The sequence below is a fragment of the Eulemur rufifrons genome, chromosome 15, assembly GCF_041146395.1.
Source record: "Eulemur rufifrons isolate Redbay chromosome 15, OSU_ERuf_1, whole genome shotgun sequence".
Classification (NCBI taxonomy): Eukaryota; Metazoa; Chordata; class Mammalia; order Primates; family Lemuridae; genus Eulemur; species Eulemur rufifrons.
The window spans coordinates 3,552,244-3,674,139 of NC_090997.1; the positions used below are offsets into that span (position 1 = coordinate 3,552,244).

The following is a 121,896-nucleotide window of genomic DNA, read 5'->3' on the forward strand; positions in this document are numbered from 1 at the left end:
TTAACTAGAAAACTATGGGATCCCAGAAGGGGCATTTTTGTATGAGCTTTGCCATTCAGTGAGTCCAAGCAGAGACGGCAGTCTGTAGGCACCTATTACAGTGTTGTGATTATGTACAGAGATACGGATCTGGCTTCACGACTAGACTCTGGGCTCTTGGCGAGTTTGGACTTGCTCTTTTTCTTCATAAAAGACCAAGTGTGTAGGACAGTTGTTAAGCAAACAATCTTGGATCCTGACTTTCTGGATTGGAACGCTAACTCCACTACTTCCTAGCCGTGTGACCTCGGCCAAGTTGCTTAATGTCTCTGTGTATGTACAAAGATTTAAGTATCACTCTTGTATAACGGTGACAGTAATAGTACCTACCTCATAGAGAATTTGTGAGGATAAAATGAGTTAGTAAGTGTAAGTTCTCAGAACAGTGTGTGAGCATATTAAGTGCTCAGTAAATTATCAGTGTTGCTGTTAGGCAGCTTCGTGCTTCTAACCCATTAAGAGATCAATGTACACTTACAAATTGAGTGTTTCCTCCCTCCCTCACACAGCACAGATCCCAGGCTCCCTCCTGTTGTTCTCTGTATCCTAAGATCCCATCTCTACAATAACTCACAGGGGCCCCTGGGCACGGGGGTCACGACCGGAACGCAGAGCCTTTATGATGAGGACGGTGCCAGCGATGATGCCCACCAGGCCCAGCAGCAGGCCCAGGGCGCAGAGCACGGTCTCCGTCGTCTCAGGCACCTGGACGGGCTCCTCGGCCTCTGCCGGAAGAATGAAGGGGGGGTCAGAAGGTGCAGTGAGGGCGGGCCGGCCTGCGATGTGCGTGAGGGCTGAAGGTTATGGATCGGTTGGTGACGTGTTCACACTCGGGGACGGGCGGGTGGGCAAAGCTGGTGCAGAGGGCACCGGTCCGGGGAGCAGAGGGTGCCAGGGAGATTAGGGAGAGGAAAACGGGCTCCGTACCCCAGTGCCCGAGGAATGGCTCGTCCAGGCCCCAGTGCTCCACCTTGCAGTCATAGACGTCCTCGGCCGAGGGCACAAAGGTCAGGTAGTGGAACTTGTGGAAGTTGTAGTCTGTTCTGGGCAGGAAGAGGCTCTCAGAGACACCCTCAGTGACCGGCTGTCCATTGCGCAGCCACGTGGCGTTAAGCACCGGCGGGAAGAACTTGTCGATGTGGCAGATGAGGGTGTTGGGCTGGCCCAGCTCCACGGGCTCCTTGGGAAACACAGTCACCTCCGGAGGCTCTGGGGGAAAACAGGACCCGGTGAGTCGCCTGTTCTGGGATGAAGCACAGAGACTGCACCTTTGGAGTGCTGTCCACGTCGGGCTCAGACCTTACGGCACCTCTGGGTTCCTGAATCAGAGCCAGGAGTCTCACCCCACCGGCCAACCTCACTAGGCTCAGCCTTTCTCCAGCGTGAGAAGGGACTATGAAGCCCTCGGCTGCACTGGAATAAGCCCGCGGCCACTCAGGGGAAGAGGGTCGCCCAGCCGTGGGCCTCTGGTTCTCCCACTCTGGGCTGGCAGAGGGGCCCTCCCATCCCTTCCCAGTTGGGCTGTAGAGGAAGAAGCAAGGACAGGCAGTACCATTGGCATCCTGGGTGTGGTTGGAACGCTGGATCAGGATCTTCAAGTTGTTGTTCAATATAGCGATGCTAGCCAGCCCACCCTGAGCCTCAAAGGAAAAGGCCTGGGCAAACTCCGGCAGATGCCAGACCGTCTCCCTCTTGTCCAGATCCACGTAGAACTGCTCATCCTCATCGAACTCAAACATATACTCTCCTAATGGGCTATGCTTCTGTACAAACGCAGCAAAAGTTGACACATGGTCTGCTGCATAAAAGTAGAGAAAAGCGTGGCAAAATGTAAGTATGAATATGTAAGTGGTGGAGGCCAGAGAATGAATAAAGATTTATGCACATAAAAGGCAGAAGGAAAGAGGTCAAAGGAAGGACATATGGGGAAAGAGTAACACGAAAAAGGAGACGATGCAGAAGAGACAAGAGCAGTTATAAGGAAATGAGGGAGGAACAAAATGAGAATATCATTGAGAAGTCAAGCTGCTTCCTGGTGTTTGAAAGTCTGGACATCCTGACTGCCCCGAAATAGTAACAGTAACAATAACAAGAGGCCGGTCACGGTGGCTCATAGCATTCTGGGAGGCCGGGGTGGGCGGATTGTTTGAGCTCAGGAGTTTGAGACCAGCCTGAGCAAGAGCAAGACCCGTCTCTACTAAAAATAGAAAGAAATTATATGGACAGCCAAAAATATATGTAGAAAAATTAGCCAGGCATGGTGGCACATGCCTGTAGTCCCAGCTACTCGGGAGGCTGAGGCAGGAGGATCGCTTGAGCCCAGGAGTTCGAGGTTGCTGTGAGCTAGGCTGACGCCACAGCACTCTAGCCCAGGCAACAGAGTGAGACTCTGTCTCAAAAAAAAAAAAAAAAAAAAACAATAACAAGTAACATTTGCTGAACGCTTACTATGTGCCAGGTGTCGTTCTAAATACTTCACATATTTCACTCATTCAATTGTCACAATAACCCTATGAAGCAAATACGTAACATACTGTTTTACAGATCAGGAAATGCAGAGAGGTTAAGCAAACTGCATGAGTTTACACAGTCATTGGTGGAACTAGCAGAGAAGTTTTTGTCTCCCCATAAGATTTCAATTCTTCTAGGACCACAGGTGTAAAATTATCTTTAGAATTATAGGAGCAGGGGAGGCAGAAACTTTATTTTCTTATTACAGAAAAGGGAGAAAAGATAGAAAATCGCGCGAGAGAAGAAAACATCCTTCAAATTTTCGTCCTCTTTACAGTCTTTAAATTTCTGTTTTCTTCTGTGAACATGAAACTGCAGAGTGTATGGCTTTGTTGATAATAGTTTTCATTTTAGGCATATTAAATTCAAGAGTATAGTACAGTTATTTTGGCATTGGTTCCAAACTTTTTTCTTAATTTAGGTTTTTATTTTGTTTTTGATGGAACTACAAATTGTTGCAGAGTTCAAAACACCTGCGGGATTTAATTTATTTTTTCTTAGGTCTTTATTAGTTTGCAAGAAGAAGCAAAGATAAAAGGATAAAAGCAAATATCATCATTAAATACAGCAATGAATATATGAGAGCTTCTGGTTTAGAATGATAGATGAATAAGAGTGCAAACGGACTTCAGGCCACCACGCCTGGCCTCTAATTATTTTTAGTTGACAAAAATTGTGCATATTTATTGTGTACAACATGTTTTGAAATATGTATACATAATGGAATGGCTAAATCAAGCTAATTAACATATGCATTACCTCACAGCCATTTTTTGTGGTGAGAACACAAATCCACTCTCTTAGTGATTTTCAAGAATACAATACATTGTTATTAGCTATAGTCACCATGTTGTACAAGAGAACTCTTGAACTTATTCCTCCTATCTAAATGAAATTTTGTATCCTTTGGCCAACATGTCCCCAACCCACTGCAATCATCTTGATTCCATTAATTTGAATGGGTAATAAAAGAAGATAGTGGGATTGGGAGAAGATATTGAGTTCAGTGTAGGACATATTGCATTCAGAATACTCAAAAGTCATCTAAGTAGAAATGACACATAGACAGTTGTATACGATGGCTCATCTCAGGAGAGGCGTTTGGCCCAGAGAACTGAGAGCCATCAGTGGCAGGTGAAGGCTAGATGAACTTTTCCAGGAAGAGTGCAAAAAATAAGACTTGCAGAGAGCAGCAGATATAGCTCTGGGGAACATGATAATTAAGTGGCATTTTCAAAGGAAAATATGGAGGATCCAGAAAAATATGAGAAAAATAAGGACAGAGTAAGTTAAAGGAGGATCTTTAAAAAAAAGTTCCAATAAGAAACCAGAAAAAGGCCGGGCATGGTGGCTCACACTTGTAATCCTAGCACTCTGGGAGGCCGAGGCGGGCAGATCACTCGAGGTCAGGAGTTCGAGACCAGCCTGAGCAAGAGCAAGACCCCGTCTCTACTAAAAAATAGAAAGAAATAATCTGGACAACTAAAAACACACATAGAAAAAATTAGCTGGGCATGGTAGCGCATGCTTGTAGTCCCAGCTACTCGGGAGGCTGAGGCAGTAGGATCGCTTGAGCCCAGGAGTTTGAGGTTGCTGTGAGCTAGGCTGACACCACGGCACTCCAGCCCCAGCAACAGAGTGAGACTCTGTCTCCAAAAAAAAGAAAAAAGAAAAGAAACCAGAAAAAAGTGGATTACAGTGCAAATATTATCAAGAACTCAAGTCAGAGAGATACTGAGGTACCCACTGGATTTGATCTTACATAGAGGTTCCTGACAGCTAAGACACAAGTATGCTCAGTACTGTATTGGAGACAAAACTCAGAAGTTTAGCTACAAGGGTAGGATGCAGAGTGAAGGCAAAGTTGTTTTGTATTGGTTGGTTCATATTTATGTTTTTAGGATAAAGAATATGTTTATATGTTGAGAGAGAAGGAACAAGAGGGGAGGGAAGCACTGCAGATACAGCTGAGTTAATTAGTAATATCTACCAAGGATCCTAAAAAGTATCATATCTATGTGATGATATGTTCATTACGGTGTATATTGTAGTACAAAGTGACCATCAGGGCACTAGGTAAGTACTCCTGGTTCTCCCCAACCTCCTTTTTACTTCTTCACACCCTTGGACCCCACACCTTAAATAAAGTTACCTGGGGGCCAGGGTGCATCTTTTATGTTATAAATTCTAATCCTTCACATCACTAGATTTTTGGATGACAATATCATGCCCAGGCTTGATGCCCGCTGATGTCAGCCACAGAAGAAAGTGTATTCATCACCATTTATAATCTCTGGCTGAGTCCTTGTGGTTATCCAAAATCTGGGCCTCCCAGTGGTCCCCTGGGTCTTCAAGACCTGAATCACAAGGTGAACAAAAACATGCAACACTGCTGTCCTGAGAAAGGAAGCTTGTGGGCCACCCACAAAGACCAGGGAAGGGTCCTCGGGTCCTGGGAGACAGGAAGAGTACAGGAAGACTCCTAGCACCTGCTCTCCTAGCCTCCAGCACACGGAGCCCATAACTCTGGGTCCCTCAGAAGCAGCCACACAGAGCAGAGGCTGGGGATCCAGGAGAGATATGAGGGGAGCGGGGTCCCTGCAGGGCTGGGCTAGAAAGTCACTGTGTGCAGAAGTCTGGGGAGTATGATCATCAGAATTGGGTCTGGACGTAAACCTTGGCTCTTCGACTTGGTGTGTAACCTTAGATAATATATTAATCTTTTTGACCTTCAGTTTTTTCACCTCTAAAATGGAGGTAATAATATCTTCATTGAAGGTCCTTGTGAAATGTAAATGGGAAAGAAATTAAACAGGTGTCTAGTAAATTGTGGCTGCTATTGCTATTATTATCATTGGACCAAGAAGGACCAATGGTAAACCCCACACTAGGGAAAGAAGAGAGAAAACGGACATAGAAGAAAATAAATCAACGAGTCCTAAAATCTCTAATTCCTGAAACAGTTCACGGTGGCCTGCCCCCACCTCTCGCTCGATGCTCCCACACCCCCCTGGCTCTCACCCTTGATGGCCCCAGCTCCTTGCAGACGCAGCAGGAAAGCCAAGGAGAGGGCTCTCAGGATCACAGCTCTGCTCTGGAACATTCTCTCTTCAGGGAACACGTTGTGGGGTCTGCAGTTGACGACTGTGAGTAGAGGAACAGTAATGAGGCACTGAGGCAGGCTGGGGGCAGACAAGAGTTCTGAAATTGTGGGTTTCTGTCACCCGAAAATGCCCAAACTGGGTGGAGAGGAATCAGCATGGCTAGGCTTAACCAATCAGAGAAATAACAGAACTGACATAATCTGTTGCTGGGTAGAGCGAACACTGGAAGGGCCGGGGAGAATTTTCAGGGACCAGCATGGGCAAGGGAACCCTGATTCATAGTTCATTTTCAGAGTTAGAGAAAGAGGCTCTACAAGACAAGTCACACATTCTTCTGATGCCAAATGTTTTATATAATTCCCTTCATTCCTCACACCTACCCCCATCCTGGACATTCAGATGATCTTTTTGTCCACTATTTATTTCTAAACTATTTAAAGTTATTTCATCAAGTTACAAAAGTATTCTGCTGGTATTTAGGGACAAATGCACTAGCTGATTGAGAATATAATTGATCTTTATTCAGGCCCACCTGCCTGAGATATCTACTCTTATTTACTCTTTTATGTAGAAGTTTTATAGTTTCACCTTGTAGGTTTTAATTAACTTGAATGAAGTTTATGTTTAGTATGTTTCTATTCTTGGATACCTTTGCTAGTATTATTAATGTCCATTCTAAATATAAATTACAGACCAGGCACAGTGGCTCATACCTGTAATCCCAGAATGTTGGGAGGCCAAGATGGGAGGATCACTTCAGCCCAGGAGTTCGAGACCAGCCTGGGCAGCATAGGAAGATCCTCATCTCTACAAAAAAATCACACCACTAGCTGGGCATGGTGGTGCATGCCTGTAGTCCCAGCTACTCAGGAGGCTCAGGTGGGAGGATCACTCGAGCCCAGGAGTTTGAGATTATAGTCAGCTATGATGATGCTGCTGCATTCCAGCCTAATTGAAACCTTATGCTATATAATTCTTTTTTCTTGCCATTTCACATGCTAGCATTTTATTTACATTTTAATATCTATATAAAGAAATGTTGCCAGTTGACATTTTCTTTGTTAGAATTGGTGATCTAACAGAATCACATTTGTAAGTGTGTAATATTCTTTGAAAGTTTAGAAAAATATTCACTATTAATACAAGAGAATCACATGCTTTGGAGGAGGTAGGGTCTTTGATGATTTTTTTTCATTTCCTTCCTAGTTTACAGGTCTTTTTACATACCCTGTGAACTTTGCGTTTCCAAAGCAATCTCAGATCTGTTCATCTAGTTTGACCTTCAATGCATTGCTGTAAAAGCAGATTATATCATCCAGAATTGAAGACAAAGAATCGAAGGCCAAATGAGGCAATGAACTTAAAGTTGCATTCTTACTTGGTAGTACAGCTAGTATGTCCATACTCTCAGGTGAAAGGTCCCTAGACTGAGCCCTGCCAACCCTAATGACAGTCCTGTGGAAGGACCCCATGTCCCCTGCACATCTCAAGACGAACAGACCTCTGGGAGAAAGAAAACATGGATGGATGCTGATCCTTAACATGCCCTTGAGCAAAGGCAGGACAGACTCCAGGTCTCATTTTGAGGTCTGGGATGGGCACTCTAATCACTTTAAATCATGTCACTGAATGACGCTTTACACACTGAGATAGATCTCGTTCCACCCCATGTCATGTCCTGTGCGTGTGTGACGTGGGACAGGGTTGGGGGAGTGACGGTCCCCATAGATGTGCCAGCAGAATGTTTGAGATCACCTTCAGAGGCAAGAAAACACAGCATCTCCCACAACCTCATGACTTTCCCACCTGTCGTTAATAAAATGAGGATCACTGTCCTCCATCTGTCATCTTCCCTGCATCACACACTTGTCATTGTCAGACCTTTCACACCAACCGTCTGCCCAGTGAGTGATGACTCATACAAGGCTCAGTGCCTATTGGTTCTTTTTCTCAGAGTCTGCCCAATCCCAGGGCCACCTGAGACCATTTGGTTCATGGTCTCTAATATTTCAGACGGGAGCTCCATTTACTGAGTCCTTCTTTTCCTGACTGCAACTCTCCACATTCTACCACCCTTTTCAGCTCCATGATGGTCCTGCAGGTGCCGGAGGGCCCCTGGACAGCGGCTCTGACGGTGTTACTGGCGGTACTGCTCAAGCCCGTGGTCCAGGGCAGGGCCACTCCAGGTAAGCACAGAGCAACTACTGCTGGAGTTCTGTCTCAGCGAAAACAACTAGGAGACTTTCTCTTTCAGGGACCAGACTCTGAGACAGGCCAGCGTCCTCCCTGGCCAGCTAGAGGAGCAGACTCACCCCATAGGGCAGGTTGGCGTCCTGCAGGCCCGTTCCCTCTCCCAGGGACACAGGCATGCGAGTTGGGCAGAGGTGCCAAGTGGTAGGCATGTCTGTCTGTGGTGGAAAATGGGGCCAAGAGGTCTGGGATGACATTGGAGGGACCAGGTTTCCACAGAGAGAGGCCGGCAGGTTTCAGCCTCTGGGCATCCCGGCATCTGTATCACAACCTTGAGGGGACTCGGGCAGGGAGCCCTTAGCTGAGGGCGTCTGGGCTCGGAGGAGCACTGTGCCCATTCGGTGCGCAGGAGGGGGCCTTCCATTCCCCTGGGCAGAGCGGGGCCCATGCCCCGACAGTGGCGGCAAGAGGGGAGGAAGGGGCGCGACAGCCTCTGCTTCCAGGGCCTGACAGCGCTCTGGTCGAAGGTGTTTCTCCCAACCTTCCCAGGACCTGGTTAGAGAACCAGGCTGGGCTGAGACTCCTAGCAAGAACCAGAGGAGGACGGGTAGGCGTGTGCAAGAGGCTGAGTGCGGGTTATCAGACAGCCAAGGCAGCGGCAACTGAGGCAAGAGCCTCTTCCTCACGCTGCCTCCCTGTGGCTGCTGCAATATCGTGGCTTCTACAGTCCTGGTTCCCTCTCAAGATGCTTCTTAACTTTCTAGTCCAAATTCACAGCAACAGCAAGAGAGGAAGGGCTGTGAAGTAGGAGCCTTAGTTTCCCCTTTCCCGCATAGATCCTCCCTCTCTTACACCCCTCCACAGCCCTCCTGGGACAGAGGAAGGCTGCACTGTCCTCGCTGCGCTTTCCCCTGTTCCAGGGGTAACAGCACTGGCATCTCGGGTACAGCCATCAGCCCCAAGGCCCCCCGCCCCCACCGCAGGTCCCTTGGCTGAGAAGGGCAGAGACTTGCACGTGTGCTCACAGACGGTGCTGAGAACTCACTAGCAGGATGGCTCAGCTGTGGGGACCATGCCCTCGGAATCCTGGGAAGTGGACAGGGATGGGGCTGGGAAGAGAGGAGGCCAGAGCAGAGTCTGATGACACTGCATAGTGCCCAGCAGGAGGCGAGGGGACAAAGTGCCAGCATCCCATAGTCAGAGCTGTCCTGCAGGATAAGGGGCAGCCTCAGAGCCACCAGGGAAAGCCAGAGGCAGGGCGATCACACAGCAGAGGGGTGCGTGTGGTGGTGGGCAGTGAGCGGGCTGGAGGGCAGAGGGTGGTTTGAGATGTGCAGGAGGAATGAGATGAGGACGTGCAGGCCTGGGACAGGGACTGAGGGTGGGTTGCCAGGCACCCTGCTCGGGGAGTGTGGGTAGCGTGGGCGGGGCAGATTCCACGCTTCCCTGCCTGCTCCACACAGATCCTCAACCGCACACAGGGCAGGAGAGAAGAGGCCTGAGGGGCCAGGCTTTGGCTGGAAGGGGCTGGGCTAGAAAAGCTTGGTTGACACAACCCGACAGGGGCATTATGGACAGAGCAGATGGACTGGAAGAAACCAGAATCGTGCAGGGGACATCCTTTTGCTTCTGACACACTTTTAAAATGGGCTTTTCGAGGCTGAGTTCCCCCATCGCCACACCCACTACCCGGGGCTGTAGGGCCATGCCCCAAGTCCTCCTGTCGCACCAGCTGGCACTTGCAGAAGATCCCTGTGCATTGGGGTCTTCGTGTCCTTTCTCTTCTGTCATTTTCTTCCTCCAAGTAGAATTACCAGGACAAAAGAGAGGCCAGAAGATACAGTCAGCAAATAGTCAACACAAACTTTTCAGTGTCAAGGTCTGGTCCACCTGGCAACTGTCCTTGAGACTTTCCAGTAGCCCCTGAGCTGAGCTAGTTCCTCCCTCCCGCGCATTTCTTAGACTTTCGCACATATTGAAACAGATCACACGGTGTAAAGGGGAAGGGAACTGACATGTATTGAGCAGAGCCAGACACAATGCTACATGTTTTACATATGTTAACGCATTTCATTCTCACAATACTATTGCAAGGTAAACGGTGTTACTACTAGTAATGTTAATATTTTACATTTCAAGAAACGGAGACTTAGAAGGCGATTTCTTGGCCAAGACTATGTAGCTATAAGTTGTAGTCCTGGGACTGGAATCCAGACCTGCAATGTGTTCTTTGTCTTATATCATGTTGCCTCCATGATATCCTCCTGCAATTTTTAAAATATACTTTGTTCTGAATGAGAGATGAATTCACATAGATCAGTGGTTTTCAAACTGTGCTCTGGGTCATTCAACTGTCAAGGGTTCCACAGACAGGATAGTTTCTTAAACACACAGAAAAATGATTTTAAATTACACAATAAAACCACCGATTACTTATGTCTGCTCTGCAGGTAACTTTTCCATTTAAAAAGCTAAATAGTGCCATAAATAGTTTGAAAACTGTTATTCTTGAGTGAAAAATGTTCCCTTTCTGATAAATGAGGAGGAGAAACGAGGACTAGCAGAGTAAAATCACAGGATGCACGTTGAGAGTGGGCAGTTACTAGGGAGGGCAGAGGGGAAGGAACGTGGACAGAAGGCGGCTGCGGTGACGGGCCTGGGAGATTTGGGGGCTGGGGCCCAAGGCACCAGCGGAACAGGCAGGTCAGGATACCTGAGTCTAGAGACGGATCCGGCCTTTGCAATGACACTGTACACTAAGGAAACACTCTCCTGTCCCCGAGGCTAGTCACACCCCTTCTCCACCATCCTCTGCCGCTTGTTGTTCAGCTGCTAATGAGGGGTGAGGTGGGACCTAATTCCCCAAAGGAACCCATGTTTTTCAGGCCATCACCATGGTGACAGAGGTAGCAGACAGATCACCTCTGAAACCACCTCCTTCTTGCTCCTGGAAACCCCAGGTTTATTTTCTTCTACCCTCAGGAAGGCTCCCCAGTATTTGAAGCTAGAGGAGACAGTGTGCCTGCCTCTACGGTTTGGGGCTCCCCATCCAGGGGTGGGGAACCTGAGGCCTCAAGGCCACATGTGGCCACCAAGTGCAACCCATGACCGAATCCAAACTTCACAGGACAAATCCCTTTATTAAAAGCATTTGTTCTGAAAAACTTGGATACAGTGAAAAGGATCAAGGATCCAGAGGCCTAATTTAAAATCTTAAATTAGGCTTTAACCTTTCCCACTCCCTCTCAGTCTCCCCCGACAGTGCGAACCAGGTGAGCATCCCCTGTAAAAGCACACGTGCAGCAGCGCCACACCTGCGCACTAAATGTGCTCTCCGAGTGTGTGACTGATCGTGCCTAGCACTGACATGTCTGAAATTCTGTGTGATGAAGTAACAGAGACTGCTATTTTAAAAACATGCCTCATAAACTTTTTGGAGTTCCCTCTAACGTTCCAGGAACATCAATTATTTTATTTCTTGGTTCATTCATTCACTAATAGGGAAAAATTGACTGAGCTATGTTAGATACCGAACATAGAAGAGAGGAACGTCTCAGCTCAAGGTGTTAATTTGTAGAGGATGAAACATATGCAAAACCATCATCACACCACTTCAATTTCCCCGATGTAACCGGGCACAGAGCAGGCCTAAGCACACAGGGCTGTGCTGGGTCACTGCTCCTTCTGTGGACACCTGCGCCTGCAGGCACTGCTGGTGGCTGTCCCTAGCAAGAGGAGCACGTGGCAGAGGCTGCCACATTCCTCTGTATGAAATTACACCACCAATGCCGATAAACACAAGGGATCCCCCGCCATTGGTCTCTGTGTGTTGTGGTGACTTTTCACACCTCCCGAGATCCATTCTTTCTATAGCCATGTTTGAAAAGTGCAAAGACAACATTAACTTCCAGGCTAGAAAGTCTCTTATATACCAAGCTTTAAGAAAGTTTTAAGAAATGCATTGCTACATTTGCAGCGTGGAAAAGGAGAGCAAATTGAGGCATAGTCAAGATACTGGCAGAGAAGAGAGCTCCTGGCTGTGGGAAAGGGAAAGAGAAAAATAAGGGATGGCTTGGTGGAGGCGGTGACACTTGTGTCCCTATTGTCACCAGGATGGAAACGTCAGGCAGGGCTTGGGACAGAGAGAACAGGGCTGCCCTCCTTGTCCCCAGCTCCTCCCCGCCCCAGTCCCCACCCGACAGGAAATGTCTCCCCTCTCCTCCTCCAGGTGCCAGCAGAAGTGACCACTTTCTCCTCAGGGTGCCCACCCCTCTCTAATGACACTGAACCACCCCTGAGCAGGGAGTCCCATTGCGACTCAGCAAATCCTCTCATTTCATGGGGCCACTGAGGCCTAGGAAGGTTGTGTGGCCGCCTAAGATGGCCTAACTCAGTATCAGGAAAAACAGTGCTTTAAAATCCAAACAGTCCAATCCAGAGTGGGAAGATTTGGGCAGAAGAGTTAATACTGAGAGAGACAGAGGTGGGACGTGGCGCGGGGGCTCAGCGCCGTCCCGCCCCGCAGAGAACTACGTGCATCAGTGGCAGCCGGTGTGCTACGCTTGGAACGGGACGCAGCGCCTCGTGGAGAGACACATCTATAACCGCGAGGAGTTCATGCGCTTCGACAGCGACGTGGGCCTGTTCCAGGCGGTCACAGAGCTGGGGCGGCCAATTGCTGAGTCCTGGAACAGCAAGAAGGACCTCCTGGAGCAGAAGCGGGCCGAGGTGGACAGGGTGTGCAGACACAACTATGAGCTGGACGAGGCCGTCACCCTGAAGCGCCAAGGTGAGGCCTCGGGCCGGGGCTGGGGCAGCCAGGGGACCCAGGTCCAGATGGCAGGGAGACCTAGGCCTCCTCAGGGGCCGTCGCGGGGGGCGGGAAGGGGCCTTGGGGGCTGAGGATGATGGGGGCGCCCAGCCAGGCGGGAGGCTTGTCCCGGGAGCGAGGCCTGACCTGGGCCGAGCACAGAATGAGGGGAGATGGAGGCAGACAGATCCTCAGGCCTGGCAGCCGACCTGGCGTGGGCTGAGGGAAACCAGGAGACAGGCACACGTGCAGGGCTGTCCTGTGGAGAAGGAGACAGAGCTGGTACCCCAGGCACAGCGGGCCATGCAGAGAGGAGACTTGGGGGACTTGGCGAGTTGGTGGCGCTTGTGGGAACAGAGGACGCCTAATGGACAGTGTAGGGGGGGGGTCTGGAGCCAGGGAGGACAGCTGGGCTCCAGGAGACCATCTGGGGACAGGGGATCCCGTGGGAAGAGGGCAAAGGCCTGGATCCTGGGAACTGGACGTGGTGATGTGGCTAAGAGAGCACAGCCTGGGAAGGAGACCAAAAAGCAAGGGCGCTGTGAGGAGCACCCGGGCAGAGAAGTGTCCTGGAAGCTGAGGCAGAGAAGGTGACCTGGGCAGCACAGTAGACAGCGGTGCCGTGACTTAGGGAGGCCGAGCAGACAGAAGCTGCAAGGTGGGCTGGGAAACCAGGGAGGCCTGGGGAGAGCGGTGGGGGAAGATGAGGGTGGGTGTGGGGCATCAGGGCCTCTGGGCTGGGGTATCTGTCTTGGATTCCGCGTGGCTGGCACGGAGTGGTGGAGCTGAATGGTGCTGTTCCTTCAGGAAGTCTGAGTGTGAAGGGAAGAAGAGGCGTGTGCAGAGTCAGGAGGACGTTTCAAGGATGGGCGAGAGGAGCACTGGCTTCTCCTGTCACCCTGTAGGGTGGGGGAGCCTGGTGCAGGGAGCCGAGGAGACCTGAGTCAATGGCAGTGTCGGGTGGGGCGTGAGACTTGGGCAAAACAAGGGCCTTGTCGGAGAGAAAAAGGAAAGCATAGAGGGGGGTGAAGGGAGGGATTGGGGAAGTCACACCTCTCATTTCTCTTCCTGGGGAGGTAAGTGGAAGGTAAGGTCACGTGCTAAGAGTGAGATGGTGGACAAATTGGGTAGGGATAGGGAGAATGACATGGGTTAGGAAAGTTGCCGAAGTAATTAGTTGAGAGAAGTGTCCAAAGAAAACTTACGTGGACCCGGCTCGCTGGTTCACACCTGGAATCCTAGCACTTTGAGAGGAAGAGGCAGGAGGATTCTTTGAGACCAGGAATTCAAGACCAGCCTGGGAAACATAGCAAGACCCCATTGGGATTGAGCCTGAGCTCCAGCGCCCCCTGGAGGTCTCTTAGGTATGCCCAGCTGACCAGCGCCTGGCAGAATATTGAGCAAAGCACGTCCCATGGAATGTTCTGGGACTTTAAAATAGACACCGAGGTGCACCCCCTGATGTTTATGACTCCCTGTGGGGCAGAAATGAAATGTGATCCCCAATCGGGATTCAGACATGAGTTGAATGGTCTGAAGGACTTGGAGTTTATAGAGGTGATTGAACTAGAGTGAAAACACAAGGCGCCTCTAAAGTCCAATCACACTGAGCGGAAAAGCCTGGCGACTGGGATAAGTCTGGACAGAACGCAGAAATACCACAGGGGTAAAGGTTGTGGGTTAGTTCCAGACTGCACTTGTACCTGGCCCAGCCCCATCAGGGTATTTGTGTCTCTGGGAAGCAGAAAGTAGAAAGGAAAGAACTCAGTGAGTAAGGACCGAGAAGCTCAGATTCGGGAACCTCCTGTGAATGGGCTGTTCTCTGGGGCAGTTGCATCTTTTCTGCCTTCTGGAGAGGAAAGGGTGCTGGTGGCAGAGACCCGAAAGACAAACTGCAGGCGGCAGCATGGAAATTGACCCACAAGCTGCCCAGGAGCGAGGAGGACGAGGAGGACGGGGACAGCAAATGGAGAGCGGCCCAGGTGCAGGCATCGCCTGGTCATCTGTGGGTCCCGCAGGACAGGAAAGACGGTTCCCAGAGGAGGAACTTGGAAAAGGACGGGATTTCCACTAATCAAGCATGTAGGGGCTCAAAACACTGAGTTTGGGAATATTACTGTAAAAATGAAGATTTTGAGTTTTTGTAGGAGAGGCAGGAAGATACATAGGTTATTTGCAGAATAAATCATGTAAAGCTCACTTCATTTTATTTTCTATGAATTAATAGACCAAGAGAATGACATTGTCTGTATATGTTAATTTCAAGAAATAGAGCAAATTTTGCATACTTTACATCAAGATAGAACATTAAAAAGATAGGTAGTTTCACAGCTAATTAAATATTCTTTGTCCAAAGACTGTTAATCAATTGCTTACAGTTTAAAATTTCTCCTAAATCTGCTACAAAGTACTCTTTATGTCTCTCTATTTTCTTCAATACTTATTATTTTATTGAAGATTCTGCATGCTCTATTTGAGAGTCTATTTTTCTTTTCGGTACCACCCTTATCTGACATACTAATCACATCATTCATGTTTTAAGCATCTACCAATGGATTCCATAATGAACATGTCTAATAAATAATAATGATCTCAAATGCTACTCTGTTTTTTTTCTTCCCCACTCCTAGTCCAGCCTAAAGTGAACGTCTCCCCCTCCAAGAAGGGGCCCCTGCAGCACCACAACCTGCTTGTCTGCCACGTGACAGATTTCTACCCAGGCAGCATTGAGGTCCGGTGGTTCCTCAATGGACAGGAGGAAACAGCTGGGGTCGTGTCCACCAACCTGATCCGGAACGGAGACTGGACCTTCCAGATCCTGGTGATGCTGGAAATGACCCCCCAGCAGGGAGATGTCTACACCTGCCAAGTGGAGCACCCCAGCCTGGACAGTCCTGTCACCGTGGAGTGGAGTGCGTTGCTCCCTGATGACCCCTCCAGACCCCGCCTCTGAGGAGCAGGGACTCTCTGGCTCTGGGGCCCACTCATCTTGGCTCTGTGCCTACACCCTGGGCCATATCCGCCCCATCTTTCTTCTACACCAGCCCCCGAGTGTAGTTTTAAGCTGGTGGCCATGGGAACTTGCCTGTCCCTGGCCTAGGGGATCTTGAGGATTCATAGTTCTCCCTTGTCGTCAGAGAATCCAGGGAATCAGATACCTTCCTGAATTGCCCTCCCCCACGGGACTGTTCTCTTCTTTCTGCCTCTCAGCCTATTCTTAGTTATTTTAAGAGGCAACTGCCAGAGTCAGCATCTGTCCCCCTGCCGAGGTCACACCCTAAGTTCCAGAATTGAGGGGGTGGGTCTCTCTAAATTTCCTCCTTATCCGAGGTGTGAGCCCTCACCGTCCTCGTGCTGATATTCTACATCAGGCTCCGGGGTCTCAGACAGGACCTGAGCAGGGGTGCCGCAGGTGGAGGTGAGACTGACCCCGGGTCTGTTCTTCCCAGAGGCACAGTCGGATTCCGCCCGGAGCAAGACCCTGACGGGAGCCGGGGGCCTTGTGCTGGGGCTCGTCACCTTTGGGGTGGGCCTATTCCTGCACTGGAGGAGCAGGAAAGGTGAGAAGCCCGCGAGGTGCCTGGGACTTGCCTTTCCCCTGCCTTACCCACCTTCCCTGCTGAGGGGCTGAGACACAAAACAATGCCAGAGACTTCTGGAGCCCACTGACATCGGATGATGGGGAGCGGGTCGGGGAGCAGAGGCGGCCCGTAGGGAGGGGGAGCCCCGGGCTGGGATCTTAGCACAGTGAGACTCAGGGGATCCCCTCTACTCTGCCCGTCAGGGCGTCCATCGAGTGACGGACAATGGAACATGAGATGGGAAAGTTTCTCTAATTGTCTAAGGTGCTTTTGATGGTTAATCCATTCCCTTCCCTCTTTTCATTTCAGGCCAACGAGGCTCTCCGTAAACAGGTAGTGTTCCTGCTTCAGTGTCCTTGAGGGCGAGGGTTGCAGAAGGACCTGTGCTTTCTCTGCACTGCGATGCTGAGGTCCCTCCTGGGAAGACAGTCTCAGGCCTGAAAGTCTCTGTCAACCTCAGCCCTCGGGCGAGTGTGGGGAAAGGGCATGACTCTGCTCCACCGGTGAGGGAGGCCGAGATAAACTCTGCTCTTAATCAGGCCCAGTCTCCGTCTCTCACCGTAATTTTTCTCTCCTGGGACTTAGAGGCAGCGAGGTCAGCAACCTGGGTAACGTTTGTCTTTTACTCCCACAGAGTCCCTGACCTAACCTGAAAAACTACATGTGCCTTGGAACAAGCGTTTTTCTGTGTTTCTTAGTCCTGGAGGCTGGCTCTGGGACAGACCCCCAGCTTCCCAAGAGGATGTTGCTGCCAAGTATTTGCTCTGAAGCCAGTTTCTCTGGTTCTGCTGTTTGATTCAATGCACGCTTGCTCTCATGGGCCTCCAACCAAGTTCCCTTCTCCTTAGCCCCATAAATAATAAAAACCCACATTATTGTTTGTTTTAAGAATATGCACCAAGTCATCTCTGCCATTGTTTTTCTCTGAGGGTTTGGTAAACAGTAGGAGTTATGAAGAAATTCGCTGCTGGTTACTCGTAGGCAAGAAGGAAAACATGAAAATGGGGATGGATATCTTAACTGTTGAGAAGTGGCCAGTTGGACATGGACTTCTGACTTACTGTATCTCAGCGGGCTGCCCCATAGCCGTGTTTGGTCCCTTCGTGCATTTAGGTCCAGGACCATTATTCCTGGTTATTCAGTGGGGAACAGACTGTGAATCTGGGTTGTATGACCCGTATTTACATAGCACTGACTCAGCATATAACTTATTAAAAGCAAGTACCAAACATGGCTTGGCCTTTTCAGTGACTCAAACAGTGGAGACTTATCCTCTAAGTCTGCATGCATCCGCCCACCTAGCCCTCCTGTCCTAATTCCCACAGTGGGAGTGCATCCACGTTGATAGAAGACCAAACCAATATGGGTAGCACTCTTTCAAACACAGGTCTTTGTTTTAAAATCCAACATTATGGGTTGGGGTTTTATCTTAAGTTATCTTTAAGTCAAGATAAAGGACTTGGACTAAGCTTTCCTTTTGTGGAGAGTGTGGGTTCTTACCTCCTGGTGCACACAGTGAGCGCTCAGCAGCTCCCTGACGCAGCCGGTCGATGGCGACCCCTTCCCTGACTTCTCACAAGCAGCTTCTGGCCTGTGTGCTCCTGGGCACCTGTCCCTGCTCGGTTCCCGTGAGCTACTATGCTCCTCTTGCCCAGGTCCCCTCACAAATCACGCTCTGCCTCTGGGGACCAGCTTCCCCGGTTTCCAAAAGGGGTCTGGGCTGAAGGTGCAGACACAGAAGCAAAAACAGCCGGAGTCTGCAGCGAGGATGGACTCACTAGGGAGGGGTCAGGAAGGAGAAGCCACAGGCAAGAACCATCATCCAAGTCTCGTAATCCGCTAAGTGCTTCATTTAATCCTCCTAACCTGGGGAATAGGACACAGTTTTCTTTTCTTTTTAAAATGTGGAAACTGAGGCTTGGTGAGGTCCCACAGCGATCACATCCTAGCAGAGCCACAAACATGGAAAATTTAGATCTGTTTCCAAAGCCTGTGCTCTTTCCATTACTCACCTAGACAACTCATAGAGAGATGTGGTCCTTGCCCAGTGAAAACATCCTTACCCCTGTTTTGTGCAGCAATTCCAGCTGTCACACGGTGAGGTGAAGAGGACAGTGTGAATAAATGAGGACCCTTTAACTGCCTCATTTTCCCTCTTGGCTTCACAGCCAACACGTGAGAAACCCGTGCAGCAGAAAATTAATATGATTATAATCCAGCCATTCAGAGACAGAAAGGGGTCTTGAGAATTCTGGAAAGTCTTAAAACCTAGAGCACTATTAAATTCTCAGGTCCTGAGCACATGAATCCCATCCTTAGAGCCTCTAAGCACCGAATCTCACCAACCATATCCCAGCAGAGTCAACCCCAGCCATCCTTGCCCCTGTCCTCCTGCTATAGGCTAGGGCGCTGCCCAGGGCAGAGAGAACATTCTCTGGACCGAGCTCCTGGCAGCACCCACATTACAGGTGCAGGATATGTACTCCTAGGGAGCTGAGGGCACAAGGAGGTGGGGAAAGGCCCTGGAGTCACAGAAAGAAGGTATCAGACACATCTAGCTCTGACATACAGGGGCATTTATTGATCTCTGGGATTTCTCAAGAAGGATGCAGTGTAGGGAGAGCCCCCAGAGGAGACTGAGGCAGAGAGACCGTCCAGTGTGGGCACCGCCTTTTCATCACACTTCCAGTTGTCAACATTTATTGAGCACTTTCTGAGTGCCGGGCCCTGTGCTGAGTGCTAAGTGCGGCAGGACCATAGACAGCCAGGAGTTGGAGGGGTCCTGGGGTACATCAGTCACTGGTGTTGAAGAGCAGAGACTCAAAGGAAAGCTGGGACCGGGCTTTAAATTAGGTCTGAAGCTGGTAACTTCTGACTCAGAAAGGTTGTCACCTGCAGAAGCACAAACACAGTGGGATTAGGACTCAGTGTTGTAGCCTCATCCCTTTCCACCTGGTCTCTGAATATTATGTCCCTCAGAGGCCCCTAAGCAGCCTGCGGTCTAGCCCACAGGTGCTGCTGCCCCAGAAGATGATCAGTGAGAAGTCAAGGGTACCCTAAGGAGATGTCATTTCACCCTCTCTGACTCTCTGTTTGTCCACATACTCTGAGCCTCAAGAAACAGGGGGCCAAGCCATGAGATCACGAGAGTTGAAGGAGGTAGGATTGGGGCACAAAGTATGAAGCTCCTTTTTTTTTTTTTAAAGAGACAAGGTCTCCCTCTGTTGCCCAGGCTGGAGTGCAGTGGTGCAATCATTGCTTACTGCAGCCTCAAACTCCTGGGATCAAGCAATCCTCCCACATCAGCCTCCCAAAGCACTGGGATTACAGGCGTGAGCCTCCATGCCCAGCCTGAAGCTGCTGTTTAAAGGGGCTCCAATAACCATTTACTAACCAGACCAGTGGATATTTATCTTAGCTGACGCCTTTTTAACATCCAACACTATTAACTATTTCCTTCCTTCTTCCTGAAATTTCTGCTCCCTTGGGTTATATAATGAAACATTCCCTAATTCTCCTGCCTCTCTGCTTTTTGAAGTCCCTTTGAATACCTTCCCTTCTATGTCTTTTGTATAATAAGAGTAGAATAGGCTGTGCTCAAGTATCAGATAACCCGATATCTAGTTGTTGCTTCTGCTACATGTCCAAAGCAAGTTGAGGGGAAGTTCTGCTCACCATGTTACTCAGGGAGCCAGGCTGACGGACTTTAGCCTCCACATCTGCTCCTTGAATCTCCCCAGTGGAGTGATGGGAACCTAGTAAGTCCTGCACTGACTGTAATGACCCCTCCTAGGAAGAACACACTTCTCACATTGCATCGTCCAAAGCAAATCCCATGACTACATCTAACTTCAAATGAGCTGGAATCCTTGGAGGCAGAAAGTATTTAGTAAGTACATCTTAAGGACATAATAAAATACAAGACACATTTATTCAGTACCTACTGTGTACCAGGAGCTATGCTGGGCATTATGGGTAAAAGGAGCTTCTAGCTCCTGGAAAGTTTGCAAACTACCTGCTGGCCTAAAGAGGGTCTCAGGGATGCAGGCAATGTTCTATCTCTTCACCTAGATCAGGGGTGTGGAACCTTTTCATGTTGGAAGACCACATTAATTTAGCTGTAATCGAAGAAGGCCCCATGCAAGAAACGTCAAATAGATATACTTAAAATTGAACTAATATGTACTTAATAATTTCAAAAATGAAAACTGTTTGTTAATTTTACAGTTAACTAACTTTTTAATGGCTTTGTTACGTCTGCTATTTGTTGGAAAGCAGTTGAATATTTGGTTGCAGCAAGGAGGTCCACAGTTTTTTCGGTTCATCCTCTCTCTAGATGAGTATCAGTCATTTGTGACCTTAAGGGCATCTTGATTTGGGTTAGGTAGGAAAAGTGGTTGAAAAACAAGAAAGCATTTTTCTGGCATGTTGCCAAAGGTGTGGGTATTCTGCGTTTTTCTATATTTCAATTAGATCTTTCTTAGCATCAAACAATGACTTTAAAATGTCAAAATGAGAGCTCAGTCAAGTTCATCTGTGATTCTTTAAGAACTTTGATGATATCAGCTATGTGAGGCTTAAATGCTAATTTTAATGTGATGTCATGATTCTCAAAGTCAGTGAATCTTTCATTGTACTCTCCAATAAATAGGTCTCTAACAGCTGCGTATTCTTCAGATGATTTGCATATATCATCCTGCTCATCAAGGACCTTTGCTAACTGGGGAAAATGATCATCCAAAATTTCCTTTTGAAGAAGAAGTGTTTGGAAAGAAGACAGCTGTTTCCAAAATACATGCATTTTTTTGCCACATATCATATATAGACTTAGTTTTACCTTGCAAGTCGTTTTGATTTGACAATGATACCACACAGAAATGTTACATTCCTATAGAAATCTTGTTTCAATAATTCACATTGCTGATTCTGTTCTTCATAAAATTTAACTATCTGTTGTCCCAAGGATAAAAGTTTGGCTAACATCTGTCCCTGTGATAGCCAACCCACTTTAGAATGATACAGCAAATCCACAATGAATCATTCAACTTTAGCAAGTTACAAAACTGATGATGCCCTGTGCAATTGCACGAATATAGTTAACAATACTTATAACTTGTAGCAAAATGTCACTTAAAATAGTAGCTTTAGCACAGAGATTTTGCTGATGCAACACACAATGAAAAGAAATGAGAGCATCTGGATCTGTTAGTACTTTACAGTACTATCTGTGCATATAAACCCTTTATGTTTTCCTGTCATGGAAGGTTCACCTTCTGTACATACACTCACCAAATTTACCAAATTCAGTCCAACTTCACCACATTTATCTTGAAGATATCTATTTCCCATTTTCTGTTTGCAAGAGTGCTCAAAGCAATTTTCTTCATAGCAAAGAAAATCTTTTGTTATGACCAGAATAAAGTATAAAACCTGCATCAAGTCAGTAGTATCAGTTGACTCATCCAAAGTGATTGAATAATATATATTTTCCTTTTGAAGTATTGCATGAAGTCATTCTGTTAAGTTGAAGGCTAATTCATGCTGCCAATCAGCTATGTTTCTCCTTGAAAGAGGCAGTTGTCTGTACTTTGGACTGTTAACGGGGTCTAAGCATCCTATAACTTCAGCAATGCATCCTTCCACAATTGCTACGTCACTGAATGGCTTCCTTTTATTCCCTGACTATATAAGCTACTTTATAAGTTGCTTCAGTGGCATTATTTCCAGATCTTATTGCTGCTTGAAAGAACTTTGCTTTTCCTTTTCATCTTTTAATTTCTGCAATACAACCTTTCACACCTCTCCCTCTAATTTAAAATATTGTAGTCCTTTTGAGTGTTATAATGCTGATAAACATTGAATTCCTTTAATGCTGATATTGCAGTATCACAAAGCAAGCAAATCATCTTTAGCAGAAACAAGATGATATTGCAATTCCCATTTATCATTTAAAAAATCTGTTTTCTTCCTTCAGTGTTCTCTTGGTCTTCTTTGACATGATGGGCTGTTAAGCAAACAGAATTTAAAAAAAAACTGTCGAGCTGTGCAACTATTCACAAATTCCACTTCAAACAGAAACACAGTGCACCACTATCAGAAATGATAACAGACTGGCATACTCGTCGCCCATAAACTCTCACCAGCCTCATGCAGTAGTGGCGCCAGCCAGGCGGGAGAAGTTAGAACTAAATTATGAGCATAGCAGCTGTCAATTTAGCCATTATGGCTTCCTAATGTTCTAATTGTACTGGTCAGTCTGGGGGGGTTAGTTCATTGAAACTTATTTTATTCTTTGATATTTTAAATATATTCATTTTAAAAATGAAATAAACACATAAAAGACAAACAAAATATGTTAATAAAAATAAAGGGATTCATCCTGTAAAATTTAGATTCAGTCAAAAGGCCACACTTAAGGACCAGAAGGCCACCCCTGATCTAGATACCAGTTAGATGGGTCTTTGCTTTCCTAATCATTGGCTGTGCATTATATTGTTTTTTGTATTTCTTACAATTGTTCTCTAGTTCACAAAAAAAAAAAAGGGTTTAAAAAGAGAAGTGAAGGATGACATTGGTAATTTGAAGCGAAAGCAGGAAGCCAGTGAATCACGCTGAAATATTGAGTTTTAATAGTGATTGGAATAAAGAACATAATAGATGAGATAACAAGTAGGACTTTTGCAGCCGAAGAACAATTAATAAACAAAAAGTCAGACTGAGGAACTCTCCCAAGGTCTGTATGAAAGATTACACAATAGGAAATATAAAAGAGAAGCTATTAATAAGAGAAATGTAAGAGACGAACAGACATCTGGCATGTGATAATTAAACATCTAGAAAGTCAGGAAATAGTAGAGGGAGATGATATAACTGAAAAAATAATAGATTTCTAACCTTTAAAGAAAGATGAAATAATTCAGTATAAAACAGTGCATAGAAAGACAAATAGTTTTTAAACAAATTTATTAGATAAAAGAAGACTAAAAACAAATTATTTCAATTAAGAAGATGGAAAAGTAGAAAAGCAACAAAAACAAAAATTATGTATGCAATAAAGACAAGAAGAAAATTCAATGAACTAGAAAACAATATCTAGGGAAGATAAACAAAATCAAAATTTGAACCAACGTAAAGTTTACGAGGCTGACAGACCTGGCAAGACTGCTAAGGAAAATGTAGGAGATTCAGGCTGAAAAGGGCAATGACTGCACATACTTTCATTTTTAAATGAAAACAATATATGGCCAACTCCATGACTATAGATGTGAAAATCTGGATAAGATGACTACCTTTCTAGAAAGACACAAAGGTCAAAACTATAGGAAGAAATAGAAAACTAAAACACAGTAATGAATATCAAAGAAATTGAAACGGGAAGCAAAGAATAGCCTTACAAAGGGCCCCTGTCCCGGAAATATCACAGCAGGGTGAGTCTTCCTGATTTCGAGGAACAGATCGTGATGAGGGTGGGTGTAGTTCTATTATAGAAGGGAACAAAGCTTTCCAGATCATCGTATGAGGCTGGTGCATCCTTACTTCCAGAGACAGCTAAGGATCATACAAGAGAAGGAAATTATGGAATAACTTTACCCAAGTCACCAAATCTAATAGTGAATTACAAAAACGATTCATTGTGATCAGAAAGATTTATTCTAGTAATACAATCATAATTCAGTGTCAGAAAATCTATAATGTAATTAACAAAAATTCATATTAATTTCCACTGAATTCAACGCAATACATAAACAGAATTTGATCAGTTAAATCATATGGTAAATAAAGATAATAAAACAAAAATCTGTAACAAACATATTGGTGGAGAAATCAGATGCATTCCCTTTGAGATTTTGCAAACAATAGCATGTTGGCCAGGTGAGGTGGCTCACACCTCTAATCCTAGCACTCTGGAAGGCCAAGGGGGCAGGATCATTTGAGCTCAGGAGTTCAAGACCAGCCTGAGCAAGAGCAAGACCCCATCTCTATTAAAGAAAGAAAAAAAAATTAGCTGGACAGCTAAAAATATATAGGAAAAAAATTAGCCAGGCATGGTGGTGCATGCCTGTAGTCCCAGCTACTTGGGAGACTAAGGCAGGAGGATTGCTTGAGTCCAGGAGTTTGAGGTTGCTGTGAGCTAGGCTGATGCTACAGCACTCTGGCCCAGACAACAGAGTGAGACTCTGTCTCAAAATAAATAAATAAATAAGTAAAAATATAGCATGTCCTTTATTGTTGCAAATTTTTAACACAGTGTTGGAGGTTTTGGACATCACTATGAGCACAGAAGAAAAACAAGGCTGTGAAGACTCTAAGAAGAGATATATTGCTGCAGATGACACAGTCTACACACTGGATAAGACTGCAGCTGCTGGAGCCCCAATGCCTGGGTTCAAATCCAAGCTTTGCACTTTGAGGCTGTGTGAACTTCACTTCTCTTTGTGTCTGTTTCCCCCTGTGTAACATCGGGGAAATAATGGGTACCAACCTCCAAACATAAATAAGTGAATACATAAGATGCATTTAGAATAGTGCCTGGAATGTAGTAAGCAACTCAACTAATGTTATTCATTATTGCATTTGATAATATTTTCACCTAGCTCAGTGGCTCTAAAATGTACAGTGCTCAAAGGATGCTTCTTGAAGTGTTTCTCCTTCCCTTCACCACCCTTGGCATGCTACCTCTTCCTTTCCATTGTATCCCTAAAACACCTCTGGGATGACTCACAGAGGCCCCAGAACTCAAGGGTGCTGTCAGATCATTTGATCTTCAGGATGATGGTACCAGTGATGACCCCCAGCAGGCTCAGGACACAGATGACAATCTCCACTGTCTCAGATTCCTGGATCAGCTCCTGGGCCTCTGGGGCACAAGGGAAAGATGGAGTTAGGAGGTGCCGAGAGCAGGGGCTGGCCTCGAGTGCAGGAGGTGCTGGGTATTGGAAACCATGAGAGAGTAAATATTGGATAAAGTGACAATAAAACAGAGGAGTAAGGAAAGCAGGGCTGCGGGGGAAGGGTCCTGGAAATAAAGATGGTGTCAAGACAGTGATGGCAAAGTGGGGGGGGGAAGGACACAGTTCATACCCCAGTGTTTGAGGAGGGGCTCATCCAGGCCCCACTGCTCCACCTTGCAGTCAGAGACGTCCTTGGCTGTGGGAAGGAAGGTCAGGTAGTGGAACTTGTGAAAACTGAATTCTGAGCTGGGCAGGAAGATGGTCTCGACGATGCCCTCAGTGACCAGCTGCCTTTTGAGCAGCCACATGACATTCAGCACTGGTGGGAGAAACTCATCAACAAGGCAGATGAGGATGTTGGTCTGGCCCAGCTCCACAGGGTCCTTGGGAAACCCAGTCACCTCAGGGGGCTCTGAAAGGGGACAGGACACAACGAGTCTACTGCCATTGGCTAAATCTCAAAGGTTCCACCACCGAAGTCCCCTATTCTCCAGATTAGGGGCAACACCTCTCAGGCCCACCCTTCTGCTCCCCCAGGGCTCCTGGTCAGGGTCACAGCTTCTCATGCTCCCGACCTGGCCCCCTCAGCTCAACCTTTCTCTTGAGTAGAAAGAAAATGCCCCCTCTGATGGCCTAAGCACCCTGCTTTGTAGGCCAAATACTGCTCACTCATAGGGAAGGGGCTCATTCTTGAGTGAACATCTGAGTCTCCCAGGCTCTGTGTGGCAGAGAAGCCCTCCCAGCCCGCCAGCTGGACTCTAGAGGAACAGGCAACTACACTCGGTACCATCTGTGGCCCGGCTGTGTTTGGACCTTTGGATCAGAGTGTTCAAGTTCTTCCTTGCCATGACAATGTCAGTGATACCTCTCCGAGCATCAAAGTCGAGGCATGAATGAACTCTGGCAGATGCCATACAGTCCCCTTCCTATTCAGGTCCATGGACAACTGCTCATCCTCATGAAATTCAAATATATCCTCCCCAGAAGGACTACATGTCTGGACAAACTCTGCATACACTGACACATGGTCCGCAGTATAACGGGGATGAAGGCAGGAGAATGGGTGAGTACGTAGGAAACTAAACAGAATACAGAAAATGACTAGGTAAAGAGAAGGTTATTAGGAACATGAAGGAGTAAGACAGAAAATCAAAATGTAAAATGAAAGAAAAGAAATGGGAAGAAACAATGAGAGAAATGACCCACTGAAACTTTAAGTGTTTTCCCTTGTCCCTGAAGACTTAAACATCTATCACAACAGTACAATAATGATAATATTAAACACATTAAGATAATATTTATTGAGTACTTGCTATGTGCTCCGCTTATTCATTTAATCCTCACAGCCCCATGTAGAAGACATTACTTTGCATATTAGAGACTGAGGTTGAGTGACTTCCCCAAGGTCAAACAACTCCTGGTAGACACAATATTGAGTGGTGCCCCCACCCCACTCACATAGGATCTCAGAATCCTTACAGGACCAGACATGAAATTATCAGTATAGCCGCAGAGTGGGGCAGAGGTGGATGGAGGGAGGAATAAAAATCTTTCAGAGTAGAAAAATACAGAAAGAAATGAAAAGACCTCCAGAGGAAAATTTATATCCATAAATGCCTACATCCAAAAGACAGAAAGGTCACAAATAAGCAGTCTAATGAGTCATCTCAAAGAACTGGAAAAGGATGAGAAAACTGACCCCAAATCCAGCAGAAGAAAAGAAATAACAAAGGACAGAGCAGAACTAAATGAAATTGATCATAAAAAAACTATACAGAAGATTAATAAAAGAAAAACTGGTTCTTTGAAAAAATACACAAAATTGACATACCTCTGGCTAGACTAATGAGAAGCAGAAAAGAAAGAACTCTAATAAGCCCCATCAGAAATGAAAAAGGAGAAATTACAAGTGATGGCATGGAAATACAAACTATCATCTATGAATACTATAAAAACCTCTATGCACATAAACTGGAAAATGTGGAGGAAATGGACAAATTCTTAGAAACACACAGCCTCCCTAAGCTCAGTCAGGAAGAAACAGAATTCCTGAACAGACCAATACCAAATACCGAAATTGAAACAGCAATAAAAACCTTCCCAAAAAGAAAAGTCCCAGACCAGATGATTTCACAGCTGAATTTTTTTTTTTTTTTTTTTGAGACAGAGTCTCACTCTGTTGTCCAGGCTAGAGTGAGTGCCGTGGCGTTAGCCTAGCTCACAGCAACCTCAAACTCCTGGGCTCAAGCGATCCTCCTGCCTCAGCCTCCCGAGTAGCTGGGACTACAGGCATGCACCACCATGCCCGGCTAATTTTTTCTATATATATTTTTAGCTGTCCATATAATTTCTTTCTATTTTTAGTAGAGATGGGGTCTCGCTCTTGCTCAGGCTGGTCTCGAACTCCTGAGCTCAAATGATCCGCCCACCTCGGCCTCCCAGAGTGCTAGGATTACAGGCGTGAGCCACCGCGCCCGGCCCACACCTGAATTTTATCAGATCTACAAAGAAGAACTGGTATCTATCCTGCAGAAATTATTCCACAATATCAAGAAGGAAGGACTCCTCCCCAACACATTTTATGAAGTCAACATCACCCTGATACCAAAATCAGGAAAGGACGCAACAAAAAAAGAAAACTACACACCAATATCCCTTATGAATACAGATGCAAAAATTCTCAACAAAATCCTAGCAAACCTAAATTCAGGTGCTTATCAAAAAAAATAATCCATCACGACCAAGTGGGCTTCATCCCAGAGATGCAGGGATGGTTCAACATACACAAATCTATAAATGTAATTCAACACATAAATAGAAACAAAAACAAAGACCTTATGATCCCTTCAATAGGTGCAGAAAAAGCATTTGACAAAATTCAACACCCTTTTATGATAAGAACACTTAACAAAATAGACATAGACAGGACTTATCTAAAAATGATACAAGCCATATATAACAAACCCACAGCCAACATCATACTGAATGGGGCAAAATTAAAAGCCTTCCTATGTATAACTGGAACCAGACAAGGTTGCTCTCTGTCACCGCTTCTATTCAACATAGTGCTGGAAGTCCTTGTGAGAGCAATCAGACAAGAGAAGCAAATCAAGGGCATCCAAATGGAGGAGTAGAGGTCAAACTATCTCTCTTTGCTGATGATATGATCTTATATCTAGAAAACCCCAAAGATTCTGTGTTACCAAATCAATGTACAGAAATGAGTAGCATTCCTATATGCCAACAACAGTCTAACTGAGAATCAAATTAAAGACTCAATACCCTTCACAATAGCAACAAAGAAAATAAGATACCTAGGAATATATTTAACTAAAGAGGCAAAAGACCTCTACAGGGAGAAATATGAAACACCGAGGAAGGAAATAGCAGAGGACATAAACAGGTGGAAAACCATACCATGATCATGGGTCAGAAGAATCAACATTGTTAAAATATATACACTGCCCAAAGTGATCTATGGATTCAATGCAATCTCTATTAAAATCCCAATACCATTTTTCACAGATATAGAAAAAATAATACTACGCTTCATATGGAACCAGAGAAGACCCCGTATAGCAGAAGCAATCTTAAGCAAAAAGAACAAATTGGGAGGCATCAATTTACCAGACTTCAAACTATACTACAAGGCTATAGAAAATAAAACAGCATGGTACTGGCACAAGAACAGAGACATAGACCAATGAAACAGAACTGAGAACCCAGATATAAAACCATCCTCATGTAGCCACCCCATCTTTGACAAAGCAGACAGAAACACACACTGGGGAAAACAATCCTTATTCAATAAATGGTGCTGGGAAAATTGGATAGCCACATGAGAAGACTGAAACAGGATCCACACATTTAACCTCTCACAAAAATCAACTCACCGTGGATAGCAGACTTAAACCTAAGGCATGAAACTATAAGAATTCTAGAAGAAAATGTTGGAAAAACTCTTATAGATATTGGCCTAAGCAAAGCATTTATGAAAAGGACCCTAAAAGGCAATCACAGCAACAACAAAAATAAATAAATGGGACCCTATCCAATTCAAAAGCTTCTGCACAGCCAAGGAATCTATCACGAGAGCAAACAGACAACCTACAGAATGGCAGAAAATATTTGCATGTTACACATCCGATAAAGGGCTGGTAACTAGAATCTATATAGAACTTAGGAAAATCAGCAAGAAAAAAATCAAACAACCCTATCAAAAAGTGGGCAAAGGACATGAACAGAAACTTTGCAAAAGAAGATAGACTAATGGCTAACAAACATATGAAAAAATGCTCAGCATCTCTAATCACCAGGGAAATGCAAGTCAAAACCACAATGAGATATCACTTAACTCCAGTGAGAATGGCCTTCAACCAAAAGTCCCAAAACAATAAATGTTGGCATGGTTGAGGAGAGATAGGAACACTCATACACTGCTGGGGGGACTGCAAACTAGTACAACCTCTGTGGAAAGCAATATGGAGATACCTCAGAGAGATACAAGTAGAACTGTCATTTGATCCAGCAATCCCATCTACTCAAAGGAACAAAAGACATTCAATCAAAAAGACATCTGCACTTGAATGTTTATAGCAGCACAACTCACAATTGCAAAGATGTGGAAACAACCCAAGTGCCCACCAGTACATGAGTGGATTAATAAAATGTGTTATATGTATACCATGGAGTTCTATTCAGCCACAAAAAACAATGGTTATATAGCACTTCTTGTATTCTCCTGGATAGAGCCGGAACCCATTCTACTAAGTGAAGTATCCCAAGAATGAAAGAATAAGCACCACATGTACTCACATGAGATTGGTTTTAACTAATCAACACTTAAGTGCACATATAGTAATAGCATTCACTGGGTGTTGGGTAGGTGAGAGGGGGGAGGACGAAATGGATATATTCACAACTAATGGGTGCGGTGCTCGCTGTGTGGGGGACGGACAAGCTTGAAGCTGACTCGGGTGGGGCAAGGGCAATATATATGTAACCTAAACATTTGTACTCCCATAATATGCTGAAATAAAAAAGAAAAAGAAAAAAGAAAAGACCTCCAGAATCTTAGGGCTATATATAGACTTCAAGTTACATTCTTACTTTCAAAATAAAAACAGTAGGTTATACAATTTCGTCCATAACACTTTTATTTTAGGTACAGGAAATTAAAAGTATTATCATTCACATAACATTCACAAAATTTTCATGTTGAGTTTATATTTTGAAGTGTAATTGCAATTAGAAATAACGATTGTTGCATTTGAAACACCAGTGAGATTCTATCTTTAGTTTTAACTGATATATAAGGAGTAAAATGTTGAAAACAAGACGCCTAGTATTATAACAGGAAAACAATAAAAATGAAAGAGTCTGGGCTCAAGAATGGTAGAGGAACTGAAGTGAAGTGACACTGCATGGTTCACTGGTCCCTGAGCAGGGATTTCTCCTCCCAGCCCCGGCACGTGAGAACCAGTCCCCTCCTTGGATGCGTCTAGTAACGGCAAGCTCACTGTCACACATGAATGCTCAGGGTCCTCCACTGAGTTTGGCGGCTAGAAAATTACTCATTTACAGAAAAGAAGCTCAAACAAAAAAGGAAAAAAACCCACGGACTACAGGCTGACCTACCCAGATGTAGTTTGTTCACCTCAGGACATTCTATATTTATTATATTCACAAAATCTGAAAACTAAAGTTTTGTGCATTTTAAACAAATTATACTCTTCAAATATTCATTTTTCTTTGGTCAAAAAAGCATATATTGTGAACTTTCAGTCTCCAGGCACTCAGGACATAATTAAGAAGACATGCTGCTTGTCCTCAAGCTGCCTGAAATGCAAAGCATGCCAGAGACAAAGAAAAGATGGCTACTATACGTGTGGTTTGATCACCGCTGAGTTAGCACAAGGTACACACAAGATGCTACACAGGAGCATAAAGAGGGCATTAAAATCAAAGTGAGATTTAGGGAAGGGTCCTAGGGATGGTGTTGACCTGGGGTTGGCAAAGCGGAGAAAGCGGGAAATGGCATTTCCAGCAGGAGCAGCAGGTCAGGAGGAGAGAGGCCTGAAACTGTAGGGAGAGCTGCAGGTCCCTGGCACGACTGAAGCCGAGGCAGGTGTGCGCTGGGCTCTAGTGTAACCTGCCTTCTGAGCTAATCGCAGGTGTTGGTACTTCACCCCACAGGACTTGGGAAATGGCCGAAGGGTCTCAAGCAGGACAGTTACATGATCAGACCTGTGTTTGGAGGTGGCCCTGGTGGGGGCGATGCGTTGAGGTGGCTGGTTTGAAAGCAAGGGCAGTTGGAGCCTTCAGCGACCAGGTGACATGGGATGAGGGTGTGGAGGGACAGTAACACGCAGTAAGGAGAGCAGGTGGGTCTGAAGGGCAGGAATGAGAGGAGAAGCCGCAGGAGTCAGGAAACGATGTGGCTGGAGTAGGGACACGAGGGAGTCCAGGCTAAACAGGCAACGTGGCCATCGTGGCGTCAGGGACGGCAAAGGTAATGCAGGGCGAGGAAGGGACCAAGAGAAGGTAAATGTGCAAGTCCCTGCGCCCAAAGGCCAGAGAACCTGGAGTTATGACGTCCCACGGCAGGAGAAGGAAGCTGTCCCACCCGCAGCAGGGGGAAACCGTGCAAATTCACCTTTCTTCTTTCATCTGCCTTTTTGTTCCATCCAGGGCCTCAGCCGATTGGACGGCGCCTGCCCACACTGGGCGAGGGCAGATCTCCCTTGCTCAGTCCGTGATTCAAACGCCAGCCCCAGACACACCCTCACAGACACACCCAGAGATAATGCTTTCCCATCCACTGTGTTCACAATTTTCAAAATAACAGGAGCATCAATTTTTATCAAAGAAAGTCACATACTGGTATATAAGACACTCTTACACCCTACTTTTCTGGAAACATTGGTTATTATAGAAGACATAGGGCTAACTCATAAAATTATTTTTCATTCTGAAATTATTATTACAAATGCTTTTTGAGTCCTATTACCATTTAAGCAGGTTTTGGAAAGCTGAAGTTACATACCAGGGATGCACATGAAAGTGTTCTGTGAAATTTTAAATTTTTGCTCAATGCCATGGGAATCTTTTTTTATTTCAGAAGACTACAGGAGTACACACACTTTGGTTACATACTTTGCTTTTGTACAGTTTGAGTCAAAAGTTATAAGTGTGCCCTTCACCCAGATAGTGTGCGTGCTGCCTGTTAAGAGCGAATTTGCCCATCCTCTGCGACCCCTTCCACCTACTTGATTTCCACTGAGTGTTACTTCCATACCTGGACGAAAGTGTGGATCAGTTAGTTTCAATTTAGTATTGAGTACATGTGGTGTTTATCTTTCTGTTCTGGTGATGCCTCACTTAGAAGAATGGTCTCCAGTTCTATCCAGGTTGTTGCAAAAGATACTAGATCATCATTTTTTATGGCCGAGTGGTATTCCATGGTTTACATATAAGACATTATATTAATCCACTCATGTATTGACAGGCACTTAGATTGTTTCTGCACTGTAAGGAAATAATTTAGTACTTTTTCCTTTCCCTTTTTATTGGACAACTACAGAGAATTGAAACTGGGTTGTTTTTACCTCTCGTGAGAAATGTTTTAAAGTTGTTGAGGAAAACGCCTGATTATCCATTGCAAAGAATCTGAATTTAAAATGGTATTATGGCATTAAGAAAGATCCAGTCTCCACCTAGTGGCCAACAGTGGAATCTAGACTTGGAACAGAAAATAAGGGAATTTGTCAACAACTTGGGAATACTCCACCATTCTTTACAAGAAAAGTTAACATACAAAAGACATAAGTCAAAATAAATGTGACCAAATAGATAGACTTTGGCAGCACTGAGGCTTCTGTGGTTTGGCTATGCTTTTAACAGCAGCTGTGAAAATATGCCAAGCATTGCTCTGTTGCCAAACAACCCTAATTATATATTTTAAGAGTTGAATACAAAAAAAGAAAAAAATCAACATCAAAGGATATAAAATTTCAGTTAGACAGGGGGAATAAGTTGAAGATATCTATCATACAACATGGTGACTATAATTAATAACAATGTATTGTATACTCGAATACTGGTAAGAGAATAGACTTGTGTTCTCATCACATAAAAATGATAAGTATGTAAGATAAGGCACATATTAATTAGCTTGATTTAGCCATTAAACAATGTATACATAAATCAAAACATCATGTTGCACACCATAAATATACACAATTTTTGTCAATTAAAAAATTGAAGAGAAATGAATATACATATTTTTTGCCAAAATATACGAGACAGTAATAATAAAAGACTTTAAAATATTTTTTAAAAGACACCAACAGAAGCAAGACTTCCACATCAGCCGTGGAAAGGAGTCGCTGTACACAAGCAGAGGCCTGATCTCTGGGAAGTGGGTGTGGTCCCCAGAGAACACCACTTTGGGCAGTGCTGTCCATCACAACTTTCTGCTCTGTGGACATATTCTGTATCTAGCTGTCCGATAGAGTAGCCCCTAGCCACGGGTGGCTCTTGAGCACTTAAAATGCTAGTGGCTGCTGCAACTAAGGGGCTGAAGTTTTTATTTAATTTAATTTTAAATTATTTAAATCTAAATTATTGGCGAGTGCACATGATCAGTAGCTGCAACACTAGAAAGATGGCAGAGCAAGAGGAAAGAGAACAAATCCCTTTGGTTCCAGATGATCTCCTGAAAAAGAAGAAGGCTTACCAAGCCCTCAAAGCCACCCAGGCAAAGCAGGCACTTTTGGCAAAGAAGGGGCCGTGGAATGAAAAGGGCCCAGGTTGAAGAGACTGGAATCATTTCTACATGATTCCTGGTGGCAGCAACGGGACAGGGTGGGTCTCAGAGGACTAGAAGTGACACCTCATGCCTTAGAATTGCCGGATAAGCATTCCTTGGCCTTTGTTGTACACGTCCAAAGGATTAATGGGGCGAGTTCACTGGTGCAAAAGACCATCGCAAGCCTTCACCTAAAGAAAATTTTCAGTGGTGTCTTTGTTAGATTCACCCCTCTGAGCCTAAAAATGCTGCGAGTAGTGGAACCTTATGTGAGCTGGGGATTTCCAAATCTGAAGTCTGTCTGGGAACTCCTCTTGAAACGTGGACAAGCCAAGGTCAAGAATAAGACCATCCTTCTGACAGATATCACAGTGAAGGAAGAGCACCTGTGGAGGTTTGGTGTCATTTGCTTGAAAGACCTCATTCATGAAATTGCCTTCCTGGGGAAGCATTCCAGGAGATCTCATGGTTCTTGTGTTCTTTCCAACTCTCAGTGGCCCGTCATGCTATCAAGAATAAAGTTGGCTTCCTCAAGGAGATGGGCTCACCTGGCTATCGGGGTGAACGCATCAATCAGCTCATCCGCCAGCTGAACTAGGCCCAGAGTATCTGACAGCACAGTGCATTGGGAGCATGTGTTGTGGGTTTTGGAATTATCTAGTATCTTCAGAGAAGATTATTTCTGCTGTATCTTCAAAAAAGAAGAGAAGAGTTGGGGAAAAGACAGTAGGTTATGCTGGTGGCAGGAACCTCTCATCACAGTCCAGTTCCGAGGAAAAATTCCAGCGTTTTCCACTTTGGCTGCCGCCACCTCTGAAATCAGCACGTGCCATGGAGAAAGGAGTCCTCCTTTGTCAGATCTTCTATCCTGAGGCTAAACATTGGTGAACAAACAGCTCAAGCACGTGTACAAGGATCCCTAAGACTCCTGCAACATGGTCCAAGCCCAAGTGCATGCTTGAATCTGGGTCCTCCCAGGGCTTTGTTTTGAAAAGACTCGAAATACAATCAGGAAGGAGAATGCAAAAACAAGTGCTCAGTTGTCTCTTTGAATCCATGTTCCAAGTTTTCAGTAATGGCTTTGAGAGCTCTCAGTCTTGGCTGGCTCTAAGTGCATCTGGTGGCTTTTGTATCCTAGACTGCAACTGGTTAGTCCCTTTGTCTGGTTCAGGATTTGAGAATGAAGAACCCCTTTGCCAGGTACATACATGTACTCAAAATTTTGCTTACAATTTTGGGATGTTCATAGACTCTTCTCCCCATGGACCTTTGCACTTCATGTGAGGATGTCCTGCTTTTCCCAGGATTGGTCACCCAAGCCCTGATCTTGCTGGTCTCTGGTTCCATTGTCTTGTGGAAGACCAAAGCTGACCAAGATAGCTTTCCCCTTCACAGTGGCAGACTGTGTTGCCACTGCACCATGAAGTCTGGGAAATGCCCTTCCAGGGTTCAGGATGGGATTTCCTGGTTTCTCTGGTGATCATCTTTCTCCTTAAAACCAAGATCAGCAAGGAATGAACCATTTTCTTGTTTGGCATGGATGAACTTAGCACTATTTGGCTTTTTAGGCATCTGGAAGGCAGCTTAACTGATCTTTTTCTTGCATATTCTGTACTCCAGAAGTATTGCCCCTTGTCCTGCTGGTAATGTAGAGACCAGCAACAGGCTTTCTGAGGATGTTGACCTTAAAGAAGTCAGTCTGATACTCCTTGTGTTTTTTCATCAGTGTCCACTTCTAAGGGGCCTTCGCTTGGTTGCCTCAGCTTGCCATCTAAGCAATGGGTGAGGATGTGCCAGGCCTAGGATAAATTTGGAAGTATGCTTGACCATTGTGGTGCTGGTCCTTTCAGGTCAGCTTTGCTGTAATTGTGGCTCATGGAGCCCTCAAACATAGCTGTGAAGTTGAGTTAGAGGTATACAAGTGCATGAAAGTGTGCCAGGTTATGAGGTAATCAATTAGGTTGGTTGGCTCCAGAGATAATCTGCCAGCAATAGATGTTATACATGTTACTCTTCTATTGTAAAGCATTGTGAAATCAGGTTCCTTTAAAATGATGTATCACAAAGTCATGGGAAAAAAGCGGTTGTGAGTATGGAAGCCCAGAGCTTAAATCCCAGCTGTCTCATACTAAATATGGGAACGGTGCTTCCATTCTTGCTGTGAAATGGAGCTAATATCCTCTAGCATGTCTGCCTCACGTGGTGGTTGAAAGGATTGAGCAAAATAATAGTTTGTAATTTATAATTCTATATAAATAAAAGAGTATCACAAAAAAATATAAATTATGATAGCCACATGTACTAGTGGCTACCATATTGGATAGGCAGAATAGAGGTTACAATGTTTCTCTAAAAATAAATGTGGGCCCTCTCTGAGTAGCTTTTCATGGAAGCAGGACCATCTGCAAGAGAAAGTGCTAGAGAATTGAAACAATGAAAAGGAATTTAAGAAGCAGTGAGGGATGGGGGAGTGGAGATAGTGTCCGGCCATGGCTCAGTAGATTTGGGGATATCAGAATCCAACAGCATGATAAGCCCACTGGCAAATTAATAAATTTACAAAAGAGGTTAAGGAAGCATCAAAAATAGTCCAATTTTAGCAGATATGGAAGCTACATCCATAGAAATAATTTTGGCAAATGTTTTATGTAATTTCTTTCATTCCTCACACCCACCCCCATGCCAGACATTCAGATGACCTTTGATGTTTTTTGTCCATTATTTTATTCTAAATGATTTTTTAAGTTATTTCATCAAGTTTAAAAATATCCTGCTGATGTTAATATTTAGGGATAAATGCACTAGCTAATTGAGAATATAATTGATCTTTCTTTCAGGCCCACCTACCTGAGATATCTACTTTTTACTTACTCTCTTATATACGAGTTTTATAGTCTCCACTTGTAGCTTTTAATTAACTTGAATGGGGTTGATCTTGGATACCTTTGTTAGTGAAATTTCTAGATAATTCTCATTACCCAGATTTCTTATTATTTGAGGTTTTATGGTATGGAAGCTGTCTGAAATATTTATTCTCTTTAAGTTACTAGTCACAGCCAGATGTGGTGACTCAGGCCAATAGTCCCAGCTACCTGGGAGACTGAGGTGGGAGGCCGACTAGAGCCCAGGTGTTCAAGACCAGCCTGGGCACCATAGCAAGACCCTGTCTCTAAAAACAATTTTTTTTTTTATTTGCCCGGGCTGGTGCCAGGCATGGGCACCAGATGTCAGGTCCATGTTCCCTGGTTTTTGGTTTCTAGTACCGAAGAATGGTTCCTGGTGCGGAGCCAAGAAGCAAATGAGCAGACCAAGCAGATGGAAGCAAGAAAAGCGCCAAGGTTTGCTACAGCAGAGTGAATCCCGAGAGTGGAGGAGCCCCTGAGTTTGACAAAATGTTTTTCCCCTTTATGCTGATTCCCTAATTCTATGCTAAGCAGGGGGGTGGAGTAGTCATCATTTTTCTTGGAAAAAGGTGGAGAATTCCCAGAATGACGAATCCTCCCCTTTTCTATACTCCTGTGGCAATTTCCGGGGGTTGCCTTGGTATTTAAACTGTCATGTGTCCATGATGTATGTAGGAAAAATAAATAAATAAATGCATGAACAAACTGTCCTGGCGTGGGTGGGTGTGATTTTTTACTATGTTAATGAGGGTAGGTCGGTTGAGGGTACTGTCGCCTTACTTGTACACATGCTCTAAAGACCCTCTGGTGTGGCCTTGGCCATATCTCCACCTTGTGGCCTTCCTACCTCTTTCTGGTTGGTCGGTCCTTGGAGACACCCTGTCATAGACCAAACATCTGTTCAGTCCTTGGAAGTCCCCTTGACATGTCATCTGCTCTTTCTTAGAAGTCCTCTTTGGTCAATTTGTTCCTCCTATTGTAGACAAAGCATCTCCTAGTGCTGTTTCTCAGTGGAAAGCCCCTAGAAAAAGCATCTGTTCCCCCTCCTCCTTATCCCGACCTAACAGTGGTGGTGCACAGATGTAGCCCCAGCTACTCAGAAGGCTGAGGCAGGAGGATCACTTGAGCCCAGGACTTTGAGGTTACAGTGAGCCATGACTGAATCACTGCACTCCAGCCTGGGTGATAGAGGGAGACCCTACCTCTAAAAAACAAAAATAATAAAGAAAGAAAAATAACTGACCTGACAATTGTGGAATTAAGTATTTGTCTATTTGTCTATAGCAGATAAATGACAAAGAGAAGAGTCAAACCCAAGTAGATTTACTGAAGAACCTGAGCGTTTGCCTGCAATTCTATACTGATTCCTCATTCCTCATCGACACCTTATGCTATATAATTGTGTTTTTCTGTGCCATTTTACATACTAGCATTTATTCACATTTTAATATCTACATAAAGAAATGATAACAGTTTGACATTTTCTTTATTAGAATTGGTGATCCAACAGAATCACATTTATAACTGTGTGATGTTCTTTGAAAGTTTGTAAAAATATTCACCATAGGCCAGGCGCGGTGGCTCACGCGTGTAATCCTAGCACTCTGGGAGGCCGAGGCGGGCAGATTGTTTGAGCTCAGGAGTTCAAGACTAGCCTGAGCCAGAGCGAGACCCTGTCTCTACTGAAAATAGAAAGAAATTATATGGACAGCTAAAAACATATATAGAAAAATTAGCTGGGCATGGTGGCACATGCCTGTAGTCCCAGCTACTCGGGAGGCTGAGGCAGGAGATCGCTTGAGCCCAGGAGTTTGAGGTTGCTGTGAGCTAGGCTGATGCCACGGCACTCTAGCCCGGGCAACAGAGCGAGACTCTGTCTCAAAAAAAAAAAAAAATGCACTATAAACACAACAGAATCAGATGTTTTGGAGGAGGTAGGGTCTTTGATGACTTTTTTCATTTCCTTCCTCATTTACTGGTCTTCCTTGGTAGTACAGCTAGTATGTCCATACTCTCAGGTGAAAGGTCCCTAGACTGAGCCCTGCCGACCCTAATGACAGTCCTGTGGAAGGACCCCATGTCCCCTGCACATCTCAAGACGAACAGACCTCTGGGAGAAAGAAAACATGGATGGATGCTGATCCTTAACATGCCCTTGAGCAAAGGCAGGACAGACTCCAGGTCTCATTTTGAGGTCTGGGATGGGCACTCTAATCACTTTAAATCATGTCACTGAATGACGCTTTACACACTGAGATAGATCTCGTTCCACCCCATGTCATGTCCTGTGCGTGTGTGACGTGGGACAGGGTTGGGGGAGTGACGGTCCCCATAGATGTGCCAGCAGAATGTTTGAGATCACCTTCAGAGGCAAGAAAACACAGCATCTCCCACAACCTCATGACTTTCCCACCTGTTGTTAATAAAATGAGTATCACTGTCCTCCATCTGTCATCTTCCCTGCATCACACACTTGCCATTGTCAGACCTTTCACACCAACCGTCTGCCCAGTGAGTGATGACTCATACAAGGCTCAGTGCCTATTGATTATTTTCTCAGAGTCTGCCCAATCCCAGGGCCACCTGAGACCATTTGGTTCATGGTCTCTAATATTTCAGACGGGAGCTCCATTTACTGAGTCCTTCTTTTCCTGACTGCAACTCTCCACATTCTACCACCCTTTTCAGCTCCATGATGGTCCTGCAGGTGCCGGGGGGCCCCTGGACAGCGGCTCTGACGGTGTTACTGGCGGTACTGCTCAAGCCCGTGGTCCAGGGCAGGGCCACTCCAGGTAAGCACAGAGCAACTACTGCTGGAGTTCTGTCTCAGCGAAAACAACTAGGAGACTTTCTCTTTCAGGGACCAGACTCTGAGACAGGCCAGCGTCCTCCCTGGCCAGCTAGAGGAGCAGACTCACCCCATAGGGCAGGTTGGCGTCCTGCAGGCCCGTTCCCTCTCCCAGGGACACAGGCATGCGAGCTGGGCAGAGGTGCCAAGTGGTCGGCGTGTCTGTCTGTGGTGGAAAATGGGGCCAAGAGGTCTGGGATGACATTGGAGGGACCAGGTTTCCACAGAGAGAGGCTGGCAAGTTTCAGCCTCTGATCATCCCGGCATCTGCATCACAACCTTGAGGGGACCCGGGCAGGGAGCCCTTAGCTGAGGGCGTCTGGACTCGGAAGAGCACTGTGCCCATTCGGTGCGCAGGAGGGGGCCTTCCATTCCCCTGGGCAGAGCGGGGCCCATGCCCCGACAGTGGCGGCAAGAGGGGAGGAAGGGGCGCGACAGCCTCTGCTTCCAGGGCCTGACAGCGCTCTGGTCGAAGGTGTTTCTCCCAACCTTCCCAGGACCTGGTTAGAGAACCAGGCTGGGCTGAGACTCGTAGCAAGGACCAGAGGAGGACGGGTAGGCGTGTGCAAGAGGCTGAGTGCGGGTTATCAGACAGCCAAGGCAGCGGCAACTGAGGCAAGAGCCTCTTCCTCACGCTGCCTCCCTGTGGCTGCTGCAATATCGTGGCTTCTACAGTCCTGGTTCCCTCTCAAGAGGCTTCTTAACTTTCTAGTCCAAATTCACAACAACAGCAAGAGAGGAAGGGCTGTGAAGTAGGTGCCTTAGTTTCCCCTTTCCCGCATAGATCCTCCCTCTCTTACACCCCTCCACAGCCCTCCTGGGACAGAGGAAGGCTGCACTGTCCTCGCTGCGCTTCCTCCTGTTCCAGGGGTAACAGCACTGGCATCTCGGGTACAGCCATCAGCCCCAAGGCCCCCCGCCCCCACCGCAGGTCCCTTGGCTGAGAAGGGCAGAGACTTGCACGTGTGCTCACAGACGGTGCTGAGAACTCACTAGCAGGACGGCTCAGCTGTGGGGACCGTGCCCTCGGAATCCTGGGAAGTGGACAGGGATGGGGCTGGGAAGAGAGGAGGCCAGAGGAGTGTCTGATGACACTGCCTAGTGCCCAGCAGGAGGCGAGGGGACAAAGTGCCAGCATCCCATAGGCAGAGCTGTCCTGCAGGATAAGGGGCAGCCTCAGAGCCACCAGGGAAAGCCAGAGGCAGGGCGATCACACAGCAGAGGGGTGCGTGTGGTGGTGGGCAGTGAGCGGGCTGGAGGGCAGAGGGTGGTTTGAGATGTGCAGGAGGAATGAGATGAGGACGTGCAGGCCTGGGACAGGGACTGAGGGTGGGTTGCCAGGCACCCTGCTCAGGGAGTGTGGGTAGCGTGGGCAGGGCAGATTCCACGCTTCCCTGCCTGCTCCACACAGATCCTCAACCGCACACAGGGCAGGAGAGAAGAGGCCTGAGGGGCCAGGCTTTGGCTGGAAGGGGCTGGGCTAGAAAAGCTTGGTTGACACAATCTGACAGGGGCATTATGGGACATAGCAGATGGACTGGAAGAAACCAGGATCATGCGGGGGACATCCTTTTGCTTCTGACACACTTTTAAAATGGGCTTTTCGGGCCGGGCGCGGTGGCTCACGCCTGTAATCCTAGCACTCTGGGAGGCCGAGGTGGGCGGATCGTTTGAGCTCAGGAGTTCGAGACCAGCCTGAGCAAGAGCGAGATCCCATCTCTACTAAAAATAGAAAGAAATTATATGGACAGCTAAAAATATATATAGAAAAAATTAGCCGGGCATGGTGGTGCATGCCTATAGTCCCAGCTACTCGGGAGGCTGAGACAGGAGGATTCCTTGAGCTCAGGAGTTTGAGGATGCTGTGAGCTAGGCTGACGCCACGGCACTCACTCTAGCCTGGGCAACAGAGTGAGACTCTGTCTCAAAAAAAAAAAAAAAAAAATGGGCTTTTTGAGGCTGAGTTCCCCCATCACCACACCTACTACCCCGGGCTGTAGGGCCATGCCCCAAGTCCTCCTGTTGCACCAGCTGGCACTTGCAGAAGATCCCTGTGCATTGGGGTCTTCGTGTCCTTTCTCTTCTGTCATTTTCTTCCTCCAAGTAGAATTACCAGGACAAAAGAGAGGCCAGAAGATACAGTCAGCAAATAGTCAACACAAACTTTTCAGTGTCAAGGTCTGGTCCACCTGGCAACTGTCCTTGAGACTTTCCAGTAGCCCCTGAGCTGAGCTAGTTCCTCCCTCCCGCGCATTTCTTAGACTTTCGCACATATTGAAACTGATCACATGGTGCAAAGGGGAAGGGAACTGACATGTATTGAGCAGAGCCGGACACAATGCTACATGTTTTACATATGTTAATGCATTTCATTCTCACAATACTATTGCAAGGTAAACAGTGTTACTACTAGTAATGTTAATATTTTACATTTCAAGAAACGGAGACTTAGAAGGCGATTTCTTGGCCAAGATCATGTAGTTATAAGTTGTAGTCCTGGGACTGGAATCCAGACCTGCTACGTGTTCTTTGTCTTATATCATGTTGCCTCCATGATATCCTCCTGCAATTTTTAAAATACACTTTGTTCTGAATGAGAGATGAATTCACATAGATCAGTGGTTTTCAAACTGTGCTCTGGGTCGTTCAACTGTCAAGGGTTCCACAGACAGGATAGTTTCCTAAACACACCGAAAAAGGATTTTAAATTATACAATAAAACCACCTATTACTTATATCTGCTCTGCAGGTAACTTTTCCATTTAAAAAGCTAAATATTACCATAAATAGTTTGAAAACTATTATTCTTGAGTGAAAAATGTTCCCTTTCTGATAAATGAGGAGGAGAAACGAGGACTAGCAGAGTAAAATCACAGGATGCACGTTGAGAGTGGGCAGTTACTAGGGAGGGCAGAGGGGAAGGATCGTGGACAGAAGGGGGCTGCGGTGACGGGCCTGGGAGATTTGGGGGCTGCGGCCCAAGGCACCAGAGGAACAGGCAGGTCAGGATACCTGAGTCTAGAGACGGGATCTGGCCTTTGCAGTGACACTGTACACTAAGGAAACACTCTGGTGTCCCTGAGGCTAGTCACACCCCTTCTCCACCGTCCTCTGCCACTAGTTGTTCAGCTGTTAATGAGGGGTGAGGTGGGACCTAATTCTCCAAATGAACCCATGTTTTTCAGACCATCACCATGGTGACAAAGGTAGCAGACAGATCACCCCTGAAACCACCTCCTTCTTGCTCCTGGAAACCCCAGGTTTATTTTCTTCTACCCTCAGGAAGGCTCCCCAGTGTTTGAAGCTAGAGGAGGCGGTGTGCCTGCCTCTACGGTTTGGGGCTCCCCATCCAGGGGTGGGGAACCTGAGGCCTCAAGGCCACATGTGGCCACCAAGTGCAGCCCTGTGACCGAATCCAAACTTCACAGGACAAATCCCTTTATTAAAAGCATTTGTTCTGAAAAACTTGGATACAGTGAAAAGGCTCAAGGATCCAGAGGCCTATTTAAAAATTTTAAATTAGGCTTTAACCTTTCCCACTCCCTCTCAGTCTCCCCCGACAGTGCGAACCAGGTGAGCATCCCCTGTAAAAGCACACGTGCAGCAGCGCCACACCTGCGCACTAAATGTGCTCTCCGAGTGTGTGACTGATCGTGCCTAGCACTGACATGTCTGAAATTCTGTGTGATGAAGTAACAGAGACTGCTATTTTGAAAACATGCCTCATAAAGTTTTTGGAGTTCCCTCTAACGTTCCAGGAACATCAATCATTTTATTTCTTGGTTCATTCATTCACTAATAGGGAAAAATTGACTGAGCTATGTTAGATACCGAACATAGAAGAGAGGAACGTCTCAGCTCAAGGTGTTAATTTGTAGAGGATGAAACATATGCAAAACCATCATCACACCACTTCAATTTCCCCGATGTAACCGGGCACAGAGCAGGCCTAAGCACACAGGGCTGTGCTGGGTCACTGCTCCTTCTGTGGACACCTGCGCCTGCAGGCACTGCTGGTGGCTGTCCCTAGCAAGAGGAGCACGTGGCAGAGGCTGCCACATTCCTCTGTATGAAATTACACCACCAATGCCGGTAAACACAAGGGATCCCCCGCCATTGGTCTCTGTGTGTTGTGGTGACTTTTCACACCTCCCGAGATCCATTCTTTCTACAGCCGTGTTTGAAAAGTGCAAGGACAACATTAACTTCCAGGCTAGAAAGTCTCTTATACCAAGCTTTAAGAAAGTTTTAAGAAATGTATTGCTACATTTGCAGCGTGCAAAACGCGAGCAAATTGAGGCATAGTCAAGATACTGGCAGAGAAGAGAGCTCCCGGCTGTGGGAAAGGGAAAGGGAAAAATAAGGGATGGCTTGGTGGAGGCGGTGACACTTGTGTCCCTATTGTCACCAGGATGGAAACGTCAGGCAGGGGTTGGGACAGAGAGAACAGGGCTGCCCTCCTTGTCCCCAGTCCCCAGCTCCTCCCGCCCCCTAGTCCCCACCCCACAGGAAATGTCTCCCCTCTCCTCCTCCAGGTGCCAGCAGAAGTGACCACTTTCTCCTCAGGGTGCCCACCCCTCTCTAATGACACTGAACCACCCCTGAGCAGGGAGTCCCACTGCGACTCTGCAAATCCTCTCATTTCATGGGGCGACTGAGGCCTAGGAAGGTGGTGTGGCCGCCTAAGATGGCCTAACTCGGCATTAGAAAAACAGTGCTTTAAAATCCAAACAGTCCAATCCAGAGTGGGGAGATTTGGGGAGAAGAGTTAATATTGAGAGAGACAGAGGTGGGACGTGGCGCCGGGGCTCAGCGCCGTCCCGCCCCGCAGAGAACTACGCGTTGCAGGCGCGGCAGGAGTGCTACGCTTGGAACGGGACGCAGCGCTTCGTGGAGAGATACATCTATAACCGCGAGGAGTACGTGCGCTTCGACAGCGACGTGGGCCTGTTCCAGGCGGTGACAGAGCTGGGGCGACAGAGCGCTGAGTCCTGGAACAGCCAGAAGGACCTCGTGGAGGGGAAACGGGCCGTGGCGGGCACCGCGTGCAGATACAACTACGAGCTGGAGGAGCCCATCGTGGCGCAGCGCCGAGGTGAGGCCGCAGGCCGGGGCTGTGACAGCCAGGGGACCCAGGCCCAGATGGCAGGGAGACCTAGGTCTCCTCAGGGGCCGTCGCGGGGGGCGGGAAGGGGCCTTGGGGGCTGGGAATGATGGGGGCGCCCAGCCAGGCGGTGGGCTTGTCCCGGGAGCGAGGCCTGACCTGGGCCGAGCACAGAATGAGGGGAGATGGAGGCAGACAGATCCTCAGGCCTGGCAGCCGACCTGGCGTGGGCTGAGGGAAACCAGGAGACAGGCACACGTGCCGAGCTGTCGTGTGGAGAAGGAGACAGAGCGGGTAACCCAGGCACAGCGGGCCATGCAGAGAGGAGACTTGGGGGACACCAGGAGTTGGCCCCGCTTGTGGGAACAGGGGACTCCTAATGGACGGTGTAGGGGGGGTCTGGAGCCAGGGAGGACAGCTGGGCTCCAGGAGACCATCTGGGGACAGGGGATCCCATGGGAAGAGGGCAAAGGCCTGGATCCTGGGAACCGGACTCTGTGATGTGGCTAAGAGAGCACAGCCTGGGAAGGAGACCAAAAAGCAAGGGCGCTGTGAGGAGCACCCGGGCAGAGAAGCGTCCTGGAAGCTGAGGCAGAGAAGGTGACCTGGGCAGCACAGTAGACAGCGGTGCCGTGACTTAGGGAGGCCGAGCAGACAGAAGCTGCAAGGTGGGCTGGGAAACCAGGGAGGCCTGGGGAGAGCGGTGGGGGAAGATGAGGTGGGTGTGGGGCATCAGGGCCTCTGGGCTGGGGTATCTGTCTTGGATTCCGCGTGGCTGGCACGGAGTGGTGGAGCTGAATGGTGCTGTTCCTTCAGGAAGTCTGAGTGTGAAGGGAGGAAGAGGCGTGTGCAGAGTCAAGAGGACGTTTCAAGGATGGGCGAGAGGAGCACTGGCTTCTCCTGTCACCCTGTAGGGTGGGGGAGCCTGGTGCAGGGAGCCGAGGAGACCTGAGTCAATGGCAGTGTCGGGTGCGGGGTGAGACTTCGGCAAAACAAGGGCCTTGTCGGAGAGAAAAAGGAAAGCATAGAGGGGGGTGAAGGGAGGGGTTGGGGAAGTCACACCTCTCATTTCTCTTCCTGGGGAGGTAAGTGGAAGGTAAGGTCACGTGCTAAGAGTGAGATGGTGGACAAATTGGGTAGGCATAGGGAGAATGACATGGGTTAGGAAAGTTGCCGAAGTAATTAGTTGAGAGAAGTGTCCAAGGAAAACTTACGTGGACCCGGCTCGCTGGTTCACACCTGGAATCCTAGCACTTTGGGAGGAAGAGGCAGGAGGATTGCTTGAGACCGGAAGTTCAAGACCAGCCTGGGAAACATAGCAAGACCCCATTTGGGATTGATCCTGAGCTCCAGCGCCCCCTGGAGGTCTCTTATGTACGCCGGGCTGACCAGCGCCTGTCAGAATATTGAGCAAAGTAGGTCTCACGGAATGTTCTGGGACTTTAAAATAGACACCGAGGTGTACCCCCTGATGTTTATGACTCCCTGTGGGGCAGAAATGAAATGTGATCCACAATCGGGATTCAGACATGAGTTGAATGATCTGAAGGACTTGGAGTTTATAGAGGTGATTGAACTAGAGTGAAAACCCAAGGCGCCTCTAAAGTCCAATCACACTGAACAGAAAAGCCTGGTGACTGGGATAAGTCTGGACAGAACGCAGAAATACCATAGGGGTAAAGGTTGTGGGTTAGTTCCAGACTGCACTTGTACCTGGCCCAGCCCCATCAGGGTATTTGTGTCTCTGGGAAGCAGAAAGTAGAAAGGAAAGAATTCAGTGAGTAAGGACCGAGAAGCTCTGATTCGGGAACCTCCTGTGAATGGGCTGTTCTCTGGGGCAGTTGCATCTTTTCTGCCTTCTGGAGAGGAAAGGGTGTTGGTGGCAGAGACCCAGAAGACAAACTGCAGGTGGCAGCATGGAAATTGACCCACAAGCTGCCCAGGAGCGAGTAGGACGAGGAGGACGGGGACAGCAAATGGAGAGCTGCCCAGGTGCAGGCATCGCCTGATCATCTGTGGGGTCCCGCAGGACAGGAAAGACGGTTCCCAGAGGAGGAACTTGGAAAAGGACAGGATTTCCACTAATCAAGCATGTAGGGGCTCAAAACATTGAGTTTGGGAATAATGAAGATTTTGAGTTTTTGTAGGAGAGGCAGGAAGATACATAGGTTATTTGCAGAATAAGTCATGTCAAGCTTGCTTCATTTTATTTATTTTCCAAGAATTAATAGACCAAGAGAATGACATTGTCTGTATATGTTAATTTCAAGAAATAATTAGAGGCTGGGTGTGGTGGCTCACACCTGTAATCCTAGCACTCTGGGAGGCCAAGGTGAAGGGGGGGATCATTTGAGCTCAGGAGTTCAAGACCAGCCTGAGCAAGAGCAAGACGCCGTCTCCACTAAAAATAGAAAGAAATTAGCTGGACAACTAAAAATATATATAAAAAATTAGCCAGGCATGGTGACACATGCCTGTAGTCCCAGCTACTTGGGAGGTTGAGGCAGAAGGATCACTTGAGCCCAGGAGTTTGAGGTTGCTGTGAGCAAGGCTGATGCCATGGAACTCTAGCACAGGCAACAAAGTGAGACTCTGTCTCAAAAAAAAAAAAAAAAGAAAGAAAGAAATAATTAGAGCAAATTTTGCATACTTTACATCAAGATAGAACATTAAAAAGATAGGTAGTTTCACAGCTAATTAAATATTCTTTGTCCAAAGACTGTTAATTGCTTGCAGTTTAAAATTTCTCCTAAATCTGCTACAAAGTACTGCCTTTGTCTATTTTCCTCAGTACTCATTGTTTTATACAAGATCATGCATGCTCTATTTGAGAGTCTATTTGTATCTTTTTGGTACCTCCCTTATCTGACATACTAATCACATCATTCATATTTTAAGCATCTACCAATGGATTCCATAATGAACATGTCTAATAAATAATAATGATCTCAAATGCTCCTCTGTTTTTTTTTCTTCCCCACTCCTAGTCCAGCCTAAAGTGAACGTCTCCCCCTCCAAGAAGGGGCCCCTGCAGCACCACAACCTGCTTGTCTGCCACGTGACAGATTTCTACCCCGGCAGCATTGAGGTCCGGTGGTTCCTCAATGGACAGGAGGAAACAGCTGGGGTCGTGTCCACCAACCTGATCCGGAACGGAGACTGGACCTTCCAGATCCTGGTGATGCTGGAAGTGACCCCCCAGCAGGGAGATGTCTACACCTGCCAAGTGGAGCACCCCAGCCTGGACAGTCCTGTCACCGTGGAGTGGAGTGCGTTGCTCCCTGATGACCCGTCCAGACCCCGCCTCTGAGGAGCAGGGACTCTCTGGCTCTGGGGCCCACTCATCTTGGCTCTGTGCCTCTACCCTGGGCCATATCCACCCCATCTTTCTTCTACACCAGCCCCCGAGTGTAGTTTGAAGCTGGCGGCCATGGGAACTTGCCTGTCCCTGGCCTAGGGGATCTTGAGGATTCATAGTTCTCCCTTGTCAGAGAATCCAGGGAATCAGATAACTTCCTGAATTGCCCTCCCCCACGGGACTGTTCTCTTCTTTCTGCCTCTCAGCCTATTCTTAGTTATTTTAAGAGGCAACTGCCAGAGTCAGCATCTGTCCCCCTGCCGAGGTCACACCCTAAGTTCCAGAATTGAAGGGGTGGGTCCCTCTAAATTTCCTCCTTATCCGAGGTGTGAGCCCTCACCGTCCTCCTGCTGATATTCTACATCAGGCTCCGGGGTCTCAGACAGGACCTGAGCAGGGGTGCCGCAGGTGGAGGTGAGACTGACCCCGGGTCTGTTCTTCCCAGAGGCACAGTCGGATTCCGCCCGGAGCAAGACCCTGACGGGAGCCGGGGTGCTTGTGCTGGGGCTCATCACCTTTGGGGTGGGCCTGTTCCTGCACTGGAGGATCAGAAAAGGTGAGAAGCCCGCGAGGTGCCTGGGACTTGCCTTTCCCCTGCCTTACCCACCTTCCCTGCTGAGGGGCTGAGACACAAAACAATGCCAGAGACTTCTGGAGCCCACTGACATCGGATGATGGGGAGCGGGTCGGGGAGCAGAGGCGGCCCGTAGGGAGGGGGAGCCCCGGGCTGGGATCTTAGCGCAGTGAAATTCAGGGGATCCCCTCTACTCTGCCTGTCAGGGCGTCCATCGAGTGACGGACAATGGAACATGAGATGGGAAAGTTTCTCTAATTGTCTAAGGTGCTTTTGATGGTTTAATCCATTCCCTTCCCTCTTTTCATTTCAGTCCAACGAGGCTCTCCGTAAACAGGTAGTGTTCCTGCTTCAGTGTCCTTGAGGGCGTGGGTTGCAGAAGGACCTGTGCTTTCTCTGCACTGCGATGCTGAGGTCCCTCCTGGGAAGACAGTCTCAGGCCTGAACGTCTCTGTCAACCTCAGCCCTCGGGCGAGTGTGGGGCAAGGGCATGACTCTGCTCCACCGGTGAGGGAGGCCGAGATAAACTCTGCTCTTAATCGGGCCCGGTCTCCGTCTCTCACCGTAATTTTTCTCTCCTGGGACTTAGAGGCAGCGAGGTCAGCAACCTGGGTAACGTTTGTCTTTTACTCCCACAGAGTCCCTGACCTAACCTGAGAAACTACATGTGCCTTGGAACAAGTGTTTTTCTGTGTTTCTTAGTCCTGGAGGCTGGCTCTGGGACAGACCCCCAGCTTCCCAAGAGGATGTTGCTGCCAAGTATTTGCTCTGAAGCCAGTTTCTCTGGTTCTGCTGTTTGATTCAATGCACGCTTGCTCTCATGGGCCTCCAACCAAGTTCCCTTCTCCTTAGCCCCATAAATAATAAAAACCCACATTATTGTTTGTTTTAAGAATATGCACCAAGTCATCTCTGCCATTGTTTTTCTCTGAGGGTTTGGTAAACAGTAGGAGTTATGAAAAAATTCGCTGTGGTTACTCGTAGGCAAGAAGAGAAACATGAAAATGGGGATGGATATCTTAACTGTTGAGAAGTGGCCAGTTGGACAAGGACTTCTGACTTACTGTATCTCAGCGGGCTGCCCCATAGCTGTGTTTGGTCCCTTCGTGCATTTAGGTCCAGGACCATTATTCCTGGTTATTCAGTGGGGAACAGACTGTGAATCTGGGTTGTATGACCCGTATTTACATAGCACTGACTCAGCATATAACTTATTAAAAGCAAGTACCAAACATGGCTTGGCCTTTTCAATGACTCAAACAGTAGAGACTTATCCTCTAAGTCTGCATGCATCTGCCCACCTAGCCCTCCTGTCCTAATTCCTACAGTGGGAAATGCACCCCCATTGTTAGAAGATTAAAGCAACATATGTAGCACTCTTTTTCAAACACAGGTCCTTGTTTTACAGTCCAAAATTATGGCTTTGGGGTTTCATATTAAGTTATCCTTAAGTCAAGATAGAGGACGTGTTTGGCCTAAAGTTTCCTTTTTTGTTTGTTTGTTTGTTTGTGTTTGAGACACAGTCCTGGGTACAGTGCAGAGTGCAGTGGCTTCATCATAGCTCCCTGCACCTCAGTCTCCTGGGCTCAAGTGATCCTCTGAGTAGCTGGGACTGTGGGTGTGTGCCACCACACCCAGATGACTTGTCTATGTTTGGTAGAGACAGGGTCTCACTCTTGCTCAGGCTGGTCTCAAACTCCTGACCTCAAACAGTCCTCCTGCCTCAGCCTCCCAGAGTGCTAGGATTATAGGCATGAGCCACCGCGCCCAGCCAAAGCTTTCCTTTTGTGGAGAGTGTGGGTTCTTACCTCCTGGTGCACACAGTGAGCGCTCAGCAGCTCCCTGACGCAGCCGGTCGATGGCGACCCCTTCCCTGACTTCTCACAAGCAGCTTCTGGCCTGTGTGCCCCTGGGCACCTGTCCCTGGTCGGTTCCCATGAGCTACTATGCTCCTCTTGCCCAGGTCCCCTCTCAAATCACGCTCTGCCTCTGGGGACCAGCTTCCCCGGTTTCCAGAACAGGTCCGGGCTGAAGGTGCAGACACAGAAGCAAACACAGCCGGAGTCTGCAGCGAGGATGGACTCACTAGGGAGGGGTCAGAAAGGAGAAGCCACAGGCAAGAACCATCATCCATGTCTCGTAATCCGCTAAGTGCTTCATTTAATCCTCCTAAGCTGGGGAATAGGACACAGTTTTCTTTTCTTTTTAAAATGTGGAAACTGAGGCTTGGTGAGGTCCCACAGCTATTGCATCCTAGCAGAGCCACAAACATGGAAAATTTAGATCTGTTTCCAAAGCCCGTGCTCTTTCCATTACTCACCTTAGACAACTCATAGAGAGACGTGGTCCTTGCCCAGTGAAAACATCCTTACCCCTGTTTTGTGCAGCAATTCCAGCTGTCACACGGTGAGGTGAAGAGGACAGTGTGAATAAATGAGGACCCTTTAACTGCCTCATTTTCCCTTTTGGCTTCACAGCCAACACGTGAGAAACCCGTGCAGCAGAAAATTAATATGATCATAATCCAGCCATTCAGAGACAGACAGGGGTCTTGAGAATTCTAGAAAGTCTTAAAATCTGGATCACTATTATGATTTATTACGGGGATTCACTCACTCCATCATGGAAGCTGGGAAGTCCCACAAAGGGCCATCTGCAAGCCAGAAACCCGGGGGAGCCAGTAGCATGGCTCAGTCCAAGTCCAAAGGCTCAAAACCAGGGGAGCCAGGGGTGTAACTCTGAATCCAAGGCTGAAAGCCTGAGAAACTGGGGGCTGCTGGTGCAAGTCCCTGAATCCAAAGGCCAGAGAACCTGGAGTTATAATGTCCCGGGGCAGAAGAAGAAAGGTGTCCCAGCCGCAGCAGGGAGAAACCTTGCAAATTCACCTTTCTTCATTCCTCTGCCTTTTTGTTCTATCCAGGTCCTCAGCTGATTGGATGGTGCCTGCCCACACTGGGCGAGGGCAGATCTCCCTTGCTCAGTCCATGATTCAAATGCCAGTCCCAGACACGCCCTCACAGACACACCCAGAAATAATGCTTTCCCAGCTGTCTGGGGATTCCTTAATCCAGTCAAGCTGACACCTAAAATTAACCATCACAGGGCCGATCACGTAGGCATCCTCTGCCCAATACAGACCAAAATCCCAAACTCCAGAGGGAAAGCAGGTGCTCAGCATGAACCACACTGTTTGTACAAACATTTAGACAGGGAGCCACTCTTGTCAGTTCTGGGAGTGGCAGAAACCTCCTGAAATCCAAGTTCTCACATGCCAGCCAGGGCAACATTGCCAGCAGGCCTTCCAAAGGATAGCATTGGGGTCTGATGTTTTAACTCTTTCCTGAACAGGGGTAAACCATCCATTTTGTTGAAAATTTTCAAAATAACAGGAGCATCAATTCTTATCAAAGAAAGTCATGCATTGGAACAGAAGACACTCTTACATCCTACTTTTCTGGGAACATTGGTTATTATAGAAGACATCGGGCTAATTCATAAAATTATTTTTCATTATGGAATTATTTATTACAAATGTTTTATGAGTCCTATTAGCATTTAAGCAGGTTTTGGAAAGCTGAAGTTACACACCAGGGATGCAGATGAAAATGTTCTGTGAAATTTTAAATTTTTGCTCAACGCCATGAGAAATTATCCAAGCTTTCTATTCTATGATATTTCTTGTAGAAAGTCGGGGCTTCCCGTCTCTCAGTGTCCCAAATGAGAAAGAGAAGTTGTAAATTTTATATATCCATTGTCAATCACCTTTGTGAAAAAAAAGGGGGGGGACGGAGAGGTGGTCTACTCTGCACCCACAGACTTTGACATCCAAGGAATTTGCCTGTGAATGAACCTCCCACTGGTGCATTGCCTCAGAAGGGCTTCACCATTTGGGATTTTGAGAAGAAAGAAACACACAAACAAACAAACCTCAGCAGCAGAGGGTGAGAAACCTGGGTTCAGAACATCTGATGATCCCTTTAACATTATCTTGAGTCATAAGTAAAAGGGACTTACTTTAGAAACCATTTTCACTCTCTAACTCTTGGAGTCCTGAACATTTCACCCTCTCCCTTATGAAAGAACCAATAGATTAATTTATTAATAGAGTTTGACAAGGAGAAGGTGGCCTCCCTGGACTTTCTGTTTGGCCAAGAATCCTCCAAACATGGTGTGGTCCGAGTACAGCCATAAAGCTGTGAGTTAACTCAGAATGCCCACCCCTGAGTTGAGCTGTGCGGCTTGCCCTCGTGGGGACAGAGCATTGCCATACGGAAACAGTGTAGGGAAATAATTTAGCCCTTTTTTCCTTTCCATTTTTATTGGACAACTACAGAGAATTGAAACTGTGGGTTGTTTTTACCTCTCGTGAGAAATGTTTTAAACTTGTTGAGGAAAATGCCTGATTATCCATTGCAAAGAATCTGAATTTAAAATGGTATTATGGCATTAAGAAAGATCCAATCTCCACCTAGTGGCCAACAGTGGAATCTAGACTTGGAACAGAAAATAAGGGAATTTGTCAACAACTTGGGAATATGCCAACATTCTTTACAAGAAAAGTTAACATACAAAAGACATAAGTCAAAATAAATGTGACCAAATAGATAGGCTTTGGCAGCACTGAGGCTTCTGTGGTTTGGCTATGCTTTTAACAGCAGCTGTGAAAATATGCCAAGCATTGCTCTGTTACCAAACAACCCTAATTATATATTTTAAGAGTTGAATATAAAAAAAGAAAAAAACAACATCAAAGGATACAAAATTTCAGGGGGAATTACAAAGGATACAAAAAGACAGGGGGAATAAGTTGAAGATATCTATCATACAACATGGTGACTATAATTAATAACAAATATATTGTATGCTTGAATATCGCTAAGAGAATAGATTTTGTGTTCTCACCACATAAAAATAATATGTAAGGTAATGCACATTTTAATTATCATGATTTAGCCATTAAACAATGTATACATAAATCAAAACATCATGTTGCACACGATAAATATATACAATTTTTGTCAATTAAAAAATTTAAGAGAAATGAATATACATATTTTTGCCAAAATATAGGAGAGAGTAATAATAAAAGACTTTAAAAAATTTTTTAAAAGATACCAACAGAAGCAAGACTTCCACATCAGCCGTGGAAAGGAGTCGCTGTACACAAGCAGAGGCCTGGTCTCTGGGAAGTGGGTGTGGTCCCCAGAGATCACCACTTTGGGCAGTGCTGTCCATCACAACTTTCTGCTCTATGGAAATGTCTATATCTAGCTGTCCGATAGAGTAGCCCCTAGCCATGGGTGGCTCTTGAGCACTTAAAATGCTAGTGGCTGGTGCAACTAAGGGGCTGAAGTGTTTTTTTGTTTGATTGTTTGTTTTTGGTTTTCAATTTTTTTTTTTTTTTGAGACAGAGTCTCACTCTGTTGCCCAGGCTAGAGTGCCAAGGCATCAGCCTAGCTCACAGCAATCTCGGACTTCTGGGCTCAAGCGATTCTCCTGCCTCAACCTCCCGAGTAGCTGGACCACAGGCATGCGCCACCATGCCTGGCTAATTTTTTCTATATATATTTTTAGCTGTCCAGATAATTTCTTTCTCTTTTTAGTAGAGACGGGGTCTCGCTCTTGCTCAGGCTGGTCTCGAACTCCTGAGCTCAAACGATCCACCCACCTTGGCCTCCCAGAGTGCTAGGATCACAGGCGTGAGCCACCACGCCCGGCCAGGGGCTGAAGTTTTTATTTAATTTAATTTTAAATTATTTAAATCTAAATTATTATAGCCACATGTACTAGCGTCTACCATATTGGATAGGCAGAGTAGAGGTTACAGTGTTTCTCTAAAAATAAATGCAGGCCCTCTCTGAGTAGCTTTTAATGGAAGCAGGACCATCTGCAAGAGAAAGTGCTAGAGAATTGAAACAATGAAAAAGAATTTAAGAAGCAGTGAGGAGAGGGAGAAGTGGAGATAATATCTGCCCATGGCTCAGTAGATTTGGGGATATCAGAATTCAACAGCATGATAAGCCCACTGGCAAATTAATAAATTTACAAAAGAGGTTAAGGAAGCATCAAAAATAGTCCAGTTTTAGATACAGAAGCTACATCCATAGAAATAATTTTGGCAAACCCTCAACTCACGCAGTCTAAAAGTGCTGCAAACCAAGCCACAGGGAATACCAAGACAATAAGTTTATAAACTTTAAGAACACATTTCCCTCAGTGAACACAGAGAGGGGGCACTTCAACAACACCTCCTTTGATACATCCTCTGAGTTTAAAGAGCTTTGTCCTAAAGCCAAATCCTCTCATAGGACAGGACAGATAGCCCCAGTGTCCTCCCCTCCACTCCAGTTAAAACATTTTAGATGAAGGACAATATTTCAGAATTCCAAAAGCTTTAGGATATAGGATCAATGGCAACTTTTAATTAGGAAAACCTAATCTAATAAGAAGGACTATTTTGAATATCAGGGCATGTCGAGGAGAAAGGTGGTAGGTAGTGACAACATTAATGAGGGATATGGAGAACAAGGAAGGTTTCTATGGTGATCTTACCTGGCCTGGGTATGTTATTTGAATTTACTATCACAGTTCTGGGAGTTGGAAAAGCGCTTACTTAAATGAACCTCTGGAATTCCATTTCCCCACAAAAAAAATATAGATATGGAACAGTGCCAAGTCCCTAGGACAGCACGTAAAATAACAATTATAAAATAGTTGGAGAAGCTTGAGATAATCCCCCCTACCAATAGGACTCCTTAACAACTCATTTTGGCCACTCAAAAGGTAGGTGGATCCTGGAAGTTAATTGTGAATTACAACAATATTTTTTTTCAAGTAGCTGATTCTGAAATAGTACTTATTAAGTGCCAGGAACTGTTCTAAACACTTTACATATGTTTAAGTCACTTAATTATAAAACATAAATTAAATGTGGTTAGCACTGTACGTGATATCATTTCCTTACTAGAAGATCTTGCTAAATCTCCTTGATTAGCATGCGTGCATCCGTCCGGCTGATGCATTCTTTCCAACACCAACAACTATACTCACCACCAACAGCTTGCTCCCACTCGGCAGCCCCAAGTCACCCTTACTATATTGCCACAGTGAATTCTCCCGCCCTGAGGCATAATCCAGTAAGCAGAATGTAAACAAATGGCCTAAATCCAATTAAGTATCAAAACTGTTCATTACACTAATGACATCAACCAGGGGTGACTTGAAAAAACTATGCCCATGAGGAAACTTTTTTGGGTGATGGGAATATCCTTTATCTTGATCGTAGTGGTAGTTACACAATAAACACGAATTTTGTGAAAACTCATACAACTGTACCACTAAGGAGGATAAATTTTACTGTATATAAATTATATCTCAGTAAATGTGAGTTTTTTAAAAGGCAACTGCACCGAAAAACTCATAAAACAGCAAAAGTTTCAGTAGAGTTTTTGGGGGGGAAATTCAGACAAAGACCAAGCAGAAGTATTTGCCCTTGAAACTCCTTATCTGAAAAAGAGAAACAGAAATTAATTGGCATGTTTGAATTCTGAAGACTACATATCCATTGATCTTTGTGTTACAGGAGAAAAAAAAAAAAAAAGAATGAAGACTACATATCCCACATCTGCATTCAACTGGGGTCTCTTCACCAAATTAGTAAAAATTAATCCAAATTTATGTGGGTCTTTAAACAGCAAGCTGCCTCAGAGCTGTGCTGTCTGGTACAACAGCCACTAGCTACACGTGGCTATTTAAATTAATTAAAATTAAGTAAAATTAAAAACTGAGTTCCTCAGGTACACTAGCCACATGTCAAGTGTTCAACAGCTGCATGTGGCTCATGGCCACCATATTGGATTGCACAGATGTAGAACATTTCCGTAATCACAGAAAGTTCCATTGGACAGCACTGCCTTAGAGGCCAAACAGGTATATAGACCACTGGAGTTTAATGATTTGAGTACTGAATGCAAAATTATATGGCATGTGTCTCTGAGAATTTGATTACTGATGTCTCTAACAAATTATTAAAATCATCTTGAGATGATACATACCGTAACTATCCTAGTGGTGCTCTAACAAAGCCAATGACGTTTTCAGACACCCAGACACATCAGCAGTAGGCATAAAAAGAGAGGTAACTAACAGTGGTGTCATGGAGGAGAGAGGACTGCTATGGGATGGGCACACACTCTAGGCACCTATGACAGCCTCCAAGTATTTCAAGAAATCCCTGGGGGGTGATTTGCCAGCAAAACAAAACAAACATTCTACTTGTTTTTACACTCCTACTATAATGCTCTGCCTAGAGGTATTGGCCTCCAAGCTATCACTGGTAGGTTGATTATATTGAAGTCTCTCACTCATAAGAGCAAAAAATGTATTCTTAAACAATTGATTTTTATGCCAATTAGGGACTGCTTTATTGGTAAAAGTTGCCATGGGGGAATCCTCCATTTCCGGATCTTACTCAATAAATTGCTCAGAGACATGATATGATTCAGAGAATATGAATTGTTCCCCAGTATCCATAATCCCAAGATTCCTTAATAGAACTTTCCATTTTAATTGGGCACATGGACTTGCAGAGCAAGTACCAGTTTCCTATTCTTTCCAGATACAAGTGGCTGGGTGACCAAGTTCTATCCAAAGAGCTGTAAGTGGAATTGTTGCGCACAACTTCTAGAAAGTGGCCTTATAAAGAGGGGGTGGTCCTTATTTCCCCTTCCTCCTTCCTGCTGACTGAAATGCAAACATGAGAGCTGGAACTCAAGTAGCCGTATCAGATCTGACAGGGAAGAGCTAAGTTGAGGCTCTGGAACAATAAGACAGAAGGATCCTAAATCCCTGACACTATTCAACACTATACCAGCCCTGGGGGCTCTATGTGAGAGAGAAATAAACTTCTATCATGGTAAGGCTGCTATCATTTTCAGGGTTTTCTGTTTCTCCAGCTGAACCTAATCCTAACTAAAACAGAACAAGTGTAGGCTCATCAAAATATAAAATGGAGTTTGTGATAGGCATGTCACCCCCGAGCATCAGATACAGCAAACTGATGGAATGATTGCCCAAGCTCTGGCTCAATACCCTCACTGGGGCCCAGCACAGTGGTTCATGCCTGTAATCCTAGCACTCTGGGAGGCGGAGGCTGGAGGATCACTTGAGCTCGGAAGTTCGAGACCAGCCTGAACAAGAGGGAGACCCCACCTCTACTAAAAATAGAAAGAAATTATCTGGACAACTAAAAATATACAGGAAAAATTAGCCGGGCATGGTGGCGCATGCCTGTAGTCCCAGCTACTCAGGAGACTGAGGCAGGAGGATCGCTTGAGCCCAGGACTTTGAGGTTGCTGTGAGCTAGGCTGACGCCAGGGCACTCTAGCCCAGGCAATAGAGCAAGACTCTGTCTCAAAAATCCTCACTGGCTGCCCCTGCACAAGCTGTTTGTCCTCTTGGTAATCACATCTTGCATGGTGCCTTTTCCAACATCATGCCACTCCATGGTGCTCATTAGGAAAGAGCAAGTGGGATTCTTTCTATTCAGCTAATCATCGAGCCCCAAAACTATGACTTACAGGACTTACAGGACAGAGAAGGAATATCAGACCCTGTTGTACATGTCAATAAGACACTGGTTGAGTTTAGGGCCATAGCTAATGATTTCAGAAAGGCCCTGCATAGATTATTTTCAGTAATGAATCAATAACAATGCAGTAGCAATTATACTTCCCAGTTTCCCATGTTGCATCTGTATCTGCCGAGTGTAAGACTTAGTATCTTTTCGAAACATTTGCAGTAGCCAGAAAACGGCTCTTTAAAGACACAGCATTCCTGGGGACAGGCAAAGGAACAATAATATAAAAAAATAAACAAAAATAAAGACACAGCAAAGTGGTGATGGGCATTTCTACAGCTAAGTGGTGTTGGGTATGTCTAATGCCTCTTTTCTTTGCTGGTGAATGTCATGCTTGACAGTGACATACACAGAACAACCTCTATAACAAAAAATGTGCTTATAGTTTAGCCAAAGAGAATATGTAAGGGTAACACTGTAGGAGGGTAGAGTGTACAGATATAAACAGCCTGGGACCTTTATGACACCATTGAATGGGCAAACCAATGCCAGAAGCTGTCTTCTTCAGATGGCTTGTTATGTGGGAAAAATTAATTCCTGTTTATTTTAGCCAATGTTACTCAGGCTTTCTGGGCCTGCACTTGCAAGCATTCCTGCTAAATACAGCAGGTCCCAGGAGGCTCTTTCAGATCTAGGGCACTTGGTTGCCACTCTCTTCCTTTGCTTTTTTTTTTTTTTTTTTTTTTGAGACAGAGTCTTCCTCTGTCACCCTAGCTCGAGTGCAGTGGCCTCATCAATAGCTTACTGCAACCTCGAACTCCTGGGCTCAAGTGATCCTCCCCAGCCTCCCGAGTAACTGGGACTACAGGTGTGTGCCATTATGTCCTGTTAAGTTTTTTTTTTTTCTTCTTCTTCTTTTTTGTAGAGACGGAGGTCTCTCTATGTTGCCCAGGCTGGTCTTGAACTCCTGGGCTCAAGGGATCCTCTCACCTTGGCCTCCCTAAGCGCTGGGATTATAGGTGTGAGCCACTGCGCCTGGCCTACCCTTATTTTAAAATAGAAAAAGTTTAACTTTTAGGTTGAAGAAAATATGTTAATATATAATATCAATATATTTTCCTGTATACCAATACAGTTATAAATATGATTTTGAAATTTTTTTGGAAGGAAAAGCTCCAGAAAGGCACAAGTGCATAGGGTTCACAGAAGTCATAATGCAGCCCTGGATATAATGGTCATGGAAGTTTATGTGCTGAATATTGAAGCATCAAAACACAAACTGGCAGAGACGCTGGCCTCTGAGGTTAGAGAGCTCATGACATCATGGCCACAACAGCTGAATGTGACTTTGGATTGCCCACTGGGGTGAGGGTGCGTGGGGGAGAGCAAGTGTGGTCATGAAGGGGCTGGCTGGATCATGGGGGTGAAACGTATGCAGAGGGATCTGTTTAGAGGAAAAGACTGCAGACACCTCTCAGGGTGTCTGAGTGATCCCACATTATCTAGGAATGGTGCCCCTAGCAACTCCACTGAAAGGCTGCCTACATACCAGGCCCCCGGCCATAGAAAATTGGTTCTCAGGGAGAAGAAGAGCTAGGCCAACGAGGTTGTTGCTCCACGACTCTGAACCATGGAGCCCAGAGACACAGAGGTGGAGGGCAGCCCTGCTGGGTGGTATTCGAGGCCATGCTCCAGGGACAAAGTTCATGAACCGCTGAGGCCGCCAGAACTGCTCTCGCTCTTCCCTACTGAGTTAACCCTTCCCTCAAATCCTGGGAAACTCCAATATTTTAACAATAAATTCCCTTGGGGGATTAAGCGTTATAAATCCAATTTTGCTACTTGTAACAAAAAAAAAAAAAATTTAAGTATAGAGTCTTGACAGCACTAAGATCAGAAGTGTAAAGAGGCAGCAACATGCCCCAGACACCAGCATGTCAACAATAACCAACGCATGCGGATAGAACCAAGGTGGCTGGCCAATTTCCCTGCCCTCTCTTTGCAGTACAAAGGCTGTCATTAAAGGGGCAATTTTTTCTTTACAAAGCAAGTATTATCCCACTTTGCAGATGAGGAAACTGATGCTGGAGTTAAATGTGCAATTCAGATAGAAGCGAAGCACCTTGGCCAGCTAAATGAAGGAGGAGCCCTTGTTAGAATCACAGAGAGGCCTCCTGCCAGCTGGCATCAGTGCCACCTGTAAGGCTGGTGGCAGGCACCCCTCCCTTCCCTAATGAAAAAGAAGAAGCCCCTCCTATTCCTCAATACCCACCCTAAAACTGTAACAAAGAAATTCCTCACTCTTCCCTGCTGAAACCTTCCCTCCGGAAAAACTCCCATCCCCCAGCCCTAAAAAACTATTTCCCGGGTCTCTCTCTCTCTCTCTCTCTGGGCCCGTGAACCTCGCCCGGAAGCCCCCCAATAAAGCCTGGTTGCTTACCCCTTTCAACTCTGCTCGTCTTTCTTTCCCTGGTGCCGGCCTATCCGAAAACCTTACACCACCTTTGGCCCTAAGTCTGCTCAACCCAAACCTAGACCATCTCCCACTCAGACTTTTTGTCTGACGGCCTCAATTAAACACAGTGCTATTTCCCAACTTCTCCCTAACCCTAATGTCTCTGAAACATGTTTGCTGGTTTTTAGTTTTTGTTTGTTTGTTTCTATAGATTTGCAGTTCTAAAAGTAAGGAAAACTTACAGGTATTAACAAAAATAACCACAACTGAAAAGTTGCAGTGTTGTAAGAAATCTCTGCCAGCGCTAGTAATAGAGGTATGACTTATTCAGTGAGGAGAACTGGCCCACTGCCCGATCCAGCAGTCCTGCCCGGACTCTGAGGACAGGTGAGCACAACACAGGATACCACCACGACCCACATAGTTTGGCCTGGGTCTCTCTGGAGTCCAAGCCCTTTATAGGTGAAGTGAGCTGCCATAGTCTCCAACATGGCCTTTATCTGTCTTACTTTGGAAAACCATCCATCTGTGTCTTAAGAATCAAAAGACCTTCAACCTGGAAGTAAGATGTTATAACACTCATAGAAAGAGAGGCCAGAGCAAACAAAGTGGATCGACATGCTCCCGCCTACTCAGGGAAGGTGGTGTGGACTGAGAGCTGCAGTCATTCTACTGGCCTGGCCGTTTCGGGGCAGCCATAAAGGAGGTGCCCCTATAGATGTCCCTGGTCTTCATTCAAGGACTAACGGGACAAGTCTTCTCTACTGAGATGGCAGTCTGCTAGCAATGCCAGTTCCCATGAAACTACCCGAAGATGAGAAAAAAGATAACAGAAAGCCAATTGCAAGCACCCAGGGGTGACTTCTGCTCACTTCAGGTTTGAGAGATATAACCATGCCTATGTGCATAAACCCTCTGTGAACTGCATAGCTGGCCACAAAGAAGTTCAGGTGTGGCCCTGACACTCCCTGCCGACCACACTAAACTTGCAGGAACAGGGGCTATAAATCACAAAAGTGGGTGGCCACCCCCTACTACACTGGAACTTCTTTCTGAAGCAGCTCGAGCCTTGTTTTGGCCCACTCCGTTCTGTTTCTCCTCTTCACTCCCCCTGCCCTGGTCCATTCATAGCGACAGACCCCAAAACAGGACACAGCCAAAGGAGGGAGAGAACAGAGACATGCAGCCCATGGCCTTCTGGGTAATGTGGTGCTCCCAGCTACAGTGATCTGAGCGGTCCCTAAGTTATTTTAATTTTATTCCACAAGTTAGTTTTATGACTGTAAGTCACAGATGCTAAAAATACCAGCCCAAAGCTGGGAAGTAGCTCCAAGGCGGTGACAGGCCAGAAGACCCATCCCCACAGGCTTCCTGATCCCAAACCCTCCTCTCCTCGGCCACCAAGCAAGCCCATCATATCACTTGCTTTCAAACACCATCCAGGACTCCCTCTTACTTTTGGGGTCCACGTTAAACTCCTCTGAGAGGCAGTCAAAACTTCTCAGAACTTAGCTCCTCCAACAAGCGTTTATGTTCTGCCCCAATCAAACCCAAAGTGATCCCCAAAGCCCCTGCCTCTCTCCCTTATCTCCTCCCACCCGATCCAGAAGCCTCCGGTGCCCACAGCCACTGGAGCCTCCGCCAGCACCCACATGCCCAGATGCCACACCCACCCCACGCCAAAACCCCCACCTGTGCAGCCCTGCCCTTAAACTCCTCCCATCCTCCCTTGGGCCAGGCCCCAGCCTGCGGGAGGGGAGGGAGAAACGGACTGCAGCGGAGCGCTGTGGTCCTGGCACCCTGGGCAGCAGCTTGGCACAGAATCTCTCATGAAACTGTTAGGCGGCGCTGGTTGGCACACTGCGTAGTGAAATGGGCTTTTGTGCACTGGCCCGGGGAACTAACCGCCGTGTATAAACATTTGAGCGACTGTATGGCATTGTTTCCATGGAGAAAAGCCCTCTGAGCTCAGAGCATCTGACCAAAAGTGACCTTTGAGGAAGTCCCCTTTGTGCTCTGAGGGAGACCTCCGTGGGTTCGTGGGTTCGGCCCCAGTGGCAGAGGCAGCGCCCGAGAAACCTCGGCTCTGGCCGGGCGTGGCTGGGAGTGGGCGCGGAGCGTCTGTGTGGGTCTGAGCTGCTCGTGATCCGAGGCCTGCGAGGGGGCGGGGGGGGCCTTGGAGATCGAGATACAAGGCATGGGGGATCCCGGAAAGCCCGTCCACCGCCGGCCCGGACAGGTGAGCTGGGGCTTCCTTCTCCTTCGGCCTCCTTCTGGAGCGGTGGGGGTGGGCGAGGGCTCAGCGGGTGACAGGAGGGGCACGTCCGAGGGGCCGGGGTCTGGGCGCCGGCACCAGGGGCAGCAGAGGCGGGGAGAGGCGCGGAGGAGGGGCTGGGGCTCGCCTGCCCCCGCCAGGCCAGGCTGGCTTTGAGACGCCCACGGGGGACTTCCTGCCATCGAGACTGAGCTAGCTCCGACGCCCGGGGTTTTGTCCTTGGGGACGAGCACTGTCAAGGCGGTGCCGTCCGGGAAAGGAGAAGTACGGGGAGAGGGACCCGGCACTGCCTACCGGGGCTCCGGCCCGGGTGCAAGGCCGCCCCGCCCGGCCCGGGGATTGCGCACGGGAAACCCGGACGCGAACACCGCGCACGCGACTGCACCGTCCCCCTCCGCGCCGCCGCCAGGCGCCCAGCGAGGGACGGGTGCCCCGGCTGGGATGAGGCCCTGGGGTAAGTTTTAATCTACCGCCTGCACGGGGCGGGAGCCAGGCCATGCTGTGTGAGGAGGCAGCTAGGGGAAGGGAGCTGCTGAGTAAGCCCGGAGAGGGGAAGCTGGGAAGGAGGGGGCCTGGGCTTCTCGCCCCAGCACGAAGCCTCAAAGGATTTGCCGGGGAGTACACGCCAGTGTGGAGGGCCTAGCCCCAGCCCAAGCCTGAGGGGGAGGGATAAGATGACCAGGAGCATCAAGTGCAGTAAACGTTGTCTGGGAAGTGGGCCTCAGTCTCCCCACATCCAAAGAATTTAGACTGGGCCATCTAAGGCTCCTTCCAGCCCTGAAATCCCTAAAGATGGCTGGGTGGGGGGACGAGGGTGGAGGCTGTATTTGAGGTCGAATGGAGAGGACAGGCACGCCCACACCCAGAAACAGTCCCACACCTGTGTTGGAATCCTGGGCCAGACGGACCCTAAGCTCGCACCTCGAGTCCCTGGGGCATCTGCTTGTGCTTTCTGTACTTGTCGCCCAGGCTTTAGAAACTCTGGGCCCTCACACCCAGCTAGACAAGCCCTCCAGGGCGTCATGATGAAGTCATCCTTTTCTGGCAACAGCTCAGCTGGGAACAAGCAGCGTTCGATGGGGAGAGACTGAAATAACAACACAGGCGCCAACACATACCCCAGAGGAGACAACCACATTATTTAACCATCAGTCAGAACATATGGATGCTGGGCACAGGGTCCTGGGAGTCCCTTCCATCCATATGCCAGACATTAACCCTTTAATTGCAGGATCAGGGAGGGTGGAGGCACCCAGGGGAGGGACTGGAGGGGCCAGGATGGCAATGAGATACTCAGGGGGCGCAGGCCCACAGTGATTTACCAGCCAATATGGAAGAATTTTAATATTTCAACAATCTGCTGGATACTGGCCCTGCACACACCCCACACTGTTCCATTTCTTCCCTGGGGGAGCAGCCCGGTCCTCAAGTAGCAGGCAGAGCCTGCCAGCCCCAGACCAAGTGACAGACGACAGCAGTTAGGTGGGCCAGAGAGCCAACACCTGGTAGGCAGGGGTGAGAGCGCCCCGCCCTGGGGAGAGAGTCAGAGCCCTGAGGCATGGGAGACCATATATTCCGACGTTCACAGTGGGTGCCATAGGAGAGATGTGAGGGAGGTGGGGTTCAGCCCGGAAACCCCCACACACAGTCACTGAGGAAAGCCCTGAGGCAAGGATGGGGGTGCCCGGGCCCACCCCTGGAGAGCCGTCTCCAACGTCTGCCACGTGTGTTGGCATTTCTCTCTTTATCTTTCTTGTCATTTTGTTTTCCACTCTTTAAATAATTAATATAATTACTTTTAAATACAAAATACACAGTGTCCTTTCTCTTCTCTTCCACTTGTTTGGGGTGATTGGGAGGTGAGTTTTAAATAAGGGTCTCAGCTCTCTAACAGATCACAGGCCCCAGGTCGGAGGGCCAAGAGCCCCAGATGCCACCCCTCCCCTGGGGTGTCCTGGCACCACTTCACCCCTCCCCTGGCCTGCCCCTGACTGGGGGCTCTCGGCCCAAGGCGCCCTAGATGGTGAGGAGCCTCTTGGGAGGCGGCACGGAGCTGATGCCATAGGATTCCAGGTGGGCCTGGTTCCGACGGACAGGATCAGACACAGGAGTCCTAGCCCATGAAGCAGACAGGCCCCAGCAGCACCCCTCCCCGCCTCGAGGGGGCCCCCAGGTCTGAGAAGGAGGCATCCAGCAGCGGCAGCTGCTCCAGCACAGGTGTCCACACCTCCAGCACCGTTCGGCCTTGCTGTGTCTTGAGGGGGAGACAGGAGAGGGAGGAGTAAGCATGGTGGAGGCACCCCCACCCCCAACCCCAGGCCCAGGCTCAACCCTCCTCTGAGTTCCCTGACCCCATCCCGGCAACTCAGGATGTAGAGATGGGGATGTCTGTGTGCCCACCTGTCACTCCGTGAATGTGTGTGTTTGCACTCCATGTGCCTCTGCTGGGCACCTGAGTGTCAATGTGTGTAAGAGCCCACACGACTCGCCCCGTATGATGCTGGTGTGTGCACAGAGATGAACCCCATGCAGACAGCTCACAGCAGCCCAGCTTTCATCCCTCCCACCCTCCTCACCTCTTTTGAGCTCCCTCAGGCATATCTGACAGCAGGAGGCTGGACTCCTCCCTGCTCCTTCTGGGTGGCCTGCCCAAGGGGTCTTTCCACTTCCTTCCTCCAGCCTGAGTCTGGGATCCACCCCACCCCCACCCAGCTCGCCCTGGTTCCCACCTGGCAGCCCTCTCTGAATTCCTTGACGTAGGGGCTGGTCTCTGGGCTCAGCTCGTCCTCATTGGCTCCCCGGAGTCTCAGGGGACCATCCCCGGCTGCTCCAGAGCATGGGTAGGAGACGTCCTGGTGGGCTGAGACACTGAGCAGCCGCAGGAAGGTGAGCTGGACCACACCCACCGGGGAGCCCTCGGAGTCCACGTAAGAGAACTGGAAAGAGAGGGAGGGCTGGGGTCGGGGGGAGGCACCTACAGCACCAGGGCAGCTGAGCCAGGGCTGCGAGCAGGGAATGGGAGGAAAGGGCTGGGGGATAAACGAGGTAGGAGCAGGAGACTGGGGGAACATGCAGGTGAACTTTTGTCTTGGGCTGTCATGGGAAGGAGACAAAGTGAGCATCAGAGGACTGGTGAGAAGGAACAGGAGCCAAGGGGTAGAGAAGGGTCAGCAGGCTCTGGGGGTTCAGCAGTCAGGGGACTTGTCACATAAACACAGAAACCACTGGGCCCTGAGGGGGTACCCTCTGGGGCGGGGAAGAGGGGCCAGCTCTCACCTGTGTGACATCATCCCTGGGTGTCACACAGGTTTCCCCTCCTGCTGTGAAGTTGCAGAAAACCCGGAAGGCATCCCGAGCACAGCCCTGGTTGGGGTCGACCCAGTACTCTCCTATTGGGTGAGGGAGAGGGGACGTCAAGGCCACCCAGGTCCCAGGCTCCAGTATGCTCCCTGCCCTGACTGTCCCTCTTCCCCCCACCTGCTGCACACCCCCCACTCTCCCCATCATGCTTCCCGTCTCCCAGTCCTCCTCTTCTCCCACCCAGAGCGCCACAATACATCCCACCCCGCCCCCACAGTAAGCCCAGGCTCCTCTGACTGGAGGGTGTATGAGTGTGGACATCCTCACACCAGGGACGATGGGGTCGTAGGTACTTGTACAGATTCATCTGTGTCGGTGTAAATAGGTGTGGGCACACATGTGTGTTCATCTGCTCCTGCAGACACTGGGCTGGTGACCAGCTGGTACCTACTGGTAGGCCCACCTCAGTGGCTAAAATCATGAAACACTTCTGCCCTAGTTGGTAAACAGCCACCGTTCCAAGCCCCTCAACCCTTACCCCACACCCAGCACCTTCCCCAAGACTCCCTCAACTTCCATCCTGCTTGTTCAGTGCCCACGCTGTGGTTAAGATTTTTATGTCCCCTGAGGAGCTGACCATCAGGGAGCTCCGGGTGGCACAGCTTCAGGTCCTGGCAGGTGCGAGCAGGGCTGTCCTGGGTGCCCGTTGGCCGCCTCATCTGCTCGATCTCCTCCCGCAGGGAGTCCAGTGAGCCAAAGATCTCCTCCAGCCCCCCAGGACTGCCTGGGGCCCCCCCGGTCGGCAGGGCCTCATCTTCCTGCATCAGGCGGCTTCCGTCCACCGAGCGCCGAGTCTTCTTGGGCATCTGGATGGGCAGTGGCTGGATCACCTCGCCCGGGGGGCCCTGGGTGGAGGGACAGGTGGAGAAGGCAGAGACAGGTCGGTATGAGGGTGAAGCAGAGAAACGCCAGGAGAGACGGACGGCAGGGAGGCAGGCCCTGTCGCCTAACTCACCGGGTGTCCTGGAGGGCCCTGGACGCCCTTCTCTCCCTTGGGTCCAGCTGGGCCCTGAAAAAAGAGCGAATGAGGTCATGAGGGGGTCAAGAGGTCAAGTGTGGGATCAAGATCACAGCAGGGTCCAATCAGTCTCCTGGCTCAGGATGAGGGGCTCCATGGAGGGGGGTCTCTTTGTCCTGGAGAGACAGTGTCAAGTCCCTCTAGGGCAAGCAAAGGTCAGAACTGATGGGGGTCACTCACCGTGGCTCCTTTGGCTCCTTTGGGGCCAGCAGGTCCCTGTGAAATAAAGAACAAGAAAGAGACGGTCACCGCAGAGGAAGGACAGGACTCGGAGGAATGGAGAGGCAGGTATGAGGGAATATGGGGACATTCGGGAGGCCCTGGAAGTGTGTGGAGGAAACACTGGGGGTGTGAGGACAAAAGGGGACACTGAGGACTATGTTTGAGGCTGGCAGTTGCCATGGACGTCAGTGGGAGGCCATGGGGTGGGGAGCAGTGGGGTTTAGGGGACTTAGCAGAGGAACAGATGAGATACTCACGGGGAGGCCGGGGGGCCCTCCAGGGCCAATGGGGCCAGATGCCCCTGGGATACCCTAGGAAGGGGAGGGGGCTGTTCAACTGGGTCCTCCACACCACCCTCCAGCATCTGTTCCCGCCCACAGCTAAGTCTGAAGCCACCCCTCCCCACCCCAAGAGGAACCCCTACCCTCACGCCCCGCACACCCTCCGGGACCACGCCCTCTACTCACCGTCTCACCCTTCTGCCCAGGGGAGCCCTGAGGGCCAGGAAGTCCCCGATCTCCCTTCTCTCCCTGCTCCCCAGGGGGCCCGATCAGTCCAATGAGACCTGGGTGACCCTAGGGAAGGGAGCAGGTGGTCAGGGATACAGAGAGGAGTCACATGGGTGGGGAGAAGGGCCGAGAAGGCATGGAGAGGGACGCGGGCACAGGTCTGGGGCGGCTCTCACTGAGCAAGGACCCGAGGGCCGGGTGCGGAGGCCTGAAGCAGAGCAGTGGGCACTCGGGGTCCCCACAGGTTTCAGGGAATGAGGGTGATGGCAGCTACTTGGCCACATGTCTGTCACTCACCTTCTCTCCCTTGGCCCCAGCATCACCCCGGAGGCCAGGAAGCCCTGGGGGTCCCTGTGAGGAGACAGAAAGTCACTTTCTCCAGGAAGAAAGGGGACTAAGCTCTCCCCAACCACCTCCCACTTCCTTCAGGACTTCAGCTCTGGCCCCAGGGCACCCACCCTCAACCCCCAACCTGGCCCAATCCCAGTCACTCACCACAGGACCTGGGGGCCCAGCCTGGCCTGTGGCTCCAGGACGGCCTTGCTGACCCTGTAGATTGGAGGGGACCACAGGGGTCAGGAGGTGCATCCCCACATGGCACCCCTTGTGGCCCCTCACGCCCACCCACCCAGCCCTTTCCTGCCAGGACTCACCACTGAGCCCGGGAGCCCCCTCAGACCATCAGGGCCAGGTTTGCCTGCTGGGCCTGCAGGACCCACGGAGCCTGTCTTCCCCGGGGCACCCACAGCACCAGGATCCCCCTGAAACACACACAAGGAGCGTGTCCTAAAGGGCAGAGGAAGTGGGCACGGGCTGGGGGGCCGGGGGTCCCAGGTGGCAGAGACAAGGCAGGGAGGAGGGGCCAAACCCTAGGAGCCCCTGGGGCAGGAACAAGTGTAGGCAACCCTGTCCCCAAAAGGGGCTCAACATGGGAAAGGTGGACATAGGTTAGGCATCTGGAGACAGAGGAATCTGAGGGCCAGGAAGCTGGAGGGAACACAGCACCGGGGCGGCCTCTGCCTCACCTTGGCTCCTTTCTCTCCTTGTCGCCCCTCCGGACCAGGCGTGCCGGCAGGACCCTGTAGGGGGCGGGAAGGAAGAGAAGATGAGGCAGTGGACAGCCAGGCTCAACTCTTCCCACCTCCTGTCCTCCTGGACACACACATGCACGGACGTACACAGGCACAGACGTTAAGAACAGGTAAGCTGCACCAGTTGTTAAAACCTTGAGTAGTTCTGTATGTTTGGTGAAGAGCCACCTGCCCACACCCCACCTAGTGGCCCACCTCCTACCCCAGCGACCAAAAGGTTAACGTGGTCCAGCAGGGGCCCTCCAGAAAAGCCAGCCAGCGCCCCCTCCAGTGTCCATTCTGACTGGTGGGTAAACACCACCACCTCTGGCAAGAACATGCATTCCGAAACCCAGGAACGAACATACCCAAGATACCCCACACACTTATAAACCCATGAGCACGTGCACACACAAACCTGCCACCCGCCATTGCCCAGCCTCCGTCCACACTGCCCCGGGACTGCCTCCCAAGGTTCCAGGAGTCCACCTCACTTACCCGCTTTCCAAGTGGCCCAGGGGGTCCATTCTCCCCAGTAGGACCAGGGGATCCCTAGGAAGAGAGGAATCAGGGTGGGTATTTAGCCTCCAGCCAGGGGAGCCCCTCAGGAGTGGGGCACAGAAGAAGGGCATGGGGTCAGAAGGCTTGGGCTCAGTGGGGGTGGCAGGGTCACTGGTCACTCACAGGCTGTCCTGGCTCACCATCCTCTCCACGGTCACCCTTAGCACCATCCTGGCCCTGCAGGGATGAAGCAAGGTCAGAGGTGGGCCCCAACCAGGGGGCATGACCCCTAAAGCTGCCAATTCTCCCATCCCCCTGCCTGCCTTGTCATAACCCCCAGCTTCCCAACACCCAAGCCCACCAGCCACACAGAGGCCCCACCCTCTTTGCCGCTTCCCCTCCCTGGGTAAGACTCACCCGAGGGCCACCTTCTCCAGGGGGGCCAGGGTCACCAGGAAAACCGACGGGACCCTGATCCAGAGAGAGAACAAGGGTTAGGATCACAGCCTCCTAAGCCCACCCAACCCAGACTCCCACAGCACATGCCACACTCTCCCTCTCTACAAACAGTGCCCACTGGCACCCCCTAGGAAGAGGGTCTCTTGTACCCCTCCCCCCACCTTGTGCACGGCATGCTGTCTAATGCTTTCACGCATTAACTGCAGGGCATCTCTCTGTTCTCTCTGGATGCCAGACCCCACACATCCCTCCCAGGAGACCCCATTCCCAGGGCCTCCCTCCTAGGCATATCCCACCCTGGGGCTCACACACACCCATATTCCCAAGTCTCTCATTCACAGGGCCCTCCTCAGCTCCCCCACCGCCTGCAAACTCACAGGGTTCCCTTTGGGGCCATCATCGCCCACCGGGCCTTTAGGCCCTGGTGGTCCCGCCTCTCCTGGCTGCCCGGACTCTCCTTTCTCCCCACGCTCCCCGCGAGGACCCTGCAGAACAAGTGGAGAGTACAGATGGTCCTGGGGTCTTGAAGATCAGGGATGCAGCCTCTGCTTCCAAGACATCTTCAGCCTCCTCCCACTCCCCTCAATGACAATGAGACACACACAGAAAGTCAAGCCCATGGGGGAGTCCCCTGGCCCCTCCGCCCTTCAAGGAGAGAGTAGAAGGGCTCACTCAGATCAAGGGATCAGGTGTCGCAGAGCAAGAGACCGCTGGATGCAGAGGGGTTCCAGCTCAAAGAGGTCCCAGGAAAAATGGGGGTGGGTTGAGAGGGATGAGGGGGTTTGGGGAGTGGGGTCTCAGAGCTGTCACTCACTTTGACACCTGGCTCGCCCTGGACCCCTGGAGATCCTGACTCCCCCGGCTCCCCCTGCAAAGAGATTAGGATCAAAAACCTGCTTCTTAAAAAAAAAATCCCTGTATTCCCCACATCTCATTCTCTTCTGTACCCTCAACCAAAATTGGCAGAAATTCAACCCTCACCCCCTACCCCCAAGACTGGTCCATTCACCCTCTTCCCAGTTACCTTCTCTCCAGGAGGACCCAGGTTCCCAACACCTCCCGGAGGACCTTGTGGGCCCTGCAAGAGGAACAGAAATAGAGTCATTGCTTAGCGCAGATGCCTGGATGAGGCATGTGAGACGGTGGGAGGCCTTCCAGGGGCTTCTCTTGACACCTGAGATGAGACTAGAGTTCATGGTCTGGGGAAAGGGAGGCAGAGGGTTAGATACATGGACCCGAAGAGACAGGGGCTGAGATGACTCACATCAGCACCATTGGGTCCAGCTGGGCCTCGAGGTCCTGGGGGGCCAGGTGGTCCCTGGGGGGAAACAGACACACCAGAAATGGAGGAGGGAAGTGAGAGAAAGAGCACCATGGACGGGCAGGAATGGCGGAGGGAGGAGGAGCAGCCCGGCCAGGGAGTCAGCAGTGGGTGTGGGGTGGGGGCAGTAGGGTTACACTCACCATAGGACCCACGTCTCCTGTTTCTCCCTTCTCCCCAGAGGGGCCTGGCAAACCCTGTGCAGGTACACAAAGCACAGACCCAGGTGACCAACTCACCCACAGCACAGCCCTAGGCAGATAGGCCCCCACAGTCCTCTCCCTCCAAACCCCACATGCCCCCAGTCCTCTGCCCTGCCCCCTCCTCCCCAGAACTCTTCAGCAGGCTGCTAGCAGGGTCTGGGGCAAATAGCAGCCCACCCTGACCCCACCTCTCAGCCCCTGTCCCTACCCCCCAACTCACCTGTAGGCCAATGGGTCCTGGGGGCCCATTGAATCCTCTTGTTCCTTCATCACCTTTGGCTCCAAAGTGTCCCTGGGGTCCCCGAGCTCCAGGTTCCCCATCTGCTCCCTGGGGAGAGGAGGCAGGGACAAGGACACAGAGATGGGTCATGGATCAGGTGTTCTCTACCCACAGACCCCACACAGAAATGAGCACCAGGCCCAAAGTCCCCACTCCCACCCTCAGCGCCAAGGCAGAGGGAAATGAGGGCAGACTAGAGCCTCCGGAGCCTCGGTGTGGGTGGAGGGGTCACTCACCGCTGCTCCAGGCTGCCCCACAGGACCAATGGGTCCAGGGGGTCCAGGAGGACCCTGGGGGAGAAAGGAGAGTCAGAGACACCAAGACAAGGAGAGAGACCAGGTGAGAATGAGATTAAAGACCAAGAGGTCAGAAGTCAAGGTCATGGGCACTTACATGTTCACCCTTGTTCCCTTTGGTGCCCTTCTGTCCAGGGTCCCCCACCTCACCCTGGGAGGAGAAGGCAGATGGAATATTAGAGAAGGGAGAGGGGTGGAGTGGGGAGAATGACACGACAGGGGTCAGGGGTCATGCTTAGATCAGCCATCTCGTCTGGAGAGGAGATTGGTCAGGGCCTGTGGGTCCCTCACCTTGTCTCCATCCTCTCCAGCCACGCCCGGGGGCCCAGCAGGACCCGGAAGTCCCACAGGACCCTGCACCCCATCGCGACCAGTCGGACCAATGGGGCCCTTCTCACCCTGTGGGAATGAGAAATGAGTCACAGCCTGGAGGCGACCCTCACCCTCAAACACCCATGCAGGAAATCCTTCGTAGCCCACCACCTTGGCTCACAGAGCCCTTCCCAAAACCCCTCCCCAGGGCGCCCACACTCACAGGGACGCCTTTCTCTCCTGCTGCTCCAGGGGGACCCTGCGGGCCTGGGCGCCCTGGGGGGCCAATGGGTCCTCCTGATCCTGCTGCACCTCGCTCCCCAGGGGAGCCCTGAGAAATAACATGAAGTCAGACCTCCAGGGAAGAGACCACAACCCCCCACACCACTCCTGACCACGATTCCTGGGAGAAGAGCCCCAAGTCAGATGTATTCTGGCCGATCCTAGACTCCCTCTGCCCAGTCCCCACCCCTACCTAGATCCAGATGCCACTCCCACCCTTCTGCACCCACCCCCTCTCCCGGTTCCTTCCTACTGCCTCCCAGGGACCCAGACTCACTGCAGGGCCAGGGGGGCCAGCCGGACCTTCATTCCCCTTCAAACCGGGTCCACCCTATGAACCAGAGATTTGGGTAAGGTGGGACTTCACAGGGATGGGAAGGATGAGGGTTGGGGGGGAGGCGGGCTCAGAGAGATGGGAGCAGGAGGTGACACAGAGGGGGCCAGGGAGGGGGCCAGGACACTTGGTGACTTGTTACAGGCAGGGGTTTGGGAATCGCTCACAGCAGTGCCTGGCAGGCCTCTCTCCCCTGGGAAGCCCCTCAGACCAGCAGGACCATCCTTCCCTGGGGCCCCAGGAGGACCAGGGTCACCCTGAAAGAAAAGGAGAGGTGATGAGCCACAGCCATGCTCCCAAATCAGAGATGCCTGGCCCCCTCAAATCCCCAAGTACCCACTCCTCTCAGCCCAACTCCAGCCCCCCAGGTTCCCCTCGGCCCAGCCCCTCACTGACCTTTGTTCCTTCTTTTCCAGCTGTCCCGGTCAGTCCCTGCTCTCCAGGGGGACCTGGGGGGCCTGGGTGACCTCTCTCCCCCATGGGGCCAGTTTCTCCAGCTGCTCCCTAGAAAAGGCAGAGTCCCCACTCAGACCCTTCATTCCACTTTCTGCCAGAAGAGCCCACCTTGGCCACCCTGAAATACCCCTCTAGAACCCCTTTATCCCTGCCCCAAAGCTCCTGGGAAATTCCTGGGGGCTCCCCTGGCCGCCACTGGGCTTTCTCCTCCCCAGGGTAGAGTAACGGCACCACCTTGTGTCCCTGGGGGGACCTGCCCCTTCTCGGAGACAAAAAGATGAGAACAAGCCCAGGAACTAGACTGACCCCTGTTCAGGACCCCTGCCCCAAATCCAGCCCCCACCATTGACCCCAGCCCCAGGGGTCTGGGTCAGGCAGACCAGGGAGGGGTGTATGGCTGAGAGAGGAGGGGCAGACAGGCTAACTCCAGAGTCTGGGGTCCATTCTCTCCTGGGGACAGACCTACCTGAGGTCCCACCACTCCTGGGGGGCCTGGGGGGCCAGTCTTCCCTTGGAATCCCTGAGAGAGGAAGAGAGGAGAACGCAGTGAGAGCAGGCGTGGGCACTGTGGGCAGACCACAGGCTCCCAGAGGAGGGGGCAGGTCACTCCGAGCCCTGGGCTGTGGGTCTGAGCAGCGCCAGGGTTCAGTCCCCTCTGCCAGGAGAACGTCCCTGTGGGCCTTCCAGACAGCTCTGGGGTCTGAGGGAATGAGTGGCCAGGGGCGTCACCTACCACTTCTCCTCTCTGGCCCGGGTGTCCCGGCAGCCCGTCCTTCCCAGGGGGGCCCTGGAAGGAGTTCAGATGTCAGGTGAACTCTAGGCTGGAAAGGGGGATAGGGAAGGACTCAGAGAGCCAGAGTGGTCAGATCTCAGGGGTCAGCTTACCGGGGGTCCTTTGGGGCCAGGAAATCCATTGGGACCCTGAGGTCCAGGGAGACCCTAGGGTCAGAGAGGGGTTGAGTCAGGAGAATGGGCCAGGTGCTGGGCAGGGGGCGCAGCCTCCTCCCTGGGGTGAGGAGGGAGCTGGCTCCACCCAGGCTCCCTAGGGAAGCACTGGGGAAGCGGAGACTCAAGCCAACTCACCCTCTCTCCGGGGGGCCCATGGGGGCCATCACCACCAGCTGTTCCCTGTCGGGGGGGAAACAGAGTCAGAGAGTGGGAGGAGCTGCCTTCCAGTCATCCCCAAGGTCAGAGAGGCTGAGGGCGAGCTGGGGCTCAGCGGGCAGATGGAGCCCTGCAGAGGCCACTAACCTTAGCTCCAGACTTTCCCGTGGCACCTCGGGGTCCTCGCTGACCCCGTGGACCCTAGAGAGAAGGGAAGGGTCAGAAATACGCAAATGCTCCCCTTTGGATCTTGAACCTCCTGTTTGTCGCACCCCTGCACTCACCGTTGGGCCCCGTTCTCCCCGAGGCCCTGATTTCCCCGACAGGCCCTGGTGGGAAGGAAGTAGAGAGAGACTGTCACCCAGGCTCGGCTCCCCACAGACCCTCTCCAGAGCCCCCCGCCCTTGCCTCCACACCCTCTCCCTTCCCCCAGCTTACCCGGGCTCCCTTCTCTCCACTGGCTCCGGGAAAGCCGGGAAATCCCAGGGACCCCTGGTGAGGATGGTGAAGGGGAAAGTTGAGAAGTCGTGAAAGAGGAGGGCTCAGGAAGGGCCAGAGGGTGTCGGCGGACCATGGAGGCAGCAGCACGGGAGACCCAGGCTCTGCGGATAACTAGATGCCTCGGACAAACCCCTCCTGCTCTGGGCCTCTGTTTCCTCGTCTGCAGAAAGGGGTCAGCTACATTCTCTCTAGGACCCCCCACTGCTCTGCTAGCCTGTGCTTCCTGGAATCAGGGGTCGGGGAAGGGGAAAGGAGGAGGGGCACAAACGGGACATCACATCACCTTGGGACCCTGGCGTCCGGGGTAGCCAGGCAGACCAGGAACACCCAGCTTGCCCTGTGGAGAGACAGGGAGCAAGAGGAGCCACCGTTACCATTCCATCCCTAGAGACCCCAGCCTCACCCAGCAACGCCCCACAAACCCCAGCCCTGCCCTCCTCAACCCCAGGGCTGTCTGGCCTTTGCAGTCTCTCCTTCCTGAGAGAGGAGATTTCCCCAACTCTAGTGCTGGGACCTCGCCTCCCCCGTGTCTGCAGCTCCGACAAGTCCTTCAGAGTCAGGGTTGTCTAGCTGCTGCCTGCCTGCCAACCTCAGCGCCCACTGCTACCTCACCAAGACCAGTCCCCCTGCAGGCCTCCGGGCCTTTGCCCAGGCAGCACACCACCCCAAGTCCCGCACATGCGCCCCCTTCCTCCTGGGGCTCAGAGCTCGTCCTGCCAGGCAGCTGTGCAACGGTGGCTGCGAGCAGACACTCTGCAGCCGACTGCCTGGGCTCAGACCCTGGATCTGCCCTTCACTGGCTACATGATTAACACGCGTCTTAACGTCCCTGTGCTTCTGCAAAGCCCAGGCCTGCCTCGCAGGATTGACAGGACGAGTTGGCATGGTGCCGGCACACAGCAAGTGCTCGCTCCAGGAGGGCCAGCTCTGGGGATCACAGACCTCACCGGCTGGTAGACTCTCTCCCTTCTCGGAAGTCCTGCTGCTCTGAGTTTGGACACATTTTCACTACAGTTACCCTCTGTGCCTCGTCCCCACCAGACTCTTTATTTGTGGCAGGGACTTCTCCGTGACTGCTCATTTATCCCCCCACAACCCATGGGCAGCCAGAGAGCACAATGAACGCGTGGCTATCTTCAACTGACTCTGTGATTCCAGCTGTGGGCACCCCCACACCCACCCTGGCCCCCCAGAGGACCCAGGCACAGATCCCCCATCCCTTCACCTTCTCGCCCAGGAGCCCAGGGGGCCCAGGGTCTCCAGTGGGTCCAGTGCGTCCCTTCGGCCCCTCAGGGCCGTCCTCTCCCCTGGATCCAGGGACTCCAACCTCGCCCTGAATGAGAGAGTGGGAGAAGTGAGGGTTGGGGACTGGAGGTAGGGTCTGGGCCCCGAGGAGAAGCGGGCACCAGTGAGGCTGGCTGGAGCTGGTGGGATCCCAGAAGCTATTGCAGGACAGGGAGCCCACAGGGGCAGTGCCGCGACTGGAGGGCCAGCGTGACAGACAGTGGGCTTGTCATCCTGCTGGGATCAGGCTCCCGAGGGAGCACAGCACCGAGCTGGGGAGTCCAGGGTCTCAGGGCAGTAAGCTGGTGACTGGGGGCTCCAAAGGGGGGGATCATTAGGACATGGGGGTGGGGGCCAGTGTGGGGTCTCTACTCACCCTGTCACCTTTCACGCCTATGTCACCTTTAAACCCAGGAAAGCCATCCTCGCCCTGAGAAAGACAGAGGTGAGAGGACACCACAGATGACAGAGGGTTGGGGGTTCAAAGGCAGGCTTTCAGAGAACATGGGTGGAAGGGTGGGGCCCGGAGCTGGAGGGCATGGTGGGCAGGCAGGAGGGAAGGGCATGAGGAGAGGAGACGGCAGGACGGAGGTGCTGGGATGCTGGGGACATGGCCCTCACCTTCTCACCCTTATGGCCCTTCAGACCCCGAATTCCATCCACACCCTAGAATGAGAGGGTAATAGGAACAGAGTGATCAGGGGATGGAGAGGCGGGGAGGGCGAGCTCCTAGGACCCCATCTCGCTCCCCTGACTGCAGCCCTTTACCTCCCAGCCAGGTGGTTGGTTACCTTGACACCTCGAGGTCCCGGGTATCCTAGAGGACCCTGAGGTCCAGACGGGCCCTGGGAGAAGAAATAGAGACATTTATAAAGGGGCCTCGGGGTACCAGTGTGGGGCCCCCGAGGGTAGAAATGGAGGTAACGGCACTGGAGTCTGGGCAGGGCTACAGGGCACGGGGCTTGAGAGTATCGTCAGAGCCACGTGAACGAAGAGACGAGGGACCCAAGGACCCTGAGGCTCCTGAGTCTGAGTGGAGACGTGGAAGATCTCACCTGGTTTCCTTTGGTTCCAGGAGGACCTTCCTTCCCGGGGTGACCCTGAGGGTAGGGGATAGAGAAGGTGACCACTAGCCCCTGTCACCTTCCCCACACTTTTTCTAACCCAAATTCCCTGTAACCTAATGAAGCTAACTAACCAGGGCAGGCACCACGAGTGACCTTTCAGTGCCAGGGACACACTGTATGGACAGTCACTCAAGGAGCTTAGAGGCTGTGCCCTGGGGTAGAGGGCTGAGGGGAACTGGATTAACAGGTGGGGGCTCACTCACCGGGGGTCCATCAGAGCCAGGCATGCCAGGGAGCCCTGGTTTCCCTCGAGGACCCTACAGAAAGACGAGGAGGCTCAGGGTCACTGGAGGGATCAGGTCTGGACACAGCTAAAGTCCCAACAGACATTTCGGGTGCTCCCTACGCCCCACCCTGAGCCCCTTGTCTCCCAAATCACTTAGTCACTTACCTTCTCTCCATGAGGACCGATGGCACCCTGGGGTCCGGGGAGACCCTACACACAGGGAGAGAGGTCACAGCCTCTGTTCTGTCCCCTAGAGAGAGCAGGTGGGCTCTCTCCTACAGCCAGCCTCCCCACCCAGAGTGTGCATGGGTCCCAACCAGAGCCTAAGACCCTTAATCTCCTGTCCCCATCTGGGGTCTGGCCCATTGTAGAAGCCCAGGGGAAGTTGCTAAAGTTGGGGAGAGGGCAGGCACGACCACTCACCTGGGTCCCAGGAGTGCCCTGTTGTCCAGGAGGTCCTGGCTCTCCCTGGGGTCCCTAGAAACAGGCAACCAGGCAGGGGTCAGAGGAGATGGTGACAGAACAAACTTAGGGCAGAGAGCAGAGTCCCAGCAGGTCAGCCAAGAGAGCTGGGAAGTAGGCAAAGAGTCAACACAGTGGTGAACAGGACCCTGGCGGGGACCTCGGGAATGGGGATCGGGGTGGGGTCTCCATGCCCGTCACTCACCAAGCTCCCTTTGGGGCCTTGGGGACCATCCATGCCTCGGACACCCTGAAACACGAGAAGGGTGTGAGCAGCCAGAAGGTGGGCCTGGAGGGACTTGTGGTCCTGAGAGGGTGGGGCGGCCAGACCTCCAGTTCATCCCAAACCTAAGCAAACACAGCCAGCCCAGCCCATACCCACAGGGCACGGGGCTGCGGACCTGTGGGCTTGTGGGTTTTTGTTTCGTTTTTCTTGAAGATTTACTTTTCTTTTTGGCTATGTTCAGAACCCTGGTGCATCTGTGGGCAAAGGTTGAAGCAGGGCCAGGTGGAGGCCAGGGAGGGGTTGGGTGAGGAGGAAGGAGAGTTGGAGAGGTCAAAAGGTCACATCAGGTTCAGAAGTCAGGAAGTCACTTACCGGGGGTCCAGGAATACCAGGTGGGCCTTTGGGGCCAAGGAGACCTCGGGGTCCCTGCATTTAGGGTAAGGGGAGGAGACAGCATGGATGGGTTAGAGAAAATGTGTCCCCTTAGGGCCCATGGCCCCCTCCTGACCTCCCCGGAGCCCCCTCCCCCAAACCAACCCCCTGGACACTCACCGACTCTCCAGGCAGCCCTCGAGGCCCAATCTCCCCATCATCTCCCTGGAGGAGGAGGACATGGTGAAGTGGCCTTGCCTTCTAGACTTCTCTTGCACCCAGCCCCTGTGCTTGCCACAACACTTACCCGCTCTCCATCCTCACCAGGGGGCCCCGGAAGGCCCTGGGCACCAGTATCACCCTGGAAAAGAGGGGAACAGGTAAGAGGGGCCTCAGAGCCCCAACGCAGGCAGACAGCGGCCCTCTTCAATTCGCCAGCGGGTTCCGCTCACGGAGCTCCTGCGGATCCCCAGCCTTCCTTCCTTGCCTGCCTCCCTCCACAGATCTACCCCCATCACAATGCCTGTCCCCAACATACTCACCCTGTGTCCCTTCTCCCCAGGCAGCCCCGGGAGTCCATCAAAACCTCGGTCACCCTAGAGGAAGAGAGGCAGCCAGAGTGAGGGCCCAGCCCCTCCCCACCCCTGCCCTCCCTACAGTGCTCTAAGTGGGGAGGGGCTGCAACCTGGGGGAGCCTGGGGAATGCGAGAGCACAGGTGGGGCTGGGAGCTACAGGTGTCAGAGAGGGGCCAGGGCCTGTTACCTTCACTCCGGGTTCTCCAGGCATCCCTCGGGCTCCATCAGCACCCGCCCGGCCCTGGGAGTGCAAGGAAAGCGTCAGAGCCAGCAGGGGGCGCAGTCCTCCTCTCCATTCCCCTTTCCCCCAACACCTATCCCACCCCTGGGGCACTCACCCTTCTCCCAGCCTTGCCAGGAGGGCCTGCGAGGCCCTGAGGTCCTCTGGGGCCCTGGTGAGGGGAGAGACGGGCGAGGTTAGTGGGCATAGACAGCGGGAGGCGCTGGGTTGGGGATCAGGCGTCGGGGCAGGGGTTGGGGAGGGTGATCACCTGAGGTCCTAGGTCTCCAGATTCTCCTTTCAGGCCAGGGCTTCCAGGCTGCCCCTGGGAGAGAGAAGAGAGAATGGTCATGATGAAGGACATGCCCAACGGTGACCTCAGAGCCCTCCCCAAAAGAAGCAAAACAACTTTCAACCTGGCCCCTTTCCAGAACTATTCACATCCCCCATACAAATAAAGGATCCTCTACCCCAACACCCCACTCACTCACCAAGGGTCCAGGGCGACCTGTGTATCCCATGGGGCCAGGGGGTCCACGGAGCGCCAGCTAGGGGAGCAGGGCACAGCAGAGCTGAGGGAGAGGCAGCGGGGGAGCCTCCAGCCCCAGCACACCCTCCCAACTTGCCCTTCCACTCCTGGTCTTCGTCCACTGCCCTGCATTCTCCCCAACCTCCCTCTCGGCCCCACATTCGCCCCAGCTGACCCTTGCAGCCCTCCTAGAGCCTTCCCTTCCCACCACACCCCTCCCTCCACCAAGACCCCCTCCAGACCCACTCACCCGTGCTTGCTGCAGGATTGCCTGGGCCTGAGCCTCCTGGGCTGCCACCACAGGGCCCTTGTCACCCCCACCACTGCCAAACCGGAACTGAGGGGCAAGGAGAGAAGGTCCAAGTTCTCTTCCAGGAAATCCGTGAGACCCTCCCAGCCAGAAGCTTCTTCCAGCATCTCTGCCCCATCCCCCAGGCTCTGCCCTGTCCAGCATCTCCCGTGGGTTCCAGATAACTACTTAGAGGTTTTCAGAAACTCAACCCCTGCGCACCTCCCCCACTCTCTATCCTCTACCTCCCAAAAGACTCTCCTTTGGTTCTAGACCCCTTGAAATGTAGGAGTTTTTGGCCAGTTCTAGATGATTTATTTGGTTCTAGAAGATCCATGTTTGGTTCTAGGTCATCTAATGAAGCTCCAACCCCCTCACCCCAAAGATCAATCCCTTTAGGTTGATGATGGTCTTTAGAGACTGCTCCATAGCTTCCCTGACCTTCTGGTTCTTGGTGACACAACAGAATCCCCCTGTCCTCCCCCTCAGCCCATTCCGAAGCCCAGAAGACAACTCACTGGCAGCATGAGGGACGTGCCAGGAGGGCCAGGGGCCCCATCTGATCCAGGGAGCCCTGCTCGGCCAGGGGGCCCCTGGAGTGGGGAGAGAATGAGAAAGCACAGTGACAGATGGGGGGTGACAAGGTCTTACCGTCATTTTGCAACCCTCCTCAACAGAATAGATGTAGACTCCCTAGATCTTTCCTGAGCCCCCCGCCCCCATGGAGAAAAATGAGGGTGAAATACCAGATTGTTCCCCTCCCCAACCAGTGACTGCCCTCCTTTCTGGGTTCTGGGGAGCACACCGCCCCTCATTCACCAGACAGCCAGCTAACAAGGAACACTCAGCATGGTAGCCCTGTAGGGTATAGGCAGCTCCTCTGCAGCCCCGCCACCCACAGGACACTCCCTTACCCTCTCGCCAGGGTCTCCAACTGGACCTGGGTTCCCTTGGATGCCAGGGGGACCAGTCAATCCCTGAGGAACAGAAGAGTAGGGGTCAGGTGTGGACTTTCAGGCAGAAGAGGGGCCTGTGGCTGGGGGTGGTCTTACAGAAGAAGTCTGGGAATCCAGGAAGCTTTGATTGGAAGGACCCTCGAGGGTGCTGAGAAGGAGGCCTGGGCATATGGGGGAAGGGTCTCTGAGAAAAGAATAGAGGCTAACAAGTCACAGCCAGACTCACCGCAGGGCCTTCTGGGCCAGGGGGCCCCTCCACGAGCATACCCTGCGGAGTCAAAGTTAAAAGTCAGACACGACAGGCCTAGCTCCCCACCCCCGCTTTCTTCCCCTCTTCCCACGGCCTCAGCCAGGGATCACTCACAGGTTCCAGCACCGCGGGCTCTCCTTTCTCTCCCTTCAGCCCCCGGGGTCCGTGGGCAGCCTGAGGGAGACACACATGTAACCCCCAGTGGGGCCTGTGAGCAGCCAGGACCCCAGGACTTCCTCCTCCCAAATCCAGCCTTGATTCTTACATCCTCCAAGACCTCCTTGACCCTATCCCCCAAATCCGCCAGCCCTCCCCCAAAACCTCCTCGCACAGACCTTGCAGACCCGCCAAGGAGACCTCAAGGCTCCACCTGCTAGTGCCCAGCCCCGCCTCAGCAAAGACAACCTCTCCATCTCCCTGAGCGCTTCTGTCAGGAAAGTTCTCAGACCCTTCCTGGGATTTCAAACCCTAACCCTCCCAAACCCTCTTCAAGAAGATCCAACCCTGTTCCCCAAACTCCTTCTGGCCCCAGGAGTCCCTAGAATCTTAAGAAGGCATCCACTTCCTCACCCTTACCCCAACCCATCAAATAAGAATCTCTCTAGGATTGTAGATAGACTTTTATTTGGGGGTAATGGCAGGGCAGGGACCCATGTCAAAATTTGATGAAAGCTATGAGTCTTTCTCCAGAAAATAACAAGTATATGCCCTTGTGCACAGAATTTTATGTAGACATCAATTAAAAATTCCCCAGAGGTTAAGCATCCATATTCTAAGTACATTTGGGGAGCAGTCACCACTGATACCCCCAACTCAGGCCTCATAACTAGCTTTGGGAAAAACAGTTCTTGGGCTCAGTTTTCCAACCCCAAGAGCAGCCCCCCATTGTAAGTCCCCCAGTTCGTCTCTCAGCAAGGAGGCTATGCCCTTCCTCTGTCCCTCCTCTGTTCCTCCAAGCCTACCAGTTCCCTCCCTGTCATGCTTCCACTCAGATGGCTACTCCCAACTCTAGGACCAGAACCAAGACAAGGACAGGGAGAAGGGAGGACATTTACCACCACCCCCAACTCTCCCAATAGAGATCTTCAGGATGGCCCCCTCCCCTCTATCCTAACCAAACAGCAATGATCAGTTTCCAAACTCTCCCCAGTCCCAGATCAACCCCAAATAGCCAAAGAGCAGCATAAGGGGAAGGCAGCAGAGGGTCAAGGGTGGCAATATTAGAGAAGGGAGGTAGAGGAGGCAGCCATGACTGCAGGGCAGGCAGGAGATGAAGCAGAGTAGATAGGAAACACTCCAGCTGACGGGGAGTGGTTGAAGACATGGGGAACAATCAAGGGAGACAGGACAAAATGACAAACACTTGGAAGCAAGAATGATGCCAGGGCCAAGAAAAATTAAACATGGCCAAGACAGCTAGAAAACAAACTGGAAAAACAGGAAGTGGCTGGACACACAGGAAGAGCCAAGGAAAGAGAACCCAGGAGGTGAAACTTCAACAACATCGCTACTGTGACCAAGAGAGAAAAGGCATCCGCAAAATAGAAAGTGATTCCTGCAAAGGGAATTATGACAATGACAGGTAATTCTTCAGGAAAACACAAACATCAAGGCTAGGACACACAAGAAGTGGCCATGACAAATATCTAGGCCCACAATGGAAACTTTATGATTTGGATGACCTGAGACACACAGGAAATGGCTTATTGTCAAAGGAAATTGTCACAAGACAGCATGAAAAACTAGAGGCAGAACACAAACAACAAATCCCTTTCAGCCCAATCTGACACGGACACCAAGATGGATGCCACGGCAGGAAGGGACAAACAAGAAGTGGCCTATAGATTGGAAAATGTAACATAGGAAGTTAGAGCATTTGACAGCAACATGAACAAGATATTGTTTTGACCAAGAAGAAATGACAGAGACAGACTGAAAATGGACACAGGGTGGGGGCTTATTGACCAAAAGCTTTATGAAATCCAGCTCGATGGGTTTAGACAGAAAGTGACTGAAAAAGACAGGACGTGGCCACAGGATTTTTTTAAAAATCCTAATGCCCTGGGCAGAGGGATCCACAAGGAGTCACAGGGTAAGACATTTGGCAAGGGAAGGCAGGAAGTATCTTTTCAAGCAACATATACATCTTACGTGAACAGAAAATGGCACACCACCAATGGGAAGTAGCGCACAGCCAACAGACAATGATCAAAACCAACAGGAAGCAGTTCTTGTAGCTCCCGGTGGTGGGGAGAACGGAAGAGGAGCGCCTTTCACTTACGGCTCCTGAGTGGGCTGTCTCCGCAGAGAGGGCAGGGCCAAGCTCCGTCTCTTCACGATAATCGTCCCCATAGCCATAGGTGTAATCGTAGGACCCTGCTGGGGGGTCTGTGCCACCCTCCCCATATTCCTCTGCCCGGAACCTGTCGGCTGTTGGGGGGACCTGGAGATCTGTCTGCTTCTTCCCAGGTGGGGAGGGAGAAGGGGTAGACGGGGGTGTTAGGGCTGAGAAAAGGCTTTCCCTGGACCCAGGGTGTGACAACTTCCAGCCCAAAAGATTCTGAGGGTAATTCAGAGATTTTCTCCCAAGAAGAGCAAGGAGAGTGGTTGTACAGAAATGGGATGGCTACTGAAGGCCAAAAATGGGGAGGGATGCCCCACAAATGGGCCTGGTGGGAAGAAATGGTGGATAACAGGAAGGGCGGCCAGAGGGCTGGACACAGAGTGGACAGTCCACGGATGTAATGATAGACAAAGAAGGCCAGGCAATGACCAAAGAGACAGAGACTGAGAGAAAAGAAAAAATGACAGCATTGGACAGAAAATGGCTCCTAGGGATGGAAATAGGACACAGAAATCAGACCATTTGGCACCAACATGGAGAGGAGGTTACTCTGGAATCAAAGAATGATGGCAAGTGGCATGGACATACTTAGACATACTTAGAGAAAGAAGCCGCCCCATAGGTCTGGAGTGATCGGAAGACAGAAGGCCATAAATGGAAATGACAAAGAGCCCTCTGGCCAGAAGAGGGGCTGGCTCATCAAGATGGCATGGGGCAAGGGGACTGGGTCACAAATGCCCATTGCCCCCAGCTGGGGTGAGGGCGGGGGATGGAGTTACCTCCTCAGGGGGTGGCAAGGAGCTGGGCTCCAGGATTTCTTCTTCTTCATCAGGGTTGGGGTCCTAACCCCAAGGAGAGGGGAGAAGAGTTGCACAGGGTAGAAGGAAGGAGAGCGGTTAGTGGAGGGGGAGGCAAAGCAGCACCTGTCCCTCCACCCCAGGGCAGTGTCTGTCTGTGCTGGGGGATGGGGGAAATCTCAGATCTTGCAGCCCCTTTGGAGGGGGGACAGTTTGGGGAGACTGAATCTCCAAGGTCATAGAAGTTTGGGGGCAGAGATCTGGATGCCCCAGCTCTACCTGCCGGTAACCGCTGCCTCTGGTCCTGGGGGGGGCCCGGGCAGTGGGGGAAGCAGCCCGCCGAGCTGGGCGTCGGGAGGGGGGAGGCTGGCCCCGTGCTGGGCTAGAGCCTCCAGTTGGAGAGGGCCTCCGGCCTGGTGAGGGGGATGCCTGCCGGGCTGCTGACCTCTTGGCAGGTGGGGTGGGCTTTCGGGGAGGGGTCCGATGCCCCGTAAGGGAAGGGGGAGCCCTGTGGTGGGGGCTCCGAGGCCACTGCAGCAGAGAGACATGGAGGAGCACTGAGTGAGTAAACCCCCATAATCTATATATGGTGTCTCTCCCCACAGACGGGGGAGGGAGGAGGTGTCATAGGAGATGCTGGGAGGAAGGGAAGAAATGAAGGGGTCCCTCAAGTTTACCTGATAATCAGGGATCGTCCCCGTAGTCATCACATCGTAATAGGGGGGCTCGTAGTCATAGTAGAGAGACTCAGTGGGCTGGGACGGGGGAATAGGCAGGAGGGGGTGGAGCAATTGGAGGGTGGGGGTGAGGGGCAGGGACGTTGGGAAACAGGGGAGGCGTGGAGTTGGGAAGCAGAGAGTTGAGGAAGAAAGGAAAGGTTGGGGGTCAGGAGAGTGGTGGAGAGAGGTGGGAAAGGGGGAAGGGGTCCCGCGTGTGAGACAGAAGTAGACATGATTAAGAGATTGACCCTCCAATCTTCAGACCACTGGCCCCAGATTATATCTGTACTCGTGCTGTCCAGACTCCACCCCACCCAGTTTCCCTTCCCACCGCTGCCTTCCTCTCCGCAGCCCTGACCCTGTCCCTCCAGGTGGAGGGGGCAGAGACTGGGCTCCCCACTCCCCTACTTCAGCAGACCCTGCTCCTTTGGGATCCTCTACCCCTATTCCTTCCCTGTTTCTCCTCGGTTCCACCATTTCAACTTCTCTCTCCCAGCTTCTGTCTCCTCTACTCTCCCACTCTCTCCCAATCTCTTAATTCAAGGAAGGAATGGGAAGCCCAGGGGCACAGTTCTAGGAAGACTGGCAGAGGAGGAGACACAAGTAGGGAACACAACTCCCAGCCACGAATTCTTCATAACAAATTCTTCATAATGACTCTTTTTATTTTTAAATGAAAATAAAAAGATTGATGAATGAGGACTGGGAGGAGAGGGTGATGGAGGTGTGGATGGGGAGGGATCTAAGGAGGGGAGATGTCTGGGTGTCTTCCCTCTCTGGGGCGTGCTGCAGTTGGGGGTTCACTCAGCTCCCTCACCTGTCGCTGTGGTTCCTGGTTTTGTGGCCTATGAAGTGTTGACGGCTGCTGCTTTGGAGATCTCTGGGTTCTGTGGGACTGTTGATTCTGAGGGCTCTCTCTCTGGCCCCCCTCACAGTCCAGCTCCTTCTGTTCACAGGATTCGTAGGCAGCTTGGACCCCCGGGACAATGACAAGCTCTTGGACATCACCCTGCAAAGACATGAGGAAGGAACATCGAGGGAGGGAGGCCAAGAGAGACAGAGGGAATAGTCTGGGACAAAGGGTAGGGGGCCAATCCTAGGGAAACCAGTACAATGGGAGAAGGTCATTATCAGCTTTCTCATGGGCATAGCCCTTTTCAGTTCTCAAAGAATCTCATGGATCCTTCATAACAATGGGGAAAGTCAGTAGGACAAAGATCTTTATGCCCCTTTTTCAGATACATTCCGTCCGGAAAAGCTCAAAAGGCAATGACTGGCCCAGGGTTACTCAGAGTGGCAGAATCAGCACTAAAACCCAGGCCTTCCAAGACTAGAACCCCTACCCCCCGCCCCTTGTGGCAATGCATGGGCCTTTTCACAGTGGCTTTTGGAGACAGTGGCCCAGCCTTAGTTGCCTTGGCCTGCCAATGGCAGTGATGATGAGAATTCTGAGGACCTCTAGAGCTGGGGGAGAGGAACCCACTTCAGAATTCCAATGGCATTTATTTGGGCCCACACATGGTGCTTAGCACACCCACCCTTGCACTGTAATTTAGGGACAGTATCTCATTTCTAGAGCCAAACTGGGAGCTCCTGGGATGACAGAGACCTTAGATGATTCTTTTGTGTTCCCCTTGGCTGGCAGGTATTCAGAAACTGTTGACTGGCTAGGTGGATGGATGGAGGAATGGATGAATGAATAGATAGGTGGATGGGTGGGTGGAGGTTCAAATGCATGGCTAAATGGGAGTGTTGATGGATGGTGAATGAATCAATGTGTGTATGGGTGGATTGGTGGGTACATGAACAGGAGGCACAGAGTAGATGGAAGCAGACTGGTGAATAGGTAGATGGGTGGAATTGAATATGTGGGTGAATGAATGTTGAATGGGGTGTAGGTGTGTGAGGAGACAGGTGGGTGAGTGTATTGGAGGAGGGAGTGGTTGAATTGGTGGGTAGATGGGTGTGTGGATGGCTGTATTCACGCATGCATCCTTGTATGCATGGGTAGATGGGGTGGGTGGGTGCATGGGTGAGTGAGTAGATGGCTGGATGGGCTGAAGAGGATAGATGGACAGAACAACAGATGGATAGTTGGGTGGTTTGAAGGGGGGAGTGGTTAAGCAGGGGGAGGATGGGCAGGTGGGTGGATACAAGTCTAAATGCATGAGTATGTGGGTAAGTGTGGGAAAGGATAGGTGGGTAAGTGGGTAGGCGAGTGGGTAGTGGAGGCATGCATGTGTGCATAGGTGGGCGGGTGGATAGTGGAGGCATGCATGTGTGTATAGGTGGGCAGGTGGGTGGTGGAGGCATGCATGTGTGCCTGGGGGTTGGCAGGTGGGTGGAGGCATGCATGTGTCCATAGGTGGGCCAGGGGGTGGGTGGGTGAATGACTGGGTGGGTGAATAGAGAGATGGGTTGAAGGAATGGATGGATGGGTGAATTGATGAAGACTGAATGACACAGTAAGTGGCTGTGGACAGTCCTGCCACATAAGTGGGCATTTAGTTTTCCTACAGAGAAAATTAGCCCTGAAGATAGAAAATGGAAATAAAAATTCATGAGAGGAAAAATGAAGGCCTCAGGAGTTAGAAGATGGAGTGCTGGGGCTGGAAGGGGAGTGGGCACAAGATATGAGGCCAGAAATCACTCCCTTCTCTAATCACTCTGGTTACCTCAAAGACTTCCTCATCCAGGATACGGGCACCAAAGATTATCACTCCGTGGATGTCCAACACTGGGCGAGCACTTCGGGGTAGGGGCCGGGTGATTCGCTTCTTGCAGTCAACAATGAGAGTGACAGACTGGCCCTTCACGGCCACAGCCACACGGTGCCACCTGGTCATGTGGGAGGAGAGGTTCAAGTGACTGACTGAAGGCAAGGAGTCAACAGGGCTGGGGAGCAGTTGATGGAAGAGTTGAAGCCACTGATGATAGTAGTATTACAGTAACACAACAGCTACCATTTATTGAGTGTTTATAGTGCACCAGTCATCATGGAATCATTTTCTCATTTGATCGTCATGATTCTATTATCTCTATTTTACAGACACAGAAACTGAGGCTCAAAAAAGTTAAGTAACATGTCCAAGGTACAGGCTAGTACAACATGCAGAGAAGAATGCAAACTCTAAAGCCCAAACTCTGGGCTAGAAGTGACTGAAGTCTTGCCAGCAGGTAGCTGCAGTGTGGCCAGAAGGATTAGCAGGGTTTCCCAGTTTGGGGAGTAGGGCTTCTGGGGCACTTTCTCCCTAAAAGTGTGGGCCAGGCAGACCAGAGGAGCAAATGGACTTACTTGCCATCTGCTAGGCTGAGGCCTCTGAAGACCGGCTGAGCCGGAGGTTGAGGCCGTCCAGTCTGGTCCTCATACAGGAAGCGGACAGGTCGGCCAAGCTCCAGGCCCAGCTGCCGGACGCCCTGGGCACTGTAGAGAGTCAGGAGGGGAGCCTGGAGACCAGGGCGGGTCCGGACTACAGTCAGCAGAGAGAAATCTTTGGGAAAGCCTCCTAGTATCCAAGAGAGATACACACAGGTAGAGTGAGATGCAAAGAGGGCCATAACCCCTCCCTTCCTGGTGTCTGATCCCACACCCCACCCTATTACTTCCCCTAGGTGTCCCTAGCCCACCATGTCACCCATACCTGGGAAAAGCTGGCGGGTGGGTGCGCTGAGCTGGGCAGGTCGAGACACTCGGTAGGCCACATCAGCTGGACAGATGCCTCTCGCCCTCCGGACACCATCAGGGACAGAGGGGAACCTCAGGGCCCGGAGCACGTCCACAGGGGGTGTACCTGGGAGAGTCCATGAGGGTCAGGGCAAGGGACATGCCCTCAGGAGGGCATAAACAGGGCACATTTGGGATTTAGAACTCAGCTTCCTAGGGCTCTTGGTCTTCCTGGAAGACAAAGGTCACCATCTCCCTCACTGGCTTCTGCACGAGGCCCAAATGGATGGCAAATGCAGAGTTGCCTGGACGGGCAGGGCAGCACGGGGTATCCCGCTCCACACCCACTCCCGCCCCTCCCTGCCAGCATCTGTCTCTCCTCTCTCCCGACCTGTCTTTCGGCGTATGACTCTGTCTCTCTATTCTCTCTCAACCTCTCTCTTAACTCTCCATGTCTCCCCTTCTCTTGCACTATCTCTCTTACCCTCTTTGTCTCTGACTGCTGGTCTGTCCCCCTGTCTCTTGTCTTCCTCCATTTTCCTCACATTCTGCCTATCGTTTTCTTTCCCTGTCTTTCTTCCTCACTCTCACTCCTTTTCCATATCTCTCACTCTCTGGGCCTCTGGCATCTGTCCCGTCTCCAGCACAAACAACATCTGGGCCATCGATTATCCTGGGCACAAGAGGTGCAGGGGGGCCAGGAGGAGAGAGCAGGAGGCGGCGCTGTGGGAGGAGGCTTCAAGCTGCTTCAGATCCCAGGTTCATGGGGCAGGGGGCAACTCAGATCATGCTGAGGAAGAAGATACAAAAAAGAGCCTTCCCAGGAGCCTGTGCCCCCTACTAGGGAGATGGGCTGGGGGGGGGGGGGGCGCGGCGCTGAAGCTGCCACGCAGAGCCGGAGCAGGTCCAGAGCCCTGAGCCACACATCTGTGGATCCCATCAGAGTCCTTGCCTAAAACCCGGGCAAGCTCCCCACACCTGGAACCTTGATCCTGCCTCGCCACCCCCACCACTCCCACCACCTGGGATCCAAAGATTCAAGACCCAGGCCACCAGCTCTGTCCACCTAGAACTTAGCTTCCTAAGGCTCAAACTCCCTGGAAGACAGAGGTCACCTCTCCTTCACTTGCTCCTTAACACACATACTCCTCACACCATCAGCTCCAGATTGGAAAAATCCCAAAGAGAGTTTCAGCAAAACTTTCACAGAAGTGTGGGGCAGTGCAGGGGCCAGAGCAATCAGGAGAGCAGAGCTGGGTGGGGTGGGGTGGGCAGGCAGAGAAAAGGCCCTTTGAGTCCAGGAGCCGGGGAAACCGCAGCCTGCCCCCCCCCACCCCCCTGCCTGATCCTGGCCCCTGCGCGTGTGGCAGCTCCACAAACACCAACACACAAGGGCAGCTTTGAGAGACCAAGGGTGAGCGAGACAGAGACACAGAGACTCACAGAGACCCTAGGCCAAGGAGATCTCAGAGGCCCCAACCCTCCATCAAACCTCAGGAGAGTACAGTTCAATCCCATAGACAACCTGCCCACAGGTCCACCCACCATCTTTCCACATCAGGCCGCATACTTGCCCCACTGTCTCCGGCCTCATCTGCCCCAAGGCTCCCCACTGGTAGCCCCATCACCCTCCACCACTCTACCTGTGGCCCCCCAAATGCCTTATTCTTTAATCTTAGAAATTCCATAGTAACCCATTTCCCTAGAGTCCCACTCAGCCCTGAAATAAGAGACAGTCATCTTAGCCATCCCCCTGCCTCCATGCCAGAGGGTCCCTTTTTGCCCTAAGAAAGACTCCTGGGGTCTACAGACACCGTACACTTCAGTTTCCTGTCCCTGAGCCTCACACTCCTCACATCTTGGAAGTTCCTTCTATATTGAATCTAAATCCTTTATGCTGCCATTCTGACCATTTTCTCTCCAAAGCAGAGAAGAAATGAATAGTCAAGTTATATACACATCAGCCCCCAATGTTTCCAGGAGTGGGGGCTTCTCCAGCCTGCCTAGGGCACAGCCCTCCCAGCCCCCTCCTCTCTGACATCAAATCCCCTTTCCTAGCAGCCAGGAATTCTGGGTCCTGGGAAAAAGAAGGAAAAGATTGGGGTTGTGGACACCTGGGTCCCCGGGGAGCCCGGCTGGCCAGAGGAGGAGGGCCCGGGCAGGAATGCAAAGAGCTGGCTCTGGCCTCAGACACCTGATCCTGGCCTGTCCAGCGGCCGTCCTGTTGGCAGCCAGCCCCAATGCTCCCCAGAGCCAGCCGCGTGGCAGCACCGGGGGCACGGGGAGGGGGAGGGGGACCCTGTCAGGGAAGCCAACAGGACAGACAGTTGAGGCATCCCTTCTTTCTTGGCTTACTAGGCTCTTCTCTGAACCACAGATGCTCACCCCTCATCCCAAAGACATAGACAGAAAGCCCAGAAGACACACACACACACCTCACCCATCAACACTGACATCTACCGCCCCAACACCAGCAACAGCTGGACTGGCCCTGGCCACCTCGGGCTCTCTAAGGTGGTCCTCCACCTTTCAGCTTTACCTGCCCTCCCCCAGTCACTTCAAGGAGGGAGAGATCCCTGCCCTGACTCCAAGGAACCCAGGTGTCTTGCCCTCCAGTCTGGACCTTAGACTCGCAAAACCTCCTTTTTAGACTCAGAAGCTTCTGCCCCAGTCATCAGCTGTCCCCTCCCCAGGGATACTTAGAGCAGCAGCCGATTAGACCCCGGCATCGGGACTCCTCTTACCTGCCCAGCCCGGGGCCGCGCTCAGCCCCAGCACCAGAGGTAGAAGCAGGAGGAGGAGGCGACGGCAGCGGCTGCACCGCTCCATGGCTGAGCGACCGGAAAGCCCGGTCCCAGCGACCCAGGTTGGCCCGAGGCGCTGCACGCCCGGAGGCTGACAGAAGACAACCAGCGGGCTGTGAGCCTCGGACGCCGGGGTCGGGGGAGGTCAGAGGCGACAGCTTTCAGCGGCCCAGCTCTAGGCTGCGAGGCGCCGTCGGGGGTCGGGGCTCCGGTCCTGCTCCCTCCTCGGTGGCCGCCGCTCCTGTGTGTCCCCCGCCACCCCGGCGGCCCAGAGCCCCCACCTCGCCCCCGCCCCGGGCCCGGCCCCCGTCTCAAGCCGCCCGCCCACAGCCACCGAGGGGAAACCCCACCCTCGATCTCCACCTGGGGAACCCTCCCTTTTCCCCTCCTCCCTCCCAGACCCTCGGACTGTTCTCTGCTCCTTGCGGGGACTCAATGGCTTGTACGCTAAGATTCTCTTTTCGGGAACCCCAATAGATCTTCCCTAGCCCCTTCCTTTTCTAGGACCCAAACGGCCGGTCACTGCCCCCCTTTCCCCTCCCCCTTAGGGGCCCAGAGCCCCCTTTCTGCAAAATCTGGGGCGGGATTGAGGGCACAGTGGGAGGAGAGAGGCGGGCCTGGGGGTCGCCACCCCACCCCCACCCATAATCAGGTCTCCACAATTACTTCCCTCGCCCCGCCCCACGTAATTACAGAGCGGGCCGGGGCGTATTTATAGACAAGGCTATAGATAGCGACCACGGCGGGGGGAGGGCGGTTCCACCGAGCAGAGGGAGCCTGCTTGGGGGCAGAGGCCAGAGACCCCCCCGACCAACAAACAGGATAGGTCCAAGGAGAGGAAAATGGGGGGGTGAGGTAAGGGAGCCCGAGAGCCCAGGTGCGAGGGAGCAGAGGTGAGAAGAGGGAGCAGTGGACTCTACAAGGGTCCAGGGAAATGGGGTCACTCAAGGACGTGGGGCGCCTCCGAGCCGGCAGCGCCTGAGGAGGCCGCTGCGCTTGGCGCCCAGCGCGCCCCCACAAACGGGCACGGCGCCGGGTCTGCCCGGAGCCCGCGGCGCGGCCGGAGCGAGGGCCTGAGCGAGCCGAGGCGCCGCCGCCCGCTGGCGCTGGCAGGGCACGAGCGAACAAGGCGCCTTTGAGAACCAGCCGCCCCCCTTCCTCCGCCGGCCGGCCCCGCCCCCAGCCTGGCACACCCTCTTCCCCCCTCCCCGACAAAGCTCGCCTTGTGTCCCCCACCTTGCGCCGCCTCTCCAGCCCCAGGGAACCTCAGCGCCGGCGTCGAGGGAGCGCGTCCTAAGCTCCCAACCGGATACCACCCCCAAGCCCATGCCCATACAGTCACTTCAGTCCAGAAACACGGATTTTAATTTGAAAGCGATTTTATGTGTGAGTGAAAGAGAGGGGAGACGAACCCCAAAGAGAAGAGACGCAGGGCAAAAATCATGCAGCCCCAGCACCCCATCTCTGTGGGCTGGCCACCTCCCCTCAGTTCTCAGGCCAGGATCATGTGTCCCCAGCCTATGCTGTGTGCCCAGGGCTGGGGGAGAGCTGTGAAGGGAAGGGCTGGGGACTGCACTCACCAAACCATCCCCTGCCAGGTCCTGTTGTCACAGCCCAGGCCCCTTCCACAAGTTAGACAGGAAGAGATAGGAGAGGGGGAGAACTGGGAAGGCCAGTGCTTGGAGAGCCCCAGGGACAGACCATCTCAGGGCCCTGCCTTTCCCAAACACCCACCTCCACCACTGGCATTTCTTAGTCAACCTGGGAAAGTACAGTACTTCTTTGAGTCTAACTGCAAGTCTCTATCCTCAGAGGAAATTAAAAATAGCAGATCATTCCTACATGTCCACCAGCCCCTTCACCACCACCACCACCTTTTTTATTTTTCAGTCTGACTGCAGGAGGTGACGTGTAAAAGGGGACATTAGACAGGAGACAGTGACAGGGCCCTCCCTCTTCCAGAGAGGTGCCCATCTGCCACGTTTGGGAAGAGAGAGGCCTGTCAGAGCCCTACTCCCATGTCTATCAGTTTGGGGGGCCTGCCCCCCAATATCCATCCCTGGGGGAGTTCCCCATTTCTTCTTTTCAGATGGGGAGCAAAGTGAGGCAAGATGAGAGGGAAGCAAGGTCCCAGAAGCAGGGCCAGTGCTTTGTGCCAGGGGAAGGCCAGGGGGTGAGAAATCACCCCAGATCATGGGAAACCCCAACACATTCAGAGACTCAAGGCCACTGAAAGGAGATGTCCAGTCCTCACAGGGACCTGGGGTCCCCTCTAAATTGGGATATCAAGCAAATCTCTTGGAGGGTTTTTGGATCCCCTTGGAGGTCTTGGTTTTGCCTGTACTTCTCACCCCAAGGTTCTGGTAACGTGGCCCTTCCCACCCTGCCCCAGGGCTTGGAGTCCCTGTTGGTTGTGTGCTCCTCAAGTGTGAGAAGCACCATGTTTGGGTCTAGGCTCAGGCCAGCTGATGGGGAGCCTCGAGCATCTCCATGAGGAAGGTGTCAATGGGGGTGTCGCCAATGAGCTTGAAGAAAAACAGATGCTCTAGACATTTAAGGCCGATGGACCGGAGGGCAGGAAGACGGAGCAGCAACTTGGCAAACCTAGGGTGGAGGTGGGAGGAGTGAGAGCTGGAAGCACACAGGGCCTGAACACACCCTCATGGCACTCCCCACTCCCATGGGCACCTCGGTCCCCACGACTCCATCTCACCGTCCCTGCTGCTCAGGGTACTTCTGCTTGCAGTAGGTCTCCAGTGATGCATACACTTTCTCCCGCAGTACCTCCACCTCGCTGGGGTTGGAGAGGCCCTTGGCATCTGGGATGGCAGGGAAGAGACGAGGAAGAGGAAGGAAGACAAATCAAATCAGAACAGACAGTAGATGTGGCCCACAGGACGCCCCTTTTGGGTTCCACCTGCTTGCCTTTTACCAGATGCCTGGCAAGGGAAGCAGGGCCCACTGGGTTTGTGGGATAGGGTCAGAAGGGAATGTATCAGTAAATGTGGGTTTTTCCTCGGGTAGGTGGGAGATTTCCGGGTTGAGGGTCTTACTGAGGGGATAGTTGGGTAACTTAGGAGTCTCTGGAGAAGAGGAGGCTCCAAGGTTGCCTTGGCCTTGAGAGATAAGGGTAATCCTCCTCTTACCTGGATTAAACAGAATGATTGCCCTCAGGCAGCCAAGCTCTGTCTTGTCCATCCTCATGTCACGCATTTTGGACACTAGCTCTGTCAGCACCCTGGAGAGGGACCTGCAGGTCACTCAAAGGTCACAGCTCAGCCAGCCTTGGACACGGACCAGCCTATAGCCCCACCCCTTCTACCAATATGCCTGCCCAGTCGAGGGCCACTGACCGATCAAAGATGGCTCCCACACCCGCAGAATGGGCTGAGTTGCGGTGCACGTGAAGACCTGTGGCGAGGAGGATGCCGTCTCGAACATCAATGGATCGGTGGGAGAAGGAGGCAATGAGGAGCTCGTTCCAGCCTGGGTGGGACAGCAAGGGTCAGGACAGAGATAAGGCCATGGGATTCAAAGCACATCAGTGGAAGAGAAGAAGAAAAGAGGTGGCCAGGTCAGCTAGCTTGGCTCCCTCAGTATGCAAGGTATGGCCACTGGGGTCACTAAAGGTCAGGAGGTCAAAGAGATCCAAGGTCACTGACCTGCCCGCAGCAATATGACCTGGTCATCCAGAGGTAAGGAGGAAAAGTGTGGGATCCTCTTCGCCCACTCAACAAGTGTGAATAGTTGCTTGTCAGCTGCCTGACAGATGTTAGTCACAGGGTCATTTGGCTGCAGGGGACAGAGGGTAGGAGTTATGGAAGGTCTGGAGGTATACTGGCAGCCTCCTCATAAGAAGCTTTTGACACCCCTTCCTTATATATAGTCTTCCCTCAAGCCCCAACTAAACCAATCCCTGTAAGTCAGACTTCTCTTCTGGCATTAGTGTAGATGATTACTTATTTCAGACCTGCCTGTGGTCCTGCCAGTGGGTTGTTTTGGGAGTGGGGACAGGGGAGCAATCACACCCGCTTCGGGTGTTTAAAAGATCTTGTTTGGCCACACTTCCAGTCCCAAGCAATGTTAGGAGGGTTGTGAGGGGAAGGGAGGGGGAGGGGACATAGAACAGACCTGGATTCCCTCCCCCAAACCCCCATCGTGAAGAAGAGTGGATTAGCCCCATCACTCACGCTGCTGCCGCTACCCCCGGTTCCCCCAGGACCCTCAACGCTCTGGTCACTCTTCTGCTCCACAGCAAGCTCTGCCTCCAGGATCCTGTCCACAGGCATCTCCTCAGGGGCTCCCCCAGCCCCCTCCCCATCCCCGTCCTTGTCCTTCCCCCGCTGACGCTCCTCTTGTACCGCTGTGGGGGGAGGGGGGGCGGAGAAAAAATGGAAAATCAGCAGCCAGCCATGAAGGGGTTCCACAAATATCCTTAGGGCCTTATCAGGGTGTCATGGCCCTTGAGAGATATTTATAGGAATTGGGGAAGTCACTAGAAACAGTGGACTGGAGGAAGCCTGGAGGCAGTGGTTATAAAAGGGCAGATAAATAAGTCAAGAAGGGAAGATGAGGGTAAAGGAATTAGGGAGGAATTTAAATGGAGGCCTACTACATGCTAAAAAACATGCCAAGAAACATGCTAAGCACAGTTTAACATTCATCCAAACATCATAACAATGCTGTGAGCTCATTCCCATTTTCAAGATGAAGAACATGGGACTCAAACAGATTAAATAGTTTGTCTACGTTCACACAATACACGGCAGGTCACACAAATGAATCCAAGTGTGCCTGACTGCAAATCTTGTGCTCTTCTCACTCAACAAAATAGTCAGTAAAAGGGGCGTTGGCCTGGGTCTTCAGAGATGTGAGTTCTCATCCCAGTCCTACCACTCTTTTGTGCATGACCTTGGGAAAGCCAGGCCTCAGGCTCATCTTCTCTAAAATGAGGGGTTTGACCAAGATACTCTCTAAAATGTCTCTCTCAGAACTTTGGATCTGCTTAAGAGGACAGGATAGAAACACAGAAGAGGGAAGGCAAGTCCTGAGATCTTCAGTAAAATCTATAGCTTATAAGAGTGTAGTGTCCCAAAAGTCACAGCAAAGACCACAGATAACAGGAGATGGAGACCAGAGAAGGCACATGGGATCAAGGAGAGGAGGGACTATTCAGATTAGAGAAGGGGAGATAAAAAATCCCATTATGGGTGAGGAAAAGTTATCCTACCCTATGACCAGACTGGGGAGGAGTCATAGGTACAGGCCACACAGGCAGAACCATTAAGAAGGAAACTCAAAGGCCAGAGCAGAGTACCAGGGAGAAGAGCTGATGAGGAGGGGAAAGAGAAATCAAATATCGCCCTCTAGAGGGGAGAGAGAACAGTAGGCCTTCCCAAGAGATACAGAGCATGGGGTTTCCTTCAATCTCCCCTTTCCTTGGCCCCTCCTCCTTCCTCTCCCATTGAATGGGGTGTGAGAGAAAGGGCCTGTGGTCTAGGTAGCCTGGGTGGGAGGTCCTTACCCTCCCTCTTCATGCCTGTGGCCAGGCACTTCTGATAGCGGCAGTACTGACAGCGGTTGCGCTGGCGCTTGTCCACCGTGCAGTCTTTGTTGTCCCGGCAAGAGTAGGTGAGGTCCTTGCGGATGGTGCGCTTGAAGAAGCCCTTGCAGCCCTCACAGCTGTAAACCCCGTAGTGTTTGCCTATATGTGGAGAAGAGAATTAAGAAGGTTGCATGGAGATCCCTTCACCATTAAGCAAGAGTGCCAATTTCTGACCCCCAGCAAAACTTAATTTAAATCTTCCTGTGTTTGCCAAATACACAGCCGGGGAACCAGGAAGTGGGGGATAATCTAACCCCACTCTCCTCACTGTTCAGAAACCCTCTAATAGCCCCCTTTTCCCTCTGATCAACCCCCACCCCGTCCCACATCTGAGCTTCAGGCTCCTTACTCTCATCAGGCCTCCCCCAGGTAACATGCTCTGACCCAACCCCATAAGCCTTTGGCAATCCCACAGGTGATGGCAAATGTCCCAGACTCTTTCTTTCTTCCTCTCTGCTGATCTTCTGAGCCCCATACCTGAGCTTCTGTCCCCACAGATTGCACAAAGCCGTTTGCCAGCTCCAGGGCCACCTGGAGGGGGTGGACAGTGCAGGCCCCGGACCCCTAAGACTGGTGGCTTCACATCTTCAGGGGGGCCAGACCCACCCCCAGGGAGCGACACTGTTGAGTTAATCTGGGATGGGGGAAATAGGGAAGTCACAGGAAGACTCATTGGGAGGGAGAATCTTGCAGAAATGATGGAAATCACACCCTACCACTAGGCAGGGCCCTGCAATGCCCCCAGAGGGCATTATTTACACTGCAGTCTATGTGAAGGGCCACCCCTGGAACACAACCCCAAAGAGAACAGGTATAAACAGTTTCCCTTTGAAACTGCAACACAGTGGCCCTGAAGGACATGTGTCTTAGAAGAGCAGATGGGACCAAAAGGGCAGAAAATCACAGATAGATCAATAGGATATCAAGAACACTGGGATTCTTTTATAGCGTTGGGAGGAAGCATGCACTGAAAGATCAGTCACCTCAGGAAGGGCAAGGGGTCTCACAAGGACCACAGGCCTGCCAAGATTAGATGACTGGAAGGTCAGTGGGCCATGGGGAAGTTCACACAAGGATCTGGGGTTATAAGGAAAACAAGGAAGTAAAAGTGGAGAGGCAGTTGAGTGGGTCACAACCTCTCACCTGGGGGCTGCTGACAGGCCCGGAGAATCCTGGGGGAGCTGGAGGGGGCAGACCAGGGGACCCCATGGAAGAACTGATGACTGGGAAGGGGGAGCCCAGTGGGGGTGGCGGCATAGGGGGTGGGGGTGGCACCCCAGAGCCTCCAAGGGATGAGGCTGCTGAAGGGGGTAGGGGTAGCCCAGGAGGAGAAGGGGGAGGGACCCCCTGGGGAAGGGGATTTGGGGAGGAGCTGTCTGGACTTCTAGAGTCTGAGAGAGGGGTACAAAGAGGCACAGAGACACACAAAGACAGGAGAGACAAAAAGAGAAAATGAGTCATTGATCATCCACTGGAGACTTTAATTCTCTAATACCCCACCCTGCCCATACCCAGCCCACAGCACCCGTCCCCAAATCCAGTGTAACTCCTAACTGTGGTAAGAGATCGGGGCTGACAAAGGAAAGGAGGATAGTTCAGGTGAGGTAAAATTCCAAGCCAAACGCCTCAATAAATGCCAGGTCACCCCAAGCCAGACGTGTCTCGTGGGTGGGGCAGCACGTGGGGTGGACCATACAACCCCTCCATTCCCAGCTTATAGCAGGGTTGCTGAGGCGTGCAGAGGAAAGAGATAAGGGGAAGAGACCCCTTCTAGGACGCAGGATCTGCCTTCAAACGTCCCAAGTCCTCAAGCTCAAGCGGAGTCGTGTCCTTCCCACGCCTGGGACCTACGGTGCACAGGGCCTCAAGCGGCCAAGGCTAGGAGGGCGGAAGCTCCCCCCTCCCCGCCCCGCCCCGGGGAGGAGGGCGCTAAAGCCTTCGGGAGGGAGGGGACGCGTGTTTACAAACAAGGGGGCGGGAGCGCCAAGGAAAGAGCATCGGGGGAGAGTGGGGGGAGGGGTTGCAGATAACGCGGTCAGTAGCTTGCCTGCCCGTCCGCTAGGACACTCACCCCGCCCGCTGTCGCCCATCCCGTCCCGTCCAGCCTCCCCCGGCTCCGGCTCCGGGGTTTGTTGTTCTCCGGCCGCCGCCGCCGCAGCCGCCGCCGCGGGATCCAGCCAGGGCCGTCGCCGCCGCCACCGGGACGCGACCCCACAATGCATTTCTTTTCGCACCCCCACCGGCCCACACTGCCCTGCGGCATGCCGCTGGGGGAGGAAGGGCGGGCGAGCGGCCCAAGACATGATCGCTGGCTGAGTGTAGGGATACCGAAGAGGTACAAGGGATTCCCAAGGATTGATCGGAGGACTAGCTGAGCACGAGGAAGGCCCTGAGAAAACGACTCTGGCCCGGATCAGGTCGAATTAAGCTCTTTGCTCTGCTCTGTACCAAAATGACAGCGCCGATGTGGCAGCCATCTTTGTACAGACGGGAAGTCTCGGCGCTAGTTCCCGCCCCCTCGTCTAGTTGGAAACGGAGGAGGCGGTCTCCTCTGGCCTGTTAGCCCGCCTCGCCCACCCTCCCCTCAAATAACCTCCTCGCTTGCGCACGCGCGTCAGGGCAGGGTGGCTTCGCCGCTACCGGAGTGCCACCATATTGGTAAAGGTATCAGGACGAAGGTAGAACGGAACTTCCTGTTCTCGCGGGAGCTTAAGGTGGGACTGCCACGTCCGAGCAAACCGGGAAAGGAAAGGATCCCGAGCCGGTGAGAATTCCCTGCTTTTCCCTACGGTCCTTTCCAGGCCTTTTCCCCACCTAATGGGTCATAGAGACGAGGGCCCAGAAGTTTGTAAAGTGGTGGGTCAAAGTATAGAGTGGTGTCCCAGGGGCCCAACATCTGGGAGGGGGTTCGGGATAAAGTGAACGAGAGTCTTGGGAACAATGTGGGTGGGGACATAATGGAATTGGGGAGCGGCCCATAGAGATGGACAGAGGGAGCGATTGGAATAAAGCGGACCCTGCATAGGTATAGAGTTGAGGGTCAAGTGGAGTCACTGTCTCTGTCCCTCTGGTCAGCGTGATGGCCAGAGACCTGAGGGCCCCCCACTGGGTGGCCGTGGGACTGCTGACCTGGGCAGCCTTGGGGCTGCTGGTGGCCGGACACGGGGGTCATGGCGACCCGCACGAGGACCTGCAAGAGGACTTCCATGGCCACAGCCACAGACACTCACATGAGGATTTCCACCATGGCCACAGCCATGCCCATGGCCATGGCCACACTCATGAGAGCATCTGGCATGGGCATACCCATAGTCACGACCATGGACATTCACATGAGGATTTGCACCATGGCCATAGTCATGGCCACTCCCATGAGAGATTCTACCACGGAGAACATGGACATGACCATCAGCATAGCCATGGAGGCTATGGGGAGTCTGGGGCTCCACGCATCAAGCAGGACCTGGACACTGTCACCCTCTGGGCCTATGTGAGTCCCCAGGGGATGGGGGAGAGAGGAGCTGGTTCTGGATTGTTGGAAAACTGCGCACTATTTGACCCTTGACTCTCCCTCACCAGGCACTGGGGGCCACAGTGCTCATCTCTGCAGCTCCATTTTTTGTCCTTTTCCTTATCCCTGTGGAGTCAAACTCTCCCCGGCATCGCTCTCTACTCCAGATCTTGCTCAGTTTTGCTTCTGGTGGGCTCCTGGGGGATGCCTTCCTTCACCTTATCCCTCATGCTCTGGGTAAGTAACCTCTGACTTTTACCCAAATCTTAACCTATTTTATTCTTTGGGGAAAAAGGGTTCTTTTTCCGTTGTAATCCCTGACCTTCCAATGCTCACCCAAATGTACTACACCCTATGGATCAGGTATTCGCTGATCTGGTTTTTTTTCTCCCTTCCAGAACCTCATTCTCACCACCCTCTGGAGCAGCCTGGGCATGGACATTCCCACAGTGGTGAGAAAGAGAGAGATGGGGACAGGAGTTGGGGTGCTAGAGGTCTTTCTCTTTCTATTTTTCACCTCCTGCACTTGAGGAGGAGTCTGGAATCCACATCTCCTTTAATGTCTCAATGCCTCCATTCCCAGGCCAGGGCCCCATTCTGTCTGTGGGACTATGGGTTCTCAGTGGAATTGTTGCCTTTCTTGTGGTGGAGAAATTTGTGAGGCATGTGAAAGGAGGACATGGACATAGTCACGGACATGGACACACTCATGGTCACGCACGTGGAAGTCATGGACATGGAAGACAGGGTGAGCCCAAAAACAACCTTCCTGCCTCAGAATCCCCTCATCCTATGGCTCTCAGAAGGGAGAGAATATGTCAAGATCTCTGTTCCCCACTCTGACCAACTCCTTTCTTCTCTCAGAGTGTTCTTCAAAGGAGAAACAGAGCTCAGAGGAAGAAGAAAAGGAAGCAGGGGGGTTGCGGAAGAGGAGAGGAGGGAGCACAGTACCCAAAGATGGGCCAGTGCAACCTCAGAACCCTGAAGAAGAAAAAACAGGCTCAGGTAAGGGCCCGGGGATTGGTGAGCATTATCATGAATCACATGCAATATGGGCCATGGGTAACGACAGACAGCTGTCTGGGAAACACTGAGGGGCTGGGTGTGAAGTGGACTCTGAGGAGAGATGGGAGAATGGCCAGGACTGGGACTGGTGGTGGTGGATGCCTCTGATCATTTTGTCTTCTTGTCCTATACAAGACCTGCGTGTATCTGGGTACCTGAATCTGGCTGCTGACTTGGCACACAACTTCACAGATGGTCTGGCCATTGGTGCTTCTTTTCGAGGGGGCCGGGGGCTGGGGATCCTGACCACAATGACTGTCCTGCTACATGAAGTGCCCCATGAAGTTGGGGATTTTGCCATCTTGGTCCAATCTGGCTGCAGCAAAAAGCAGGTTGGTGATAATGTCTATCAAACATGGTTGCCTCAAACCCTTTATTTCTGCTCACTCACCCAAAACCCAAAACTGCCTCGCATTAGTTCAAACAAGTCATACTGTCATTGACAACAAATCCTGTAGAAACGATGGAGAAGAAGTTCTGTTTTCTTTGTCCCATAGCTTGGTATTTCTTAAACTGGTCTGTAAACCATCGAAATGGTTTATGGGGGTCTTACACACACACACACACACACACACACACGCACACACCCCCCACTGCATCAGAAGGTTTATGGAAAGGACCTCTTTGATCTATAAGATTTTTCAGAAATTGTCTATTCTACATCCCCCCTTTTACCTTGCTTTTCATTTTCCAAAGACACATACCCTACATCTATATATCTGTACCCCACTAACCACTTCTAAACCACTAATAATCTTTAGCTGTTGGTGAGTGCCTCTCTCTCTTTTCTGCCCACCAGGCGATGCGTCTACAACTACTGACAGCAGTAGGGGCACTGGCAGGCACAGCCTGTGCCCTTCTGACTGAAGGAGGGGCCATAGGCAGTGAAGTTGCAGGTGGTGCAGGTCCTGGCTGGGTCCTGCCATTCACTGCAGGTGGCTTTATCTACGTAGCAACTGTGTCTGTGTTGCCTGAGCTGTTGAGGGAGGCGTCGCCATTGCAATCCCTTCTGGAGGTGCTGGGGCTGCTGGGGGGTGTCGTCATGATGGTGCTGATTGCCCACCTCGAGTGAGAGGTGGGATAAACCACCTCACCCCTGTCCCAAACGTCTGCCCCTAACTCCAGGTCAGGGGTCTGTGGAAGTTGGAGGCCATGGCCTGGGACATCTGCCAAAGGAAGGAATTGTAACCTAGGAGAATGGTGACATTGGCATTAGGGCCTTCAAGATTTGGCAGTCTTACTGGGGCTGTAGAGGTGAGAATGAGAGGCCAGAGGGACCACAGTGTTGGGCACTGCCTGACCATGTTGTGGGGTATGGAGAGCTAAATGGGTCCATGAAGAAGGCTGGAAGGGAGAGGGGTGATGGCAGCCTACCTGGTGTCCCCTACCCTACCTGTTCTCAGAGGACCAAGCTGCTATGCAGAGGGTTCTCCAGGGTCCCTCCATGACTCCCACCAGTTGGTGGGGGCTTCAGGGAAGACCAGAGCCCTGGGCAGAGGGGGTAACAGGAGGAGTCTGGGATAAACATCAATTAAACATCAATCGTGTGTCCTGATTTGGGGGGATGGGGAGAGGGTTAGTTGGTGATTTCATGGCCTGATTTTTTTTTTGTTTGTTTCTATTCTTTTTATATCACTGTGTTTGAATCGAAGGGGAGGGTGGTGACCAGAAATAAAGTCCTCGGATCTTCCACCCCACATGCAGTGTTTGTCTTTTTGTGGGGGAATGGGGCCCTTGTCTTCCCCGACTCCCCGGCGGGCCCCCAAGCGGTTGTGTCTGGCCACGCCCCCGCGGTGGGAGGTCGGCCAGCGGAGGTGGCCGCAGATGGCCTAAGTCTGCCTGGGCTGCGATTGGCTCCGGCTTTGCCTTAGCCTCGCCCTCTCTCCGCTCGGATTGGCTCGGTGCGGGGGTGCCCGCCCACCCGCAGCCCACGATGGCGACTCGGCTCCCGCTCAGGCTCCGCTCCGCGCTGGCCCTGGTCACAGGTTGAGGGGGTGCTCTCTGAGGGCGGGTTGGGGTGCCGGAGTGATGTCAGGGGTCGCGGCCGCTGTAACCTCTGGCCCCTTGTCTAAATTTTACTAACTCTGCGTCCCGTGACCTCTGACCCCTGCCCACTCCCCCCCACCCCCACCCCGCGCGTTGTCTCCTACCTCAGGTGCGGGTAGCGGCATCGGCCGGGCGGTCAGTGTGCGCCTGGCTCGAGAGGGGGCCGCCGTGGCCGCCTGCGACCTGGACGGGGCAGCAGCACAGGAGACCGTGCGGCTGCTGGGCGGGCCGGGGAGCAAGGAGGGGGCGCCCGGAGGGAACCACGCTGCCTTCCAGGGTGACGTGTCTGAGGCCAGGACCGCCAGGCTCCTGCTGGAACAAGTGCAGGTGAACGCCAGGCAACCTTGCCCCCTTTAAAGCTATAACGTTGCCTCCACTGCTCCCGGCTCTTTGTGTTTTTTGTTTTTTGTTTTTGGTGTGTAACCTACCCCTCCTATAGGCCTGCTTCTCTCGCCCGCCATCTGTCGTTGTGTCCTGTGCGGGCATCACCCGAGATGAGTTTCTGCTCCACATGTCTGAGGATGACTGGGACAAAGTCATAGCTGTCAACCTCAAGGTGGTGACCTCTGAACCTGTGACTTCTGCCCGCCTCCCCAGCCTGGGGAGGCAGTTGGAGGAGGGCTGTCACCCCAGCTGATCTTTTCTGCCTTGTTAACGTTTCCTGCCAGGGCATCTTCCTAGTCACTCAGGCTGCAGCCCAAGCCCTGGTGTCCAGTGGTTGTCATGGCTCCATCATCAACATCAGTAGCATCGTAGGAAAGGTCAGGTTGAGTTGGGACAAGGTCAGCCAGCCAAGTGAGCATAGAGAGAAGAGCCCCTCCTTGAGACTCCTGACTCATCCCAGATCTCTGACTCACCCATAGGTGGGGAACATGGGGCAAACAAACTATGCCGCATCCAAGGCTGGAGTGATTGGGCTGACCCAGACTGCAGCCCGGGAGCTTGGACGGTTGGTCACATGCTTGGGGGTGCTGGGGAGCTTTGCTGAGGCACGTGTGGGTCTAAGGGGACGGTCAGTGTTTAGCCCTCTCCAGAGTAAGCAGTCACTCTCCTTCCCACAGACATGGGATCCGCTGCAACTCTGTCCTCCCAGGGTTCATTGCAACACCCATGACACAGAAAGTGCCACAGAAGGTGCTGGACAAGGTAGGAGGCTGTGGGTGGAAGGCAGAATCATTCAGAGACCCAACCTCTCTGGGCTTCACAGAGAGAGAATGCTGGACATCGTGCCTGGCAAACAGTAGGTATTCAATAAATGTGTGAGGCATGAAAACAAAAAAGGGTCACAGACTAAGTTTTCAAAAAATCCATAAAAGAAACTTTCAGCCACACACGAGCGTTTCCTTACAGGTGACCAGAATGATCCCGATGGGACACATGGGGGACCCTGAGGGTGAGCACTGAGTAGGGAGGAGGGCCTGGGGAGGGTGCCTAAATGAAGAGCTCAAGGTTTGTGGTATTTCTGAGAGACTGGTGGTTGGGGTGTGTATGTGTGTGTGTTTGGGGGAGGGGATGTCTTCAGTGGGAGATGATGGCTACTTTATGTCTGTGGGAGTAAGTAGGATTGTGCCCTCTCCCCACCATTCCCATAGATGTGGCAGATGTGGTCGCATTCCTGGCATCTGAAGACAGTGGATACATCACAGGGGCCTCAGTGGAAGTCACTGGTATGAGGCCAGCATGGGGAGAGAGAGGGCAGAGAACTGGAACCCAGACTATATGAGAAAGCAAGCGAGGGGAGTCTGAAGCCACTGTGGGAAGGGCAGAGGTTCCTGAGGCCAGGGACAGAAATGGGCTCCCCCCAGCCGTTTGTCTCTCCACCCATGCATCTGTGCAAATGTTTCTGCCCTCCCAGGAGGTCTTTTCATGTAACTGCCTCAAGGACCCTGGACTCTGCTTACTCCCCCACCACTCTGCTCAGCCTCCTGCTGATGAGGACTCTAAGTTCCCAGGCTACAAAAGGGGTGGCAGTGTATGGCTCAGGAATGCTGAATATGGGAGGCAGGGGTGCTTGTGACCCTAATAAATTCCAAATCCTCTTCCCTGCCACCTCCGGTTCTTCTTGTGTCCAAGCTCTCAGACCCTTCCCCACCTCCCCCTCCTGTCCCTTTCCTGAAGGATTGTTCCCTTTCACTGCCTGGTCTCCCAGGGCAACCCCCGCCGCCGGGTGTGAGAGGAAAGAGTGTGTGTCACTGTGTATGCATGACACTCTAGGTCTTTTTGGAGGGAGGGGTTTCTGCATCACCCCCTTCCACTGCTTCTTCAGCACCACTCCTCACCCCCCAGTTCCCTGGGTCCTTATGGTCCCCAAAGGTGATTTGTTCATGGCCCCATCGTGGTGTCCAGTCTGGCCTTGAGAGGGGGGTCTTGGAACAGGTGGCCCTCCCCCACCCCTCTCTTTTCTCTGAGTCACCCCACCCCTTTCTCTCCACCTTACAATAGCAGCAGCCGGCCTGGGGTCGGATGGGGGGATTAGGGGAGGGGGCCAGGATTAGGGGAATGAACCAGCCGATGAAAGGGGCTGGAGGAGAGCAGAAGGGAGGGGGTTGGGAGGAGGAGGAGGAAGGGGAGGGGGTCTGCGCTAATCGACTCTGGCTCCCACATAAGGACTGGCCACGGACTGAAGGAGAGGACAGGGAAGTAGGGGGGAACTGGGGTGGGGGGCAAGGGGACCCATTGCTGCCTTGTTTCAGAGACAAGCCACCCCCTGGCAGCTGCAGCCCAAGTAAGGGAGCCCTAGCTCGGGCTGGCGGGGACAGGACATCCACCACGGTCTCCCCCACCCCATCCCCTACCCTCAATGAGGATCGCTCTACCCCTTCCTCTTCTCTTTCCTCCTTGTCCCCTTCCTTTACTCGAGAGTCCTGGAAGAGGCTTCTGCCCACTTCCCACTCCAGACATTCGGCCCCTGTGTCTCCCACCTACACACTCACCCCCCCCCCCATGGGGGCCCCATCTTGTGTGTGTCCCTGCTTCCGCGTGGTGTCTCCGTCTCCCCGTCCCTCCCGTGCGCCTCCCTCCCGCGCCGCGGGCCGCGGCTCTTGATTGTCCAAACGCAATTCTCGAGTCTTTGGCTCCGGCCGAGAGTTGAGTCTGGACGTCCAGAGCCGCCGCCCCCAAACCTCGAGGGGGAGAGCGGGTTGGAAGGTCCAGGGAGACCCAAAGCGGAGGGCGGAGGGTGGAGCAAGTCCCCACGGTGATAAGGGGGATCCTGGGTACATCTGGACCTAGTTGCGTTCACAGGACTGTAGGGCTAAAGCGGCAAAGGATCTTTCGCAGCTTTTCCCCCCCGGGATCCTGGGCTGGGGTTTCCGAGAAGTTGTGTGTGTTGGGGGTGGGTGGAAGGGTGATCCTCAGGGCCGCCAGGGGACTCAAGAGTCGGGGAGATGGCCCGTTTCCCGAGCCCTCCGTCCCCTCCCGGGGTCTGAGAGATCCCAGGCCCCGCCCCCGGAGCGGAGGCCCCGCGTGGGGGCATCGGGTATGGAACGGTGGCCAAGGTTGTTGGCCGCGCGACGCTGCCAGGCCGGGGGCGGAGGCCGTGGTCTCCACGTGGCGCAGGACTCACGGGACGTCGGCTCCTCACGTGGGGCGGGCGCGTCTCGTGGGTGGGAGAACCCCAGCGTCCATGTCCCGTCCCACCCGCGCTGCGAGTGGCGGATGACGTCTCCGCCTGCGGGGGACCGGGGGGGGGGCAGACGGAAGTGACGTAGGGCCCCAGCGCCCGGGCCATGGCGGCAGCGGCGGCTGGAGCTGCTGTCTGAGCAGCGGCTGCGGACCGAGCGAATTCGGCCCAGGAGCCCGGGCCTCGAGAGAGGCGCGGCGGCAGCGGGAGTGCGGACTCCCGGAGCCGGGTGAGGGGCAGCGGAGGCGGGGGCGGAGAGGGGCGCCGCTGGAGGGGCGGGGTCTGCGCGAGGGCGGCCCCCCTAACACCCTCCTCCCCACCTCCCCAGCCTTCCTCTCCTCCTCCGCGGCAGCGGAGCCCTGGTGGGTGTCTGTGCCTGGTCACCATGACGACGCCGGCGAATGCCCAGAATGCCAGCAAAACGTGGGAACTGAGTTTGTACGAGCTGCATCGGACCCCGCAGGTGACAGGGATTCTCCTTTCCCAGCTTACCCCCTCCCCCCAAACCCCTCAATCCACGGACCCCATCACACAGCCTCTTTCTCATCCTTTGCTCTATTCAGCCCTGCTCGATTCCAGACTCCCTGGTCCTACCTTTGAATCACCTTAATCTTTCCGAAGCACTTTCACATTTAACTCATTTAATCCTCAAAACAACTCTGCCAGAGAGGTAGAGTATTACTATCTTCATTTGAAAGATAGTAAACAGACACAGAAATAACCTTCGTGTTCCTCAGTTCAGCATCATAGGTCAGTGCACATAAGACTCACTTTGGGAGTTTATTAAAAATCGATCTTCATGCCCCCTAACATTCTGATTCAGTAGCGGGATGGGGCCTCAGAATCTGCATCTGTAACAAGCACCTTAGGGGATTCTGATATAAGTAGTACCAGAACCACACTTTAAGAACTTCTATTGAATAAATTTTCTCCAAACCACAGATTTGTCCCCACCCCTAGGCCTCTCACCAAACCTCAGATCCTCATATTCCAAAGCTACTCTTAGTTAATGGATACTACTCCTTTCTGTTCTCTATTCTGTCCAAGTCAATGGCCCCCTCTTTCTCTGAATTCCCATCCTCCTCTAGTGGCCAGCATGGATACCCAGATTCTGCCATCTCACTGTATTTCACAAAACGCTTATTTCATGGACTGCTGGTTTCTAAAAACTCCTTTCCCCGCAACCCACGCCACCTTCCCACTCACTGGTGCCTCTAGGAAGCCATCATGGATGGCACAGAGATTGCGGTTTCCCCTCGGTCGCTGCATTCAGAACTCATGTGCCCTATCTGCCTGGACATGCTGAAGAATACAATGACCACCAAGGAGTGCCTCCACCGATTCTGCTCTGACTGCATTGTCACAGCCCTGCGGAGCGGGTAACTCGAGAGCCATGGTTGAGAGGGGGTGAGGGGTATGGAGTTGGACCCTCTCTCTGGTCCTGGTTCAGCCTAGGCTCCACTTCCCTGGACTGATGGCTCAGGACTTCCTTTCTCCTACTCCAGGAACAAGGAGTGCCCTACCTGTCGCAAGAAGTTGGTATCCAAGCGATCCCTACGGCCAGACCCCAACTTTGATGCCCTGATCTCTAAAATCTATCCCAGCCGGGAGGAATATGAAGCCCACCAGGACCGAGTGCTCATCCGCCTCAGCCGCCTGCACAACCAGCAGGCACTGAGCTCCAGCATCGAGGAGGGGCTGCGCATGCAGGCCATGCACAGGTGCAGGGGTCAGGAGAGAGGCAGAAGCAGGACTAGTGGGACGGGTCTGTGGGTCAGATTCCTAGTACTGTCTTTACTGCCTGCCAGCTTCTAAGCCTCAGCATCCTAAGAGCTGAGCACGGCCTGATCGTTAGGCCTGCAAATCATGGATGTAAATTGCAGCTTCGTAGTAAGCAACTGGCACTGCTATTCTTAAGAAAAATATAGTTTATCCTCTGACTTTCTAGAAGTTAGAACAGTAGAGTGATTTTGAGAATAAGCTCTGGATTCATACTGCTGGGGGGTATTAAATCACTCACTTCCTAGGCCAGCATCACTTAGCCTTTAATGTGAACCCACATTACCTGTTGGTCTTGTTAAAAATGCAAACTCTGATTCAGTAGATCTAGAGGTGGGCCTGAGGGTCTACCTTTCACAAACTCCCAGGTGATGCTAGTTCTTGGACCATACTTTGACAGGAGAGGGCCTGTGATCTCAGACAAGTTACTTAACCTCGCTAAACCTCAGTTTCCTCAGCCATAAAACAGAAATAATTACCTGCATCGTAGGATTTGTTGTGTTAGGTAAGGGGATCGGTGCAAAACACTTAGCAGAGCACTTGGCACATAGTTAATGTTTAATGAATATTAGGTATTGTCATTAGGATTTCCCTGATCTCTTACTTCTCTGAAGCTTAAAATCTAAGATCTTATCCTTGATGCTTTCTAACCTTAACCACTTGCTTCTACAGGGCCCAGCGTGTGAGGCGGCCGATGCCCGGGTCAGATCAGACCACAACGATGAGTGGGGGGGAAGGAGAGCCTGGGGAGGGTGAGGGGGATGGAGAGGACGTGAGCTCAGACTCTGCCCCTGACTCTGCCCCAGGCCCTGCTCCCAAGCGACCCCGTGGAGGGGGTGCAGGGGGGAGCAGTGTAGGGACAGGAGGAGGTGGCACTGGTGGGGTGGGTGGGGGCGCCGGTTCTGAAGACTCTGGTGACCGGGGAGGGACCCTGGGAGGGGGAACTCTGGGCCCCCCAAGCCCTCCTGGGGCCCCCAGTCCCCCGGAGCCAGGTGGAGAAATTGAGCTCGTGTTCCGGCCCCACCCTCTGCTCGTGGAGAAGGGAGAATACTGCCAGACTAGGTGAGGAGCCCTGTCTTTCCCCAGACCACTGAGAAACCAAAGATCACAGAGATTTCCATCAGAAGTGGGCTTTTCTCAAACCCAGCCCTTTTCGAAAGCCCCTACCTCCTTTCTTCATTTGAGGCTTCCTGTGCTCTAAACCGGCCTTTTCTTCCACTCCAGGTATGTGAAGACAACTGGGAATGCCACAGTAGACCATCTCTCCAAGTACTTGGCCCTGCGCATTGCCCTTGAGCGGCGGCAGCAGCAAGAGGCGGGGGAGCCAGGAGGGCCTGGTGGGGGTGCCTCTGACACTGGGGGACCTGATGGGGGTGGTGGGGAGGGTGGAGGTGCTGGAGGAGGTGATGGTCCTGAGGAGCCTGCTTTGCCCAGCCTGGAGGGCGTCAGTGAAAAACAGTACACCATCTACATTGCACCTGGAGGCGGAGCATTCACGGTGAGAGCCTCTGAGGGCAGTGGTATGAGAGGGGGAAGGCAAGAAGGGTGGGCTGGGGCCACACAGAACCAGGAGCCTGACCGCGGAACTCATCCGCCCTGTTCTCTCCCTCTGCATCCTCCATGCCCTTCTCCCATCTCTCCGTGTGCTCCTGCTTTGCCCTGTCCCTTGTATTATTCCTTTTTCCTTCCCTCCTCCCTTGGTCACCTTTTGCCTCTCATTCATCCATTTCCTTTTCCATCTTCTCCAACTTTGTTCTGTCTGCCCCCTCCCTCTCCCTTTTACCCCCTACCTAGACGCTGAATGGCTCGCTGACCCTGGAGCTGGTGAATGAGAAGTTCTGGAAGGTGTCTCGGCCACTGGAGCTCTGCTATGCCCCCACCAAGGATCCAAAGTGACCCCAGAAGGGACAGCCAGAGGATGGAGACCATGGGATGTCCCTGTGTCCTGGCCCATCACCCCAGCTTTTTTGTCCCCCACTGCCCCCCCCCCCCGCCGGCCAGCCAGCAAGAGGACACAAATGAGGACAAGTGGCTTTTATACAAAGTATCTATATCAGATTCTTCTATATTGTACAGAGCGAGGCACACGCCCCCATCTGCTGCCTTTTCTATTGCCCCCGGCCACCCATCTATACAAGGCGTGGGGAAGCAAAGAGCCCTTCCCTTTACTCCCTCCCACCAACAACAAATGTGCTTTTTTCTCCTCTTTAAAACCTGCAGTGCTGTGTCTCTGTTTACCGGGGGTATACAAGAAAAAAAAAAAAGAAAAAAGGTTGAGAAGGGAAGCCTAGAAATCACGTAGGATTAGCCTTGGAAATGGGGAGAAAATGTCCGAGGTTATTCACCATGTTCTTTCGGAACCTCCAAACTGGCAAACACGGACGAGGACAGAAACATGCGTGAAGCTGGGGGAGAGGAGGAAGAACGGAGAGGTGTGAAGTCAGATCCCAAACTTGCCTCCTAAAACCTGAATTGCCCAGACTTAAATCCGTGGTTCCAATGCAAAGGGAACGCAGGAAAGTGGCTCAGAAGAGAAAGGCATGTTTGTAGACACGGACTGGACCGTGATGTTCCGAAGGGAAATTACTCATCCCTGCGAAGAGCTGGTTTCTGTAGCTGCGTGGAAAAAAAAAAAAAAACAAACAAAAAAGCCAGGGCGGGAGGAGGGAGCGGGCAGGGAGACTCGCTCCCTGCTCGACGTCCCTGCAGCCCCCTCGCGCCACCTCTCTGAGCAGGGCAGGCAGGGCTGGGACTGCGGTTCAGGGCCGCGCCGCTGTGCCGGCCGGCGGCGCTGAGCGGAGGGAGGGCCGCCCGAGTTGCCGTTTCGTGCTCGTCGGGCCGGCTGACAGCGGAGCGGTGGGGGCGGAATGGAAAACCGCGGCTGCAACCTCGGCTTGGAGTTCCGCGGGCGGGCCACGAGCTCCGGGCTGGGGGACAGAGGGGCACGACTGTGCTTCCCGGCCAGGGCAGTGCAGGGGCCAGGGGGAGACAAATTGCTTTTCCAGATGGGACTAATGCCACAAGCCTCACTTCCTGTTTCCGCTGCCCTTGGAGCCCTCACCCCACCCGCCCCAAATGCCTCCCCCTCGCTCAGTTCTTTCTCTGGCAGAGGAGCAGGCCGTGCGGGTGAAGCCCTCCTGGCCCTCCTGGTTCCGCAGACTAGGCGGCCGCCCGCCGACCCGAGGGCACCCTGCACCACCCTTGGGAGTTCTCGTTTGTTCCCCTCGTCCCTGGTACCCTCGATACCACAGATGCTGGCAGGCATCCTCCAGCCCCCGCAAGTACTGCAGACCTGGTGACCTGGCTGGTCACCCCCGGAGCTTCCTGGCCTGCAGAAGTAAACACTCACTTCTACCCTTGTAGGAGCCCTTTCTACACCCGCCTCCCTGGAACCGGTGATCCTGACTCCCCTCCTCTGGGATCCCAAGTATCCAGGGGGTGTGACGCTCCTGGGAGGCTGGGGCAGGAAGCAGGTGGGCGTTGCCCCTGGAGTTTCAAAGTAGAGAAGCAGGTGCGGAGGAGTCGGGGGCGATACGGAGTTGGAAGCTAGAGTATGGAATTAACCCGGCCTCTCTTCTAGTTCCAGGGGCTGAAGCATCTCCCCTCCCTCTTCTCGTTCTCCCAGCCCTGACCGACCTGACAGCCTCTTCTGTCTCTTGCCGGTCCCCCTTGCTTCAGTCTGGAACAGCCTGCCGCCTCCCTGGTCGCTGTCTCCGCTCTCAGCTCGGCAGTGGCCACAGTCGCCTGGCCATCCCCTTCTCTGCACTGGCCTCATTTCCCCTCCTGCCAGTCTCTGCTGGAGGGCTCTGGCGCCCACCCCTCGGTAACCGTGAACTTCGTGAACTTCGCAGGCAGCGCTGTTTATTTAGGTCACGCCTTGTGGAAGACACACAAGAACCCGTTGCCCTGGGTAAGTCTTCCCTACCCATCCACCAAGAAAAGACAACTACTCCTGCCTGGCCAGGCATCCCCCTTCCCCAGTGCCGGGAGAAGGAGGCATCTGAGTCTGGGGTGGGCTCCAATTCTGCTCCACTCCTGGCTCCACTGGGGTATTATTTCCTTCAAATCCTTCAGTCCCTCTCGGTCAAGCCTGCATTACTGGGTTAGGCAAGATGAGAGATACAAAGTGTACAAAAGAGCACTTTACTATTTTGTTGAGGTACAAGATACACTAGAATAGCTAACAATGCAAAAGAGTGGGGTAGAGAAAGGAAGGTTGATACAGTATTTGAGTCAGACCTACCTGAGTTCGAATCTTCCCTCTACCGTTTACAAACTGAGTGACCTGCACGAGCCACTGGGTCTTGCCTCGGTTTCCTCACCTGCAAAATGGGGAGAATAACAGGTTGCCATGAGCATTTAATGAGATGCTACAAGTGAAGTAACATGCCTGACAGGCCAGTGGTTCTCCCAGTGTGGATCCGGGACTAGCAGCATGAACTCCTGGGAACTTGCTAGAAATGCACATTGCTGGGCCCCACCCTGGATCTGCTGTATGAAAACTCCGGCGGGGGGCGGGGGGGCAGCAGTTGTGTTTCCAAAAGGCTCTGTGTGACTCTGATGTGTACATGACGCTGAGAGCGCTGCAGTAAGAAGCTCAATGACATGTCACCTTTCCTTGTAGCCTGAATGAAGGGTGGCCCAAGCAGGAGAATGGCTGTGGGCCGGTAGGGTGGTCAGGAGGTAAGACTGAGCTGGAGAAAGAAAGAGAGGAGCCTTTGAGGGGGCGATTAGGGGAGATGTAGGAGGAACCTCTCTCCCCCTTACCATACCCACCACTCACCCACCCACCCCTGTCACTTTACCCCAAACCAGAGCAGATCGTGTGTCTGAATGCAGAAGCCGAGCCCCAGAGCCCTTTCCCTGCCCCAGATGTGGGAAGTGCTTCAGCTAAAGGGCCCACCTCACCCTGTGCCAATACTTCCACACAGATCCTACTCCTTCAGCGAGTGTGGCCACAGCTCTTCCCATAGCTCAAATCTGGCCCAGCACTGCCGCACACACCTGCCTGAGCCCCCGTCACTGCAGCCAGTGTGGCAAGGGCTTCTCCCAAGAGCTCTAGGCAGCTGCAGCATGCCCCCATACACACAGGCTATTGGCCTGCTGCCCTATATCTGTGCTACCCGTGGGTGGGGTCTAGGGGACCACCCCAGCCTCCATGGGGGAGATGGCCTACCCGTGTAGTGAGAATTGCTGTGGCTTCAGCCAGCACTCCTGGTTCATGGTCCACCAGTGGGCCCACCACTTGGTTCCCCTGCTGCTGTCCCCACTAGTCCACAGCTGCTACGACTCTGGTCTGCTCTTCCCCCGGGCACTGGCAGTGGCCCACCACTGTGCAGCCCAGCACACAGTGAGAAGCCTTTCCCCTGCCCCAGTGTGGCGAGGGCGCTGGCTGCCACTCCAGCCTGCAGCACCAGCAGCAGGACCACAGTGGGACTGGCCCCGCCACTGCGGCCAGTGCGGCAAGGGCTTCGGGCAGAGCTCGGGGCTGGGGCAGCACCAGCAGCAGGACCACAGTGGGACTGGCCCTGCCACTGCGGCCAGTGCGGCAAGGGCTTCCGGCAGAGCTCGGGGCTGGGGCAGCACCAGCAAGTCCGCAGGGGCGACCCCGCAGGCAGCTTCTGACACAACTCCAACCTGGCACAGCAGCACCAGGGCCACACCACGGACAGGCCCTGCTGCTCTGGCCTCCGTGGCTGTGACTTCACTCAGATTACCCATCTGCCGTGACACCAGGCCTCATACAGTGCAGAGAGAGTGGAGTCAGCCCCGGTGGCAGCACCCCCACAACCCTGAAGCACTGGAGGAGGACAGAAGGGCAGCCTTGGTGACAGACGCCCTCCACCTGTGGGAGGCGTAATGGTGCGCAGCTCCCACCCCACCCCCAGCCAGAGTGACTTTCAGAGCAACCACATGGGGTGGCCAGAGTGTCTCACCTGGACCTACTTAAAGCTGGAATGGCCAGGTCCACCTCCCTCTAGGCCAAAGTGCTGATCTCTGAAGGAGCTCCCAGGCCTGGAAAAGACTTTTCTTAGAAAAGAATCTGTGTGTGTGTGTGTGTGTGTGTGTGTATGTATATTTATATATATATATATATATATATATATATATATATTTGTTGTTGCTTGTTTAAATAAATAAAAGGTCCCTGCGCACTGTCTCCTCTCCTGTCCACTATCTGAGAAATTTAACCAGACTGTCTCAGACCTGCTGTTGTCATGGATGGATCGGATTCCCCATGATTGTCTTGAAGGGGTCATTTTAAAGAGATAGCTTAATCTCCAGAGATCTCCATGGCAAACCCCACCATCAAATCCTAGTCCCCCACCAATCCCACCCAACCCATCACTTCCCCCAGAGGTTACTGGGTCTTTCTTTTAAAGCTACACCAGCACCCGTATCCTATGATGCCACCTCCCTGTGCCCACTCCTGGCCTCACCAGGCCTGTTCTCGGGACCCCAGGACTTTCTAAAACCCTTCTTGCACTTAACTCTAAGAACAAAGCCCAGCTTGGGGCTGCTCTTCCCAGCTGCACAGATGGGCTCTTACTGAGGGCGAAAACAGGCAGAGGCATGCGGCCAAGGGAAAGCAAGGGAGAGGGAGGAGATGGGAACCAGAGGAAGGAGCCAGGGGAGTTTGGAGGAGAGAGTGGGGAAAGGAGAACAGGGCTGTGTGAGGCAAGACGCACAAGACAGACCTCAGGAAAACTTAGAAACACTTTTAGGTACAGACATCCCCAACGGGCCACCCATTTCTTCAATTTACAAGTTTCCCTAGTGCTGCCAAGGTACTGAGTTGCCACCATAAGCAGTGCATGCCTGTCATGTGCACTTCTTTCGCAAAATTGCTTGTTTAATGTCCTCTTCACATGCTGGGAAACCGATTTTGAATAGAGTCTGCCAGGAATCCCACAAGAGTGTCTGTCCCCTCCAAATTGGCACTATTCATCCCAGCCTGGCAACTGAAGAGGGAGCTGTCATCATTCACCCTTGTGGAAAGTTCCTTTGGGGACTTATTCCCTTGAGCAACACTTTGCATCACGTTTATTGTCACTGTTCATGTTGTCAGATAAGTGAGACCTTATTCTCGTATTAACTTTCCCCAAAGTATACTCTTTGGAAATTGACATTTCTCCCTATGATGTATCATGGAGGTTGATTATTGACACATGCCAGAAGGAATTAAATACCTTCACAGGTAAAGGGATCAGCAGAGAGACTGCGAATCAGTTTCACCCTTTCAGGAAATGTGTACTGAGTTTGCCACGTGGCAGGGGCTGTTCTGGGACCTGGATATTACGGTCATAGGATGTGGCCCCTGCCTTTGGGGGACTGGACCTAGGGGCGAGCATCTCAGTGTGAGCATCTCAATATCGAATCCATCATCTAGTCCTATCAATTTTATCTGCTATAATATATCCGCAGTCTGTCGACTCCTTCATCTAGACCACTGGCTGTCCTCTGAGTCATCGCAGTGGCTGGAGAGGCTAGGAATGGCCTTTCCTAAAATATGATGCACACCTAAGTGAGAGGGATCTTTTATTTGTATTTATTTATTTATATGAGATAGAGTCTCACTCTGTTGCCTGGGCTAGAGTGCTGTGGCATCAGCCTAGCTCACAGCAACCTCAAACTCCAGGGCTCAAGCAATCCTACTGCCTCAACCTCCCAAGTAGCTGGGACTACAGACATGCACCACCATGCCCAGCTAATTTTTCTATATATTTTTAGTTGTTTGGCTAATTTCTTTCTATTTTTAGTAGAGACAGGGTCTCGCTGTTGCTCAGCTGGTCTCGAACTTCTGGACTCAAATGATCCACCCACCTCGGCCTCCCAGAGTGCTAGGATTACAGGCGTGAGCCACCCTGCCAGGCCCAGAGGGATCTTTAAAAAATGCAGATCTGATTGTTTCAATCACCCTGCTTAAAACCATTCAATGGTTTTCCATTCATCTTAGATTAAAGACCCCAGTCCTTAACCTGGCCTAAGGCTCTCCCAATGGTGGCCCCTCCTCTCCAGCCTCATCTCCCACCACTCTCCCCCTCACTCCACGTGCTCCACTTCCCGTCCACATTGTGCTTCCTCCTGCAAAGAGCCTTTGGGTAGGCTGGACCCTTTGCCCGAAAGGCTCCTTCCTCTGTTCCTTTCCTGGTTAGTGCCTCCTCATTTTTCGGGTCTCAGCTTCTTAGCATCCTCAGGGAAGTCTCCCTGACCTTTTCAAGGTCAAATTCCCCTTTATGAGCTCTCACACTAAGGTCTACTTTTCCTTGGAGGCACTTGGCCCAGTTGAAGTTCTACATTTGTTGGTTATTTGATTGATGTCTGTCTCCCCATAGAATGTAAGACCCTGAGGGCAGGGACCATGCCTGCAGATGCTCACTTTTGCCCTACTGGACCTAACACTGGACACCCCATAAATGTTGGTCGAATGGAAGCATTCATGATTTCAGAGAGGATGAATGGAGGCCATGATTCTCCCTCCTGCGGCTGCAGCCCAGGAGTGCCACATGCCATTTCCTAACACTGTTACTTCCTCCGTATTTCCCGGCATCATCCAGTACCATGGCCCTGCCTTCATCCCGGCCCCTCTATCTTGCCCAGGAGAGTCTCTCCCCCTTTAACCTGGTAGTGCCCCTTTCTAGTTTTGCCTCATTCCATTAGCATGGAATAACGTGGCAAGAACACAGGATTCAGAACAGGACAATCTGGATTCAATAACCAGTTTAAAAGTATGAATGGGAGTGATTCTGGCAGGCTATAAAACCACTCTGAACCCGAGTTTTCTTGTCGATAAAGTGGGAACAACTTCAGAATCAAGCGAGATGCAGGAATTATCACATCTAAAAGCAATCCTCCCCACCACCTGGAAATACTGGATAAAATATGGAAAAAAAAAAAAATTGAACATGTGATTGAGTTTTCAAAAGGAAAGTGAACTCCCAGGTGTTAGAAACAGAGGAAACCAGAAGCCAGAGGATGAGCAGACGGTAGGTCTGGGAGGGCTTGGGTTTACTGCCAACAGGGACAGGAGAGGAGGTGTTGGTCCCAAAGAGTTGAGGAATGAGATGAAAGACAGCCAAAGCTGACTCAGAAAGAAATAGAAAAATTGAACAAGATATGTAAATTCTAAAAGGATTGAATGAGAAGTTAAAAATGTACACACACATGCTGTACCCACATGTTTTTAGAGATGCATTAATACTTTGCCAATGGTTAGTGGAACTGTTTATTTATTTATATAAACTGTTCCAGACAATTGAAAAAGAGTACCAGTCATAATTATAAGACTACAAATCATAAATAACATATTAGGAAACAATCCAGTGAAGTTCGTGCGTGTGTACATACATGTGTATATGTTTAGTGAATGACCAAGCAGGGTTTGTTCCAGGAATGCAAGAACAGTTTACTTTTAAAATCCTTTTTTTTTTTTTGTTTTAGAGACAAGGTCTCACTCCATTGCCTGGGCTAGCATGCAGGGGTGTCATCATAGCTCACGGCAACCTTAAACTCCTAAGCTCAGGCAATCTGCCTACCCCAGGCTCCCGAGTAGCTGGGACTACAGGCATGAGTCATCAGTCCTGGATAATTTTTTAATTTTTTTGTAGAGATGGGATTTTGCCATGTTGCCCAGGCTGGTCTCAAACTCCTAAACTCAAGTGATCCTCCCACATCAACCTCTCAAAGTGTTAGGATTACAGATATGAGCCACCACACCCAGCTAAAAATCTATTAATGGGGAGCATATATTCAGGGCAACTTGAATCTATGCTCCCTGGAAGTAAAAAAGTAGTTTAGGCCAGGGGGTGATGGCTCATGACTATAATCCTAGCACTTTGGGAGGCCAAGGCAGAAGGATTGCTCGAGGCCCAGAGTTCGAGATCAGCCTGGGCAACATAGCCAGACCCTATCTCTACAAAAAATAGAAAAATTTGGTGGGCACGGTGGCAAAGTATATGATTATCTCAGTAGGCATGGAGAACCCGCTGGATAAAGTTTAACACTACTTCATAATTTTAAAAAATCTACAGTCAGTTGTGGTGGCGTGGCATGGGCAGGCACCTGTAGTCCCATCTACTCAGGAGGCTGAGGAGGGAGGATTGCTTGAGCCCAGGAGTTTGAAGCTGTAGTGATCTATCATTGCTTCTGTGAATAGCCACTCGCTGCAGCCTGGCCAACATAGTGAGACCCTGTCTATTAAAAAATAATAATATCTAGCTGACTAGGAATAGAAAATAACTTCCACAGTCAACACAGGGATACCAGCTTTACTGTTGCTAATCACTTTGTGCTGAGAGGTCTAAACTGGCACAGTAAGAAAAAGAAGAATAAAGCCATCACTATACATAGGTGATTCCTATACGTAGATTGATTACTATACAAAGAAAAGACAAAAGAACCTACAAACAAACTATTAGAACTAACACACCTCTTGCTTGGGACACGGTGAATACTCAAATATCAATACGCCTATGTCATAACAATAAACAATTAGAAGATTTCATTTTAAGAAAATACTATTTGTAATAGCAATAAAAATTATAAGATACTTAGGAAAAAATTAACAAAACGTCTATGATCTTTATGGAGAAAATTACAAAACTTTATTGGAGAACATAAAAGATGACACAAAAGAATGGAGAGAGGCCAGGTGCGGTGGCTCACACCTGTAATTCTAGCACTCTGGGAGGCCGAGGCGGGAAGATCGCTCGAGGTCAGGAGTTCGAGACCAGCCTGAGCAAGAGTGAGACCCCCGTCTCTACTAAAATAGAAAGAAAGTATCTGGTAACTAAAATATATATATAGAAAAAATTAGCCGGGCATGGTGGTGCATGCCTGTAGTCCCAGCTACTCAGGAGGCTGAGGCAGGAGGATTGCTTGAGCCCAGGAGTTTGAGGTTGCTATGAGCTAGGCTGACGCCACAGCACTCTAGGCTGGGCAACAGAGCGAGACTCTGTCCAAAAAAAAAAGAATGGAGAGAAATGCCATACTCATGAAGACATAAGACTTGATAAATTATGCAAGTTACATCAGTGGAAAAAGACGGACTATTTGTTCAATGGTCTTGGGTTAACTGGCTATCCAAACAAACAAACAACAAATAGATTCCTGCATTACACCATACCCCAAACTAAATTTCAGATAGCTAAAATATGAAAAGGAAAACTTAAAACTGTTCAAAGAAGATGTAAGATAATATATTGATGATACATACCAGAGTAGGAAAGGATTTTTTAAACAAGATACAAAAAGCAGAAACAATTAACAAAATGAAGGGGGAAACCTATGATCATATCAACAGATGCAGAAAAAGCATTTGACAATATTCAACATATTTTCATGATAAAAATTGTCAACAAATTAGGTGTAGAAAGAATGTACCTCAACACAATAAAAGCCATATGTGACAAACCCACAGATAACATTGTACTCAATGGTGAAAAGTTGAAAGCTTTTTCTGTAAGATAAGAGACAAAACAGGGATTCCCACTCCCACCACTGCTAGTCAACATATTACTAGAACTCCTAGTCAGTGAAAGTAGATAAGAAAAAGAAATAAAAAGCAACCAAATCAAAAAGGAAGAAGTTAATTTGTCATTGTTTGAAGATGAGATGATCTTATATATGGAAAACCCTAAAGAATCTACAAAAAAAACTATTAGAACTAATAAACAAATTCAGTAAAGTTGCAGGATACAAAATCAATGTACAAAAATCAGTAGCATTTCTATACACTAATAATGAACTATCCAAAAAAAAAAAAAAAAAAACCAAGAAAACAAAACTACTTAGGAATAAACTTCACCAAAGAGGTGATAGATCTGAAACAAATAAATGGAAAAATATCCTGTGTTAATGGACTGGAAGGGTTTATATTGTTAAAATGTCTATACTATCCAAAGCTACAGATTCAGTGCAATCCCTATCAAAATTCCAATGATGGCCGGGCCCGGTGGCTCACGCCTGTAATCCTAGCCCTCTGGGAGGCCAAGGTGGGAGGATCGCTTGTGCTCAGGAGTTCGAGACCAGCCTGAGCAAGAGCGTCTGAACTGAAGCATCTGCACACCCAGAGAAACAATCAACAGAGTGAAGAGACAACCTATGA

The 121,896-nt window shown here is 51.2% G+C and overlaps 8 protein-coding genes and 2 pseudogenes across 15 annotated transcripts; 6 read left to right on the plus strand and 4 right to left on the minus strand.

The window, feature by feature from the left end:
- Positions 1-609: 609 nt before the first annotated feature.
- LOC138395886 (HLA class II histocompatibility antigen, DP alpha 1 chain) lies at positions 610-5,757 on the minus strand. The gene is made up of 4 exons (XM_069488933.1): positions 5,572-5,757; positions 1,592-1,837; positions 967-1,248; positions 610-764 (listed from the first exon to the last, which is right to left on the minus strand). The coding sequence occupies exons 1-4, from the start codon at positions 5,651-5,653 to the stop codon at positions 610-612; spliced, it is 765 nt and encodes a 254-aa protein (XP_069345034.1). The 5' UTR covers positions 5,654-5,757.
- A 1,942-nt stretch (positions 5,758-7,699) lies between these two features.
- On the plus strand, positions 7,700-17,429 carry LOC138395870 (HLA class II histocompatibility antigen, DP beta 1 chain). Its single transcript, XM_069488899.1, has 6 exons — positions 7,700-7,840; positions 12,370-12,633; positions 15,285-15,566; positions 16,104-16,214; positions 16,545-16,568; positions 16,870-17,429. The coding sequence occupies exons 1-5, from the start codon at positions 7,741-7,743 to the stop codon at positions 16,562-16,564; spliced, it is 777 nt and encodes a 258-aa protein (XP_069345000.1). The 5' UTR covers positions 7,700-7,740; the 3' UTR covers positions 16,565-16,568; positions 16,870-17,429.
- Positions 17,430-24,953: 7,524 nt separating this feature from the next.
- LOC138395650 (HLA class II histocompatibility antigen, DP alpha 1 chain-like) lies at positions 24,954-26,538 on the minus strand (annotated as a pseudogene).
- A 7,286-nt stretch (positions 26,539-33,824) lies between these two features.
- On the plus strand, positions 33,825-34,593 carry LOC138395825 (ribosomal protein uL30-like; annotated as a pseudogene).
- A 4,946-nt stretch (positions 34,594-39,539) lies between these two features.
- On the plus strand, positions 39,540-49,743 carry LOC138395045 (HLA class II histocompatibility antigen, DP beta 1 chain-like). The gene is made up of 6 exons (XM_069487329.1): positions 39,540-39,690; positions 44,578-44,841; positions 47,838-48,119; positions 48,654-48,764; positions 49,096-49,119; positions 49,421-49,743. Exons 1-5 carry the CDS (start codon positions 39,591-39,593, stop codon positions 49,113-49,115), a joined length of 777 nt encoding a protein of 258 aa, XP_069343430.1. The 5' UTR covers positions 39,540-39,590; the 3' UTR covers positions 49,116-49,119; positions 49,421-49,743.
- A 15,459-nt stretch (positions 49,744-65,202) lies between these two features.
- On the minus strand, positions 65,203-92,187 carry COL11A2 (collagen type XI alpha 2 chain). Of its 3 annotated transcripts, XM_069488309.1 has the most exons (66): positions 92,103-92,187; positions 89,336-89,485; positions 88,990-89,200; positions 88,370-88,532; positions 86,512-86,703; positions 85,653-85,730; positions 84,958-85,020; positions 84,116-84,295; positions 81,949-82,008; positions 81,811-81,852; positions 81,543-81,605; positions 81,147-81,221; positions 80,590-80,676; positions 80,302-80,358; positions 80,082-80,135; positions 79,929-79,982; positions 79,778-79,831; positions 79,557-79,610; positions 79,322-79,375; positions 79,195-79,239; positions 79,015-79,068; positions 78,622-78,666; positions 78,378-78,431; positions 78,120-78,164; positions 77,932-77,985; positions 77,657-77,701; positions 77,393-77,446; positions 77,223-77,267; positions 76,978-77,031; positions 76,543-76,650; positions 75,601-75,654; positions 75,255-75,308; positions 75,101-75,145; positions 74,964-75,017; positions 74,796-74,840; positions 74,598-74,651; positions 74,446-74,499; positions 74,179-74,232; positions 73,653-73,760; positions 73,424-73,513; positions 73,200-73,253; positions 72,864-72,971; positions 72,620-72,727; positions 72,426-72,479; positions 72,269-72,322; positions 71,973-72,080; positions 71,693-71,746; positions 71,493-71,546; positions 71,253-71,306; positions 71,043-71,096; positions 70,606-70,713; positions 70,187-70,240; positions 69,953-70,006; positions 69,767-69,820; positions 69,224-69,277; positions 68,852-68,959; positions 68,694-68,747; positions 68,496-68,549; positions 68,157-68,264; positions 67,947-68,000; positions 67,648-67,683; positions 67,405-67,458; positions 67,027-67,294; positions 66,366-66,478; positions 65,819-66,025; positions 65,203-65,343 (listed from the first exon to the last, which is right to left on the minus strand). In XM_069488309.1, exons 1-66 carry the CDS (start codon positions 92,185-92,187, stop codon positions 65,203-65,205), a joined length of 5,214 nt encoding a protein of 1,737 aa, XP_069344410.1. The 3 variants fall into 3 exon arrangements, with proteins under 3 accessions (XP_069344410.1, XP_069344411.1, XP_069344412.1); XM_069488310.1 differs by lacking the exons at positions 84,116-84,295; positions 85,653-85,730; XM_069488311.1 differs by lacking the exons at positions 84,116-84,295; positions 84,958-85,020; positions 85,653-85,730.
- Positions 92,188-94,290: 2,103 nt separating this feature from the next.
- Positions 94,291-100,311, minus strand: RXRB (retinoid X receptor beta). 4 transcript variants are annotated; one of them, XM_069488884.1, is made up of 10 exons: positions 99,839-100,311; positions 98,911-99,158; positions 98,245-98,401; positions 97,687-97,866; positions 96,353-96,525; positions 95,825-95,954; positions 95,516-95,648; positions 95,309-95,400; positions 94,876-94,981; positions 94,291-94,766 (listed from the first exon to the last, which is right to left on the minus strand). In XM_069488884.1, exons 1-10 carry the CDS (start codon positions 100,068-100,070, stop codon positions 94,619-94,621), a joined length of 1,599 nt encoding a protein of 532 aa, XP_069344985.1. In that variant the 5' UTR covers positions 100,071-100,311; the 3' UTR covers positions 94,291-94,618. The 4 variants fall into 4 exon arrangements, with proteins under 4 accessions (XP_069344985.1, XP_069344983.1, XP_069344987.1 ...); XM_069488882.1 differs by having other exon boundaries at positions 95,309-95,412; XM_069488886.1 differs by lacking the exon at positions 98,911-99,158 and having other exon boundaries at positions 95,309-95,412; positions 98,245-98,298.
- A 148-nt stretch (positions 100,312-100,459) lies between these two features.
- On the plus strand, positions 100,460-104,040 carry SLC39A7 (solute carrier family 39 member 7). Of its 2 annotated transcripts, XM_069488887.1 has the most exons (8): positions 100,460-100,531; positions 100,843-101,257; positions 101,347-101,515; positions 101,677-101,730; positions 101,862-102,026; positions 102,143-102,283; positions 102,479-102,675; positions 103,143-104,040. In XM_069488887.1, the coding sequence occupies exons 2-8, from the start codon at positions 100,847-100,849 to the stop codon at positions 103,413-103,415; spliced, it is 1,410 nt and encodes a 469-aa protein (XP_069344988.1). In that variant the 5' UTR covers positions 100,460-100,531; positions 100,843-100,846; the 3' UTR covers positions 103,416-104,040. The 2 variants fall into 2 exon arrangements, with proteins under 2 accessions (XP_069344988.1, XP_069344989.1); XM_069488888.1 differs by lacking the exon at positions 100,460-100,531 and having other exon boundaries at positions 100,876-100,982; positions 103,143-104,023.
- Positions 104,041-104,262: 222 nt separating this feature from the next.
- Positions 104,263-106,438, plus strand: HSD17B8 (hydroxysteroid 17-beta dehydrogenase 8). 2 transcript variants are annotated; one of them, XM_069487924.1, is made up of 9 exons: positions 104,263-104,328; positions 104,499-104,716; positions 104,829-104,945; positions 105,058-105,150; positions 105,253-105,338; positions 105,451-105,535; positions 105,740-105,782; positions 105,982-106,056; positions 106,245-106,438. In XM_069487924.1, the coding sequence occupies exons 1-9, from the start codon at positions 104,277-104,279 to the stop codon at positions 106,259-106,261; spliced, it is 786 nt and encodes a 261-aa protein (XP_069344025.1). In that variant the 5' UTR covers positions 104,263-104,276; the 3' UTR covers positions 106,262-106,438. The 2 variants fall into 2 exon arrangements, with proteins under 2 accessions (XP_069344025.1, XP_069344024.1); XM_069487923.1 differs by lacking the exon at positions 106,245-106,438 and having other exon boundaries at positions 104,264-104,328; positions 105,982-106,232.
- A 1,404-nt stretch (positions 106,439-107,842) lies between these two features.
- RING1 (ring finger protein 1) lies at positions 107,843-112,003 on the plus strand. The gene is made up of 7 exons (XM_069487312.1): positions 107,843-108,240; positions 108,340-108,474; positions 109,230-109,390; positions 109,517-109,732; positions 110,463-110,852; positions 111,015-111,288; positions 111,585-112,003. Exons 2-7 carry the CDS (start codon positions 108,397-108,399, stop codon positions 111,684-111,686), a joined length of 1,221 nt encoding a protein of 406 aa, XP_069343413.1. The 5' UTR covers positions 107,843-108,240; positions 108,340-108,396; the 3' UTR covers positions 111,687-112,003.
- The last annotated feature ends 9,893 nt before the right edge of the window (positions 112,004-121,896 follow it).

Coding starts and splice junctions, on each gene's coding strand:
- LOC138395886 (XM_069488933.1), bottom strand. CDS start 5,653: ATGTTCCAGAGCAGAGCTGTGATCCTGAGAGCCCTCTCCTTGGCTTTC. Junction 1,249..1,591: donor CCACACCCAGGATGCCAATG/GTACTGCCTGTC, acceptor GTTTTCCCCCAG/AGCCTCCGGAGGTGACTGTG. Junction 765..966: donor GCCATTCCTCGGGCACTGGG/GTACGGAGCCCG, acceptor TTCTTCCGGCAG/AGGCCGAGGAGCCCGTCCAG.
- LOC138395870 (XM_069488899.1), top strand. CDS start 7,741: ATGATGGTCCTGCAGGTGCCGGAGGGCCCCTGGACAGCGGCTCTGACG. Junction 12,634..15,284: donor CGTCACCCTGAAGCGCCAAG/GTGAGGCCTCGG, acceptor CCCCACTCCTAG/TCCAGCCTAAAGTGAACGTC. Junction 15,567..16,103: donor TCCTGTCACCGTGGAGTGGA/GTGCGTTGCTCC, acceptor TGTTCTTCCCAG/AGGCACAGTCGGATTCCGCC.
- LOC138395045 (XM_069487329.1), top strand. CDS start 39,591: ATGATGGTCCTGCAGGTGCCGGGGGGCCCCTGGACAGCGGCTCTGACG. Junction 44,842..47,837: donor CATCGTGGCGCAGCGCCGAG/GTGAGGCCGCAG, acceptor CCCCACTCCTAG/TCCAGCCTAAAGTGAACGTC. Junction 48,765..49,095: donor GCACTGGAGGATCAGAAAAG/GTGAGAAGCCCG, acceptor TTTTCATTTCAG/TCCAACGAGGCTCTCCGTAA.
- COL11A2 (XM_069488309.1), bottom strand. CDS start 92,187: ATGGAGCGGTGCAGCCGCTGCCGTCGCCTCCTCCTCCTGCTTCTACCT. Junction 77,702..77,931: donor CTGGCTCTGATGGACCCCCG/GTGAGTGAGCCC, acceptor CCCTACCCTCAG/GGTCACCCCGGGAAGGAAGG. Junction 68,550..68,693: donor CTGGGCCCCCAGGTCCTGTG/GTGAGTGACTGG, acceptor GTCTCCTCACAG/GGACCCCCAGGGCTTCCTGG.
- RXRB (XM_069488882.1), bottom strand. CDS start 100,070: ATGTCTTGGGCCGCTCGCCCGCCCTTCCTCCCCCAGCGGCATGCCGCA. Junction 99,159..99,838: donor GATGGGCGACAGCGGGCGGG/GTGAGTGTCCTA, acceptor CCCCTCTCTCAG/ACTCTAGAAGTCCAGACAGC. Junction 95,413..95,515: donor GTGGGAGCCATCTTTGATCG/GTCAGTGGCCCT, acceptor AGTGACCTGCAG/GTCCCTCTCCAGGGTGCTGA.
- SLC39A7 (XM_069488887.1), top strand. CDS start 100,847: ATGGCCAGAGACCTGAGGGCCCCCCACTGGGTGGCCGTGGGACTGCTG. Junction 101,258..101,346: donor CTGTCACCCTCTGGGCCTAT/GTGAGTCCCCAG, acceptor CTCCCTCACCAG/GCACTGGGGGCCACAGTGCT. Junction 101,731..101,861: donor GCATGGACATTCCCACAGTG/GTGAGAAAGAGA, acceptor CTCCATTCCCAG/GCCAGGGCCCCATTCTGTCT.
- HSD17B8 (XM_069487923.1), top strand. CDS start 104,277: ATGGCGACTCGGCTCCCGCTCAGGCTCCGCTCCGCGCTGGCCCTGGTC. Junction 104,946..105,057: donor TCATAGCTGTCAACCTCAAG/GTGGTGACCTCT, acceptor GTTTCCTGCCAG/GGCATCTTCCTAGTCACTCA. Junction 105,151..105,252: donor TCAGTAGCATCGTAGGAAAG/GTCAGGTTGAGT, acceptor ACTCACCCATAG/GTGGGGAACATGGGGCAAAC.
- RING1 (XM_069487312.1), top strand. CDS start 108,397: ATGACGACGCCGGCGAATGCCCAGAATGCCAGCAAAACGTGGGAACTG. Junction 109,733..110,462: donor CGCATGCAGGCCATGCACAG/GTGCAGGGGTCA, acceptor TTGCTTCTACAG/GGCCCAGCGTGTGAGGCGGC. Junction 111,289..111,584: donor CTGGAGGCGGAGCATTCACG/GTGAGAGCCTCT, acceptor CCCCCTACCTAG/ACGCTGAATGGCTCGCTGAC.